Below are 144,179 nucleotides of genomic sequence, written 5' to 3'. Positions count from 1 at the left end.
TGACAAGGGCATGAGTCACTGTAGTTAGTCACATTGCTAGTTGTCAGTTTCAAACTTTTGCCCTGCCACTGTAGGAGAGCTGGCTGCCCAGCAGCCATCTATTTCCTTCCTCTTTCTGCCCTCCTGTATCCTTGTTTCAAATTATATTGGCAAATTAGAATCTGTTTGGAGTTGCTCAGTTCATCTGGGAGTCATTTTTCGATGTTTTCTTTATTTCACATTATTCTGAACTTGTGAGATATCCACATGGGGTATGGAAGGAAGGACAGACAAGCCTACAGAAGCCCAAGTGGAGTCTTGAGACTAATTTATTTGTTTATTTATTTATCATATTTTTATCACTGCCAATCTCCCTCACACGGGATATTATGCAGTAATGTCAACCCATTCTTTTCATGCTAAAGTGCCCTGACTTGTGGATGTTTTCCTGTGGACTGGTGACATGTGGAAGGTGGATGCAACAGTGCTAGAGGAAAAAAAAAGTCAGCTTGGCTAGAGCATCTAGCACATCCATAAACCAAGACAATACTATTTGACAGGGATTTAACAGAATTTAACAGGGATTAGCATTGTAGGTAACCAATTTTATTATACAACTAGCAATTTTATTATAGCATTTTTGTGCTGAGACAATGCGGGATTGATGGCACATTAACTCAACAGCAGAGAAATTACCAATATTTCCATCTTGTATGTAAAAGGTAAAACCTTCATGAACCTTGGTGATGTCATGGGCACATCCATGTAGTTTTCATGGCAAAAAGGCAGAAGTGGTTTGACTTCTTGCAGAATGTGTTTTCAGCTTCCCAATCTAGTGTGCAGCCCTAGTATTCTTTGGTGGCCTCCCATATATGAAGAGTCACTATGTGACGTAGGCAGCTATACAAATATGATAAATATAAATAAATAAATATACAGTAAGGACTAATGAGCTCTAACACCCTCTCTTCTTTGAGATCAATTAAAGAGGGCTAGCTGCTGTCAGCTAGCTAAGCATTTTGTGTATAGTTGATTCCATTTTGGTATTATAAAGATTGATATTTGGTGAATACAAATTATTATTAGTTTATAATAGTCTTTCCCTTATATGGCACATTCCAGATGAGTTAGGACTACAGCCTCAGAAATCCCAGTCAGCTTGAGAAAGTTCTGGTATATATGATTCTAAAATTAAGGATTCAGCAAAACACTAGCTACATTTAATTTTCTTTTTACAATCAATATTACCTAAATTACTATTTGGAGGCATAATACAATATTTAAAATAAATTTTGGCTTTGAAGCTCATTCTACAAGACTAGTCAACCCTACTATATATTGTCAGTATGCCACCAGCAGAAATTGTAAAGATCAGGCATACTGGAATATTGTCTCTAGGCGATGATTGATAACATTTTGCAACCATGTTCAATTCAAGACTTTACTCCTTTCTGGTTTCCTCTTTTTTTATTGTTGTTGCTTGTGAACTCATACCGTCCCTTTTATCAAGCATGGACATAACAGAGAATGGGGTTTTGCCTAATCTAAGATTCCAGTTTTATGTTTTGTTTGTTTTCCTGGAAAGATCTATGAAGTTGGTCCAGTCTATATCCTGCTCTGTAATTCAAGAATATTCAGAAATGACATCAAAGCCTCGTGTGATTATTTTTATTGCACCTCTAACTGAATGACGTTAGCAATATTTTTGAACAAAATTACAGCTAAGTAGGCCAGAAAGCAGGTGCAAATGGATTTCACTTAGCCTTTCAGTAATATTTTGTGCACTTAATATTTAATTTCATGTACAAGTTCTGATCAGAATATGACCCATTACCTCTATATTTTCATATTTTGTTAAAGAGAAATAGAGATGCAAGAATCACTAAACTGTTTAAAATCAAATGGCTGTTTTTCCAACATGGGTGTAAGATTCCTGCACTGAAAAAACATTATTCAAAAGGGTGAGAGGCTAATGAGCATTAAACAAATGTACAGAACTGCCTTATACTATAGATTAGGAGACAGCCTATGTGACCAAATTGCTGTATTAAAATCTCTATTGCTCAATTGCCAAACTTCACAAAGGAGAAGTCAAGATCATAATGCATGCAAATATGAAAACAGAACACAAACTAAAATCTAAGCCTTGGGAACAAAACTTTAGTGGCCAAAGGTCACCGGGATGCAGCAATCAGGCAAAATGGGCAGGGCCATGTCATACATTCAGCTAGCACTGTTTCTTGGAGCTGAAGTTAAACAAATAGAAGACTCAATTTTTCTAACACTGCACTTCAAAATGGCAAGGAATTGAGTACTAATTTTCAGCCACTGTAATCAGAATGATTCTGGAACACATGTGACTATGGAATTATGTTGCCTGCCCTAAGTAAAAACAAACCAGTGAAAAACCACAGAATAAAACCAAAACAGCAACAAAGGACAACAGCTGGCAATGAACTATCACCACACTGATGTGCTACAATACTAAGGACAACAAAAAGCCTTTACCAAACGCCCAAAGCATTTGTAGGCAGCAGTGAGCCTTTTAGGGCAGGTTATACTGGGAGGCTTCCAAGTCCCAAATATAAACAAGGAGCTGCAAGCAAGCCACAGGTGATCCACCCTGCTTTAAGTGGAATGTGGGAAATTAAACTTTGGACCTTTGACTCCTCAAAAAGCATTCACTCTATTATTGAACAACGACTCCTCCCCAAACTCCTCAGATGTGATCCTGGGATCTTGGGGAAATAAAAACAAAACAGAAAAATCTGTTGTGTTCCTGGGCTGAATACCAACAGCATCTAGCAATGTCATCTCTGCAAATTATGCAACTGGGCTGCTTTGCAATTAGTGGAAGGCCCAACTCAGCAGCAATTAAGTCTTCTTTGGATAAACATATGACATTCCCAGTAGCCATGAAGGAAGAGGATTAATGGGGAATGGCCCTAAAATGGATTGAACAACCAGTTTCATCCATCAGGCAACAATAACAAAACTGGGCCATGACTCTCTCTCCAGCTAGGTCTGTCAGTGGAGACTTAAACCAATCAGATGCCCACACAAAACTCCATTCTGAAGGAGGCGGCATAGACACTATCAGTGACAGCACAAGCTTCAGAGCTCAGTTATGGAACCTGCATTTTGTATCAGGAGCATAGAACTTTTCTCAGAGGGAAGAGCACATTCCAAAATGATCAGGGCAAGGATAATCAGGTGTGTGGAGCAAAGCAAAAAGTATATTTTATTATATATAACACTGTTAATGAGAATACTGTAAATGCCAGTATTTCTCAATCTTGGCAACTTCCAGATGTGTGGGCTTCAACTCCCAGAATTCCCCATTCAGCATGCTGGCTGGAGAATTCTGGGAGTTGAAGTCCACATATCTTGAAGTTGCCAAGGTTTAGAAACACTGGTCTGTCCATTTCTTAATGTACTTCTTCTGCCACATTAAAAGTTATACTTTAGTGACAAACCTTGGAGGGAATTGCATCCATGGTATTGGGAGCGCTCATGGCTGACCTGATCAGCTGCTACTGAGGAGGGAAATTCTCATCCTGGGCAGGAGCAACAAAAAACTATAGATCCCCCAGTCGTATGGAACGTGGTCTTTGTAATAACCTCCCAGATAACACTGACACTTCCTTTCTTTAAAAAAAACGACTTGTATGAAAAAATTAAGATCTTTGCCCCCCAGATCAGGATCAGCACTACTGCAGATGGAGTGATTTTGCTCTTTTTTTACCATTCCATGTGGCTTTAGAGGCAAAATGTAAAATTAACAGAGAAATGAAGATCCTACGATGAGCAATTTGTCTTGATGCCAGTGGGAGGTAGAGAGGATTAATCCTCTGTTAACCTCTTATGCCTGATTGGACGTCACAGCTAACTATAGGAAGTCAGTTTACTACCAAACAATCCCATGTGTAGGAAGTAGCAGGAACAGAACTGTAGTTTAAAATATTTAGAGGGCAACATGTTTCCTCCGAATTCTTACAACTTAATCCACAGAAGTGATAGACAAAGGTCAGCCAACACTAGTCTACCACATCAAATTTTGCTTAGCAAAATTTTTTAAAATGCTTAGGCAATTATTTTGTTTTAATGAAATAAATCCTTCAAGCTGAAGGACTTCCATACTATTTTCTTTGACAATAGTATGGAATTGGCTTGCTGCTGCCTTCTACAATGTTATTTTGACTTCACAGTCTAGCTTATAGCCCTGGTAATTTCTGTTGATTTCCCATCCATGAACAAACAAGGTCTGAGCCTGCTTAGCTTTTCAAAATCAGCCAAAGTGGGCTAGCTCCTGCCACCTACCTCGGCTTCATAACTTTATTTGGCCAACTTAAAAGTCCTAATAGTATGAAAACTATTCATTTGGCAAAATAATCAACAAAAATGGCTGATGCTAGAGCCTTTAGGAAATTTATTTAGCTATAGTTTTAAAATTAAATGGAGAAAGTTGAAGAGATTAAATTTAAGTTCTGCATGGTGTTCTTATGATTCCAAGATACAGTGAGGCTTCTCTAATACTGCTGGGATGAAGAAACTGATGGAGTTTTTAAAGGTTAATAAAATAACTCCAAGCAGCTAACAACAATCTTGCAAAGTAGAAGCATGAACCAAAAAGAAACTTGCACATTGAACTTAATTTCGTTCAGAAAAGAATTCAGTCTTCACACAGTTAGATGAAGAGGAAAAAAAAGGTAGCTTACATTTATTCAGTAGATCTGGATACAAGTCGCTTCATAGTAGAAAGCACTTATTCATCACTGGTTCTTTGTAGACATTTTCTATGGAAATAGAAATGTCTACGTGCAAGCAAGATGAAAGGATGAGAGCTGCATTCTGCAGCACCTCCTGCTTGCAGGTGTGCCAAAAGGTAATGGAGATCGTTAATCCCCAAACCTAGGAAGAAGAAGGATGTGGAAATCAGGTGACCCATGTGACATCCCACAAGCATGATAGAGATACGTTTACTAGAAAAAAAAAACCCTTTTATGCTTATGAGACAATGCTGAGTTGACCCCCTGATAATTCCAACAGAAACAAATAAGGATTGATATGATTTGTGCACATATAAAAATCTGAAAATTCATCCTAGTGTTGGAATAGCAGAAAAATGCAGGGATTTCTCAACAACTGTGGTATGATTATACAGGCAGAGAATCAGCATACTACCACTGGCAGTTCTAAAACCTGATAGGTTCAGATATTAGAACATATTTTATTTATTTTATTCAAATTTATTAGCCACCCAATTCCAGTGGACTCTGGACAGCATACAAAACCAAAAAATCCATAGAAACAATAAAACATCAAACCACACAGGCAGCCCAGACTAAAATGATCTTATAAACAACACAAATCGAACAAAACAGGGGCCCCAGAAATACAGTAATACATTAATATAATGGTCATAAAGATTTAATGACTTATATATTTACAACAGATGCTCAACAACAACAAACACAGAGGGATAGCTGTGTTGGTTCTTGAGGAAAAAGTAAATTTTTAAAAATGCGTGTTTGGGTTATTCTTTATTAGCATTGATCAGCAGAGCACAAAGTTAAACATTTTCCAGAATTGTTTCATGAGGCAACCCCTTTTTGTGCCAACTTGTTTGGCTTTTATGAAGGTTTGCTCAATTGAAAGATTATAACCCCATGAAATTTCATAGCGAGGGATTATACTTCATTTCTACTCTTTCTCATGGTTCTGCCTCTTATGCTGCCCCTCTCCAGATTTTAAAATCCCTGTCTCTTTGTCCTTCCAAAACATCTCAATCCTGGAAATAGCTAGGAAAATACCCTCAATCTCTTTCTTCAGCAAAACTAGGGCTTGAGAGGGTAAGGACCTAAGTTGCATCTCCAACAAAATTTCCATGTCCATCAGTCAAGCTCCTTATTTCTGATTTTCTGACCCATAATGTATGACAAAAGCTAGGACATTAGGAAATGTTTGTGCATTTTAAAATGCTCATTTTGCAGAAGATTATTTTGTATATGCATAAGTGTAGGCTGACCTTCGCTGACCCTGTGACCTCCCAATATGTTAGGACTGCAGCTCCCAGAATTCACAGGGCATGAGAATTCGCACGGCATGGCCGATGGTTGCACTGGCTAGGGTTGTTGGGAGTTGCAGTTCCAATGCCCAGAGGGTCCCAGATCAAGGGAAAAATTAAATGTGGTGAAGTTGCTAATGCTAACAAATGGAAGGCAATGATACCAAAGTCAAAAGAACATGCATCACTAGTTGTGGTGAGCAATAGGCTTTTAAAGGCTCCATTCAGTAGTTGCAATTTTGAAACATCAGAGAGCACTATGCCCCCATAGGAGAAAGATATACGATGTAAAAATAGCCACACAAGTTCTCAGTGTGATTGTCATGACAGAAATCTGCCTGATTAAGAAGGCTGTTTAATGCTGAAATATGCAGGAAACCCAGCGGAGGAAAGATATTCAGAATAAGACCGCCAAAAAGCATCAATATGCTGACAGCACGTGCAGTTTAAATGTCTTTCAGTGACAGCTTCTGAAAGGGTGGAGTAAAAAACCCTAATCAGCATTTAATCACTTTATGTGAGTTAATTTTTTAGCTTTTCACTGTCAAAAAGGTAAAATGATCCAAATCTAATATAAATCAATGTACAGCTAGTGCCAAATGGCATAAGCTGCCATTCGTTTACCATCATAAAACCCTTTTTGGAATAATATCATACTGTATTCAAAACCTGAAAGCACAACAATAAGCCCTTAATTAAGGACTTTTCTCCCCGAGAGGGTCATATTGGCCCGCTGAACTCTTAGGTGCTGCATACTTGAGTAGATTTAGTGTGTCAAGCACAGGGCCGCAACTAGGGGGGGCAACCAGGACATGTGCCCCGGGCGCCATGCTGGTGAGGTACCAAAATGAGTGCTAGGGGGGCGCCAAAATAGGCGTGGAATCCATGTTTGCCCCGGCTGACACAGACCCTAGTTGCAGCCCCGGTCAAGCACGATACACCCATCCATTCACACATTCCATTTCACATGCAGAGAGAACCATTTTCCAGGCAGAGATTGCTAGGAAAGAGGCTTGTGAGTGGAAAGAGGCTTTAAGTTCCCTTCTCCCAGGGATCAATAGTAGTGGGAAAATAGAAATCTTCAGGGTTGTTGAGGGAGGCAATTACTTCTGTGGGATTGCAAGGGAGATGGCAGTAGTGGTTAATCTTGTCCTATCCCTTGCAATGATCCTAACAACTCTGTACAGAGGAAGAGATTACATGGGATCGATTCTATTGACGTGCCCTCTTTCCAAGCACAGTGGTGGTCTCAGCAGTCCCTCCAAATGTTTTTTAAACTCAGTCAGCAGGAGGATTGTGCTGAGGAAGAAGGTGCTTTCTTCCCCAGCAAAACATCTGGCAAGGCAATATGGGGAGAATTCAGGAAACAGCAGCATTAGCATGGGCATCCACAGGCTACTGTCCTGATTACCAGGAAATACACTGAGACAATGACTTGGTCTCTAATATTTATTAGTAGTACTTAACAAGAATCCTAACAAACTGAGGAAGCGTGGGAAAAACCCGCCATATAAACCCCAAAGGTTAAGGCGGTCCCGATCTGTGTCTCTTTGAATGGCTGAACAGTTCCTCAGTGCTACGCATGCGCTTGACAGTCTGGGTGGGAGCCCCCTGCTCTCCATCCTTACTCATGACAGCTACTAAGGGCCTTATGCAGCCCAGGATAATGAATGTACATGTCTTAGTGGAAAGTTGGTATAACCTGGAAGCAAAGAATGAGTACTGATGAACTTTTACCTTGAACATGACTCTTATCAGGGAGTTACAGGTAGTCCTCGTTTAGCAACTGCCTTGTTTAGTGACTGTCCGCAGTTACAATGGCGATGAAAAAGTAACTTTACGACCAATCCTCACGTTTACAACTTTTGCAGGTTTGTAAACAAAGGAAAGCTGAAGTAAGATCATGGTTTTGTGGTTTCACTTAGTGACTGCTTTGCTTAATGACTGAGTTGCCAGTCCCAGTTGTGGTTGCTAAACAAGGACTACCTATAGTCCTACTGAACATCGTGGGGCTTCTTCTGAAAAATATAAACAAGATTGCAGGGCAAATGGTTTTGGGAAAGGCAACTTTCTCTCAATCTCAGTCTTAATCTCTAAAATGGAATAATGGCCACCCTAACCAAATTACAGTATATATTTGCAAGGTGCAAACACTGGTAATGTGTACATGCTAAGACTTATTGTCCTAATCCAGTTATGTTTAGTTGTGAGCTTTAATTCTGTGAGAGGTGGCAAACTGTTCAGACTATATCAATTCAGGAGGAGACTCATATGAAGAAGTGCTGTCCCCTTTTTAAAATATAAATACGAGCATTCTGGTCTTCTCCACGAATCACGTGATTTTGCTTCGGTTCTATAAAGAAAAATTTACTAACCCCCCCATCTGCAACTTGCTGATTTTTATCCCCATCTTTGGGTGTCACAGCAGGATCAGAGGTGCTGCTCAAAATGGACCAGTAGGAAGAGGTCCAGACCCCACAGCAGAGTGGGGTCTTTGCTCAATATTTAATAACAAAGGAGGTTGTTGCACTCCCCTTTCCTTCCTCTTGAGAAATGAAGATACTGGTGCAACCACAGGTTTATTCTGCAGTAGAGCTTAGATTTCCTTTTTAAAAAAAGCATGGTGATGGAAAAACTGGGAGAGAATAGTTTTATTAAGTCTCCCCCTCCCCACTTTTCTGATAGCATCACCGAACAGAATATGAAAGAATGGAGATTATTCCCAAGTCTTTTCTGAGACATACCCTCCTCTTTCTTGATTGATTCCCCTCCCCATGCCAGTTTATGAGCCATCCCTGTGTTTAGCATAATATGTAGTTTGGCTTTATACCATTTTTTTTGTATTGTAGGATAAAACAGAATACTGAGTAGTCTAGCCCAGGTGCCTAACCTTCCTGAAAAACATACTGCAAAATCATAACAGCTAATATAAGATTTTTAGTGGGAAAATCAACAAAACATATTAAGAGTTGAGTTTAAACTTTAATTGAAATAACTGAAACTGAGAAGAAAACTCTTCATGTACAGCAGGTTGGCAATTATTTTTTGGCCCATCCCTAATTTTTTAAATTAATTTATTTTAAGGCCTCCAAAAGTTGTAGGGGTGTGCCTAATGACACCATTATGTCATTATGATGGGGCTAAACTTTAGCACAACAATTTGTAAAAAACTGTGCCATTGAATTTCAGCAGTACAAACTGTCAGAGGATTCTCTGGAAATCACAACTCGTGCGCTGTGGGTTGCCCATTCTTGCTGTATTGCGCCTTAAAATATCTGGAATTTATTTTAAAATTAGACATATTTCTGCATTGTAAATGTTCATTGTAATATATATGTGTATGATTGAATAAAATTTTGGCACGTTTGGAAAAAGGATGATTGACCTGAAAATTTAGATACTGTTATCCTTTCAGGAACTCAGACCAATATCAGGTGGTCTGAAATGAAGTGACTTAATTAATTAATTAATTAATTAATTAGCTTCATTTAAGCAATGGTAGATTTTAAAATAGCAAATTATATACTTATAATTATGTATGCTGGTAACCTGGAAGAAAAATTTCCTAATATGAATGGCACTTTTTAAATCTTCAATCTTAAGAAGTTCCATGATCTTCTGCCAATTGTTAGCCATGTTGACAGGGGATGAAGGGAACTGTAGCCAAACATATCTGGAGGCACCAAACCCATGCAGCGAAGTGAGATCTTTGTCAGTAAATAGTATCCATATATGTTTGGTCAAATTCTTCTTGTTCTATTGATAGGCTTTTCTACCATGGCTACCAGACAATTATAGGTGTCCCAGCATGTATCACTAAGTGAATCAGTTGTACAATTAACTGCATGCTTGGAGATTCAGATGCTGCCAGGCAGTTGCAAATACCTATGGCTAAACCAGTTTCAGTCTACATTGTACAGAATAGCCATAGAGTACTTGCTTAGGTGAGAAGCTGCCATAATTAACAGGCTTATGGCTCTAGCACTGTATGACACAGCATCTCTCTTCTGCTGGAAGGCTAACATGACACCTGAAAATCACTGTCTAGCAGTACCACACAGAGACAAAGAAAAAGAAAAAAGTCATATGGAGAAAAAAAAAAGAGAAGCTTGTTTCCTGAGAAAATACTTTGTGGAAGTCTTTGGCTCATATGACTAAACTGATAAGGATTATTTCCATGAGCACTGACATCTATTTTATGCATTCCTTTCAGTCAAGAACTGTAGTGCTAAAGACCTGGCACCTGCCATTTATCACTATTAGCAGTAATATTTATATGGGCTCTTAAAGTATCATATTTTCCCCACAGCCTTGCAGACTGACTTAGTGTGGAACTGTCATTCCCTCCAGAGAAGCTGACTGCCTGCCTTTCAGCTAAACTAATTAATATATTATATTTACTATGTATGCACAGACCCCTAAACTATTTTCTGAGATGGAAGTACAAAATCATATAACTAATTTAAGCAACGGTTAAGTAGAAAAGAAAAAAAATATTCTAGCATTCTTTTTTCCATCCCAGGGACCAGTAATACACTAAAACACCCTCCCTCCTCAGAATAAAGCAATTTGGTTTCTAATCGTCCAATACATTATCTGGCTATGGCCCCCTAAATAAATCAGAAAGTTTCAGCAGAATGTACTTAATAAAGTTTGTGAAAAAACAATCAGTGTGACATGTTTGAGTGCTCAAATATCCTGCCTAGCTACCAAGGGTTATGTGGGGGAAATTAGGCTGAATTTGAACTAAAATATTAACCCAGGATTCATAGGCTTAGTTTCTACAAGCAACTGTTGCCATTTTCTCCTGCTGATATCTAACCGCGTGACCCTTCATCTCCATAGGACTTTTGCCACCAACTATCCTGTGGGAAGGATCCCTAAAGAGAGAGGAGGAAGGCAAGGAACACCCATTCAAGAAATCTGCTCTATATCCTATACCTTGCCCACACAGAACTATTACTACCAACAATTTGCATATTATATCTGGGCTGCAAAAATCAGGACAATCAGTAAATGGCAGCAAAGCCATTTAAAGCCATCCAAACTACAATCACAATTTTCCAATATATACCTATACCAAGTGCCTGGTGCAGGGATGGCTTTAGGCTAAGGCTGAGTAGGCACTGGCCTAGGATGCCAAAGCTTAGGGAGTACCAATGCTGCCCCTCCTTCCAAATCATTCTAAAAATGCAAATCTTCACATGGGCAAGGGGTGGCACCATCAATCAAAGTGTCCTAGGGGCACCATATACACTTGAGCTGGTCCTGGCCCTGGCCCTGGCGGAAGAATTTAAAAGATTCTTGTTGGGTTTATTTTTGAATTACATAAGTAATACATTATATTATTTAAATAAAGTGGTATTTATACAGTATTGACTAGAGATTATTAATACGCTAATGTTTAGATAACTTAAACCTTTAAAGATGTTGATGATGATGACGATGATGATGATGATAAATTGAACTTGTATGCTGCATGACTCTTAACTCTGGGTGACTAATATAAAGAAAAAGAAGTTTATGTCAACATTAACTATGATTTCTAAAATGTTAATGTTGATAACCATACAACTGTTTAATTTTTACATCAAAGCTAAATGTGGCATTAATAAACAACTACGTCAAACTATTTGTTATACAATAAAGGTTTCTGTCTTAATCTTAATACTTAATACTAAGGTCTCCATTGTATTGTTACTTATTGTTGTTTGTACAATATGTTACACAACATGGCAAATATAAACATTACAGTATGGCTTCTAAGAGGGCCTAAATGCTTATAAACACCGCAAATTGGTAGAGGCACAAAGAAGGAGTAGTTAGTACCCAAATGGCTCTTTTTCTTTTTTTCTTTTTGTTGTTGTTTATTTTGTTTTGCCTCTTTTTTCTTTTGTCTGGAATAATGTTTATTCTATTTTAGTTTACAATTGTTTATATGGATTGCAAGCCATTTTGGGAGGATTATTATCCTGAAAGATGAGATACTGTATAAATAATTACAAAATTATTAAATAACTAGGTATAAATAATAAATATAAATTATAATAAAATTATTCATTGGCTAGGTATGCATATTGACGTGATGCTGTTTCAGGAATAGCACATTATCAAGTATTTTATTAAGTACGTTGATAATCCAAAAATTCCTAAGGGAAAAAAGAACTATTTTTCATTCTTTGCTCTAAAGTAGTAAAGTAATAGCTGTTTTGCTCATTTAAAAAATGCAGGGGAGAAAAAAGCAAAAGTTTTGTACTACTGTAGAACAATAGAAGTCCAACATATTGGGGCTTCTTCAGGTTGGATAAGACTCACCTAGATTTACACCGGGATTTTTTTTTAAGTCTGTGCAAATCAAGACATTCATTTAAGCTGCTTCTTCTCACTACGTCCTATCCTGGTGTAATTTTTTTCCTCTGTCGTTTTTTATCATTAACATCAATAGCCCACTAAACTAGCAAGAGGATGTGGAAAAATCCAAAACTTTTGTATGGTTAATGAATCCTTTTAATAAAGTATTGGCCTCTCATGATTTCAAATAATGAATGATGCTTTGGATGAGCCCCTTCCCACTTACGTGACAATTGTCCTACTGTGTGCACCTAACAAAGACTCTGTCTTCGCTGGTACGAAAGGACATGAATTTATAGGAACAGGGTTTCCAATTAATTGGGACATGGAGCAATTGAATGTCTTGGTTCCTGGGTTATCTGACAGAGGTCTAAGGTGGGGCCGGATAGCCCGCCTGAAGTTGGGGTCAAGATCAGCGACGCATCCATGTTCCTCATCACTCAGGCAATGGCCATGAAAGAGGATGATAAAGCATGTGGAAATAAAATCCCCCTTCACTGTTTCCAAGTGCCAGTATTCCTGCAACAGATTCTCCTAGGGGGCTTGCTGAGTCTCAACCCCTCAGGAATAGTTTTGCCACAGAAGCATTTGTGGACAAAAGCATAATCTCATTAGGTATTCAACTGCAACTGGTTAGTCCTGTGTAGGCACAGGTTGATGAATACATTTAAGCCTTAGATATGTAAGAGAAAGGTAAGCAAAGATAGTGTGTCATCCCTGAATAACAACAACAACAAAACCTGAACTGTCAGAATTAATTATTGTCCTTGAGGCTTCTTGTGCCCCATTCTGTAACTAAGTAGTATACTATTAGGTTATGTATGAGCCTTGCCCCTTCAGGAAGTAGGAAAACACGAGCAGACTAATAAGGAGTAATAGATATTGCATAGTGGTTGTAAAAATCTAATACTATATGTTTAATATTTCACCATTATCAATATTTTGCTAATTCTTTAATATGCAAATATATTGTTTAGAGCCCTTATTTTATTAAGGGACATGCCAGGTGTTAAACAAATCTGAATCATCTTTAGAGTCCTGCAAGCTTGGTCCTCTTATCACAGATGTGTGAGGTTGCCGAAGATTAAAAGGTAGAAAAAAAACCATATATCATTCTAAAACATGATGTGGGGGTTGGGAGTTTGGCTTAGCACTCAGAAGCACTTTAGTAGAAAACCAGCACATGATTCAGTTTTAAGGAAACATTCCAACTAGTTCAGCTAATATTGATACTGGCCCTAGATTATACAAATTTAGTGTTACCCTGTGGTTTCTTGAATAATGATTTATTGAATAAATCATAGTTGCTTGGGTCTGCACAAAATGCTAAGCTACAGTATAAACCATGGCTTATAAACAATGGAGAGCACACTAAATCAAAATCGAATAAATGACATAATGATTTTGTGTGATGTGTGAATTCAGCCACAGCTTTAATTAATTAATTAGTTAATTAGTTAATTAATTAATTTTTAAAATTTATATCACCACCTATCTCCCCCCAGCGAGGGACTCTGGGCGGTTTACAATAAAAATAATAATAAAAACATATAAACCTAAATTACAATCTAAAAATATAAATAAGATAATAAATGTAAAATCCAAGAGGAGATGGAATCACAATCAATAGGGGTGCTATGGCACCAACCACCCCCAGGTGGAGCTGTTACCCTCCCCATCCCAAGCAAGGCAGCAGAACCAGGTCTTCAAATTCTTCTGGAAGGCCAGGAGCAAGGAAACCCGTCTCAACTCCGGGGGCAGGATATTCCAAAGGGCAGGCACCACTGCCGAGAAGGCCCGCCTCCTGGACCCCAATAGATGAAATTCCTTTGCTGATGGGGTCCGTAGCATGCCCTCTCTGCCTGACCAGGTGGGGCAGGTCGATGTTATGGGGATGAGATGGTCCCTCAGGTAACCTGGTCCCATGCCATGTAGGGCTTTAAAGGTAATAACCAACATTAATATGCATCCAGGCAAAACAACTGACATGGATTCTGCTCTTTATAAAAATTATTAGGATCATACTTCAGAACAGATGTGATAATAATCAAGTTTTGTAAATTATCCCAATCCATATTGTGCTATTGAACATCCGAAGTCAACTTAATTTTGCTTCCAGGAGAATCTCTGGAAGCAATTTTCAGAAGTGAATCCATTAGTGCTGTGTGTGCTTTGAAAATGATTTGGAAGAATACTTGGAAGTGTATGGGTGGGATTCCTTAAAGCAAATATATCTTTTGGGGGGCTTTCACTGTGCTTGAAAAAAGAGCTGGCCATTTTAACAAGTGACATTAAAGATGCAATTGTTTTAATGAGCTGGCCCGTTAAAAGCAGGTGAGTTTTTTTCAAGTTCCCAGGGAAGCCTAAAAATGACACAGCTGCTTCAAAAAGATACAGTATTACAACTTTTGAGTATTTCAGTATACTTTTTCTGAATAACTTTTGAAGCATGTGGAGCCCTAATATCAATTTTAATCTGTTGTTGTGCAACCAAACAAATGGATTATACCACAATAAACATATTAATTTTTAAGGTTATCCAAGACTCTGTTTTGGGAAATGGCATCTTCCTTAAAAAATTGACAATAAGCATTATTTCCACACATGTACATTTATTCACAAAAATGAATCATATAGAGAACTTGTTGATAATTGAAAAACTGATTAAAATGTGTTTCCTGGATTCAAGACTTAAAGCAGCCATTAGTTGAAAAGAGATTTTTGTTGTTTTGCTGAACCTTTACACATGTATTGTTGTGTCCTGTTGTGTTGGTAGGCAATAGTTTTGTGATTTAATGTGAATGAGGGGAAATGTTTAGATATTTCTTTTCTTAAATTTATGTTTTTGAGAATTTCTAATAAATGTAATCCATCCTAATTTTCTTTTCTTGTTAAATTTATATTCTTGAAATACACTATGGGCATGGAAAAACAACAGAATAAAGTTAGTAAGATTCATATGAACTATCCTCTCCAACATTAAAGTGGAAGCAAGATTTCAAAATGGTTCTGTGATTCTTTTCTCTCCAGTAAAATCAGTATCAAAGTACAGAGACATGAACGGCCAAAAGGGTCTATCATGACTATGATCTTCCCATTAACATGAAAGCTAATCTATCAGAAAAGAAAAAATTATGCTTTTGAATTGTGATCTTGAAGAAAATGGCTAAGAATATCTTGTACAAAATGAACAAATCATTTCTTGCTGGTTGAAAACACAAGTCACGGAGAGTCAGAAGTGACTGATAATGACAAACCAGTATTCACCATTTCAATTGATGTTTTTGATAGACATTAAGTCATTAAGTCATATTATTCACATCTTCCATCAAGTTTCTTTTACACCCTCAATCTAGTGCCTATTACGAGGGATAATACTACAGTAACATTCATGCCATTCCTCTAGCTGAGAATTCCGCTTCTCCATTCCATTATACTGTACACTCATCTAACACCTTGGGATAATTTGCATTCTCAAGTATTCTGGGAAGTGAGCAGAAGGTAACTATGAGCAATAGAGAAGCTGGACTTTGTCTCATCAACCACAGCCAGGAGCCTATGATCTGACTTATTGAGACGATTTGCATATTCCTGGAGTATTCTGGGAAGTAAGCAGAAAATCAGCTTGAAACAGCAAGAAGTTGGACTTTATCTCATCAGCTCAAGCTAGCAGCCCAAAACTTAACAAACCTATTAGTTTCCCTCCTCCTTCCTCTTTGTCTTTAGCATATAGGGCACTTTTGTTTGTTTGCTTCTGTTTTGTGTGTTTGTGTTTTTTGGTTTGGTTTGCCTTTCCAGGAGAAACCAAGGGAGTGTACAAAGGAAGGAACTGTTTGGAGCTGCACAATCTTCAGGAGACATATACATGGACAAAGAAGCAAGTACTGTGGTAACCTGCAAGTATGTGGCAAGTATTGTGTTGCTGCCTGATGAGGAATCCAATTATATCTGGACTGAATGCAAATTAATTGTGTTGTTGAAAAAAGTGGAGAGTCTGGAGGCACATCTGGCCACACTGAGACTTATCAGGAAAGATTAGGAGTATCTGGACAAAGTAGAAATATGGGCGACAGACCTTTAGTCAGAGGGTCACATGTTTTGCCATGGTTTATTTAATCCTGGCTTATTGCATAAATCATAGGTGGCTGTATTAATCTCATATGCTAAACCCCAAGCAAGCAAACCATATTTTTACACAACATGTTGTACAAACATAACTATGTTATCTGAAGAGTTTAATAGTTGTTCTATTCCATGTGAATTCACTGGAACATAGCAAGGAACTTCTTTCAGTTGTCCCCAGATTAAAAATGGGACAAACAAGTAGCAAACTAGTCTCCAGACTAGATTCCTATATTGCACTAAGCTATGTTCTGTTTGAATCATTTTTATTAAAAACAAATGTTGGGTTCACTCATAATGTTAGATCGTAAATCAACACATCATGCTAAGCTACAAGCAAACTGGCACAACATGAGAACCCAACCAGTATTTACACATTAAAAGCTGAATAGTTTTCTGAGAGAGACTCAGCAGCTTGGTTAGTTGTACCCAGCAGAACAAAGATCAGAAGTTTGTGGATGAGTCACACAAAGAATAATCATGGTCTTCTATCCAACCTGAGTTGTCTGATTAGACTTTTGGGTGTATCAAAGGTGAGTTCTTTGGAGAAAGAACTGATATAAAAATATAAAATATCACACAATGTCAAAATCAGATTTTCACCATAACACAGGATCCTCTCTTACACAGAAATATGGCCCTTACACAGGCTATAAATCCAGACATTTGCAGAGAGAGCTAGAAAAACTTGAGCCTGAGACCATGGAAGACTGCTACTTGTCCTTGGTGTGTGCAAAATACACTCAAGTTCTAGCACTACCCACAGGCAGATGACTTACCGGGTGATCTGGTGCCAGTCAATCAAGCAAATTGAAGACTACTCTGCTTATTTTTTAAATGGCCATTTTGACTGGTATTCTAGCCACCTTTTGTAGCTGTTACTACCTCTTGAAGTCATCACTACTGCAGGTGAGGTAGTACAATGCTTAGTTTTCCACAGTCCTTTTTGCTTGTGATCCATCCTCACTATATTCATATGAAGAAAGAAACGAAAATGGGGATGCTAAAACATACCCATTTTGTGGTCACTCTAGGTTCCAGTCTCTATGCTCCATGCTGGAAAAGAGGGCTAACCTGGGGTGAAGCAGGGTAGAGGTCCTTCCTCAACAATTAACCTAGTCTGCCAGGTTGATAAAAGTACCTATCTCCTAAGCAGGAAATTATTGTGTTTCCAGCTTTAGGGGTGGTGCTAGACTGGGTATGTCACATAAATGATATAGTGCAAATGCAGTCAATATAGAAAAGATTAAATCATCTAAGATGGAACTGCTGTTTATCAGTAAACAACTGGGCAGCCCAGTTACATTAAATACAGTGGTTATTATGGACAGGGTGATGCTTTCCCTAAAGGAGGCAGTCAGTGATTTGGGGGTCCTTCTGCTCAAACAGCAAGTGAAAGTGAGCTGGTACCCCATTTATGGCCCTACCTGGACTATAAGGATGTCCTGGTGGGATTAATTCATGCTTTGACACTGCAAGGTTAGACTACTTCACATGACGCTGGCTTTGGAGATGACCAGAAACTGTAGGTGATACAAAATGCACTGGTTAGACAACCTTGCCTGTATAAAATAATCATACTGTATATTAATACTGTTGCACTGGTTACCACTGGGCTTCTGGGGCCAATTCAAAGTGCTGTCCATTAACTTAATTAACCATTAAGTGCTACATAGTGCAGTGTAGGGATACGCTGGGGAACACCTTGCCAGAAATGGATCTGCCTATCTGGTTTGTTTGCTCCTTGCAGGGTACATAGGATATGGACAAGAAGATGGGCCTTCTCTGTAGTAACTCCCATTTTATAGCATTTTCTCCCTCCAGAGGAATGAGGGGGGAGAAAACACACATACCCTTACTTTTTGGAAACAAGTGGAGACAGTGCTATTCTGTCTACATTTGACACAAGCCGATTGTAGACCCCATCAGAGAATTTGATTGGAATATAATTGCATTAATTTTACTGTATTTTATGTTAACTCAGAGTCCATCAGGATTGCAGCAGGTTAGAAATGAATTTATTTATTAAGTGCAACATCATACTAATGTAATCATGGGTATATAGAGTTAATGAATAAAGCCATGCTTTGGTTTAGGTAGTTTGAAACTATGTATTAGCTTACTGATTGCCACTATGACTTAGCAAGGTGTGCAATTGGAATCAGTAAATTATTTGTGGCTTCTTGGCTTATTATTTTTTTTAAGCCCTGTCCCAACCTTCAGTTCACTAGCCACTTAACAATGGAAGGAAAATAAACCTTGATCAAACTAGTTATGGTTACTCTGCCTAAGAAAGTCTGACTTGTTTCTGGCTTGCCAGGCAATGGTTTAGCATCATCTGTGCATACAGCTACTGTAATGCAGAATTTTATGGAGTTGCAAAAATAAGGCCCAGTTTTTTGCAATCAGTGTTTACCTTGAATGAATCTACAAAATGCCTAGTGTGTGTGTCTGTGTGCTAGCAAAAAGCATGCAGGCCAGTTCATAAGCTTTAGTCACAACTGATTTTGTTTTTATTCTTGTTTATTCCACACATCCAGCAGCATGATAACACAGGTCCTGACCCAGTTGTTTTTATGGTCTAGTAGCTCCTTTAATCTTTTGTGTGAAAGATTAGAAGATGCTTCCAGCTGTTTCACCTAGAACCAACTTCAAAGCAACACTTTGTGAATTGTTGGTGCAATATAACAGTTCTGTTACTGTTTGTTGGGTAAACCTTTAGAGACATCTACAATGCATTTATTGACCACTACACATATTCTAGCAGTGAGGCTTTAGGAGACACTGAAAAGAAATGTGTCGAAGGACAGCAAGAATGGCAGGACAAAAGCCTGCTTTCCTTGCAAACCTGTATACTCACCAGCACTGTGTGATGTTCCCTGTTGGTCATTCACCCAGCTGAGATTTTAGTTGTGTTGATCTTTCCCCACAAGGAAACAGGGTCTATTTGTCAAAGACAGAAAAATGTTATAGTATGGGTAGGGATGAGTTTTTAAAGGGAAATGAGTTATTGTCTTTTTAACTGAATATCTTATTCTATATCCTCTGGTAAACTGCTTGAACACTTTGCGTTTACTAGGTCACTGAATAAATTCAGTCACAACTGAATATGTCTAACATTGCAATGGAGTTTATATGAATGAGCAGCAATGCAGTAAATCAGAAAAAGATGAGCCAAAACCTTTATAAAAGATAGGTGCTTCTGATTGTTTCCTGAAGTAAAGAAAATACTAAGTAAAAAAACAAAGAAAATAAAATCTAAAATAAAATGTCATTGTTCTTATAGTACAAGTATTACAAAAGCACATTCATAACACAGAAATGAAGAAGAAATAAATTTAATGGAGTGGGCTCTCAATCGTATTCCAGATTTTAATTTTAATTTTTTAATTGTTAATCTTTATTTCAGTTCTTAACAATATTTGTAAGTTGCCTAATAACAATTCAAAAACAACTCATAAGCAGCACTTGAGTTCTCAGAAATAAACAGCATTCACTAACCCCATCTATTAGAAGTACTGATTTGAGAGACTTGGAAGCTAGACCCACCCAAATCCAATCAAAAACATACCCTCATTGGAATGTCATTAAATAACACCAAATAATGCTTGATTTTAAAGTAACATTGAACAAACTGTACGCAGTTGTATTTTGAGAATCTAGATTTGCAAACTTCAAGATGAACAAACAGGGACATTGTGGGAGAAGAGTGGTACGAAAGGGAGGTAAACCTAAATTACATTTTAGGCCCAGAAAAACATGTTTGTAGGAACCCTGCTGTGAATTAAAATAGCTGCATTTTCGCCAGCTCTGTTTATAACCATGCAAGTGAAAATATTAAAGCCAAAAGTCCCCATTCCAATATCATCCTAAGTATAAAAGAATTGTTTTTCTTAATAATTGCTGAACTGTTTTTTTAAAAAAAGAAAAGCAAAAACAACAACAAAAGACTGTCAAATGGAGGCAGATTCTTTTGTTTTTTTGTTTTGCTTTGCTTTGCTTGTGAAGTTTCAGCGCCTGGTGGTATAAATTCCTGCAGCTCAACATGGCCCTTCCTATGTGTGCTGAGGGTCCCTCACAAACACGTAATGATTCAACCAGGGAGCAGGTTCTGGTGGTAGGGGGAATAATTAGGCTTTTTACTCTCCCTCTTGCTCTGCCTCCCACATCTCTCTTGGCTGTACCCTTAAGAGCAGCTGATCTTCAGCCAAGCTCTGCACACTCCCCACAGCCAGCAACTTCCTCTGAAGCTGCAGCCCATAATTATCACCAGCTGTTCAGAGTTGTCTGAGAGCTGTCCAAGCAGCATCGTCGTGCCCAGAGAGCAGTTCCATCTCCCCCCTTCTATTTTGAGCTTGGCTACAGTGGATAAGCTGCAGGAACCTCTCCAAATCTTTCAGGAAACAGAAGCCAGGAGTCCCTGTGTTTGCTGTACCAAGAGAGGTGTTAAGTGGACAAGGAAGCTTGGCTACCTAGCCAGGAGCTACCTTTGTTTAGGCCAATGCCATCTACATGACTGGCATGCACATGCACCCACACACAGACACCTTTTCTGTGGCACTTGCTGCCAAGTCAGATTGATACTCCTTTACCCCATAAGTCTGGCAGGCTGTTTTCATGGTATCTGCAAGCTTCCTTTGTAGAAGTGTTGTATTCCAGATGATCAGACACTAATGGTGGAGCCCAACATAACGTCCTTCCCACTTGTCAGTTTGCCTGTGAGATCTCTGCCCCATCATTTATCTGAAGAATGCTGAGCTAGATAGATGGTAGGCCTGAGTCAGCAGTTCAGATGTTCTTAAAAAAGCAGATGCATTCAGGGAGAAACTATATCGTGACACTACACTGCAAACTAGCCAACCACATTTTAGTCTAGTGTGTTGTGTGAACAGAGTCAGTGTGATTAGTTTATGGTTCATGATTTCATGTGAATTCTTAACATTGGGTTAACTAATAAATCATGATTAAATATGTCATGGAAACAAAGCAGCAGTGCTGATGAGGAATCTTCACTGCAAAGGACAGCACCTCCCTCTTCCAGCTTATAGCAATAGATCAGCATCACAATCTTAAAGACATTTTCTGTTGCAAAAAGGCAGTGTGGACAGAAATCTGATCCCATATTTATGAAACCCTAAATGCAACTGTTGAGAGGCTCAGTCTGGATCTGATAAAAGCTGTGGAGCTCTTTTTTGTTCTGGTGTTTTACCAAACCAATTTGGCCTTCTTCAACCAGTAGCATCTGCAAGGAGAAGAGGGGGCAGCAAAGGAGATCAAACGGACAAAAGCAGTATCACAGCATCAAGGCAAGTCCTGCTGTATTTGTACATGCATTGCATGCTAAAATGGACAAAAACAGCAAGTTCCTGTGGATACCACTTTGCTGGGCCATTCTGTGGTACATCAGACAAACTATTCTAGAAGGTAGTTAAGAGTGACGTTGCCTTCACCAAGTGGCAGCCACAGCTGATCCCGGCAATTCTTCAAAAACGAGGCAGGGTCTGACTTGTTTAGTACTTGAAGATGAGACCAGCAGAGTGCAGGGTTGTGGGCCAGACTGAGGTTAAAAAAAGATCCTTGATGGAAAGGACAAATCACTTCCATGTCACTACAAAAAAACCCAACATAGATGCACCAGTGTAGTTATAAGGAGTCCAGTTAAACTAGAGGGAGACTTTACTACTTGTGGCATTATATGGAAGCCAGGTAATGAATCCTGAATGTCCAATCTTATTAAAACTAGGAACTTTATATGGAGAAGCAATGGCGATTCCATATACTTCATTCCTTCTACCTTCCCACCAAATCGCTCTCCTCTTAGGTAAAAGGTTTCTAGCTGCTAACTGCGGCAGCTTGGATTCACATCCAGCAGGGACTATGTAAACATTCCCTGAGGCCAGGAAAGAGGAATTTGTAACCTTCCAAGTTTGCTGAGCTACAACTCCCAGCGCCACTCATCATTGGCCATACTGGTTCGGGGTTGCTGGTAGTTGTAGCTGAATAACACAGGGCAAGTTTAGTGTTCAGTTTTTAACTTCCCTCCCTCCTTCCTTTCTCAGGGAGGCCAGGGAAAGAGGGCAGGGGCTGCATGTGTGCAATCAGAGGGAGGCCAAAGAAAGAGGGTGTGGGGTACATGCATGTGTGTGTGCAGTTGCAGGGAGGCCATGGAAAAAGTGTGTGAGGTATATGTGTGTCTGTGTGTGATCGCAGAGAGGCCATGGAAAGAGGGCATAGGGTGTGTGCAAGTGAAAGGGGAAGGAGGGTGTGGTGTGTGCAAGCAAAGAAAGGCAGTGAAGGGGAACTTGCTCCAGGGACTTGTGACCTTCCTTGCTGGCTTCCCATTGAAGCTGGCAGGGAAGATCGCAAATGGCGATCACGTGACCGCGGGACACTGCAACTGGTTGTAAGTGCAAGCTGGTTGCCAGGCACCTGAATTTTGTTCATGTGACTGTGAGGGCACTGCAACGGCTGGAACGTTGAGTACCTGTCATAAGTCCCTTTGTTCAGCACCATCGTAACTTTGGTCGCTGAACGAACGGTCATAACAGGAGGACTATCTGTATGTATGTTAATATAGGCAACGTGAATCTCATAAAATTGGTGGTTCTCAAAGAAGTCATGAGAAAGTCCCACACAACTGTCTGTTATTCCAAGCATATGGAAGGAGAAAAATAGCTCTCATGTCAACACAGTAACCTCTGAAAGGCTCCTTGTGTTTGGGAGCAAAAGTGTTTCACAGAATTTTAGCTTCTCTCCCCTTTTGTCATTTTCATGTAACTTTTTGTGTCTGACTGTACCTTCTTAGGATCCAGTTACATGAATGCAGCACTGTTGGACCTTTTTTCCTTCAGCTCATGTATGTACCTACAGAAAAGGATTGTCTTGCTGGCAATCCTCAAATGAGAGGAGAGGAGAGGAGAGGAGAAGGCTTCTCTGTTGCTCATGGATTATAAATCAGCTTATAAAAAGAGTTTCTTCTCCTTAGGTAGCTGATTGTTATAGAAGTAACAAGTGTTTAAGCCATTCCTTCATATGCCAGAAATTACTAATCTGAGATTTGAATCTATTAACCTAGCCATGCATAGGTATTTTCCCTGCTATGATTTGGAGGGGGGAAAAATAATCCCACACATGTCAAATCAATAACAGCCATGTGAAGGAAGTTCCAGGACTACACAAAAAGGTTCAGTGGTTCATGAATCTTTGCAGTTATTGATTCTGTACTAAACTAGGCATTTGAAGGAGTCCTATCTTACTTTTTTCCCTGGATCACATGTAATACTAAGCCATAATTGAAAAATCAGTGTCTGGGTTTAGTTCATGTGACACCGAAACCAAACCAAATCAAACCAAACTTGTTATGGTTTGGCATGCTATGATGGGTGAACAAAACTGACTTAGTAGAAGAGAGAATCACTGGAATAAAGGAAGCATCTACTAAAGTTTTCCTGCTAAGAAATAATCTTACTCATTAGCTCTGTAAAACATGATGAATGATATTCATCCAAGGTGTTTACGAACATCTTATCTTAAATATAGATGGAATCAGGTGGTCTAAAATCCCACCTAAAATACGATCATATAGTAAGGAAGTGGCATTATAGAAATTAATTCAATAATTGTATTTTGACTGTTTAATGGCCAGAAGGGGAGCACAGATTGGAGGTCAGAGGGTGGAGACAAGGTGAGGCACCCCCAAGAAGGTAGGTGGGCAGCAGGAACTACCAAGCTGCCATCCCCAAACAGAAGAGGACTGCTGTACTGGCCCAGCCACCCACTACAGGAGCTTTCCCACACCCATCCTTGAGCCAGGAGAAAACAATGCCAGCATGAAACGTGATGTCCATGATGCCAATCCCTATTCTGCCTCTACTGCCCAATCACTTGATCTCCCTCCAAGGCAATGGGGGACAAAGCCTAACAAATTTTACATGTCTTGAGGCTGCCTTTGGAGTAAGACAGAAAAAACTATTTTAACACCAGAACAGCTAAATATGACTTAAGCAAGTCTCACTGATGGGTTGGAATGAGATTAAGGCAACATTATGGGGTCACAGCAGAAAAAAAAAAGATGTTGCTTAGACATATTTGTAGAGCTCCTAAGTGCATTTGAAAAAAGGCTCTATGATTATTAAATGGTGGTAAATAATGGCAATCTGCACATGCTTGAAAACGTTACCTTTAACTGCATTATTCTGTGAATTGTGGCATTAAAAACAAGCCCAAGTTTAGCTCTTCTCAAATTTCTGCCTTCCTTTGTTCTTGTAAGTAGAATGGCTTGTGACTGGTGTAGGTTTGCGGATTCTGAACCTATGTCTCCGCTTTCCTTTTTGGGCCAAAGCTGTCATCAGCAGGAAACACACTGTGCTGGAAAAGTCTCAACCTGCTGCTGGTTCTTTGTGTTCAACGCTGGCTCAGCACCATTCCCCTTCCTTCTTCCCAAGCTGCTCTTTTCCCTAGTCTCTGTCAGGCATCCAGCTGCTGACAAGCAAAGGGGGAGTCAAGGGAGTTGGACTGGTTGGTTGCTTTGAATACTTTAGCCTTGTCCCTACGGATTTGCTGCTACCTGCAGCAGCTACTCCATCTACTGGACAAATGCAATTCATACAAGCCCAGAAGAGCTAGTGAGGTTGGTACTAAGTGAATTTTAAGTGGATCATGGTCTCCAGAGGACAAAAGAATTACCTTCTCTTTCCCCCAGGCATCTTAATGGCTTACAAATGTCAGCCTTGAAATTCTGAGTAAAATGAAGAAAAAGGAGGATTAATTAATGTGCAAAGTATGTCCAAATACTTTCAATTTTCTGTCTTGCATATCTGCTTCTGTACTGGCATTTTTCCCTTAATGAATTGAAAACCATTTCTGTCCACGCAGTGTTCAAATCTGTTCATAACTATGACATTCGCTGTCAATATACAGAATGTGATTCTATTGTTTTCAGAATACATGCAACTCAGCAAAGATAAAAGTGAGCTAAGATAAGAGGACCGTTTTCCTCAATAAACTTAAAAATCTCCTTTGTGTATGTATACACACACACACACACAAAGGTAAATCCTGTTCCTTTCGTACTAGGTGGGGTTGTGGAGACAATTAGCTTATGCTAGCAGGAATGTGATTTAATCAGTATTGGCTCAATATCTCCCATACTGATTTTTAGGTTAATAACACATAAGTAGTATTTGCTGATGTTCAGTGGAGTGGGGACAAGACAGTGACAACATATAATGTGTTATGATGGGGAAAAAAACTAGGACGGATTATCAATCTCCCAGTATAATACTGAGAAATGTATATCAAAGTGAGGTAGGGACTGGGCACATCCCAACCATCTGCATTTTAAACATGAGACCTTTGATTTGTCAATAACCTCTCTAGCTTGGTTCTGTCAGATTTCCCAGCCTTTCTCCTGTAAAGACTTAGTAGTCATGGACTGAATATGGAAGTGCTTGAATACTGAATCTATACTGTTTCCACAGGAATCTTTTGATCAAGTGCAGTTCCTTTCTTTCTAGTTTATACTGAGCAGGTATGTTTCTTGTTCCATTATAATACTTTCAACTCTGATAGGAGGCAAGCTTCCAAATATTTTTTTATTATTAATTTTTCAGAATACAATTAAAACACAAAATGCAGAATATAGAACAGATAGAATACAAGTCTAAAAAAAAAAACAAGAAAAACTAAAACAGTGCAAGCATAGAAAACCTAAAAGTCAAGTGACTTCCGACCTTCTCCAACACAGATATAAATGCACATAAAAGTTAATAGCAAGAGATTAATTAATAGCAATTAAACATTTACAGTAGTAACATTATTTCTCTAAAATCAAACCATTTAATCATCAAAATCCAAAATCAGAACTTCATTTTTTTCCGTTACAAGCAAATAGTCCAAAAGCGGCTTCCAAATAGAAACAAATCCAGTTACAGTATTTTCTCTTATCGATGCTGTCAGTTTAGCCATTTGTGTGAGTTCCATTAACTTAATCATCCAATCCTCCATTGAGGGAATTTGTGCATCCTTCCATCTTTGAGCGTACAAGAGTCTTGCTGCTGTTATCATATATAAGAACAGAGTTTCATGTTGCTTCTCAAACTGTTGGTCCACCAAACCCAAGAGAAACAGCTCCAGTTTCAATTGTAAATCCACTCTGACAAACTTTTGAATAATAATACATATTTGATTCCAGAATTTCTTAGCTTTTCCCCAAGTCCACCATAAATGATAGAAAGTTCCTTCAACCTGTAAACATTTCCAACAAACATTTGATACCCCATTATACATTTTGGACAGCTTATCAGGAGTTTCACAGATATCTGACCCATCATTGACAGCTGTAATTTTTTCCACCTTAACAAGTCTCTCTTAACATCAGTCCACAATTTAACATAGTTATTCTGAAACAACATACAATTCATGTTTGATAATGTTACCCCCAAATATCTGACCTTTTCAATTTTAAAACCAGTCTTACCCATCAACATTTCTTGATTGTGTGTAGTCATATTCTTGAGCATCATCTTTGTTTTTTGTTTAAGTCCAGCTCATGACCAAATTCCTTTAATTTCTTCATCAAATGTTCAACAACATTCAAGGGTTCTTGTAATATTAAAACTAAATCATCAGCAAAGGCCCCCAGTTTGAAACTCCTTCTTTATCTTCAAACTGTTTATTTGATCATCTTGTTTAATGTCTCTATTCAGGACTTCCAAAACTAGAATAAAAAGTAAAGGTGACAAAGGACATCCTTGCCTTGTTCCTTTCTGTATATAACAAGGCTCATTAAATGACCATTTACAATAATACACGCTTTTTGAGGCACATAAATTGATTAATTCCTTGAATAAAATTATCTACAAAGTCCATATTTTCCAAAACTTTGAACATAAAAGTCCAAGTCAAATTGTCAAAAGCGTTCTCTGCATCTGAAAAGATGAGAGCTGCTTGCTGTTCATTGTGATGTTGTAAATAATTCTATAATGTCCAAAACTATTCTCACATTGTCTCTTAATTGCCTTTTGGGTAGAAACCCACACTGATCTTGGTGGAAAAGGTCCTGTAAAATTTTCTTCATTCTTTTAGCCAATATTGAAGCCAATATTTTATAATCATTGTTCAGCAATGAAATTGGTCTGTAATTCTTAGAGTAATATCTTGGCCTTCTTTTGGTAAAAATGCAATATTGGCTTCTTTCCAAGAGTCAGGCATTATAGAGCCCTGCAAAATAGAATTCATCAGTCTTTGAAAAGGTTGAAGAAGCTGATCCTCGAAGCACCTATAATACAACGTGGGCAAACCATCTGGACCTGGTGCTTTCCCCAGTTTAGTTCTTTTTATACCTTCCACTATTTCAAAAGTAATTATAGGATTGTTCATTAATAATTTTCTGTGATTGTGAGAGTTTTGGTAATTTTTGTTTCTCCAAATACTCATCTATCTTTTCCAGAGAAACTTCTTGCCTAGTATACAAATTGGAAAAAAAGTTGTGGAACAATTTCTTAATTCCTTCATTATCCAATAATTCAATATTTCCTTCCTGAATTTTTAATATCATTTTCTTTTCTCTTTCCTTCCTTAATTTATAGGCCAACCATCTTCCAGGTTTATTGGCAAACTCAAAATGTCTCTGTTTAACATAATTCAATTTTGTCTCAATCTCCCTCACAGTCAACATAGATAATTGTTGGTGTAACAATTTAAGTTGGTGTAAAATACCAGTATCCACTAGGTTTTTCTGTAACTCAATTTCTTTTACTTTAATTTGATCCAAGATAGCTTGCATTTTTGTTGCCACTTTTTTATATTACAATTATGGTGAATAAAGTGACCTCTCATAACTGCCTTGCTGGTGTCCCAAACAGTTTTTAGGTCAGTCCAAGTTGATGTCAATTTTTTTTTTTAAAATTCCTCTTACAATCAACCAAAATGTTTTCTCTTTGTAAAATAGCTTCATTCAATCTCCATCTAAAAGCCATAGATGATCTCTTTATTTTCAATGGAAGTCAATCTGAATCTTTGCTGTTGGAACATAAAACTTACACCCTCCAATCTTTCCCATCAAAAAAGAATTTTATTCTTTTTCAGAATCTCTGTTAAGAAAGCATAGTCTTTTCTCTTTATCTAATTCCTCTTCCATTCTATCTTCCTCCCAATCCAATAATTTTGCCAAAGTCTTTTTTTTTAATTTTTGATTTTTTCAACAATATTCTCTCCTTTCACCTCAGGAACTCCTCTCAGTCTCAGACAAAAATCCATGTTCCTGAGTTCTAACAGAGCCATTTTATCAAGCTCTTTTTCTCTCTCTTGCTCAGTATTATCCATCTTTGTTTCTAACACCTCCACTCAATCTGTTACTTGCTTCACCTCTCCAGCAGTTTTTTTCATTTGATGTTCAATCTTTTTCTCAAAGTCAGAATATTTACTGTTTTCTCAAAGTCTACGTATTTAATTTCCATCTTCTTCTCAAATTCAGAATATCTATTTTCCATTTTCTTCTCAAAGGCATCAAAAGTTTGTTTAAAGGTATTAGTAATTCCATCAATCATATTTCTCATCATCTCCACATCATCAGAACCATGACAAGGTGGTCTCTTAGAAGCCAGGATTAGTTCCTTCTAGTGGTTAAAATTAGCCAATACAGCCAAATCTTAAAGTCAGTGGAAAAATACTAGAGACTGCGATCATTCAAAAACGAAAGTCTTGCCACTAGAGGTGTTTACAGGAAGTATCCAATTAACTCATTAAGAAAAAAGCAACAACATTCACTTTTGCAGAATAGCCATGAAAGTTCCAATTCCAACAGGACAGATTCGTTAAATCCCATAAGGAAACAATAAAAATACTGCCAATCAAACCTAAAAAAATATAGTCCTTTGCTTCTATAAAATAAATCCACAGTTCAGCTTTCAGTTCTTTTTGTCCAAAACATAAAATACAAAATCAAGTTCAAACACTCAGCAGTTAAGTTTCAGAAATAACGTAGACATTACCAAGAGAAATCTCATCTCTGTGTTGGAAAAAGCCTCTTTTAAACAAAGAAAAGGCAAATTGGTGCTTTAAGAAATGGGGTGGTCAGTTTTAAAGTCCATTTAAATGGCTGCAGCGTGGCTTGGGAAAGGATGACAATCCTGCCTCTCAGCTGATCACTCACCACTCATTCTATAAACTTTGTTTACGATCTTCCGGCTATGACTAGCTGTCCGGAGGACACAGAGGGTAATTCCTAGGGTTCTCCTTTATCCAGGGAACACTTCTGGAATCCTGCCTGAGCCCTAAAAACGCCATGCTGCCAGGTCTACTTGCAAAGCTAAATTGCAAAGAGACACTGTTCAAGCCGCCATTCACACTGGAAGCCTGCAACCTTCAAAATATTCTGAATTTGAATTCCCATTCCCCCAAGCTTGTATGGCCAATTCTATGGGATTGTAAGAGTTCTTATTCAAAGTATCCACAGGGTGCCTGATTCCCTACCCCAGTTGTGAGGGCTAAAGCTGGCAAGGCTGAAAGCAAAAAGCCTGAGATGAGATATGGTAGTTATCAAAACACACAGTGCCCCCCATATCCAGGGCTGAGAAAGGAGTGGCAAGAAGTCCATGAACACCTAAGGATGGGAGAAAGATCCTGGGCTGTTCCAAACTGAGACCTGGTTGCTTGATTTTGCAGGAGCTGATCTTCCTTTTCAGGACTTCTTGTGTCTGCATTAAAAGCAGCGTATTTGTCCAAGCTGCATCCTTGATTCTTCTGCTGCTAGCTCTTGAGTTTGGGCTGAGCTTCTAGAGAAACCAGTATGCCCCGAGTGAAGTTTGATATGCTCAGGCATAGCAGCCATCAGCCTGGCTTTTGGCTAAGACTGAGTAGGCACTGGCCTAGGGCACCAAAGCTTAAGGGGCCCCAATGCCACCCCTCCTTGTGAATCATTCTAAAAATGCAAATCTCCACATCAGTGGGAGGTGAATGTGGTCTACTCTAGTGGTGCCATATAACCTTGAGCCAGCACTGGCAGCCAATAATATAGTGGGATAACAGATCTGCCCTTCCCAACTCATTGTGTTTCTTTTTAGTTCAAGAATCATGGATCATGGCATAGAGTCTTACCATAAAGATACTGCAATACTATCAGAAAAATAATTTATTTCAGGTTGTGCTTTGGGTTTCACATTCACAGGTCAGTTCCTGTACAGATTAATAGTTGTGTTCCTAGAAATCTTCATGCTATGCAAAATTGTGCAATAGGAAAAGCAGGGCTTATGAAAAAAAAATAGGGTTGGGGAAGATCATTCAAGAATGAAAACACATTCATAACCAAAGCATTATCAAACCCAAAAAATAATTCTAATAAAGTACTTACACAATTGAGAGATGTACTTCTTCAGAATTTTCACCTTTTTTCTGAGGTCTTCATATATTGCTAATGCTCTTTTATCGTAAGAAACTTGCCCCGATCTCTTCTTTGTCTGATCTTCAATCAAAATAGGCATTCCCTCTCTTCCAATTCTTTGCATCTTGTTCTAATAGACTTTGTAGCACTTTTAGTTCTTCCTTTGCTTTTATTTATATTTTAATAATTTGCTTTTTTTTCCTCAACATTTCTTCTGGTTGGCCATAATATCACCTTATTTAGACCAGTAGCATGCACATGTCACATGTTCTTTCATTTATTTTAAAAAGCTTTTATCTTGGGCATTCTTTTCAATTAATTTATTCAGTTTGTGGCAGGGGGAGTACAGTACACTTAAGCAGTAATAACACCCAAAACTCAAGATCAGAGGTGAAACAGACACTAACAAAGTAGGGCACGTGTAGTAACTGACGCCTGGGCAGTAAACGAAGTGGCAAGCCATTATGTTTAACTGGGTAGTGCTTGCCACGCTCACCTGCCATTCTTGTTAGTGCAAAATTGAACCTTGGAAAAATCCTGTGTAAGCGAACACACCAGAACTATTATGCAATTGTACAAGAAAATAGATGGTTGTTCCAATTCTTCTAAGAAATTAATTTTCCAGGGTGTTGTTATTCAAAGGCAGTATTTTCTTCACTACACACACACACACACACACCTGTCAATGTCTGTCAGTGTTTCTTTAGAAATATGCATGCTCTCCGTACTGTACTTAGATTTTAGGAGTCCAAGATGCTTGTGTTTCTTGTTTCTTATCTACTAAATGTGTTATTGCTTACAGCTAATTGTACTCAAACCTTTGCTATTTGCACTCAACCTCTGTGAATGATCTTTGCTTTTAAAAAATAAGACTCTCAAAAACTTACTAAAAAGTGTGTGGATAATTATTGGGCTTTTTCCAGAGAATCAAATCTTTGTTTTTTTGACCATGTACATTGGGATGTATGTGTGTAAGTCACGTTCCATTAAATCTATGTGGTTGTATAGGAAAATCAAGGCAAGACAAATGTTCCAGTTGGGCAGGAAGTGCAGATGCAAATTCATTATGTTCCATGTGAGAAATTACACTTAAAGATATGTATCATATAATCCTGATCCTATATACAAGGTGTACCAAAAGTCAGACCCCACAGGCCAATCACAATATATTTTATTAATTTTATTAATTATTATTATTATTTTTAGAGAAAATGGTATTTTACTTAGGAATGTTCAAAGGTCATACATCAAATGAGTAAAGAAGTGTTTAGAAGAAAATGGCAACCAATTCAAATACTTAACGTAATTTATATAAGAAATTGTCTATGGGCCTGACTTTTGATACATCCTGTTTGTTCATGCACATATCAAGGCATATTCTAGAAATTCACTCTGAGGGACTAGTACGAGGAGGGTCTGTGTGCTTTGCCTTTTATTGGTGATATTTCTGTAAGTCTTACATTACAGTCTGCATATGTTTCCCACTTCAAATTGGTAGGAAACTGTGCCATCTGTTTGCAACAGTCATGGTCAGAATAGACTCCAATGCCGCAAAAGGGAATTCATGGGCCATTCGTGGCCCTGGGCCTATAGTTTTCTCTACTCTGCTTTGAGAGAAAGAAGCTCTTACAGGAAAAAAAAGAAAGAAATCTGGATCAGAAAGGAATCATTGGTTGTAAGCTAGAATAGTTTTGTTCCATAAAATATTATTTAGCTAACTAAATATCTCAGACAGTTCCTGAGCAATTTTATTATGCATGGAGGAAGGAATGTGTAAAGATTAGTTAAATTAAGTGCTTAAGTGTTGGTTAGTGCAATGCGGGGAAAGGCAGGAGCTGTCTTCTTCATTGAGAGCAATTTCTTCATGCCTAGTACCATGACTCTTCTGGGTTACAACTCCTACTATCCCAACAGATGACAGGATTTCTACTCCAGCACATCTAGAAGACCCTACTCTGAGGCAGGCTGATGTAATGTCAGCAGACATTATGAGTTACTTCCTTTTGTTTTGCTTTCCAAGATTTCATTCTTTGAAAAGGATTACTAAGCAAATCCTTTCACAGGGACATTTATAACATTTCAGTAAAAGAACAAAATGGACAACTAAAAAGATTCAGCTAGTTGTTGACATATTTAGAGAATGAAATTCTGAAAGATCTTCTGTTTCAAAAAGCACTATATTTCCTTTGTTGTGCAAATTTAGAGGAAGTAGAAATAATAACAACTTTCAAATAAAAGTTTACGGTAGTTGACATTCTCAACTGCTACTCAATACTATCTTAAAAATTATTTCAATCAGTCTTGTCTCCAGAAAACATCAAAGTAGTTTTGCATATTGTTATGTTAGTCTTTCTCAAACTTTGGATTCTATATTATTTTGCACCATATATTTCTTCTTGTTGCTATCTAAGTCACAACAAAACTATAATTTTCTAAATGTTTAATATTTTAACTTCTTGTGTTGGTTTATTTACTTTCCAGGAGCTGCCAGGTGATGACTTATAGCACTATTCAGCTATTCTGTTTTTCCCTCTTGAATAGGGTGAAGTTTTGGGGGTGGGTTGGGGGCAAGAAAAAAGTCTGAAAAAGTGAGAAAATGGGACGTTTACAAGTGGAAGATGTCATCTTCTGAAACATCATGATATTCTATAACCCTTAGATAATAAACTTGATGTACAAAAGCATTGATTGTTCCTACATGAATTATAATTTTGTTGATGTTGCAGTTAATGAACCAATTAGAAGGTATGTTTAGCAAGTAAAATATGTATGTGTAAACAAATGTACAAGTGAATGCAGCCTAACTTATAAAGCCTAGACTGAACATGTTTCTTCATTGTCTAGTTAAGTCTTAGGGAATACCACTATATTTTTTTATTTCAAACAAGTAGGTAACTACCTATATTTAGACTGGGTTCACCCATTGCACTAAACCACAAGTGATCTGTTTGGTTTTGGTGAACTCAGCCCATATCCATGAAGAATATGAAGACCAGGGAAAGGAAAGACAGTAACCTTTTTCTCTCCACCTCCAAGCATAGTTTACATTTAAGGTGCAACAGAAAGTGGAATATAAATTGGATGGATGGGTGGGTAGGTGGATAGATAGAGAAGTTAGGATAAGAATTAACTCCCCAAAATTGAGTGAACAAAATATTTTGTTTCATAAGAAGTATATTAATAATACAGAGAATATCAAAAGGAGTCAAACATATAAAAATCTTTAAAAAGTGGATTTTTCTTAACAGTTTATGGCAGGACAGAGATGAGTGAATTTTCATTCCTTCTTCTAGTCTTGCCCCCCCCTTTTTTTTTTACTGGATAACCAAGAGAAAAGGGTTCAGATGGTTCCCAGGAAAAAAGTAACTCAGCAGCTGAAAACTGATTATGGAAAGCAACTAAAATCATTATAGCCTGGGAGGTATTATTTTGATCAGTCCTTGGCACCAGAAAAGGAATAATGTGATTCTTCTTCATCTTCCACATTATTAACCTTCTGGAAAAGAGCAGCTGATAGTCTTGGTTCCATTGCAGTGACCTCAAGAACATTTAGATCAGGGTTTCTCAACTAGGGTTCCACAAGAGGTCGCTAGGGGTTCCCTGGGAGATCACGATTTATTTAAAAAATTATTTCAAATTCAGGCAACTTCACATTAAAGAGGTAATTTTCATTCTTTATTTTTAGCTTAAGAACACTGTTAATACACACCATATATACAGGCCTACACATGAAATGAATTATCAGAAATTTGTAACTTGTGGCCTATATTTGAGCATGAATGTGCAGGGGTTTCCCAAGGCCTGAAAAATATTTCAAGGGTTTCTTCAGGGTCAAAAAGTTGAGAAAGTCTGATTTAGATTGTTTGATATTGTCTATGCATTATCTGAAAAAAAGATTATTCATCTTAGACCAAAGGCCTGGTTGTGAGCTAATTGTCAATCCTGGGGTTTATTTTTCAAAAGTGTGAGATAGATCCAGTAAAAAGAAGAGAAAAAACATAGCTTTCCGCAGGTGACCCTATGAACTAAGATGCCTCTAACATTTTCCTAGAAATCTCCAATGGAGATAGGATGTTGGGACTGAGCCAAGAAATGATGCTGAGTCAGTGTATTCCAACTCTAGTTCTTTATTGTTCTCACTGAATAGACAGAATTTTGCCAGACTAAAGCTATCCTAACTAGCCTACGGGGAAAAAGCCCAGGAGAGTCTAGGGCAGGGCTACCCTGACTCTCTCTGACCCCCTGCCAAGGCTTTCCAAACTGCAAGTCCTCTTATCAGCTTGGGATGCATTCACTTCTTCCTGGGAATCAGTGACAGCGCCAAATTCCACCACATCACCCCCTCCTTCAGGAACACATTCCATCACACAGGAATCGGCTATGATGCCTATGCACCATATATTATATATTATTATATAGAGTTATCCTGTATATAACTATAAATAAATTTTATAGCACAGATTCCATTGATTTCTTTCTAGGAAAACTAAACTATGAATAATTGCTGGAATCCCCCAAAACTCTCACTATTCAACAACGGGTCCTATGCCTCATACAATTTAGGCCATAGAAGTCAAAATTCATTTGGATGAAAAATTTGAAAATGTAAGCTAACCTAAAGAACGATCCTAAAGAACAACTGTAATGGCAAGACAAACCTACAGGGTGAAAGGCTGAGGATCTTAAACTTCTTCTCCCAGAAACCCCCTGGGTCTACACATCCTGGTCCTGTCTCCTACCTCTTGGATAGTAGCTTGGTAGTTCCCATGGCCATCATCTTTTTTACAGGGAGTGCCCTAAACCCAGCATGTGAGAAGGTAAGGACTCCCACACCTTATGTTACTTTCTGATAACTAAAACAAAAACAAAAAAACTGAAGTGAAATAAATTCAATAGTGCCACCTCCTGGCCTGAAGCACTGAAGAGTGTGACTAGGAATTAGCGCCTCTTGCTCTTTCTCCTTTGGTGGTTTGGGGTGGGGTGGGGTAAAGCAATCTTACAAGGGATAATCATTTTTTAAAAAAATTAAAAGAAGACAGGAATGTAAAAAGTAGCAACATGCAAAGCATTCAGTGGCAAAGATAACAATGTATAGAGGTGTTTAAAACACAGGCAGCATCCCAGAAGAATGTGCAGGACAATATAAGGCTTTGAACAGATTAAATATGATATTGATTTGCTACTAATGTAAAAGCAACTCTGCAGCCAAATGCTCTGCATTATTTTCCCTGTAACAGAAGGGACTGGATGGAGTGATCTGACTTTGGACATGACCCTTATTCCTAGTGCAGATGCAGATTCCCTGTCTGAATGTGGACTGAAACTCAGATGTGTTTGAAGGGGTTTGCCTGCCCATTCATTACAATTCCATTGCAAACAAAAAACCATCCAAATGCTCTTTGGAGAGGGTTTGAACATGCAAACAATGAAGCTCAAAACTGCAAAAAACATTAATAACCAAGCCATGAGCCAAAAAACTTTTCAGCTATATTGAATTCAGGGAAAACCATTTAAGAACAGATTCCCCAGAAGAGAGCTATGTCAAACCTCTTCTGTATACTGCTGCCAAAAAAGCATACTACATGTGTCCACCAGTAGTCAAGCTTAACTGAAGGAGTCTTTACCTTAACTCCACTGAAACCAGTGAGACAAAGTAATTAATTTTCATTTGGTTGTATTGCATTCCAAGTTAAAAAGCCTGTAGAACATAATGAGAGAGAACTGGCTGTATACAAGTATATACCTGATATATAAATACATATTAATATCCAGAATGAGATTCCAGAAACATATTAAAGTGAAGTGGGATTGGAGAAATAATTAAAAGGCTCCTACTAAAGAGACACTTGAGGATAATAATATGCTTAGTTTACTAAATACTTACTTTCCTAAATACTTCTAAGTGGTATAATGAACTGGAGAAAGTCTCCATGTGTCAGTGTTTTCAGTGAGACAATTTTGATATAAGAACTTAACAGAATAGGCTAATTCTTCAAGGATCATCTTTTTATTCATGGAGACTAATGAAATAGTATTCCTGTTTATCAAAAACTTTCCTATATTGCTGCTTCTGTTTTCCCTGAAAAATTTGAATAAAAGATTTTGTAATAACCTTTGTTTCCAGAGACCTTCTTCACTCATTTTGAGGCTTGTCTGATTTTTCCCTCATTGCTTTAATTAAGACAATGTTCTATGGCTTTAGAGATATCATTGAGTGCTTTGTTCCTAGTTAAAGGATTACATTATTAAGTCATTTTGCTCTCTACCCTTCAAAATTACAAAAACAAATGAAGTTATATTATTTGAATTATAAAATGATAATTTTTTCAGTTCAATCCCAATCAGAAGTACAACAGTTTAGGCTTATAATAATGATGTTCAAACATATTCAGATTATAATTACTTTTCTTCTAGTAATGATAGCTCATATGATTGGATGATTGCCTATTTGACTTTGATAGTCTCAGAGGTCAAAGAAGAGATAATTGCAGACATCTGTTTTTCTGGAAAATAAAACCCTGAAAAATAATATTTAAAGTGACATCTGCAGATAGGTTAGAGGAAAGAAAATATTTTGCACATTTTAAAAGAAAGCATAAAAATGTAGCAAAGAACTGTATTGACCATTATGTCAAAATGGAAGTTGGAGAACTACTTTACTATAATGGCTTGAATGCTAGATGTGAACTGAAAATCATCTTGCTTCAAATCCCAAATCACTCATGAAACAGGGTAGTTAATCACACCTTTTCAGTCATCCTAACTTATTTTATAGAACTATTACTAGTAGATATTGGGAAAAACATGTAACCTCCTATAAAGCATACTGTATTAGAGGAAGTACAGGATACAGATGTGGTTGGCAGTGTTGGAGGTCTCAGCAAATCAGCATGCCTCATTAGCATGCGGATGAGTTTGCTCTAGGATGCAAATCCTCTATGTGCTTCTGGAGGAAGCTGTTTGTTGCCCCTCACACATTCCTCACTTCCTCCTCCTTCACCCTTCTGGGAAGAAGCATGTGGCTGCAGCTCTTCCATCTTGGGTCATGTGGTGGGCCTAGAATTCAGGAGGTTCCCCCTTTCTCCATGCAGCCTTCAGCAGCAATGAGGGCTGAGGGTCAATTCAGTTTAGGGACAAGAAAGAAGAACAAAGGATCATTTTTCTAAATGGATGTAACTGGACCAAATAAATCAGTAGGACTCTTTTTACTTACTTTTGAACCTACTTTGTCTAAGTGTGTAAGTCTTTATGCTTGGGTGGGCTAAGTGTGTAAGATCAATAACCTATATTTCTCTAACATGCTCATTAATGTTATTTTAAATAATATTCTTTTTCTGTGTACATCTTTCACTGTTAAGCTCTGCTCCATTCAGTGGTCTTAGCTGTCCACTAATGGCTGTCCAATGGAGTACTCAGAAGTAAGTTTCATTAAATCAAATAGGGCTTATTCTAAGGTAAGTAGATATAAGAATGTGGCCTAAAACCTTCTAAAAGAAAAACTGTATACTTCAAATATAATGTTATAGATGTGAACCTTCTTGAAAGGAGCTAGCATATACCAAGGTTTAGTTTCTTTGGCCATGGGTCATCGGAGACTAGTAGAGTTTTGGACACACAAGATTGGTTTAAATAGTTGGATAAATATACAGACATCACCACTCCTCTTGGTCAGATATTAAGAGGCATTGCTTTAGGTCCCTTACTCTGACAGCTTATTGTACCAAAATGTTGGATCAGAATTTATAGAAAGAAAATTTTCTGACACTGCAGTTTGTAACTTCAAGCTTCCTTTGCACTGCTGTTAGTAAATAAAACAATAAAGCCTATAAAAGTTTTTTAAATTATTTTATACACTGAATTATTACAAATGTATTTTTGCATGTTACATATATGTAACATACAAAAAATATGTTCAGCCTTAGACTTTATTTGTTCCTTTCAACCCTCCAGCTGTATTCTACTGTGAACTTCGATGCTTTTTGTTTTCCATAGTAAAAATGTTTTGACTTCCACCTTCCTCATTACATGGAATCCTGGAATTAGTTTTCTGACTTTCACTGTCATAGGCCTACAGTCATTAAAATGCCCTGACTTGGCCCTATCTTCTACAGAACCAAATTAAAGAAGGAAAATAGTACTGCTGTTTGAAGTAATGTGACAGCTGCCTTTGCAAGAGTAGATTCAGGTACATGTAAGATGTTTGATTATTGATTTGATTTGGCACTGCCTGACTCCAGAATGACTTTGGGTGCCTCACAATATAGCAAACAGAATTAAAAAATAGATAGAAAGAAGAAGGAACAAAAACAAAGGAAAGAACAAGATAGCAAATCTGGCCCAACAACACAAAAACATATATAACCAACATCCAGCAAAGCATTCCAGCCACTTAACCAAGGCCCCTGGGAGAAGAGGCAGGTCTTCAAGGTCCTCCGGTATGATTTCCCACCCAGATTTCAGCAGGAACTTCATTCCAGAAGGCAGGCACTGCAACAGAGAAGGCGCACTTCCTGGTTCCTGATAGATGGCATTGTTTAATTGAAGAACTTGCCATGTGTTCATTCTGTCAGGTCATATCAGCCAGGAAGACACCACAGGAGATAGGTGGTCTCTCAAATAACCGGGCCTTATTAAGTGTTGTTAACAGAACATGTAGGAGATACTTTGGCCTCTTCTTTTTCTTTCCAACTTCTTCATAATAATGTACAGCAAGAAAGTTAAGCCCTGTCTCCCATGACTGACTTTCTCCTTCATGGAAAGGATAATTTGTGAATTGCAAAGTAAAGGTTGTTTTTACGTGACAGAGAACAATGAATTTTCAGAATTTCAACAAAGTTCTAATATTTTTATTGGAAATAGAATTAGAATTGAATAAATTGTGTGGGTGGGTGTGTTGAGCCAGTGTTAATATTGACAGATGGAACAACATGATGTCATAGCCAAACTACTTATGCTCTTTCCTACCTTCAAAAAGGTTAATCCACTTACTAGGCCATTTACTGCCATTTATTTCATCCCATGTCCCATTAAACACCACACATGATGTTGTACGCATAGTAGATAATCCATACAGAGACTGGTGTATGCAACAGTCTCATCTGTGCACCAGTTCCTCCTCAAAAAAGGCAAGGCAACACTTCACAAACTTGTCTGTTGCAGCTAGGAGAGCCATTCCACATTAGCTGTCTCACATATGAAATCTCATATTGGAAGAAGGACACCTCTTCCATTAAAAAAATAAGAACATCAGTTCAGGAGCTGAATCAACCAAACTGTAGTCTGGTCTTTTATGTTTTCTCATCCTTTGAAGACTTCTTGCATTTCCTTTATAGCGGCACGTAAAAAAGAAAACTTTTCCTAATCATAACACACACTCTCCCCGAGTTTCAATGCATACAGTAGTTCTGAAGTCTATAGACCCTAATCTGCTTTGACTCTCTACGGTTCTCTCTGACCACATTACTGTACTTTAATTTGGCAGCACAGTTGCCAAAAAAGCTGTAGTTTAGTCCTAAAATAGGCTTAAAACAATTAAAAGGAAAAAACCCAATGCCTCATAAAAGATGGAAAATGCTGGGAATTCCCAGGCATGCCAGTGTGTGGAATATAGCTCTGCCCACTGGTATCTTTGCATTACTCAGCACTGTGAGCTGTCCAACAAATACTTAGCACGCCGCACACCCAAATATGGAATTCTTCAAAGTAGTTGCTGCTGCAATCTGTAGCCAAAGACAGTGGCATTGAAAAAAAAAAAAGACTTTCAAATTTTTTGCCAGTAGGAGTGAATGTGGCTTGGGACAGCCTAGGCCAGGCGTTGCCAGGGCTACTATGTAGCAGCAGCAGCAGCAGCAGCAGCAGCTACAATTCTATTTGTTGCCATTGCTTACGGTGACAGAGTCAGTAATTACGTCATCGTCCTACTTTTCATTCATCATCAGTCTTCTCTGGAAAAGGCAATGGTTTTCTTGTGAAGCTTTTGGGGAAAAGGACAATCAAAAAAACCTTTAGGGATCAGCTTAAAGCTGTCACTATGAAAAGTCTTTATGCCGCTGTCACCCAAATCACTGCTGCCTTTATAATATGCAATTTGGTAATTGCGAGCAGAAAACTAAACACCTGGATGAAGAGGCAAGAGAAATTTAAATGAAGGTACTGATGTTTGTTGCTTGTGCTGGTGCCATAAATATAATCCTGGTTGTTGTATTTTATGTTCCTTTTGTTTTGTTATATTGTCCCTGATACTAATTTTTAAAACCAAAATTAAAAACTCTTGCTCAGTCATGATTTGTCCTCTGCTCTGTATTATAAGCAATCACATTTGTTAAAATTACCAGTCATTTTGAAAAATGCACCTTTTAAAGCATAAACCAGCTATACACATGGATGTCAGCATCAACTTTTTTTTTTCCCCAAACACTTAATGCATGGGGAAAAAACATCTAGCTTTGCTGCTGGAACAACTTAAATATACAAGACAGAAGAACAAGGCAAGAGAAAAAGTGGCCAAGCAAGTACTGTGCATTCCACATTGTACAGCAGACCAATTAATGTCATCGCTGTTCCCTTACGCTAACTGTAGACATACATACACTGACTACAGCACCAAGGTCACTGTAGTGGTGGTCTAGTGGTTAAGGTGCTGGGCTAGAAACCAGGAGTCTGTGAGTTGTAGTCCTGCCTTAGGCATGAAAGCCAGCTGGGTGACCTCGGGCCAGTCACTTTCTCTCAGCCCAACTGGGTGCAATGTAGACTAGCCTCCTCGTGGTGCACCCCGGGCAACCTGACTTGTCACGGCTAAATAGTCTACACATCTGGCTGCCGGACCTCACAAGGATTTCCCAGCAAGAAAAAGCAGCATGAACACCGAACTGCTATGCCATACGATTAAAACAAAACAAAACATAGTCAATGGGCAGGCAAACTCTCCTCACCCACCATATTCATTGACAGGCAGACATATCTGAGCTTCAGTCAGCATTCATTCACTCATCTCAGCATTTTTCTGCACTGTAGCCTTCAGCTGCTTGTCTCCCATGTATAAACCAGCTGGAAATGAGAGAGGCTTAAGAAATCCCTTTTTGGATTTAAACTCCTTCATCCACTTTGGCTCTAGTAATGGCTGGTATTCTGTCCTGACCTCAGTGACCTCAGCCCCTAATGGGTGGATTCCCCTCCTGCTCTTCTGCTCCCAGCCTTGTCAGAAAAGCGAGTGCCAATTACTTTCCTTCTGTGGGCATGTTTTACCTCCAGCACTGCATGTTTTCTCTGTGACTACTTAAAGAGACAGGAGGAAGAGCCACAGACTAGATAACGGTCAGGTAAGAGGCAGCTGAGTCCACAGAAGGATGGGGGCATAGCAAATGTCTCAGAAGGGACCCTCCCTAGTTTCTTGGACTGGCAAGAGAAGGCAAGGGAGATGTACTTTCAGACTGGCAAGATTTTGTTAATGTAACCTTACAATAAAGTTAGAACTAGTACTTCTGGTGTGCTTCTTCTCTGGACTACCTCGCTCGGCTGACAATGTAGTAGGTAGCAGAAAAAAGGAATGGAGAACTAAGAGAAATATATGCCATATTTATTGTTTGAACTAGTGGTACAACATGCAATGTTTACATTATATCAGTTACACGACTGCCAGGGGATCGCCCAATAGAAATGTAAGTACAGTACTTCTTGGTACTAATTTCCACCACCCTGAACAGTTTGAGACTTTGAAGTATAGTCCTTAGGCAAGCTAGTCTACCTGCATACTGAGATCCACTTCTAATCCTTGGCTGTAGCTGTAAGCACAAAAGATAGGTTTTCTTCTCCAGTGGTCCACACTGGTAGAATTCTTTTTCAAGTGGGATTCTACAGGCTCCATTAGTTCAAGCCTGTTAGCAAGCATTAGGAACTCATTTGTTTGCTGCTCTCTTTAAATATAATTTTATAATGCACTTGAGCTGTGATCTCTGTCTATAGAGCTAAGTGCCATTTTATTGTTACCACCATCTGTTGCTGTTCAATTTTACTGTGATAGGGTATTTAGCTTTAATTATGTTTTTATATTGCTATAAATGTTTTAATTTAAATATATTTTGGAGCTGTTTTATAAGGATACTCTCTCAAAGGCAAGATAAAGATCTATTAAATAGTACTAATATTATTAGTACAAATAATGACAAAACTGATGCACTGTCAGCATTTGTAAAAATGCCTTTTGCACCCCTATCCATAGGAGTCATTCAGATTAGCTCCACATTTAACTAAAATATTACTGCCCAATTACCATGCACTGAATAATTTTTCAGACTTCATTATGAGAAAAAATGCCTGCCAGGTTTAATTATTTTTAAATATGTATTTTTCTAGTTTTTTTAATCACACATTACGTATGCTTTGAGAACTGTAGAAATTTTAGCCAATTACTTCAAAGTAAAGTAAACAGGATTGTTTGAATTAATTAAAAACTGAATAACATAAATATATATTTTAGGTATATCTCTATGCATCTCATGGGCAAGATTCTGCAGGGATTAATAGGACATTATTTTTTGCTCAGTATGGAAGGAACTTCACCTACAGCATAGCAAAATATTCTAACATTGGACAAATTGAAGGATATATTTGAACAATGGACTCAAAAGTTAATTTTAATAGTTTCAACAGAGACATCTGCCTCTATGGAGACATTGTGTCTAAAAGATGTTATGAAAGTGGAACAAGTTCTACCTGACAAGATCGATACTGAGTTGAAAGTGGATTTACAAAGGACAGGTTACGATATGGAAAAAGATGTTACATTGGACATACAAAAGAAACTGGCTGATATCTTAATAATTAAAAGGGATATACAAACAATAAAGCAAGAGAGTGACCTGGAAAATTTTCCTATATTGGATTTTAAAAAGAGGCTTGTTAAAGTTTTGAAGAATCTCATGAGAACGGACAAAGAAAAAATAAAAAGAAATCAAGTTCTACAACATTATTTGAATGGACGAAAGATTAAGATTGTTAGAAGTAAAAGGAAGGAATATAAAGTTGGTTTATTTGATCAAGGTTAAAATAGATACGTTATTATTTCTGATAAACCTTAATGGACTTTTGCTGACACCAAGACTGAAATGACAAGCTTTAGGGATTTGTTTATAGATAAGAGATTGTAAGAGTTGAGTCTGACTCTGAGGCTGAGGAAGGGGATGAAACCTATGCTAGGCAAAACGGGGAAACCGAAAATCTAAATGACTCAGCAGAGTGGGAAAGTCTTGAGCAGCCGATTGACCAAAGTCAGGAGTCAAATTCAAAGCTGCCAATAAGCGCAAGAGAAAGGCAAGCTGAAAAGCATGCCAAGCAAAAGGAAGCCCGATTGGTTCCGCAGGAGAAACGAGTCTTGCCTTGCCACATTGCCACGAAGCCCAGTCGAGTCTTGCTTTGCCATGTCACCCCAAAGCCCAGTCAAGTCTTGCCTTGCCGTCTTGCCACAAGTTCCGGACGAACCTAATCTTGTCACCTTGCCACAGAATCCAGTCAAGCCTAGCCTTGTTACCTCGTTGCTATCCATAGCCGTGTTTTGCCTTGCAGTCTTGCCATGTCCTCCAGCCCAAGTTGGTTCAGTTGCCTCCAGTTCCCACCGGATACTGTCCTGTTTCTCTGCCATGGTCTTCAGTCAAGTCCTGACTAGCCGTCTTGCCATGAATTCCAGTTGAGTCCAGTCTAGCCGCATCTTCGTGCTCTCTAGCTAAACCTGGTTTTGCCATCTTGCCAAGCACTCTGCCATTGCCCAGTTGGGCTTGAATTGAACTGAACTATTATTTAAAGGACAATTGCTAAGTAGCTGGCTCAGATTCATAACTTCATTTTTACAAAGCTATAATCTTCTAAGTCACAGCAAGCAATTGCCCTATATTCAAAACCCCCTTCTGTGTCTCTATTTAGTTAAGCTATTAACTTACAAAGATGCTTAAAAGTTTATGAACCCTTTTGAATTTTCAATATTTCTGCATAAATATGACCTAAAATGTGATGTGTTCTCCACACAAGTCCTAAAACTAGAAAAAGAAAACCCAATTAAACAAATCAGTCAAAAACATTGTAGTTGTTCAGTCATTTATTGAGGAAAATGATCCAAAGCTACACATATCTCATATTTTACTAGACATATCTCTTAAGAATCCCATTCCAAAAGCATTCAACTTACTCTTACGTTTCTCTTGGCATATCAGCTCTCATTTCTATGTAAAAAAGTGAACAGAAGCATACTTTTGTACACAGCCATTTTTGCTTTTTTCAACGTTGATTATTCACAACATACGACATATTAACCACTACCTTTCTATCAGCATTTCCGTGTCTTAAAATTTCTAAATTTTCTCACCATTCGTAAATATTCCATCAGGTACAGAAATCATCTACTTACTCTAATTTCACCACGTATGCATAATTTGCAATGATTTATTCTGCTTTTCTATTCAAATGCAATAGGTACTGGCAAGGCTCAGGGAAGATGCGCACAAGGTTTGGGAAGGGTGCATGGGTTTGCACGAGGGTATGATTCCTTGCCATGATATGTATGAATAGGTTCATGCATAATGTATGTATTCAAAATATTCAAAAAATATCTGATTTTTTAAAAATCAGATATTAATCTGTCACAGGCCTCTGAATGGTGCAGTTACTTACTGTGTTCTCTCTTGTCTCATTCACACCCACCCATCCATTCATGCTATTTAGTAGAATAACACTTTCTCCTAGATCACATTCATTCAAATTCCCCCAAGACTCTTACCTCATTCTTTCATTATCACAAGTCACTGGAACATGCTATGCAAGTATCACCAACCTATGGATTCCTGTTTTCAAATGCACCCATAAAACCTAGATGATACCAATTTATACTTTCTGACATACATTTTGTTCATAATTAAACCTGTATCTTTGTATTCTTGCCATTTCAGATATCCACCCAGTTATGGAACGCTACTGTGCCCCCTGCCATGGGATGCCATTTTGTCATGGTGGTAGGGATTAAGGTACTCAGTGAAACTAAGACCTATGCTGTCTGTGTCATACATGCTGGCAGGGTAACCTTAACCAAGAGAACTGAACCAAGAATATCCCATCTACCCATTCCAAATGGTGAAAACTAGAAAACAAATTTCCAAACTGGATTGGCTGTTGCCAGGGGCAACAAGGGTCATAACTGATGCTATGGCTCCTGGGCATCAGGTGACAAGTGGGCTACAAGCTTTGGTTCCCTCTGCTAGGAAAGAAGACACCCACAAATGCAGCAACACACAATACTGAAGGCATACTTTAATAACAAGGCAAGCTCAATTATAAAAAGTGTGCCAAATTCCCTCCCTCCCTTCTTAGCAAACTTTAAACAGATTTGCATTCATTCATTTGTTTACGCAGAGGATTAAAGAGCTCTTGTAGACAAGGGCCCAGGTTTGACTTCTCTAAGTATCTGTTGCTTGAGATCTTCATTTATAAAAATAGGTGAAGAAACTGTAAGTATGTATGGCTGAATACAGTTCAGTTAACAACTTTAACTGAAAGCAAAAACCCTTTTATATAATTTAAACAAAATTATTTTTCTTTAGCACTATCGAAGATAATGAACATTAAACGTAAGTGTGATCAATGTTATGATAATTTATTCAACAATATCTCTATATTCCTTCAATAAATTAGATTTTTAAAAAGGAAATAAGAATTAAAAGGAAAGGAAAAGAAATAGAAACCTAAAGTTATACAAAACACTTACTATGGCTGTGCATGTATTTTTTTGTGTTATGCAGAAATGCCTATGGAACAAAATGCTGTGGAAGAGAGAGGTTATGAAAAGCAATCAATTCTATCTGTGGATGCATCTGATTTCACATTTCTTTACTTGTGAATTTAAAACAGCAGTATTCCATTTGGTTCTGTTTGCTAATTCTCTAGAGTGTAAAGTTATTACATCTTGTTCTGTCAAATTAAACCTGATTATTAAGGTATGCCACTTAGGAACTTCACAGAAATTTAAGTATTCTTTTTGCAAGCAATGGATATTACATAGTATGGAAAGTGCAGGGTTCATATGAATCCATTTCAGTGGGGGAAAAAAAGGAAAACTGACATTTTCCTCATATTTTGTAGGACTGCAAGCAGTAATATATGTATAATTGTTGTGGTTTACTTGCACATTGAAGTAAATCAACCAGAAGTAATGGAACTGGTATGTCCAAACAATATCTACCTTGGTTGCTAGGCTGGCTTTCAGAACACAAAGCTCATACTGGCAATCTACTTTTGTTCATTCCAGCAACATTTTATTAGCTGATGAAAAAAAATCATTTGCAATTCCAAAGGCAAAGCTGCTGTTCTAAATACACACTTCCAGGGATTTAAATGTATGTATGTATGTATGTATGTATGTATGTATGTATGTAATTAAAATGGCTTTTTCTAAAAATAAACTGCTTGCAACAGTTTTTCCTATATCACTTATATGAAAGAAAGAGTGAGGCTCTCTATAAAGACCTTTGTATGCTTAGGTCATTTTGACTAAGGCTGATGGTGTGTGAGCATTTGCAGGCAGAGCTACTGACAGTAATATAATACTGCTTGCATAGTATAGTGAGCAATAATGGACTCATCAATGGAGTAAGATGGTCTAGTTGTGAAGGCACCAGGCTAGAAACCAGGAAACAGAGTTCTAGTCCCGCCTTAGGCATAAAAGCCGGCTGGGTGACCTTGGGCCAGTCCCTCCTCTCAGCCCAACCCACCTCACAGGGTTGATGTTGTGGGGAAAATAGGAGGAGGAAGGAGTATTAGGTATGTTCACCGCCTTAAGGTATTTATAAAAATAATAAAGGCAGGATAAAACAAAACCTAAAAACAAAAAAGATGACCTGCCCCACACAATCCCATCTTATTCATGTTTCTGATAGTTTTTAAATGGTTTTTAAGGCTTTGTTTTTAATTGCATTGTTTAAACTGCATACACTGCCCAGAGTCACATACATGAGATGGGTGGCTATATAAATTTGATAAATATTTATTTATTTATCAAATTTTGCCACCGCCCATCTCCCCCAAAAGAGGGACTCTGGGCAGTTTACAATAAAGCTAAAAAGGTTAAAATACAATAAAAAACAAGATGTTACATAAATATGAATATGAAATATAAAATAGTGTCCAAGATGGCAGATTCAAATTCATAAATATATGAGGACCACTTTAAGGTACTAGCCACCCCCAGGATTTAAAATATTTTAAAAAATCACTGGATACATATAATCACAGTGCGATGTTGCACTTCCCACCTTCCTTGTGTACTAGGAAAACTCATTTTGCAGCAGTAGATGTTGTTGTGGAGGCAAAAGCATTTCACTGTCTTGGAAATGCTGCACAAGGAAGTACTAGAGAAGATGTCTGGCTCAGCCCACCTCCCAACTTGTATTCCACTGTACTGATACACCGGCTCAGAAAAGAGCCCAAATGCAGGATGCAAGGCATGAAGATCATGGTCTACAACCATGCTGCCATGGCTAGGCCTAAATGATAGAAATGTACTACCCACATTTTTGTACAAGTGAGGATGTAGTAGTATTATGGCATGAAGCTGAGGGGGAAGAACTAGACAGTATGTTTCTGCCTCGCAACCAAGCACTAATTGGCTAGCTGTTCCCTGTACTTTTTAATTGGCCAAAATGCAAATTTTGATTGGCTAGTGGCTCCCTGTATGTAAAACATGTCCTGTCCTCATAAAGTCCCAAGTTCCAAAATTATCTCAAAAAGTCAGAACAGCCTGAACAGTATCAAATATGTTTTCAGTTGAAATCAGGAGTTGTGGGTGGGAAGGCTGGTCATCTGGAAGTGTCCACAGTTTATACTGGCTAATAAAAATGTAGCATTTAGCTTAGCTAGTTCATTCTCCAGGTTGACCCATTCAAGTCACAAGCCTCCTAAGGCTTTAATTGCTTCAAACATAAGAGCAGATATTTCAAGAAAGTTCACTGACCTAGAAATAATCAGCTTCCAAATACTACTTGCTATTGTTGTTGTTAGTTGCCATTGAGTTCGTTTACGACTCACGGTGACCCTATGTACAACAGAACGAAATGCTGTTCGGTCTTGCGCCATATGCCTGACTGTTCCCATGTTTGCATCCATTGTTGCGGTAATTGTATTAATCCATCTCATTGAAGGTCTTCCTTTTTTCCGCTGGCCCTCGACTTTACCAAACATGATGTCCTTTTCAAGCAATCAGTCTTTCCCGAGGATATGCCCGAAGTATGAGAGTCTAAGCCTAGTTATCTTCACCTCTAGGGAACATTTTGGTTGTATTTCTTCTAAAACTGATTTGTTTGTTCTTCTGGCAGTCCATGGTATTTTCAATAATCTTCACCAACACCACAATTCGAATGCATCAATTCTTCTATCTTCCTTTTTTAATGTCCAACTTTCACAGGCATATGTGGCAATTGAGAAGACCATGGCATGAGTCAGACGCACCTTTGTTTTTAAACTGACATCTTCACTTTTGAAAACTTTAGATAGGTCTTTGATGGCAGATTTTCCCAGCACAATGCATTGTTTGATTTCTTGGTTACTACTTCTCTTGGCATTGATCGTTGATCCGAGTAGAATGAAATCGTTGATGACTTCAATTTCTTCTCCATTTCTTGTGACATTGTTTATTGGTCCATTTGTGAGAATCTTCATCTTCTTCACATTCAGGTGTAGTCTGTATTGCTGACTGCTGACTACAATCCTTGATCTTCACCAGCAAGTACTTCAAGTCTTCTTCACTTCCAGCAAGCAAAGTTGTATCATCTGCATATCACAGTTTGTTAATGAGTCTTCCACCAATTCTGATACCCCGTTCTTCTTCATACTTTCCTGCTTCTGGAATTGTTTGTTCAGCATACACATTGAATAAGTAGGGTGAAAGTATACAACCTTGCTGCATACCTTTTCCAATTTTGAACCACTCGGTATCACCGTTTTCTGTTCAAACGACTGCCTCTTGATCCGTGTACAGGTTCCACATGAGTACAGTTAAGTGCTCTGGAATTCCCATTCTTCGTAATATTAACCATAACTTGTAATGGTCCACACAGTCAAACGCTATAGTGAAGTATTAAGTAAGGGCTAGATACGACTCTTCTGAGGTGGAAGGGACAATTTTCATTTGTTCCTTGTTTTGGGGATGTTGAAATCTGGAACTAGGCCTTTTGCTTTTGACTGTGTGAGAACTAGTTACCATGCTGGATATGCTTAGGCTTGGAAGAAGTAATAGAAGGGATATATGGTTTATTTAAAGGGTTATCACAAAAAAAGACCATGATTGGGTTTTTTTCTTCCCATAATACAGGACACTTAAATCAAGTTACAGAAAACCAGATTCTAGCTGAATGCTAAAGAAACATTATTAACCAAGACACTTGGCCCAAAGTGCAATCACTGATCTAAGGGTTTTTGTTCAGTGGATATCTTCAAGCAGGGGCTGGGCAACCATCTATCTATGATCATTAGGGTTACCTGACCTCTGGCAAAAGGAGGACGTGTCCTTCTTTTGGTCCTCATGTCACTCATCTGGCAGGCATAGCCTTAAAATCAAATATTGTCCAGCTTTTTGAGTATCTCTTCCTGAGCAGCTTTTCTCTGCTACCCAGAGCTTCCCTAATAAATGCTAAAGGAAAGTTAACAAACTCTGCTCTGTGACCTTAATTAGTTGTTTAGTATCCTCTGGCCAACTGGTGCTGCAGCCTGAAACTGACAAGACCATAATCAGTTACACACTGAAGGCTTCTGCCTCCTAAGGGCTATAGCACTTGAAAAACCAGTCTTTCTGATGCTGGAGAAAGTAATCTCATATACATGTAGGTTTAAGTACTTTTTTTTTTTGCAGTTTTTTTCATTGTACTTTTTGTCATGGATACCAAGAAAGTTAAACAGTTAGTGTATTTTCCATTCCCCCATTTGTCCTCCTTTCCAAGTATCTGTGTCCTCCTTTGCCTGTTCAGGTATCTGGTAGCCCAAAATCACTAAGATCTCTGATGGATAAATGTGATGTAGTGGATTGGTTTGCATAACATGCTTTACCCTTCTGCCTCTACTCTCACATAAGTAGCTTACTAGTGAAACAACAGCTGATGACGTCAACAGTTTTTTTTATAGCAGGAATAGCTATCTTCTCTTGTATCTAAGCTATTCTAGAGACTAACAGCTGTCTTTTCTGTTCTGGAAAAATGACAAAAGCCAAGGAACACTTCCAATAAGGCTGGAGAACTGATATTCCTCATGTTTTGCGGGAGGCATTAAGGCCAAAAGGCAGCTGGATGTGGGATCCAGACTGCCGATAACTCTCTCCGGATAAAAGAGAGATGTTGAGTTTACCGGCATGCATTCCTGACGGCTGTTTTTTTTTTTTTTGTGAGTCTGCAGCAGAAACTGATGTTTTTGCAGCTGCTCGTGATCAGTTGGGAGTTGTGGGTTTCATCAATTTCTGAGCCGTTAATGTAGCTTTGTTAAGGACTCAAAGTTTGTCCAAACCTCACCTTTTTAATCATCTTGGAGTTTAATTTTTTTCTTACAGTTTTATTTTTAAGATTGAAAAACCTTCAGAACCTCAAGTTGGGCATTCGCCAAGTGAGTTTCTCTTCACTCTGTTTAGAAAGAAAGAAAATTACGTGTTTCCAGCTTTATAAGATCTTTATTTTTTTGTATTATATAATGAAATGGGGACAACAGTGGGTTTTTTTAAAAAGTTTTTAAACACTAAGGATTTGGATGTAGTTGATTTAAAGAAAGAGGCTGAAGTTAATTAAGATCCTCTTGTGTGCGAAAGAACTTAATGTTTATACTCCAACTTGATAACAAAGCTTTGAAGGTCAATTGCTAGAGAGCACCGGATGGCTACTTTAAGGAAACATTTTACAAACTTGCTCAAGAAATGCTGGATTTAACCCTATACTGGAACCAAAAGTTGTTATGGAAGAGACCCAAGTTCCTTCGACGATAAACAAAATGGATTTTAAGGTAGACTTAAAAATTATAACTTGTAAGAAAGAGATGGAAATATTGGATTTACAAAAGGCATTTGATGGATATTTAAAATTTTTAAAAGATATACAAATAATGTTCCAAAAGAGAGATGTGGATTATTTCTTTAAAAAGGAATATAAGGAACTTACAGGAGTGGATACACAAAAATTACATACGGACTTTGACAAAGATGACAAGGATTTTGAGAGAAGAGACAAAGAGAATAGAAGAAAGATGATGTTAGAACTTTATTTGTGGGATTCAAGGATGGGAACAAGAAGGAAAAATACAAAACTGGTTTATTTGATTATGCTTAAGTAATGGATTGTTATTTCTGGTATTGTTTAATGATTATTTTGACTGGATAGTTTTTTGGGGGGGAATGTACAATTGGGTATAATTGATTAGTTTGTAATATCTATGTTATTATATTTGATATATAAATAAGGGATTATTATGGATTAGGGGGATTATTTTTAAATGGAAAAGGGGATTAAATGTTTATGTTGTTAGTCATGTTGATTAATAAGGAGAGCTGAGGATTTAGAGATGGGTTTATACAATATGGGGTGAAATATGAAATGAAGTTGTATTTGGTAGTATTTTAAGAGATACGTTGTTAAGTGATAAATTGTTAAGGTTGTATATACTTGCTGGGAATGAAGGGGGAAGTTTCTTTTTTTTTTCTTTTTTGGGGTGGATTTTTTTTCTTCTTTCCTTGTTTTCGCACTCTTAAAACATATTTTTAATGTATTTTTGTATTAGGATGTTTTTGTATTACTTTTATCTGTTTTATATAATCTTTAATAAGAATTATAGGAAAAGAAAAAGAAAAATGACAAAAATGACAATGGCAGAGTTCAAGTCACAATGGATAAGTTAGGGGACATTTCTCTCACCTTGCTTCTGTCCTATCTCAACTCTTGCAAGGGGTTAAGCAAAAAACAGAAATGGAATAGCTTGAGAACATCTATTTTGCATGACTGCTTTAAGATCTCTATGGCTGCAGAAAAAAAGAAAGTGAGCTCTGTGTTAATCTTCTCTGCTATCAACATGGCTATGTGAGAACAGTAGTTTAATCAAAAGTAATCACTGACTATTTGGGATTAAATTAACCCACTGTAACTTCATGGCTTCACACAACATGCAAACCCTTAACCTAGTTAAGTGGCTTGTGTGTGATGGAATGTGTTCCTGAAGGAGGGTGATATGGTGGATTTCGGCGCTACCACTGATGCCCAGGAAGAAGGGAGCACATTCCAGGAGGATAAGAGGATTCACAGTCCAAAGACTGTTGCTGGGAAAGTTAAAGAGGTTCATGGTAGCTCTGCCCTAGAGTCTCCCAGATTATTTACCCTTAGGTCAGTTAGAGTAGCTTTAGTCTGGCAAGATTCTGTCTGTATAGTGAAAGCAATAAAGAACTGGAGTTTGGAATACACTGACTCGACATTACATAAGTAGTAATGCCCACTGCAACTGTCATTAGCATAGTAAATGTACATAGGATCATAACATATCAAACTGGAACTGCAATTATACATCATGAACTATGGCTTACTTAACTAGAGTTTACCCTACGAACTACAACGATGCTCACATAAAATACCATTAGGGTTTACTAGATCCCCGAATTACCTGAATTCAAGCTAGACCCAAAGGTGACTCTAATATCCTTAAGTTGGACAAAGCTGCTCTGAGCAGGTAAGTGAACTGAATGACCCGTACTTAAGTTCTCTCCCTGCATATTTAGAGCCAAGAAGCAATGTTGTTTACTGAAAAATAGAGCTGCCCCAATGATAGTGGCTGTCACGAGTACTGATGGTGAGCAGGAGGGGGCCTCTATCCAGGGGGGAAAACGCATGCGTAGTACTGAGGAGTTAAGCAGCCATTCAAAGAAACACAGATCAGACCTGCCTTAAACTTTGGGGTTTATCTGTTTGGGTTTTTCCCACCCTTCTTCAGTTTGTTAGGATTTTCTGTCTAATGTAGCAGTAATAAAGCACTAGAGACCAATTCCTTGTCTCAGTGTGGTTCCTGACTGTTAGGACATCAACCCTAACAAACTCCTACTCCCATTGAAAGAGGAAGGAACAAAAAAAAAAGGAAGAGACATTTGGGAAAATGTCTTCAGAAAACCAGGAAATTCGGCAGGCCATCCAACAACTGGCAGCAGCATTGCAACAACATCAACAAGTAGATCTCCAGATCAACACATTACAAGCAGCCATGCTACAGCACTTACAACAACCAGCTCGGATTAACCCACAACCGGTGCCAGCAGCAGCAGCAGCAGCTCCGCCAGTAGTCTTGAGATCCCAGGGCAGTCTACCAGAGAAGTTTGGAGAAGCAGGACAGTTGAGAACCTTTCTCAAACAGTGCACAATGTTTTTCGACAGCAGACCGGCAGAGTTTCCCACAGACAGAACCAGAGTCACCTTCATTTTAAGTCTGTTAAAGGGCCCAGCAGCCAAATGGGCTATTCCCATGGTGGAGAACAACAATCCAATTCTCAACGACTACCAGAATATTCTGGCAGGGTTCCGAGCACACTTTGATGACCCGATCAGAGAGGTCACTGCCAGCCGGGAAATTCGGAAGCTCAAGCAAGGCAACAAGAGGGTGGGAATCTACATTGCTGATTTCAAGCTGTTAGCAGGAGATCTGGACTGGAATGAGAGTGCCTTGAAAGACCAATTCAAACAGGGGCTGGATGAAGAAATTAAAAATGAATTAGTGCGCCAAGGAACACCAGCTACCCTAGAAGGTTTCTATCAGCTATCTGTGGTCATAGACGCCAGACTAGAAGAGCTCAGACAGATACAGCCAGGGAGAAACAGGGGCCTCAGAGCGCTTCCAGGAATTCCAGCTCTCTCCACAGCATCTCTCTACTCAGGAGCAGAGGAGCCGATGCAGATCGGGGCGAGCAGGAGGCTTATTTCCGAGGCTGAGAGACAGAGAAGGAGAGACAGAGCCCTCTGTTTCTACTGCGGAGTCCAGGGGCACATGGTGAGAGCTTGCCCAGCAAGAAGCCAAGCAAATTCCATAAGAGCCCTAGGGCAAGCAGCAGAACCAAGAGCCACCTCCACCTCAACTTCCAAACAGGGAAAATCCGTTAGTCTCCCTCCACAGAGCCCAGCAGGGAGACCATCAATCAATTAAGAAGGGCTCATTCCGAGGATTCCAGGCAAAGAAGCCTGACCCGTTGGCACTGGCAAACCAGGAGGCACCCATGAGAGTGGTACACGATTTCAGTTCCCTCAATAAACTCATGGTCAGAGAAAATTACCCACTCCCCCTAATATCTGATCTGCTGGATCGCTTACAGAAAGCACGCATTTTTACTAGGTTGGACCTCAGGAATGCATACAATCTGATCCGGATGAAAGAGGGGCATGAATATCTGACTGCCTTCGATACCAGGTTTGGTAAATTTGAGTACCTTGTTTTGCCCTTTGGCTTGTCTAATGCAGGAGCCATATTTTCCCGATTTATGAATTAAATTTTCTCGGATTTACTAGATAAGTACCTGGTCATTTATCTAGATGACATATTAATATTCTCTGAGGATGCTACAACTCATGTAACCCATGTACGTAATGTCTTACAAAGAGTGAGAGAGAACAAGCTGTTCACCAAGCTAGAGAAGTGTACTTTCGATTTAACTGAATTACATTTCCTGGGCTATAAAATATCAACAGAAGGCATATCCATGGATCCTTCTAAGGTCCAGGCAATTCTCTCTTGGCAACCCCCCCGAAATGTGAAAGAGGTACAAAGATTTCTAGGGTTTTGCAATTTTTACAGGAGATTCATCAATAAATTTAGTGACAGGGCTAAACCCCTTGCACAGCTTTTGAAGAAAGGATCAAAATTCATTTGGGGGGAGAGAGAGCAAGCAGCCTTCCAAGAATTTAAGCAACTCTTTCCATCCCAGCCGCTTTTAAAGCACCCTGATCCCACGAAGCAATTCATAATGCATTCAGATGCTTCAGATTTTGCTATCACGGCTGTTTTCTTGCAATATAATGACAAAGAAGGAAAGACACTGCTCCATTGTGCATTTTCTCCCGCACGCTCTCACCAGCAGAGAGAAACTATGATGTTTTTAACAAGGAGTTGCTAGCAATTAAAGCAGCATTTCAAGAGTGGAGGCACTGGCTAGAAGGTGCAACCTTTCCTGTGAAAGTTTGCACCGATCACAAGAATTTACAGCTTCTACAAAACACCAGATCCCTCACCCCACGCCAAATCAGATGGAGCCAGTTTTAATCCCATTTCAATTTTGTTATTTCTTATGTTCCCAGGGCGCAGAACCGTTTGGCAGATGCCCTGTCTCGATCCATTCAGGCAACCCCCACCTACTCACCAGGAGGTACAGGCTACTATATTACAACCTCACGACTTTGATCAGTCTATGAGGGGGAACCAGACAGAGATTTTAGCAGCAGGCAGACAAGCAGAGGACCTGTTTACAAGAGTCAGAGCTCAGCAGCAATAGGACCTGTATGCCAGGGCTAGGATGGATGACCTCCAGAGGGACCCGCAAGACACTGCCTCCCCCTTTAATGTGGAGGCAGGAATCCTCTGGCATAGTGGGCGATTATACATTCGCCCCTCATCGAGGGAAGAAGTACTGAGACTTTGCCATGACCATCAAACGGCAGGCCACGGAGGTGTTTTCAAAACTCTCCATAGAGCTCTGAGAGACTACTGGTGGCCTAAGATGACTGCAGACATAAAGGGTTACGTTGCTTCTTGTCATACCTGTAGACGAACCAAGCCTCTCCCAGGGAAGCCCACAGGAGTCTTGCAACCCCTACCCACCCCCAGTAGGCCTTAGGATACAATTTCCATGGATTTCATCACTGATTTACCCCCGGTCCAGGGGCTGACTTCCCTACTAGTGGTGGTGGACCTTTTCACTAAAATGGCGCATTTTATTCCTTGCAAGGGCCTTCCATCTGCGCAAGCCACAGAGCAGTTGTTCATGGACCATGTTTTTCGGTATAGAGGCATGATAAATCACTTGGTGAGTGACAGAGGCCCTCAGTTCACTTCCAGGTTCTGGGGGCCCTTTTCCAGTCATTAGGGGTCCAGATCCACCTATCATCATTGCATCATCTGGCTAGTAACAGGCAAGCTGAGAAAATTAACCAATGGTTACAGCAGTATCTCAGCTGTTACACCACTTATCAGCAAGACCAGCCCTGCTCCCCATGGCAGAATTTACTTATAACAACTCTGTGCAATCCTCTACCAAGATGTCTCCTTTCCAAGCACTCTACGGGGTTAACCCTTGGGTGTTGCCCACCTCCTCCCAGCAGGGAACTGTTCCAGCTGCGGCTGGTTTTCTTAAAGAGCAACAAGCCACACAGGAGTTGTTAAAGGAGCAGCTGAACAGGGAAAAGAGTGCTTACAAGAGAGCTGCAGATGCTCACAGACAAGAGGGGCCAGCGATTGCGGTAGGAGACAAAGTGTGGCTCTCTACCAAGTTTTTGACCTCTACCAGGCCCTCCAAGAAGTTGGACTCTAAGTTTGTGGCCCCTTTCACTGTGGTACAGCAGTTAAATCCAGTGGCTTATCGCTTAAAGCTGCCAGCATCCATGAAAGTCCATCCAGTGTTTCACAGAGCATTGCTAGCCAAAGACCCTCCCCCAAGTACCTTACGATCGCAACTGCCCCCCCCACCTCCAGTAATTGTGGAGTGGGAGGAGGAATACGAAGTTGAGGAAATTCTGGTCTCTGGGAGGAGGGGAAGGGGCATCCAATATTTAATACACTGGAAAGGGTACCCTGAGGAAGAGCGCACGTGGGAAAATGCCAGAGATGTGCATGCACCAACGCTAGTTCATCGATTCCATCAGCTTTTCCCTCAGAAACCCAAGCCTTGCACTCCACCAGAGATTCCTCACTTGACTGAGCAAGCAGAGGAATCCCAAGCAGAGGGGTTCGTAAGTTGGCAACCTCCACCCCCGCCTGAGGCTCTGAGGCCAGAGACAGAGGAGGAGGGAGAGCCACAGCCCTCCACCTCAGCCTTTCATTTCCCAAGGGGGAGGGGGGAAGAATCTTCTAATTATCTAGCTATTTTCCAGCAGCAGCCACCTCGGCCAGAAGCGTTATCAGACCTGGAGAGCAGCACTGATTCGTCCTTGGAGGAGTTTTCCTTTGAAGAATTTCCATCGTTGCCCAGTTCCCATGGGAGCTTAGAGGGGGAGATGGACTCTTATGAGACCTCTGGAAGGGAGGGGTCTGAAATTGAATGTGAATCTGGAGGGGAGGGTGATGTCATGAGTACTGATGGTGAGCAGGAGGGGGCCTCTATCCAGGGGGGGAAATGCACGTGTAGTACTGAGGAGTTAAGCAGCCATTCAAAGAGACACAGATCAGATCCGCCTTAACCTTTGGGGTTTATCTGTCTGGGTTTTTCCCACGCTTCTTCAGTTTGTTAGGATTTTCTGTCTAATGTAGCAGTAATAAAGCACTAGAGACCTATTCCTTGTCTCAGCGTGGTTCCTGACTGTTAGGACAGTGGCTGTGCTCTTAAATATAATTCTAGGCAACAGGTATAGCACCACTTTATAGTGTCTGCACATTAATTTTACCTAGAATTACAGATTCACTATATTTTTATTATTTCTGTACAACCTCTCTTAAATGGCTCCAACAGTTTACATTAAAACACATTCATTTTAATCTGTTTTGTTCTAATGTAAGACTCATAGTAAGAATTTAAAATTTAAATATTATTAAAAGTCACGCTTAAGAGGTAGCTCTTTATGGCTCTCTCAAGAGTTGTTAAATGTGTCAGATATCTGATATTTACCTGGAATAAGTTTCAAACTTAGGACCAGCAACTGAGAAAGCCAGTCTCATATAATCACCACCTAAACTGACAGGACCCAAAGATGGACCTCACTGGACAATCATAATTGTCCAATAGTAAATAATAATAAAAAAGGAGTATTAGGTATGTTTGCCGCCTTGAGTTATTTATAAAAATAATAAAGGTGGGATAGAAAATAAACAAATAAATAATAAGCAGCACGGATCATGCAGAAAAAGGTATTGCAGGTAACCATAGCTATTTGTTAACTCCAAACAGCTACTATTTCAATCCATTAATCCAACCACTGTAACCAACTACTTGGGATGCAGCACTGAAGTTAAAGGGATTCTCATTTTAGGTTCTCACAACTTAAGTCTGAAAACATGGGTTGACAGAGAGCATGCAGAGTAAAACATAACACCTCGAGAGCTCTTGCTACAGGTGTGCGGCGCAATAAAAAGCACGTAGGAAGAATAATTAAAATAAAAGTAAACTATTGGAGGTTTGCCTTTTTTCACCTATAAATCTTTCTGCTGCAAAAACACGATCCTGCACGCTGTAAGTCCGTGATTTTGACCTCCCTGCCCCCCAAAAACGTGGGACAACCAAAACGTATTGGCGCGGAAAACGTACCAACATCACCAACTCGCGGGCTTCTTAAGAGAAATAATTAGGACCACATCCCCCGAAAAACCGGGGGCCGGATTTGAACAAGCGCCTGCGCTTCCCTTTCAATTTCGTTCGCGGAGCTACCTTCACTCGCAGCAATAAGCCGACAAGTGGAATCACTAGGAAGTGTCTGATGATGTCTCCCGCCGCTTATTGGTTGTATGGAGAAAAGCCGTTGCCCTTTGTTGTCGTGATTGGTGACTGCGAAAATCTCCTCTCCCTAAGCCCTCCTTTTTCCCGACTTCTCCCCACCCCGTTGTTTTCATGGGGCAAGGCGCGTGCGCTACTGGTTGGCCGCGGAAAAGATCGCGCAGGCGTAGTGGCTGCTTTTGAACTCGGCTGGGGTCGGGGCGCTAGGGTAATCTGTGCAGGTGGTAAGTAGGAGAGCGCCTCTTTGGCAGGTGACGAAATCGGAAGAAAGAAGGGTTGAGCGCGCGCTTCTTCCTTGGGGAGCCTTTCGGGAGCTGGGACGCGGCGTGGTGACGGGGGGGGGGGCGGAATTTACCGGAATGTGTGGATGGGTTGATGGGAAGTAGGCGAAGGTTTCTTCCTGCCGGGATGCAAAACCGTATTTGCTTTCGAAGGAGAGGGCGTATTTTCCGCCGAATAGAGCTTTGCGGTAGAAACGCGAAGAATCGCGCTTAAGCTGGTACGATCTGTCTTTAGAGCCCTTTTCGTGTTGAAGAAAGCATCCCTCTCACGCTCCCTCCCTCTCTCACTCCCTCTCTGGTAATAGGGAATCCAGTCTTTAGAACACAACTGCATTCAGCCCATGACAAATTTTAAGGATACAAATGTATCATTACACTGACATTTATAATCCGTCTGCGTATAATATTAAGTGTGCAATGTGAATTCTGGTTTACAGAGCATTAATTGAAATTACCCTGAAACACGCTTAAAATGAGTTGAAAACCCCAGCTAACTACTCTTGTTTTAATTTTGGAATGTGCTCCTTTTGGCTGCAGTAATATTTGTTTAAAGAATGCTAAATTACGGAAAGTTTAAGAATATATGTATATTCCAAAAATGTTGAAGAAAGTTGGGAACTGGATAGGTTCCACACATGTGCAAAATGTAGCTAGATTTTGGTGTGGTAGAAAAGTGAGCAGTGATTTTAAACTGATTAATTTGTCCCTTAAGTCAGCATTTATATCTACAGAATCATTTATCCATTTTCATATTCTTAATGGCTGCTGAATCTTGCATGTTGAATTTTTGGTAACAAGTGTTGTCTGCCTAAAATATTAAGCTAGAAAACAGTGATTCTGTGTATGTGCGTACTGTTGATATTGTTTTCTGTCCTTCAAACAGAACGGATCTCCAGAGGATTCGAGCACAGAAAGGATCTGTTTAGCAATGATGAATGCAGATATGGATGGTAGAATGCATTTTTTACTACTATTTTTGCTTTTATGTGTGTTGTAATATTTAGTTGTTCTAAAGATTATGTGTTTCTTAACAGCTGTTGAGACTGAAAATCAAGTAGAACTAGAAGAAAAAACACGACTTATTAATCAGGTTTTGGAACTGCAGCATACACTTGAAGGTTAGTTTCTTAATTTAGATGTGTAACTTCATTCCAAATTATTTTAAAGATAGAATGTTATTAATAGAGAAAGTAAACTGACTATGTACATACATTTGCATATTCTCTTTAATTTGATAGAATATGCTAATAGGGTAATAATAAGACTAATAATAGCCTTATGCCCAGGAGTACAATCTAACAACAGTGCTTTTTAAGGAAACTAGAGCAATGTGGTATATTTAAATATGTCTGTCACTTCCTTTTGACTATGGGTAAGTAACTTAGATTGCTACAAAAGCAGCCAGATTCAGGACTGGACTATAGAACTCCCATTGTTGTCCTGGACGGTTTGAGGATTCCTGCATTGGGCAGGGAGGCTGGATTAGAAGACCTCCAAGGTTTCTTCTAACCCTGTGATTCTGTGAAATAATTACAGTAGCTTCTGATCCTTATATGGGTTCAATTCAAGATCCGTGTCCAACATTTACACACCTAATTAGTTGTGAATAGAAAATTGTAAATATCACCTTTTTCTAGACAGACCTGCCCTGGTGAGAAATCCTTTAATGATGACAGAGGTCACAGGACATTTTTGGTTTTGTCATCCTGACTTTGGAGTGCCCTACCTGATACCAGACTTGGGTTTTGGCACGAGGTTTGTGCTGTTTTTAAGTACATATATACATGTGTTGGAGCCATTGGATGAATTTCATTATACAATTGCCTTTATATTTTTTAGTGACTTTCAAGAACTTCAGCAAAATAAATATTTTAAAAAAATGTTTTTGTCTAAAAGTTGGCTGCTAAAGATCTCTACATGTCTTTACAGATCTGTCTGCAAGAGTAGATGCTGTTAAAGAAGAAAATTTGAAACTGAAATCAGAAAATCAAGTTCTTGGACAATATATAGAAAATCTCATGTCTGCCTCTAGTGTTTTTCAGACTACTGACACAAAAAGCAAACGAAAATAAGGCGCTGGTAACCAAACTATACTATTGTATTGCTGCTGCTTTTGTTTAATTTTAAATTGCCTAAGTCTACATAATACTCTAGTTTGTATCATCATTGAAGATCTGAAGATTTAATGGTAGTTCTAGACATTTTAATTTTTTTAATGAACTGGACAGTGCAAATCTGTAATGTCAGCTTTCAGCAAGATAGCATAGAGATATTTATTACTAGCACAGTCTGAATACAAGTGCTTTTGAAAATCAATTCTGCTTTTATGGTTAATGTCATACATGGTCAAGTACTTTAACTATCATAGTTTTTATAGTAATATTATTTGCTATATATAGCAAAATAATGCAGTGTTGTGCAGAGTGGTATGAAAATACATATTTGGAATAAGTTATTTGCATGATTTCTCTTTGTCCCCAAAAAAGTTGAACATTCTCCATCTCGTTTGCATCTTTCTTCATGAAAATCTGTGCCAATTCTTCTAGAAAAGACAAATGGAGTCTTTTGGAGACGGAGGGTAATTCTTTAACACGGGGATATAGTAATATAATGTATTGCTTGCAAAATTGTAAAGAGGAAAAAGAACACTCCAAAACTTGGCATACCACTCTCCAAAATAAATAAATTATAATTTTTAAAATGTCTTAAACTTCCTTTCACTTATTGGGCCATTATAGTGCTGCAATTGATTTAAGTAGGTCCACGTTACAGAACACTTACTTGCATGGTAATATTTATCAGTTGTGATAATACAAGCTTAGGAGAAATAATCTTGTAAGCAGTTAATAGATATATTGAAGAATTTTCACTAGTAATAGGTATACCTTTTCTGCGTAATTCCTATTAACTTACAACCACATTTTAGCCCCCACAGATGTTTTGCTTTTCAGTATCCAAATGAAGTTAGGGTTTTTCAAGCACGCAGATCTCTACAAAAATATTAGCTGTTACAGAGAGGTACCAAATTCTCTGATACAATTCAATCAGTTAATTGTAGTAAGGCTTATATATACTAGTTTTCCAGGATAAGCAAGCAACTTAATTAGATGCAGGTATATGCACAATGAATACCTGTGAATATACACAGTAATGCTGTTAAGAAATTATGTAATGTTCATTAAAGGTGAGCTGTAGGGAGTCATTTTACTTTTGCAGATTGAACATGCTTTCCTTGGTCTGATGTCACGTAACTGTGTTGATATTGCAAAGAATGAGAGTTGCAGTCCCAATGGACTTGGAAGAAGCAATAATTAGGTTTTTAGGAGGGTATGTGGAATGGAATGGCTTCTAATTTGATCTGGTTCTAATGTTGTTTGGGATTTTCTTGCCAGTTTCCTTAATAGAAGCATAAGGATGATTCAGTTTCTATCCTAAGCAATAGTCTGTTTTGTAGGCAGAATAGTATTTCTGTTTTGGGGGGGACATAAGTGGTAGTAGCCAAGGGTTCAACAGCAGTATTATCATAATTGATACTTGTGTAATAGGCCTGAAAGAGATAGGAAGTCTCTTTTAGTGAACTATGTCCACCTTTAATGCTTTTTTTCCTCCCTGAGGAATCCCAGTAGGAAAGATTCTAGAATATTTGTTTGCACTATTCTATAAGGAATGTGTGTTTAAAACTAGTTTCACTTGCCCCATTTCCATTGATCTTGTAGTAAGTCAAACAACTTGCTGAACTAGCAGTTTTCCTATTCCCTTTCCCTCTATAGGTGCAATGCACGTGCAACGTTTCAGGTTCAAAATCAAACATTTGGACTGTGCAGGGACACAGCTGATGGGTGATTAACTGCCATCTTACCACTTGGTGAAATGCATGGGGATTCCTCAGTCTCTTCTCTTTCTACACCACTTCAGACATTTGAGAAAAATGGGAATGAGAAAGGAAACAGCTTGTGAATGGCTGTGAGTTAATGCAGAACAAGCCAGGAATCATCTAGTCCTAGGACCACATGATCAAGAGACCTGAATTAACAGACTTTCAGTAATTTAGCAGAGACAGGAGATTATTTAGAACTGACCATGAGATGCCTGCAATCTGCAAGTCACTGGTATTTGCAGCTCCAATGGCAAAGATTAGTGAGCATTAGTGACAGAACAAAAGCAAAGAACTATTTGACAAGCACCCATTTGTTCACAGGAATTGTTTCTACCCAGTTTCAGACCAACTCAAACAGCTAGCAGTGTGAGAAGGTGCCATCTAAATATGACTGTTAATGTGATACTGAGTTTTAATGTCCTAGATGTGATTGTTACTGTGAACAAACCCACTACTGGGGCTTATGTTCAAAAATGTGCTGTTATCTCAGAATTTACACTAAATAAAAACTTTTAAAGTTTATTTTGGTCTGTTTTGCATCTTTTAAAATGTTACTTGTAAAAAAACCCTAATTATTAATATTACAGCCAATTACTATGAAAGAAGGTAGAGCTAAGCTCTTCTGTAGAGCTAAGCTTAGCTCTACAGAAGCTAAGGAAGCCTGTTGTCAAAAATACTATACAGCAGTTATGAAAAACCTTTCTTATATATGCAAGTTTACACAGATTTCAGTTGCAACGTTTTCATTACAAACAAAATAAACATTTAAAGAATAAACTAAATGTGTCTCGCCCAGTTACAAGCTAATGTTTCTTGTTGACTGAGATGCCCATAGAATAGCCCTTACTCAGATAATGGCCATAAACTGATATACAAGCATTCAGTTAGTGATGGATAACAAGGCTTCCATTACTCTACATATATCCATATCCATAGTGCTGATTCCTTTTCATGTAAGCAGTGTTACACAGAGTGCAGACATGGATTGAGAACGTAAGCCAAAAAAAATGGGAGACATGAGATATGAAAGGAAAAGGAGATATAACTAAATCTAGTTTATATCAACATTATTCACTAAACCTCTCTGTACGTATCAGTGCTTCTACCACTTCCATGCATCACTTCATACACTGTCTTTTGTTCTTTAAACTTCTCATTTCTCTCTCTTTTGGAATCTAACTCCAACCACAACTTTCTCAGCCGCCCATTTTCTCTCAACCACATACTTGTATTCAACCCACATTCATTCACCCATTCACTTTTAATCCCCTCTTGTTTTACCCCACACGCATTTCTAAAGGGCCCCATCCCCACTGCATTCAATTTACTTTTGATTCTCCTCACATATACAGCTCTTGCTTCCCTGTAACAAAGTTTGTCAGAAGCACAGAACTCAAGCTATTTTCACTTTTCAACATTTACTTCTTGCAACAGGCCACATACTACCAACTATCTTTCTTCCAGCATTTGCATATATTAAAATTTTCCAAACATTTTTCTCTTTTCTTTAATAAATATTTTATCTAGGAATATACCTTCATCTACTTGCTCAAGCTTTTTATCATTTATGTTGCAATAATTAACTCCATTTTCCCCATCAAACACAACCACCTTAGATCTTCAATATATTATTTTTCAAATCCATACACCTCATCAGGCTAATATTCACTTAAAATATTTGAACTTTCAAGCAAGAGCACAGCATACAAAAGTACTTAGGTATTCACGTCTAAAACCAATACACCTCAACTCAAGGCATTTACTAGACTCTATATATAGACTGCTGGTAAACTTCAGAATCCAAACAGTTCAAAGACAGTATGATTAAATAGATGCAGAATTTGAATGCAGTAATAGAGATGGAACAATGGGAGTTTCAGTGGAAGAACGTTAAATTTACTACAAACATTATACTCAGAGAAAAATGTTAAGTTTAATCGTTGGTATTCTACTCCCATTTTGATTTCTAAAATGGACAATTTATTTTTAAAATCATTTTTTTTTTCATATTTGGTGGCAATGCCACAAAATTCAGTAATTTTGGAAAATGGTTCATGCTACTATAAAACATTTTGAAAGCTGAATTCCCATTTCAACTACAATATTCTTACAGGTAGTCCTCAGGTTATGATGGCAATTGGGACTGGAATTTCTGTTGCTAAGTGATGTGGTTGTAAAGCACAATATCACGTGACTATGTCGCTTAGCAATCCTGGTTGCTGGGGATCACATGGGCTGTTATGCGAGGACCTCACATGATCATGACTTCCAACTTCCAGATGGCTTCCCCATTGACTTTGCTTGTGGGAAGCAAAGCAGGGAACGTTGAAAATTGTGATCACATGACCATGGCTCGCTCCTTCAGTTGATTTAAGTCTCCAGATACAAAATAATCCTACTCCACAATAAAGAACCCTGAAACAAGTTTTTTAATAAAAATGTTCTAGTGGGCCCCCAAAGATAAGAGATCCTTGTTCTATTCATTTGCTGAAGATAACCCAGAAGTGAAACTTCTGCAGAAAAAGTGCAATCAATAATTTCTGGAAGCTCTAATGCTATTCTAGCAATTTTTCATTTTGCAGTACAGTACACACTAAATCTTGAGAATTCTACTGAATATATAGCAGAAAATTAAATGTTAATATTATTACAAGTAGTTTATTTTTAAAAATGTGATTCAATAATATACACATTAATAAGTTTCAATTTAAACATAAAGGTTATATTAAAGATTTTTATTTAGGAGTCAATATACACTTAGGAAGTAAATTGTACATGGATTATGCCAATCTGGCTTGAAACAAAAAACTATAAAAGCATGAAAAATCTCCTGTACACCATTTACGTAAATACAGTTAATGTTTTTCCATTTAAATGTAAAGCATGCTGTTTTATTGTTTAAAATTAATGTCAATGCAGTGCTCTGTAAAACAAAAACAGCAGCAACTATAACAAACATCAAACATACACATGACAAACAAAACATAAGTAAATATTACAATTTTAAAAAATATAATAGCCAAACACATTTATTGTATTCAGCTGAAATTGTTAAAGGGATTCTATCAAAGCATCTTTGAGTTTAACTGTTTTATATATTTTAATCTAAAATTTAAAAACAACATCTTTCTGTTAGAGCTAGGGAAAAAAAACCATTAATGTAAGCTTTAAAAAGGATATTTTGAAGCTAAAGTTATTTCCAAACAAAATTTATTACCTAAATAACTTCAAAGAATATTTATCATAAATCAGGCATATCACCATTTTTCTTATATTCTATGAGGTAAAGAACCAGGTAACTTTATAAGTAGGAATGTTTCTTCAAAAATAAAATGAAAAACCTGACAAGATTAAGAGGGTCTGGAAAATAGGACTTAAAATCTAAACCGAGTACAGTGTTTAAGACTCAATCGGCATGCCTGTGCCAGTGTCAAAATAGTATAACTGGATTCTGTAACTAGAAACAAGTAATACTAGCTGGAAGTGTGTTAGTCTTTTCGTACTCTTCGTTTACGTACTGATTTTGCAGGTCCATCAATAGACCCAGTGCTTTCATCTGCTTCTCTCATCTGGGGGATAGAAATGCATGAGAGTTTTAAAAATAAGTTACAGTTCATCATTATCCATCTAGATTGCAACTAAATATTAAGTTTACTCTTGAAAATATTTCTTTTTAATATTAATGTTTTTATTTCTTAGAACATTAAGAAAATCAAGAATTTCTTTGCATTTACAAATATGGCTTGCTTATAATTCTTTTAAGCATTATAACTTGTACCTCTAAACTTACAGAAAGAAGGGAAGAAACTGAAGTATAGGATACTTACAAAACCCAACATATTCTACCTGGACAGAATGTGACTCTTTCCATATTGACTTAAAGTATCTGCTTTCTTGTGTGTCTGCCACACACAGGATTCTTTGAAAGCAGAAATCACATCGATCCAAACCATCACCCTAATCCAATTGCTAATTTAAATGGTGATTGTAAAATTACTAGAACATGGTAGTTATACAGATTCTGAGACAAACAATTTAGGATGGTTAAATATAAATGGCCTATCTGTCATGTTCACTGTTTCAATGTACAGTATACATCGTAACGTTTCACATGACACGGCGCTGACGCGCGTTTCTGTTCGGGAGGGAGCTGCTGTGAAACCTTGTAACCAAGCTCTGTATCTGTGTTCATTACAATGGAATGTGTTTGGGTTATGTTCTCTGTTCAAGGACTTTTCCCACAGACCATCAGAAACTGTTAGGAGCACCTGGGATTGTGAGCTTGAGAAGATTCTATGGGGGGAGGGATCTCATTTGCACTGAGGGTTTTTAGTTTGCATTTGGCGCGCTTTTATCATTCTCAGCTTTCTCTGTGATCCTGCATACTATTCTTTAATAAATCAGATAACTTTGAATTCCTGCTCATGAGTCTGATAGTGTTTTAGAATAGGCAACCATCACAATATCCCAATTTCAGCATGGAAGTAGCAGGGATGCTTCTCAAGATTTAGCACATTTCCACTTTCCACTATATTTATTGGTGTCTTAGAGAAAATTGGCAGGACTAAAACATTTTACATTTCTGTAATTCTAGAAAGCCTCACCTCATCCTCTTCTGAGTGAGATTTATTACCTTCCTCTTCTGGACTTCTTTCAGCAATGTCATTTTCTTCTTCATAATCGTCATCTTCACCACCTTCATAATCTAAGAGACAGTAATTATTAACTTTAGCAGGCTAAAGGTAAAAAATATAGCAAAGACACATAGATTGGCTGATAAATAAATAACTCTATGATGAATCCTCAGAGCCAGTTTGATGTAGTGGTCAAGGCACCAGGCTAGAAATCAGGAGACCGTGAGTTCTAGTTCCACCTTAGGTACAAAGCCAGCTGGGTGACCTTGGGCCAGTCACTCTCTCAGCCTAGGAAGGAAGCAATGACAAACCACTTCCAAAATCTTGCCAAGAAAATTGCAAGGACGTGTCCAGGCATTTGCCAGGAGACAACACTGACTTGAAGGCACATGCACTAAAAAGATGAGTCCTCAATGTAAATAGTAATAAAGTCTGTCAACTAACAAATCACAGTTATTCAATCACAGATCCATATTAGCCAAATTAATTTTATAACTAGTTTTCTCTCAATCACTGTAATCCAAATAAAATACTTACAATAATAAATATATTTGCAGATTAACCCTAACCCTACCCCTAACTGGGCAATATTTTGAATGAACAAATAACAGAAATTAAAGTTTAAAGATTTCTCTCTCTCTCTCTCTCTCTCTTTTGGCTAACTTGCAGTTGTGGCTGTAATTCAAGGGAAAAAAATATATGTTCATGAATGTTGTGGACTGAAGTTATTTTAATTAATTTTAATTGTTCCTCATACTAGAATTTATTACTACTTTTACTAATCAACTATTCTCTTTATGGTAAATAACAAAAGTTTCTAACCAATATGATGCAGTAAAAGGAAGCAGTCTTAACTGATATATATATAGCCTACTATTTTCTATAGCAAGCATACAGTAATGCATGAAGTCAGAATGAACAAATTAAAAATTTGGAATCTTTCAAGAAGTGGCCAACTGATTACCATTTCCTGGTTACTATTATGACCAATGCAGCCACTATGCTATGTGTAGCACTGCAAAGAGTTTGTAAGAAGACAAAATTGTGTTTAGTATTAAATTTAGATCCTCTTTCACAGCATTATTTCTTTGATATGTGGTCATAGTAATCTATGAAAGTATAAAGGTACCTCCAAAAGATGGGCCTTGCCACCAATGTTCAGCAACTGCCCTTTCTGGAGGGACCTCCCCCTTCTCATAATTGATATTGTGAGAAGATCTCCCAATCCTCGGATATTATGAGAGAGGGGGCTGCAGCAAGAAGGGAATTAGAAAAATAAATCACGGATTTTGATCATTATTTGGACCCAAGTCCTTTCTTTAGTTAGTTTTAGTAAAAGTATGCATATTATCTTACAGGAAATGCAGAAAAAACTAGCAAGTATAAAACATAGTAGCCCATTCATATTTGAGCAATATTTGGTACCCTTTCTAAATCTGATCTAGTTTATCTAGAGTTTTTTTTCCTTTGGTAAGTAGAAATGAGGTGCGGAAGATAAGAGGCATACCATACTGTGTATGTCAAACTCACGTCTTAGTTTACCTAGAAAGGCATTTCTGTGTCTTCTTTTGGAGCATCTTAATGTCATTCTGGTACTTCAAGCATTAGTTTCAGAAAGCAGTGTTATGGGATTCATGTCTAATATGAAATATAGAAGCTACTGGAAATATAGTGTTCTTCAAGCTTGATTAATAGTAAGACCTTCCTCTTTCTGCCAGCTAAACAGAAGGCCCAAATATTAGGAATAAGAAAAAGAGCTACCCCTAAGTTACAGAAATCTCTGCTCTAAGTTGTTTGGATAGCATATGGTAAAACTTTATTTGGGAAGGTATTAGCTTCCTCTAATACAATGTTTTTAGCTGTTGCCATTTTTATTATTGTTTAGAATGTATTCTATTTATATGAATTATTGTTAGCCATCTTAAATTGGGCACACATTTCAAAAGAATAGGTTATGAAATTTCCAATCCAAACAGAAATTTCTGTTCTGATCCCAGTTCTTTTCTTTCTATTGCCAGCTGAATAATCCTTCTGTTCTCTTTTGATTTATCTCTATGGATAGATGAAAAAAGATAAACAGTAAATAAAAATAAGAGAAATTAAGCAAAATAGCTCTTTTAATGCAACAAGAACCAGTATTTCTGCTTCTTTACATTTATGGAATTACAAATAGAGATAATAGGCTTCCATCTTTTTTGTTTAAATGTAAGAATCACCTTGATGTTTTTGTAACTTAAAGTATTATATTTTAAGCTATGTTTCACTATAACATTTGTGATGGATATAGATTCCCCTCTCCACTGATGCCTGGCATGCCCAGACTAAAATCAACATGAATGAGTACTGTAGGAATTACCTCAGCAATTCCTAATAAGGTCATACAAGGCACTAACTGGATAGCTGGAATTTTACTCCTTGGACCTATTCTCAGCCTTGTAGAAAACTCTGTTGAGTAAATCTGCTTTGCCTTCCAGGGGCTAGCTGAATAAAGGCAAGACCTGACTTTGGAGTCTCAAGGAATTGCCCTGTAAATATAAACAAAACTTAAGCTAAGTGTATGTAGCTAAGTTTTAGTTAGCAAAGTCTAGAGTTTGTTTTAAACTGTAGCTAGCCATATCTAATACTTTTCTAGAGCATATTCTAGCACTAAGTCTTTCTAACAATAAAAAGTGAAAATACTATTTATACTCAAATCTTAATATTTTTTCATCATATTGAATAGAAAGAGTAGCTTATTATTGAAGAAAAAAGAGATAAAAGTTGACTGCTAGGAAGAAATTTTGGCAAAAAAACCAAAGTAGTTTTGTATTAAATCAACATTCAAAAAGGTAAAGATTTCTCCTTTTACTTCAATGTAAAAAGAGTTAATTATACTCAAGCCCAACTACATTCAAGCCCAACCACTAAATTCAGACTGCACATCTGAAATCCTTATCATCTTTAGAAGCCGTTTGCTTTGTTATGCTCTTTACATCTATGAATCATTTTTTAGGTACAACATTCTAGTGTAATATATTGATAAGCATTTCTCTCACTGTCCTGGGTCAGGTATTCACTGTTCCAAAAAAATAAGTGCTGGAAGTTTCCTCATTATAACTTGTTTTGCAAAACCACTGCCTGTTCTCCAATTATTCACTGCTAAAGTTGGAATGCCGCAGCAGGTAGCAGCACCTACATAATCTTTATTGGTCCCGAAAAAAGAAAAGCAAGATCAGATCTGGTTAACTTTTAGATGGGAGCCAGTCAATAAATCCCAGGTCTGTAAGTTGACTGGGAAGTTGAAACAGTGTCCTGGAAGAATAAAATGCCAAACTACTTTCATATTGTTGCTGAGAAAAGTAAATGGATGTGTCCGTGCAGTTGTCAGCAGCTGAGCATAAGGGAGTCTTTTATTTTTAGAGAAGCACTCCCAAGAATCTATAAAGAAATAGAGAGGCAAGTGCAAAGCAAATTAACAGAACACAAGGTTGCAGTAGAAGCTTCAAAGAAATTCCAGTTTATGTGCATGGCTGACCTTTATGCATTCCTAGCTTCACAGATCACACTTGCATAGGAAAAAATGCAGCAGCTGAACTTAAAAACACAATACCTTTTCCCAATTAGGTGCTTTTTAGCAATGTACATGAGAAAGAAATTGGATGTGTTTTGAATATGACATAAACTTGTGTGTTGTAGAAGACTGGATTATCATAGCTTCAAAAAAAAATTATCAAAATCTCTTACCTCCTTCACCAATATTTTCATGTAGCTTTTTAAATTCATCATTTTCTGGCATCTCTTGTTCTAGTTCTCCTTTTGTAATTGGCTTAGCTAAATCAGTTTTTTTGTAGTCTACATCGTCATCCATTTTCTAAAATAGAAGGATTAATTATGCCTGATATGCGGACTTAATTTTTTCAAAGCATTACAAAACAAAGTTGAATGTGCCATGCTTGCCAATTTCCTTCTTCCTCCCACTACAATACATTTCTAAACATAAGACATTTGAACAAAGAACAGATCAAGTAAATTATCGATTTTTTATAATACAAAATAAGGATAGCATACCTTGGATGGCCAGCAGAACAATACGCCCAATCCTATAGGTAGCGCTAAAGTCAAGATATAAATAATCCAAAGCCATGGGCGTTCTTCTGCAGCAGTCACCAACTGACTAAACATACCAGGCTAAAAGAGCAAAGGAGTGCAGATATTTACAGAGCTTATGCTTCATGGAAAGTATTTTTCTTCAATACATTATGATTTTTCTCAAAAATGTTGATCAATCCACGCACTATATTCTATACCTGTCCTAACAGTCAGAAATCACGCTGAGACGAGGGGTAGGTCTCTAGTGTTTATTGCTGCTACATAAGACAGAAAATCCTAACAAACTGAAGAAGCGTGGGAAAAACCCAGACAGATAAACCCCAAAAGTTAAGGCGGGTCTGATCTGTGTCTCTTTGAATGGCTGCTTAATTCCTCAGTACTACGCATGCGTTTTCCCCCCTGGATAGAGGCCCCTTCCAGCTCACCATCAGTACTCATGACAATACCAATTACAAGCAAGAGTTTTAATATGAAAGAAACCTCTGAACATAAAGAAGCCACTATCTTAATCATGTTATATCTCAAATCAATAAGAAAAATTGGTGGATCACATATCTGGGGAAAGGATATAGTGATTTCCTTCATGAAGTGAGAGCGTTAGTGGCTGAGGTAACTAGTATTTAAAAATGAAATTTTATTCTCAAACAGATTTTATCATCATGACAATTGATAATACAATAAGTTGTGTTTTCTATACTAAGAATACCTCTCTACTACATTTTTTTCTACATTCTTTGACCAAATTTTATCATTCTTCTCAGAAGTATGCTAAAAACGAAGCTACAAAAAATAGCACTGAAAGGAAGGGCCTGCCTATTGTTAACATCTCTTCTGAAATTTCTGGAAGAAGTCATCCACTTAGCATGGAGTCAGTTCTATATGTACAACTGATACCCAGTTATATATGTATCAGCCCCACACCAAACAAGTGATGTAGTAGAAGTGCTGACCCAGTGGTTGGAGGCTGTCAAAGTCGATGCAGAGGAACACACTCAAACCAAAACAGAGTGACATTGGATCTGTGGCCAAATGATTCCAGACAGAATAGTACCATCTTTGGCTCTGAACAGAGTTGGATTCCCCTGCTCACAACCATAACCTGGGTCCTTGTGGACTCAGGAGTGGCAGCTGTATCTAAAGGGCTTTTGCATAGTTATACCTTGTACACCAATTGTAGCTATTCCTTGACTGGGAAGCCATGCTCACAATCACTCATGTCCTAGTTACTTCCCATTCAGATTATAGTAACACATTCTACATTGGGGCTGCCCTTGGAAAGCATTTGTAAGCTATAGTTGATACAAAATACAACAGCTGAGGCAGTGATGGATGTTTCCCATTATGTTTGGGTGACTCCACAACTTTGGGACTGCACTAGTTGCGAGTGACTTCTGGGTGCAATCCAAAATGCTGGTTGTCACCTCCAAGACCTTATATGGTTCTGGACTGGTTATCTGAGTGACCACCTTCTCCTATATTCATTTGCCCATCCAATCAGATTGAACAGGCTCAGCTCCCTCCAGGTCCTATCTATCTGTGAATGCCATCTGATGGGACTTAGGAAATGGGCATTTTCAATCACTGCCCAAATGCTTTGGAGCTCTCTCCCTACAAAGATCTACTTCTTCACTCATGGGTTTCAGGAAATGAAAACCCGGTTTTTCCATCTAGCCGAGGAAGAAGGCATGCTTTGAACGTTATGATGCATTGACAGACATTAACTTTGTATTCTGTTTTAACCCTCATGAGGAAATTGAGTTTTTTATTTTTTATCCAGTGGTTTTCTTAGTTTAGTTTTTTTTTTTTAAAGTTTCTGATTGTTAACTGTTCAGAGACTTCAGGAATGAGCAGCAAAGAAACAGAGTATAGAAATAAATAAGAGACTGAAGGACAAGGGAAACAAAAGCCATTCACCACATTGAAATCTAAGTTTTTAGCATTAGAAACTTATTCAAGAAATGTTCATTATTAACTCCTGAAATGATTTAACTAGCCCATCAACTTTTTTTCTTCAAAAGTATATAACACTCTAAATCTCCAACGTTAGTTGTTCCACTAGGTTTGTACTGCTGAATAAAGACAGCAGGAATAAGAAACATAAATAGCATGGTGCAACTGGACTTCTCAAATGGGTCTTACCTTCAAGTGATAATTATTGATATTGTGGCATATGTATAAATCAAAGCTAGACAAAAGACATGACTGTGAAGAAAGGAAGTTGCCCAAATCTCAGTAAATTTGTTTACTATGTTGCAGAAATCAAATGGCATTTTAAGTGTCTTAACTGTGTAAAAGTAAACAAAACATATAGGCAGGGTTCTAAGGCTGGTATAATCAAACTCAGTGTGTTTCTAAATATTTCTCATGTAGGGACAATCAGTATAATATAATTTAATTAGGAAATCATTATCAGCAAATGTATACAAAACATTGAGGACAATTACCATAATAAATAACATAATGAACATCATATTAAATGTCATTGGAGTTTTGAAATGTCATGCATTTGAAAACAGATTTTTTTGCAACAACTGTATGTATTTGAGGCAAAAATATAATAAATGCTTACTTCATTGGCACTTGCGATCAATTTTTTAAAGCCCCAGCCATCTGCTGCCCATCGATCAGCAACTTCCTTGTCTGAACATATTATGAAGTTATCAAAATAAATATCAGATGTCATAGACCAAAGTTCTAAACCAATAGCATCAACAGTAGTCATCTGAAAAGGATGAGCATCTTCAAAATAATCAGGATTAGGAATTTTCTGAGGGCTCCATATACCCTGCAAGAGAAAATAATAGAATCCACATGAAAGATGATAAATATTTAATACGCTAATATGGCAGACAGAAGGTTGGCAACTGTTCAAAATACGAAGCTTCACATTATTTTAGCTAGCTTTTCTCTATAGATATAGGTAAAACAAAGCATTTTTACATCCTCCAGCCTCTAGTTCCCATTGATGGATTCAGTCTCTAGTATTTTATGGATTGGAAAGGAGTGGCTTAGCCCATCAACCTAATTGAAATATTAACTTGTCACAAAATTGTATTTGTGGCACAATATGAACAAGCTTTTTGCCTATGTATTCAGTCCTTTGATTCCTTTTTTTATGGCATGAGTAAACCAGGCAGTATTATTAAACACAGCACAAGTTTCTAAACTGGATGAAATGGAAAACAGTGACTTATTAGAATTTTTCTCTTTTGATTTCTTGCACAGCAAAAGAAAGAATAAAGGAATTAAGATAGAATCAAAAAATAAGTTGAGGTTTGATCATCCAAACAAGGCCACTGTCAATTAGTTTAATGGCAAGAAGAAATACCCTACTAACATAGATATCTGCTTGTGTTAAAGATTTCTAATTTTTAGATTTCATCTGGATTAATAGTGTAATTGATACATCATGGTTCAGGATCCTTTAAAGTAGTGGATGCCATTTCCCATTATGTTGCAAATGCCAAAAATAAAATCAAATAAACCAGATTTTATAATAATTGGGTATTCGTAGATTTTGATTTTTGACCCAATGGTATCAGATACAGGTGCTACAGATGCTACTGTGCCAATTCTCTAGAATAGTAAGACCTGTTGTGCTCTATTAGACTTTCTTTCAAATAACTCTGTGTAGATATCTACACAGATTCCATTAAACAACAGGCCTGACTCTGCTTGCCTTTAGAAAAGCCATTAAGACCTGGCTTTTTTCCCAGACATTTGGGTCTAATTGAGTGAAGTCTCCATTTGGTTGTTTAATTATCACATTTGATTACCATGTTGTTTTTTAACACTGTATGTTTTCTTCTATTTATTGTTTGTTTTTGTTGTACACCGTCCTCAGTTACATGGTTTGTATTGGGAGACCATACAAATCCATTAAATAAATAAATACATAACAAAATGTATACAAAAAATTTATTAGTAAATACAAAACTTTACTGTGGATCCAACCAGAGTAATGATCTAAAATCACTAACCTTCAGATATTTTCCTGTGTTTTGAAAGAGATAACAAAGTGTACCTTTTATCTTCCATTTATATTTTTGATTACATATACCAACATTTAATTCAATTTTCCAACTGCTATTCCTTATATTTTTTATATAGTTGATATGGAGCATATACACACAAAAGGAAGATATCAACAGGTTTGGGGAAAATTTCATAAGAATAAAAATTCTTGGAATAACTGCATGAGTGGCAATGAGAGATCTGAAGCAATCCAAATAAGATAAACTATGTTTAGTGAGATAAGAATGATGATTATTGAATTGGCAGGGACTTATGGTGGTTGTGAAAGCATGGAATAAAGTACCTTAAAAGAGGGCATGGCTAATTAGAAGTTGGTACAGGAATACAATTTGTTGCAAGTTTCATTTGTATCAAGCTGACGTCAATTCACAAACAGAATCTAATCTAAGCAGCATACCTATAATTGAACTCAGCCATTCTAACTTCTGGTTTTCCCACCATGCAATGAAGAATATGAAGTGAGATACAGCATGATAGTAACAAATCAGCTAAAGCAGTCCACTATAATTCCCAACAAAGTATATGATAATCAACACAATATATAACAATTGTTGCTATTACCTGATAGTTAGGATTCTCTATCATTGGTGACTTCCATTTTCCTTTATAGTTTGGATTGTTCATCATGGGGCGTACCCATACTCCACAACCAGGTGCAGTTTCACATTTTGGATTAGGAATCTGTGGAGCTTCCCACTCCCCATCCATTTCTTCATCCCTGTAAAAAAGATAAACATGTCCATTGAAGAAACACTTTTTAAAAGAAAATATGAAGCTATAAAGCAGAAAATATGCCCTCTTCCTATCTGTTTTGATAGCTGAAAACGTAACTCAAAATGCAATGACGACACATAAAACATGTCATTTTCCTCTGGGCTGACATCTTGCAATCAGACTCGTGCATCCTGCTAGCAAGTTTCAGTGCTTTCACTCAGTGGGACATAATTTATTACTGCTACATACTGAAAGAGAGAATGGAGATATTTTTGTCCTATCAAGGATTTTTACTTCAATGAAACCCACACTGCATTTATTAAACTTTGCAATTACATATGACCTTTGAATCATCAGATCAAATGCTACAGATATATGTTTAAGGTCCAATCTTTGATAGACCAATTAAAATAATTCCTAATTAGCATACAGTCATATTATCAGTTTTAAGAAAGTTTTAAATCCCCATTTATTTATCCAAACTTTCCTGAGTTGGTTTTAGAATCCTGCTTGAGCTTCCAAGTGAAATTATGGTTTTGGAGGAATATTCTAGCTTTTCTAGAGTACTGTTTCTGCCCATAAAGATAGCTCAAGAACATTTCAAATAAATAAACTCTTAAACTCTTAAAGTTCTCTAACACACAATTCTGAAGACTATTGTTTGATATATTTTCACACCTTAAGAGATTAAGTTTTCAGTTCCTGTCCAACCTTCCCACTTAGTAATCAGACAGCTTTCACATATTTAAATATAAAGCAACTGAAGTCACTCAATAAAGCAAAAGATAACCATAATGAAACAGCTTACAGAGTCATAAATAAAAGAATATCTTCAATCCAATCTGTTACAGAAGTCAGAGCCTGGTAATAATTTCCAGAATGACAGACATACTCACCAATCTTCTGGTTTTTCTGCATTGGGATCCGGAATGTATTCAGGTTCATCATCAAGCCAACCTTCAGGTTTAACAGCATCAGGATCTTCTATTTTTGGAGGCTCGTCTTCATTCCTTAAAATTACAAACCAATTTTATCACAAGATACATATAACAGCAAGTTATATTACTATAATGAGTATATTTGTTCCCCCAAGAAAAAGGTATGGTTTTAAAAGTCTCTGTAATAATGACATTTATAATTTTCTACATTTGCATGACAGTATCTTAAATATTTTAAGTCCTTTTATTACATGCGTAACTCTGAATCAGAAGAACGCTGTTACAACAATATTATAACTACAAATCTTTGCATCTGGAAGAACACTTTAAAGATTAACCCCATTCAGTAAAAAATGCAGATACTAGTTTGCATAGAATAGTGCACACGTTTGGAATAAAAATGGCCTTTGGTTGTGCTTGTGGCATTATGACCCCAAATGTGACATGAGTACATCTAAGACTGGTCACCTGTGCTAAAAAAACCTATGCTTTTTTATTTTGCTAAAAAGCATTAAGTGAAAGCCTTGGCTGACTAGCAATGATGATCACTAGAGAACACTATGTGTGGGCACATCTGCTCATGACCATGATATATAGAAAATTGCAATAGGCAGGCAGGCAGGCAGGTTAAAAATCCACTTATGTGTAAATGAGACACAGAGGAAAGGCCTAAAAAAAAGGGGGCGGCATATATTCTCTTTACCAGTCATCTGGCTTAACAGCATCAGGATCAGGTATTTTAGGTCTCTCATCCCAGTCTTCAGGCTTCTTATCATTAGGATCTTCTATTTCTTTTGGTGGATTTACAGGTGGAACCATGTCTTCGAGGAGACTTCCCTTGCTTACAACTGCTTGGTCAATTAATACTTCAAAAGTATTATCAGGTTTCAGCACTAAAATATAGTAAGTTAATATATTAAATGAAGGAGAGATTATAAAAATAATTTTTCATAATTATTTTCCTAAATATTTATTCACTAGAAATTGTTTCAGTTTATACTGTAGTTTTCAATTTGTTTGTACCATACAGCCAGCCTGAAAATTATACTAGTTCCAAACAGTGAAATTTTTTTATTGAGCATGTAGCCTGACTATTTTATTTGGAAAGATTCATTATAATAGGAATGTATTTCCAAAAGAATTTGCTTAAAACAAATTTAATCTGAATTGCAAGTTTAAGCCATATGTGATTATGAAAAACTGTATTCTTAAAATATCTGGTAATTTTTCAAATCAAGACTATCATCTTTGTTCTTTTAAAAGAAATTGCCTCCAATTTTATTATACTTCAAAAGCACAACACGGAACCCCATGCAGTGCATTTTTATCCCTATTATAACATGTTATGTTCAGTGCACCTTATTCTGTATGAAGAATTCTTAGGATTCCACTTTATTTAAAAATGCAAACAAGGAATTCATATATTTATTCTCAAAAGTTTTTCAGTTTCTATTGAACTGTCATTTTGCAGATGGTAAGTATAATAAAATGCAAAGATGATCAATTACCTCAAAATAAAATGATTTATAGTTAATATTAGAATGCACGTAAGCTTCAATTCACTTTAAAATACATCTTAATTATTCTGTACAGAATGACTTCATTTAACTTGAGGGGAACAAAAAATAGTATTAATACTGGCAACTGAACAACCAATATTTTCCTGAAGATCTTTATCCTCTTGAAGCCCAACATAGTTGAGAATTATGAGAATTATAATCCAACAAATCTGTAGGACATCAGGTTGGATAAGGGTGATGCTTTAGATTTTAACCCATATAAAAGCCTATTCTACAAAGCAAATTTAAGCAAAATTGTAGACTTCTTGGTACTTTGAACTGTAACATCCTTTCATTTGCAAAATTCCAATACCTATGACTTCTGCTATGAGAATGTGAGCCCTACTGCTTTCATCAGTAAGTGTAAGAAAAGCTATCTTCAAGTTTTAAGAATTCCTCTAATTTTCATTACAGAACTGATGCAAGGAAGTCATCTAACGTTCCCTTTCTAGAGTTATCAGTGCTTTTCTTTATACATACCTGCTACTATGGTTATAGTGAGATTTTTCCTACAGCATGAAGTATAAAAAGGCAAATCATATTGTTAAAACAAAACAGTTCTACTTCTTTTATGGTTTCTCTGAAGTCTTTGTCTATTCTTCAAAAGTTTACATGACAGCAATATTAAATTGTTACTACCACAGAAACTGAGTATTAAATATTCCCAGAATGACCAAAAGAAAATTCATATTCCTCTAAAATGCAGAACATATGCTTGTGTTTTTAAATATATGCTTCTGCTTTTAAAAAGCATTTCCATTCTATCTTGTTTTTCTAAACTTAAAAATGTAAAAAGTACCAAGAGTATATAGATGGGTCTTCCTGTCAGTGTAAATTTTTTTCAGATCTACATCAGGGCGCTTGGCGTGTTTTTCCTCATAATCTCCAGTTTTAGGATGTTTATGTCTGAAGATAAAGTGTAGTTTATAGTCTTCTCCACATTTATCTGGCCCAAACATAATTGTGTATGATGTTTTATCATAGAAGTATTCCTGTAGGATAAAAATGAACGTAATATTTTGTTTGTAACAAAAAAACATTTTGAAACAAAAAAGTTGGTACTAGTTAGAGCCTGATATCTCCCTATTTTAAATGACATTTAAAATAATGTTTTCAGAAATTAGTAGTATTTGTTTAGTTGTGGTTCAGAATTACAAAATGGAGAAAACAATATATAATTGATGAATTAGCAATTTTCAGATGAGAACTAAAAAGATAATTGTTTGACCTTCCATGTTTGCACTTGCATAGGAATTTCCTGCTGCTAATCTTCTCTTTCCAACAATGGGTCTCTTGCAAGAAAAAAACGTGGTTGAAGGACAGCTGAATGTACCTGGCAGCAACTAGAATATTATGATTGGATCTGGTTCTAAAGATTTAAAACTAACTTTCCAATGAATCAGATTAATAAAGTTTGACACTAACAATTGCTGATATCCCAGACCTATTTTTACTCTTTTGACCTATTTTTACTCTTTTCAACCCAGAAAATAGTTGGAAAGAAACTATGTAAGAGGGGCCAAGGCTCATTGTGTCAGCACAATAACTCACTCAAAAGTGAATAAAACAAGACCAAGTTTCTAGTGGGGGAAGAAACTGGCAAAACTAAGATTGAGTCTGAAAATGGGCTAGGTCAGAGAAAATGGGCTACAGAAAACAAAATTCCCCCACTGCCTCCCTACAAGAGGGGCAGTTGACCAACTGATAGAAGTATGGAATGAGGGTAACCGGAACCTGCTACGGGGCATCCCAAGGGAACAATTAAGGCGCAGGGTTTTGTTTTATTGTTTTATTATTGTTTTATAGTTAATTGGTTTTATTGTTGTTGTGAGCTGCCCAGAGTTGCTTAAGATGGGCAGCTATATAAACCTTTTCAATAAATAAAAATAAACAACTTGGAATGTTGGTGAATGCTTCATTCCACACCCCGTTCTTCTCAGTTCCGTGACCCAGAGCAGAACAAATGCAACTCACTTCATGCTTCCTAATGCACACATACATACAGAGATGCAACACAAGTACAGTACATAAACATAGAGAAGCAACAGGTTACATTATTACCCAGAAAAAAATACATTTCTCTCTTATGGCCACTGCTGGTAAAGGACTGGAAAGAATTTCAGAAGCCATGCTCTGCATTCTTTCCTTATCTTGTCTGCATAATTATATAAAATATCAACAACATAAGTTGTAATTAATTTAAATATTAGTATAGTAGTGGATTTAAACTAACGTTCCAGTATTTTCAAATCCTAACTCAAATTCAGAAATAAATTAACACAAAGAGAAGAAATTTTGGTTAGCATCAGATTATTAGAACTCATCTTTGAAACTCACTGGCTGATCTTGAGCCAGCGACAATATTTCAGCTTAACTATCCATACAGAACTGTTACAATAATGAAATTGAGGGTGGGCAAGAACAATTATGTACACTGAACTTCTTGGGAGACAGGTGGGATATAATATGTCAGATTACAATTTTTCATTTTACTGTCATTTTTTAAAATGCCAGGTAAAGAGACTTTTTATATTCTGGATCTTTTTACATACAGTTTCAAACCTGATTTATATCTTTTTATATCTTTTCAGATTGAGATTTAGTTTTGTTTTCTATATTTGTATTAGTTTTTTCCTTACAAACTACTACGAACATGACTGAAGAATGAAGGAAAAAAATCCACAAGCAGCAAACATTCTAATTAATGAAACATATACCGTATATCAGGCTAACATATGTGGATTTACTAAATAAAGATTGAAGTATGTCTAATATTGGTAAGTTAAGTATCATAGGAAGTAGTACCTGTTTCTTTATGAACTTCAGTAATAAAAACTGATATAAATACTGAAAAATTTGGAAGTTCTCCTTCCAAAGATTACAACATGACTAATCAAATCCTCTCTTACAGTTATTACGTACCAGATTCAAGTCATCACCTTTGGATAGAAGTTTAACATATGCACCACCACAATCAATGCCATCCTGAAAGTTCACTTCATATCTGCATAATAGAAACACATGAATACTCTTTTGGAGACAAATGTTAATTAGAAGTTTGTTTAGTTACTAGTTCCCAGTTACTTCAGGTACTGTGTCATGCAGTTTTTAAATGTCAGATGGTGCCTCTCCTTCTCTCTGTGATTGAACTAAAAACATTTTTAATTTGTTTTGAACATTTAAAGTTATAAATTCTGTACTCTTTTTACAGTATACCAAAAATAAATCCAGTACATTTTGAAAAACAATCACTAGGAGTGGAGTGGCATATAAATTATTAATTATTATTATTTCACATGTAAAGATATACTTACTGAACAATCAGTGGCTTACTATCAAAAATAAATGGCTTTGTTAACATAGCTGATATTGCATGATGTTTTGCTACTGATTTCAGTACCAATCCTCTGTCACCAGGTACCATGTTTTCTTTTAATGGTTCTATTTCCCATCTTCCTGAGATAATACAGCAAGAGAAAAGCAAAAAGAAAGTGAAGTTTTACAAGCACAACTATGACAGAAAAATTCTATCTATCTATCTATCTATCTATCTATCTATCTATCTATCTATCAATCAATCAATCAATCATAAAAATTAAAAAAAGCTCCAACAAATACAAATACCATGTGCTGGCAACCCAACAACCAGACAAAGAGCACCTTCCTCCTCTGTAAGATGGAACAAGTAACTCTTCAAAGCTTTCCTGAATCCACAGAGGAGTAAGGCTGATCAGAGATCTGTCCATGACAAGGGCTAAAGCTCAATGTCTCTTATGTTCAAATTATGTCGCATTTGCCCCAAGACAAAAGGCAGATCTTGTGTGTGATCTCCCACATGTCTTGGGCCCTAAGTAAATTGGGTCAAGTCCATGGTTGTCATGGCAGCCATGAACTCCAGGGCTGCTCCAGACCCCCCACCAAGAGAATGAAAGTTCCAGTCTCCCAGCACTACAGTCAGGAAAAATTCACTGCCACCTTAGCAATCAGGTCAAGCAGTCCTGGCAGGAATGCCACTGTGCAGCAGGGGGAGCAGTACACAAGCAGTACGCCTAACTACTCCTTCTGGCCCTGATGTACAAATAAGGAATTACATCCAGTAACGCCTCTTGATGCTAACAGTCTCACAGATGACAAAAGGAACCCCTCACCCTCTCAGACTGTGCCTGATGTCAAGCCTGAAATCTGGATGGGTAGGTTTCTGACAGAGGACTTTTGCCCTCCTCCCCCACCCAGGTTTTGATAATAGAGGCCAGATCTGCCCTCTCATCCATAATCAAATCATGGATGAGTGTGGTGTTACTACAGACAGACCGGGCATTAAATAGCAGCAATTGGAGCTCTTGGATTCTAAATGATCTGGAACCCTGGCTCCTGGTATCAGGGGAGAGAGCTGGAAGGGGGGAAATCATACAAAGATATCAAATCTGTTTTCCCTAAGTACAGCCCACTCACTCTCTTCTGCCATACTTACCTTTGCCCATCACAACCAAGTACCATTTTCCCATGATGATCTCTCACCCTAGCAGCTGGCACCTTCCCCCCTCTCAGGAAGAACTTATCTAACGTAGGACTTTCAACAAAGGCTTATGGGCTTAAACAGCTCTTTATGATGTACCACCCACACAGCATGTATGACCCTGCCTTGCTGTCACAATGGACAGGGAGGCCCTGACAATAGTAGGAGATCTGAAACCCAGCCCTGGTTTTCAGCCAGGTAATAGCTCAGATTCCCCACAAAGTCCAAAACCAGCAATATCTTAGAGTTCCCTGGCAGAAAGCAGCTCCTAGGGGGTCAATGCTGATAGTCTAGCAACCACATTGCCCAAGCTGTATTATCAGTCCAGATGACGGTAAAGAGACTAAGCTACTGGAGAACATGGTCCTCCAAACCAACCTCCAGAACAGTCCAGATGACATAGAAAGTCTGGCCAAGAAAGCCTAGCTGGAGAGCCCCAAATCTGGAGCCATTTCTATATTTTCAGCTGCAGACCCCACCTCCAAACATGCACAGTATCTTCCTCAGAGGTCCTATTCATTTCCACTGCTGGCGAGCTCAGGCTTCTGCAACATAAGCTCCCAAAACAGCTGAGACCTACCCAAAATTCTGGTATCTGGGATCAACTGGTAGTTCAATGCCCAAGAAGATCCCTAGATACTAGCAGGATATCAGGCCTTCCACAACAAGCAGGCATCTGATAGGGGCCTCTGCAGATTACTCCAGTGCTCCATATCTTGCACTCACCTCTCAATGTTGCAATCATACAAACTCTGTTTAAGCCATTCTATTCCTGCCTCAGACTGTTTAACTGCCATTCTCGTCCTCAAAAGACTGCTTGCCTTTTTTTTCTTCTCCTTACTTTTAAAATTATTTTTATTTTTCCTTTCAGTCAACATTTCTTTTGTTATTTACTTTTGTTGTTGTGTACTTGGTCACTTTTCTTTCTCTCTATACAGGCAGTCTTCGAGTTACGACCATTCGTCCAGCAACCATTCAAAGTTATGACGGTGCTAAACGAAGGGACTTATGATTGGTACTTGAAGTTCTGGCTGTTGCAGTGCCCCTGCAGTTACATGAACAAAATTTGGGTGCCTAGCTACCAGCTCACACATACAACCAGTTGCAGCATCCTGCAGTCACATGATCAGCGTTTGCAACCTTCCCTGCCAGCTTCCCACAAGCAAAGTCAACGGGGAAGCCCGCAAGGAAGGTAGCAAGTTGCTCAGATAAGTCTCCCCACTACCCACCTTACTTTGCTCGCATGCACCATTCCCTCTTTCCCTGGTTTCTCTGTGATCACATCTTCCCACCTTCTTTCCTTGGCCTCACTGCACTTGCACATATGCATGCACCCCATGGTCTCCCTGAGATCACACACACGCACCCCACCCTCATTCCACAGCCTCCCTGCGATCGCACACGTGTGCACGCCACACCCTCTTTCCTTGGCCTTCCCGCGTTCACGCACAAACATGCACACACCCTGCACCTTCTTTCCATGGCTTCCCTGTGATCACATGCACCTCACACCCTCATTTCCTGGCCTTTCTTAGCTTGCATCAAGCACCCGCTCCCCCAACTCATGCACAGGCTGCACTAGGCCTCCCAGGGTCTCCACCATTCCCTGCAGCACCACTATGCTCTTTACCTGGGACTCCCTCTGCTTCCCACTTAATGACCCATGTGTCTTGGGGTATGCTGACAACCAGGACTGCCTAGATTGCCATCACTAAGCGATGCAGTCATGTGACATTGCACTTTACAACCACATCACTTAGAGATGGCAATCCCAGTCCCAATTACATTTGTAACTCAAGGACTACCTTATATCTCTTTTTGATTCTAATAACACTTAAGAACTGAGTGTTCTGCCACCAGTTCTAACTCTTCCAAGTCTTCTTTTAAGCAGTTTCTCAGGGCACTGCCATAAGGAACTGCTTTTGCTTTTAATCTTAAGTTTTCCTCTTATGTGCCCAAAAGCGTACTAGTATGATAAAATGACTGAGAAAAACTAGGAGAAGTTTTATAAGTACAACCTGCCATGGTCCCATTTGGATGGAATTTTTATTAACAATATAAAAAAGAATATATAAGAGAATAATAGAAGTTGAAACAAAATATCCAAATAAATTTACACAAAGCAGTAATTTATTAATAACACCAAGTTTATGTCTTACCATCATACTTAGCAATATTTTCATCTGTATCCTCCTTTTTGGTTTGAGATAAAATCCACCTGTTTAAAAAAACAGCACAACCAGATCATACAAATTCCTGTGAAGTAGAATAATGGTTAATTATTTTAATGTTTCAGGCAGTTAAGACTTTCACTTGTCACTCATTTAAGATAAAAGTTTGATTTGACCTATATTTGGGAAATTTGAGATGACCCAGTTCTGAGGTGCTAGAATAGTTTATATCAATTCAGATTACAACATGGGTGAGGGGTGCAAGAGTAAAAATTATTTTTGCTTCTTAATACAAAAGATGGGCTTTAACAAGTTATTAAAGGGAACTAAGCTAAAATCGTACCTCTGATCCATGCAATAACTGGTGTTTTCAGAGACTATTAAAAATTATTTTATTTCAAAGTATAAAATAATAAAAACAGCAATACACATTAACGATAAAATACAGACAGTCCTCTGCTTACTATCAAGTTACGAACTTTTGCTGATACAAACAAACCTGTCTGCAACTCCAACTTAGAAGGTCCCGGAAGGTGGGAGAAGGAGGGAAAGGGTTAGTTTATGGCGCACCGCATATGTACGCTTGGCAGCACCATCACATGTTGTTTTTATACTTGGCTGGATTTATGAGCAAAATGGACTTAGGAGCAGCCTCTTGAAATATAATCTGTTCTTAAGTAGAGGACTGTCTGTCATAAAAACTAGAATTTATCTACCAGCAGCCATTCCAACTAGCTGCAGCAGAGGGAGATATAGGTCACAAGTTTCACTTTCCAAGCTTCGCAAAAGACCAGAGACTTTTTAATTCCTTCCATTCCTGAGCTGCTTCTATTTAAACTGTCAATTATAAAAAAGTAGAAGTCTTAAGAACTAATCAATGACTTATTTCTTTACCCTTTTCCCAACTGCAATTTGGGTATTTGCATTGGGTAATGCTCAAGATCCTGCAAGGTAGACTTCAGCAATTCATGGAGCAAGAATTGCCAGATGTACAAGCTGGGTTTAGAAAAGGCAGAGGAACTAGAGACCAAATTGCCAATATCCGCTGGATAATGGAAAAAGCCAGGGAGTTTCAGAAAAACATCTATTTCTGTTTTATTGACTATTCTAAAGCCTTTGACTGTGTGGACCATAACAAATTGTGGCAAGTTCTTAGCAGTATGGGGATACCAAGTCATCTTGTATGCCTCCTGAAGAATCTGTATAACGACCAAGTAGCAAGAGTAAGAACAGACCATGGAACAACAGACTGGTTTAAGACTGGGAAAGGAGTACGGCAGGGCTGTATCCTCTCACCCTACCTATTCAACTTGTACGCAGAACACATCATGCGACATGCTGGGCTTGAGGAATCCAAGGCTGGAGTTAAAATCGCTGGAAGAAACATTAACACTCTCAGATATGCAGATGATACCACTTTGATGGCTGAAAGGAAAGAGGAACCGAAGAGCCTTATGATGAAGGTGAAAGAAGAAAGTGCAAAAGCTGGCCTGCAGCTAAACCTCAAAAAAACCAAGATTATGGCAACCAGCTTGATTGATAACTGGCAAATAGAGGGAGAAAATGTAGAAGTAGTGAAAGACTTGGTATTTCTAGGTGGGAAGATTACTGCAGATGCTGACTGCAGTCAGGAAATCAGAAGACGCTTAATCCTTTGGAGAAGAGCAATGACAAATCTCAATAAAACAGTTAAGAGCAGAGACATCACACAGACAACAAAGGTCCACATAGTTAAAGCAATGGTGTTTCCCGTAGTAACATATGGCTGCGAGAGCTGGACCATAAGGAAGGCTGAGAGAAGGAAGATCGATGCTTTGGAACTGTGGTGTTGGAGGAAAATTCTGAGAGTGCCTTGGACTGCAAGAAGATCAAACCAGTCCATACTCCAGGAAATTAAGCCAGACTGCTCACTTGAGGGAATGATATTAAAGGCCAAACTGAAATACTTTGGCCACATAATGAGAAGACAGGACACCCTGGAGAAGATGCTGATGCTAGGGAGAGTGGAGGGCAAAAGGAAGAGGGGCCGACCAAGGGCAAGGTGGATGGATGGTATTCTAGAGGTGACGGACTCGTCCCTGGGGGAGCTGGGGGTGTTGATGACTGACAGGAAGCTCTGGCGTGGGCTGGTCCATGAAGTCACAAAGAGTCGGAAGCGACTAAACGAATAAACAACAACAAATTGGGTATTTTATACTGTAAAAAAAGAAGGACACAGCTGATTTTTAAACTTCCCCAAGTAATTACTAATTTTCAGATATAATTATAAATAATCAACATAAAATACCTCTAGGATCATTCACAGGTGATGCAGGTCCTAGCATAGACTAAAATTATAATTCTAGATTTTCAGCTGATTTTTTACACTGATATGTCACTTCTAGGCCCTCTTAAAACCCTCTATTTTACATTTCTTTGCCTGTTTTTCCTTAAATTAATATTATATATTTATCAATGTCTTATGGATTCTGAGACTAGAAGAGTATAGCTCCTATAAATAGTACCTTTCCTCTAAATGACAGGTTTTTGGATTCAAATGTTTCTTCCTTGAGGAAAGAAATATAAAAATGTTTCTAAACTTACTGTCCTTTTTAGAACACCAGGACTTTCCTACTTCATTCTGCTGAATGTGCAGTTTTGCATGACTGTTAATACTAAATGTTAAAACTACATGTTTAAATTTGAGTAAGAATAAAATTGAAGAAAGTTATATTTAGATAACTCCCAAGTGTTATGTCACTACTATATAAAAAGGCATACATTTAGAGAATGATTAGTGTTATTATTATTATTCAGTGATTATTATTATTGAATTATTACTATTATTCAACTACCAGTTGAAGAAAACATGTTTATTACAATGGAAAGTAAGTAGTTTATAAACAATCCATTTTAAAATAGGTTTTAAATATTAGCTATCTGCAAAGTGAAAAAATAAACCTAATACAGTTATTGCAGTATATGTTACTACTCGGTATAGTTTTGTCATACTTGGTAAATTGTATAAATAAAAACAAATAAAACGTTAAAAATAAACAAAAACCGTTTAAATCAAATGGGATACAACAGTGCTTAGGAGCTTATGCTTCTTCTGTTAATTGGTGTTTTATTATTGAATTGCTTCCAATTCTTCATAACTCAACTGTTGTAATTTTGCCAGGATTGTCTGCCAATAACTGCTTTAATTTCTTGTAAGCTCATGCTTGCGTCACTAGTATCTAGCTGCATTGTCTTCCGTCAGCCTCCTTTCTGAACGCCTGTGATTTTCACTAGAAATAGGATCTTCTCCAATGAGATTACTTCACTTCAGATCACTTGGCATTATGTGCCCCAATAGTTAAGCCTCAGCTTCAGCTTCATTATTATTGCTTACACTAAGCAGTGAACTAGCATTGGACAATTTGCTCTTGTCTGGGTCCTGTGTATTGCTAACCATTTTCTCCAGCATCACAGTTCAAAGGTATGGAGTTTTCTTTGTTCGGTCTTTCTGATGGCCCAGCTTTTCCAGCCCTATGTTCAGCTGGAAAAACCAGGGTCCTGATGGTACATACCTTTGTCAGTGTACTTTAAATATTTTATCTCTTTCTGCCCTAGTCTCTTTTTTTTCATGGCCGCAATCACTATTACTAGAAAGACAAAATCTGGCACTACTTCAGCTTTTCAACCTATTTGTGTTGGGCCGACATTGTCTGTTCACATAATCTTTTTTTAATATTAAGCAGCAGACTGGCTTTTTCACTCTCTTTCTTCCACCTTCAACAAAATATTCCTTAAGTCTTCGTCACTTCCAGTTATCAAAAAGGTAACAAGCTTATGTGGAGGTTGTTATTTCTCCTAGCAATTTTAATTCCAATTTTTTCTAATCCAGCATTAAATAGCATACAAAGTTGGTGCCATGGCATCTGCAGGAGCTCGTTACCTTTATCATTCTGCCCACCCTTGCAGACACTGGTGTTTGATGCACTATTTTTCCAGTTCTGAATCTTGCTCTGTATTGTTTTAACTACTACTTCCTGGTCACTTTACAAATTCTTCAATGGGCAGATGAGTCTATCCAGTACAAAATACTGCAATCTGAAGCCAAAACCTTTGTAAAACCAATAATTTTTTTTTAAAAAATGTACTTATAATTGTTGGAGGTCCCAGCAAATCAGCATGCCTCATTAGCATGTGGATGAGTTCATTTTAGGATGCAAATTCTCCATGTGCTTCTGGAGGAAGCTGTTTGTTGCCCTTCCCACATTCCTCACTTCTTCTTCCTCCTTCTTCACCATCTGGGAAGAAGCATGCTTTGCTGCTTCTTCCATCTTGGGCCATGCAATGGGCCTTGATTCAGGAGGTTCCCCCTTTTCCTCATGCAGCCTTCAGCAGCAATGAGGGCTGAGGGTCAATTCAGTTTAGGGAAGAAAGAAGAACAAAGAATAATCTTTTCTGAATGGATGTAACTGGACCAAATAAATCAGTAAGACTCTTTTTTACTTACTTTTGAACCTACTTTGTCTAAGTGTGTAATTCTTTATGCTTGGGTGGGCTAAGTGTGTAAGATCAATAACCTATATTTCTGTAACGTGCTCATTAATTCTATTTTAGATAATACTTTTTCTGTGCACATCTTTTGCTGTGTTAAGCTCTGCTCCATTCAGTGGTCCTAGCTGTCCACTAATGGCTTCAATAATTTCCATTATCCATCAGATATTAGCAATGTGATTTTAGGTGCTCCTGCCTCTTCTGATTCCAGCTAGTAAATCTGGCAATTTTCATTCCATATATTACTGCAAAATATTGACCTTTTGTAGCATGTGAGATAGTACAACCATTTGGTAGTTTGAATATTTTTAGTACTGCCCTTTTTTTAGTATTTGATAAATTGACCTTTTTCCAAACTCTTGCCCATTTCTGTGTTTGCCATACATGCTTATGAACCACACGTAGTACTTTAACTGTATCATCTTGTAAGTTTCTAAACAGTTCTGTGGTACTTTGCTGACTCCTGAAGCTTTGTTGTTAGCAATATTTTCTAAGGTCTATTTAACTTTACTTTCCAGAATGTCTGCCACTAATTCAGTGATCAAGCCTTCATATGTATTATTAATTTGGGCATTTTGAGTATGTATATAGTTCTTCCGTATATTCTCGCCATCTCTTCTCTACATACTGTTTCTCCAGTAGATTTTTGCCTTCCTTGTGTCTATCTTTGCATGAAAGGTTTTCTTAATTGCTGAATTTTTATAAAATAAACCTCTTGTTCTTCCCATTTTATTGTTATCCTCAATTTCTTTGCAATGCTTATTTAGATTTATCTCCTTGTCTCTTCTTTGGGCAACTTTCCTTTCTCTTTTGCTTTTCACCCTTCTGTTTGCAATATGCTAGAAGACAGACATTTTGCCCTCTTTTGCTTTCTGCATTTTGGGATATTTTGTTTGTTTTACTTCTAATGATGTCTTGAATTTCAGCTCAGAGTTTGTCACACATTCTATTTATCAAATCTAATACATTCTCTGCCTGTGTTGCATAATTAATTATAGGGAATATTGCTAAAATCACATTTGATTACAATTTTGTTTCCTTTAGTTTAACTTGTAATTTTGTAATTTGGGCATATTCCAAGTTGAAATAATATAAAATAAAGAAACACATAGGAAACACATAGACAGAAATAGCTCCAGAGGGGAGGGAAGGAGCTCCTGCCCTGACTGTTAGTTGGTTCTTTAGAGCAGGAGAATTGAAACTGACTAATTGGAAGGGGGGGTACTAACTAACTAATACAAGGAAAACACTAACAAAAGTATCATTCATTATTATTTTCTGGATAATGCAATGATGAAAAGTGGAGCTGTTGAATCTTAAGGTACAGATGCATTTCAGAATTAGTGACTACCACTCCCCCCTCTCTTCTTTTTCCACAAATGAAGTAACAGAGCTCTCCTTCCTCTCTGCCTCAGAAGCTGGCATTAAAAATGGAGGAGGTGATGGATATGAAAGAAACTCATAGATCTAAGTATTAATGGAGAAGACAAATACTGGAAGGGAAATGGCTGCAGTGGAGACTTAATCAGTAATCAGAAAGTAATCAGAAAGGGAATGCGCCTGTGCGTCTCAATACAACCCAAACATATCTCTGATAACACTCATATACCATGGTCAGTTGACTTCGCTTCCAAGGTAATGGATGACACAGCATACCAGATTTTACACATCTAGAGGCTGTCCTTGGACAATGTCCAAAAAATGGAGAAAATGTTATTTTTATATTAACACACAGCTAATGACAACTTAACAACTGACTTACTCATGTGCTGGAGATAAGATAAGGACAATGTAAGGATGCCAAGAGGAAAAGCTGGTGCCAAGACATAATTGTGCTCTGGTTAAGTAGACTGGGGAGTAGGCTTAAGAAGCCCCCTAATTCCATTGTATCTTCATAGTATTTTTATTTACTAAAAAAAACCCTCCAAACATATGAGCAAGATATAACTAATTATAAGCAGCAAGCTATAAACTATTCACCTAGACTGCAAATATTCATGACTTTATGACTCTGTTTGAGAAGCACTTACCCAGCCAATATTGCATCATCAAAGGTTTCAGTAAAATACACTTCTCCTGTAGCCTTTGGTGTTTTGTATACAACCTACCAAATATTTACAAAAATTATATTAAGAATCAGAAGCCGCACCTACAAGTGAATACATTAGAAGTGCTAAAGGGAAATTAAATCTTTGTGCGCTTCAACTAAGAAATTCATTCCATGAGAAGAGAGTCCACCCTATCAGCAAAATACCAACAAAACAATATACAGTATGGTTTTTCTTCCATCAGAGAGAAAATTCATGTTTTCAGCAGTAATAGTATTGTTTTTAGAGCACTGTTCGGTTTTTCAGATATGCTAGTGTTGCTTCTAATAGCACAGATGGTACCATTTATAACTATAGACTCAAACTATTACAATATAAGTTTTACATTTCTAATTTATTTCTAATTGACCTTTATATTCCAGAGCAAATCAATGGTTTAATTACTAAAGTATCCTAAATTTATGAAGCAAAATTGATGTTTCAGGAGCTAACTCATTTATTATGTATGAGCTGTCACAGCAGCCTTCTTCATAAACCGTACAAGGCAAATTAAGAAGATCCCTTTTGTGACATTGTTCTCTGGATCTGGAAGCAACACATATGATATATTTGCTTTTGGAATTAGTGGCTTAAAAGCAGCAGATGTAGAGTAACTATATATCAAGTTTGAATTATTTTGAAAAGAATTAATCAATACGTAGCAAATATTATACTGTACATTCTTCTTACCAGTTCAGTGAGATTTTAGATTCTTAATCTAATTTCTGAAAAGTACAATTACCAATTAATACTGCTTCTGGTTTTGTAATAGATATTTTAAGTCTAAGTGAAATTTGCAAAAACCTAGGAATATTTTTGTTTCTTTGACAGCGTATATAGTGTATATACAGTATATACTGATGGATGCTTTCTCAGTGAGGACTGAGCTGTGCAAACATAAGCAGCCATGCTATGTTTTGCTAGCTAATCATGCTAAACTTAAAAAAAGACCACAAGATGGATATGGCTTCTCTACATAAGACAGTAAGACATATATCTAATTTAGATTCATTATATTTATCAACAAGCCCAGCCGGCACAGCATGAATTTTGCATCTCAAGATTGGGTGAGGGTAAAAGCATGATAGATCCACCAAGCTAAAAAGAGGACATTACAGGCCTGTCACAAGAGAATGCATATAAAAACAAAAGGATCAAATACAAAACAAAATCCACTACAATATTACATCGTTTATGACATTCTATAGCACCAAAATGTATTTAAAAAGTAGTAATGTGATATGTCTGAATAAACTTCCAGGAATTTAAAAAATTCTTGGTGTTTTATTATTTCTAAAAGTCATAATAAACTGAATACTGGAGTTTACAGTCAAGTATCCTTAAGTTTAAACTTTAATTTATATGCAAAAATTTTACCTCCATGGAGAATCTGTCTGTCTCAATGTTAGTGTCTTCTGAATTCTGGCCAAAATTTTCCACTTCAACTTCTGGATCTTCAGATTCTGCACTTACTGAACTTAATAGCAAGAGACTCAGACATAGCCAATCCCACTGAAATTGCATTCTGGCCACCTGTAAAAGGGAATTATAACAAATGCATTATTGTTAACAAACCAGGTTTTTAATGATTAAGATAAACCAAACAAAGCAAATTAAGTTAACAGTTGCCAAGAGTTCTGCTTTTAACTTTCTAGACAGCTAAATTTACTGGATTAATCTAGATGCTGAGGCTGCACTGTGAATGCAGGCATAAGGGAAGAGGTGTTTCATATCCCAAACTTCAATTTCTTTCCGCTCCAGTTAGAAAAATTATAAAGTTTCTACAATGGAGGAATGGTTGGTGAAGATGATGGAACTTGCAGAGATGCCAAAATTAACTTCTTTGATTAGAGAAAAGACAATATCTATATTTATGGCTGACTGGAAACCCCTTATAGACTTTTTGTATGAAACACAAAAAAAATGCACTTATGACATGGTTTTGATGCTTAGAAAAAAAATTGGATAACAGAAAAAAGTGAGCTTTTTTTGTAATCACAGAGTAAGAGATAACTTTGTAATCACACTTGTATTTGCTGAAAAGGAAAGTGGAAGCTTCTTCTATTTCTTTTCATCCTTTTCTTCTACACTTTTGTTTTTCTTTGTTTTTTCTCTCTTTGTTCTTTTTATTCTGTATTAGTTTGTGTTAGTTTTTATGTTCTCTTTAAAACTTTTAGACAGACAGACAATAAATTTCTTATACACTGGTATAGTCATTCTTATTGTAAAAAGACAAAAAAAAACCCATTCTGATTCTCAGAGTAATTTTAATTGTATCCAAGTAACTCTCATAAACAAACCTAACTATTTAACTCAGTGTTTACTGTATCTCACTGCCAGGGCAGCAGTGTAGATTCTCATACAGCATTTTGTGTTCAACTGCAGGCACTCTAGCATGTCATCCATATATACACACACACATACAGTAATGAGTATATGTATTTTATTAGATACTTATAGAAGATGAAAACAGATATGGAAAAATAAGGAAAGTCTTCAAAAAGATCTCGGAACTGAGATGAGTTCAGAACTGGTGTAATAACGACACCAATGGATAGTTAACTTTTCTACAAAGATAAACAAAATGGAAGGAGTATATTGAAATTCTGTACAGTAAAGATGCCAACATCCAATATACCTTAGAAGATACTTGCGACTTATAAGAATCTCCAGTACTAGAAAATGAAGCTAGATCAACAATCCGGTCATTATGAAGTTGAAAGGCTACAAGAATTGATGTAATATGGCAAACAACAGAAGAAAAATCTGTCAAGTTTCTAACCAAACTATACCAGCAAATCTCAACAATGGCCAACAAACTGGAAGAAGTCAAAGAAATACCAAAAAAGGAGACTTTACAGAGTGTTTAAACTATTGTACAATATCCTTAATTTCACATGCTAGAAAATAATGTTTAGGATCATCCAGTGCAGATTAGAGTCCTACATAGGAGATGCCAGATGTTCAAGAAGACTTAGAAAAGGCCAAGACACATGATACGTTATTGCTGATGCATGCTGGATAATTGAGAAAGCCAAAAAGAAGTCAGTATGTGCTTCCTTGATTATAGAAAGGCCTTCCATTGTGTCAATCACATAAAGCTGCGGAATAAACTTAGAAAAATGGGAATCCCAGAAGATCTCATTATCCTTGTGTAAAACCCATACGCGTATTGGCACTTTTGAACTTTGGGAGAAGATTCCTGAGACTACCACAGATAGCCAAGAAGACAAACAAATGGATCAACAAACAAATTAACCCAGGGTTCCTACCTGAGGCTCAAATGACCATGTTCAAATTATCTTACTTTGGATACATTATCCAAAGATTCAGCTTTATGGAAAAGTTTGTAATGTTGGGAAAGGTGGAAGAAAAGAGAAGAAGATGACTAGTAACAAGGTGGATGGATTCCATTACAGCAGTGATGGGTGAACCATCAGAAGATCTGAAGGACAAGGTTGGGAAAAGATCGTCTTGGAGAAAAATCTATCTATGTTGTTACTGAGAGTTGACACCAAGCTGATAGCACATAATCAATCAAATTAGATGTCACAGCAACAGTAATTTGGAAAAAGAGTAATATTCTTTTTATCTGAGAGTGAAACAAGAAGTAAAATATACAACTTGTATTTTCTGTACATCACTATAAAAATAGTGTATAATATTGCTTACAGGTAAACGAAGTTATGGTAATAGCTGTTTAAGAAACTAAGATCATAAGGCTTTATGGATTTTTTACCTAGAGATTTTGTTACTAACCTGAATTTTTTCTCAAATTCATCTTGATGAAATGGACATAAAGACTTCAGAAGGTCTGAGAAAGAAGAAAACACCTTTTCCATGATAGAATTGCTAAATATTCTGTTAGCAAGCAAAATTTGTTCATGTCTAATCTTTTTACACAAGATAAAAATATTTAAACTATAATTTTGTTTTTCCTCCAATAAACTCGTTCCTCTACCTCACATTGTCCACTTCCTCACTGCAAGACAGGTTATGCCAAGAGTGGTGAGTGGCTTCACATCACCTAGTTAAGATACACTGTTGATTAAGAACTTGATCCTATATGTTTGCACTTGCAGTTTAGTATGTCAATCACTATAACATACTCATACATACAGGCAGAAAAGGCATCACTGAGATTTTTCAAAAAGGCCCAAATTGCATACCACCTAGCTCTGCAAAACTAAAAAAGGAATGAAAATGTCAATATATATATAAAAAATAGGATTAGAACTAAATTTACAGTTCAATATATCAGAAATAAATCTTACTGATTACTTCCAGGTAAATGAGATACAAGACTGGAAGCTATATTAATATGGGGGGGGGGAATAACATATCATTTATGTAAAAATAAACAGACCTAGCTAGATGCAAAAAAGTAAAGTCCTTTTTTTTGGGTAACATTTACCAAGTTAAACCAAGTGTAATGCAATTTCCAGATGGTTAGCCTTCCACTGCCCATGACTTCTAATTCCACAATTAGAGGAATGAGGATGGATTGACCAGGCTGCTCTGACTATTTCTAAATATGTAAATATACCAGTAATCAATAGGAGGGAACATGTTTGTGAATCTACATTTGTAGAGGCCAAACAATAGATGAGCACTTGCCTTTCCTTGCCAATAACTGTGCATTGGGAGCTAACAGCATAATAGTGGTTGTTTGCTGGCCAGCAACAGGTAGATATCTCAGTGACTGCAGAAATACTATATAATGGAAGAAAAAATTGTTCTTTGACAACAATACTCAGTATTTGAAAATGAGATTTTTTTTGTAGAGCAAAACTTGCTACTGGGATAATTTGAGATTTCTCATAACAGTAAAACACCAAGTCACAGCCCTGTACAATGGGTAGAGGGCTTGAATCAATCTGTGATAGGATCTGAATGCTCATCTGAAAACAGCCTTGGGAAGCAAATATATTTCTGCCAATATATAGATGTTAGTTATTTTTTTTCACCAAATTTTAAAATGATCAAAAGTGCACTCTAGCAAAGACGAATGGGAAAACAAGTCAGCATGAAGAAGCAAGACTTATAGTACCTTAAAGAATAGCCATGCAGAATAAATGTACTGATTAGGCAAATTCAAGCAAAAGTACAGGAAACCAGCAAAAACTAACTCACTAGAAAAACACAATCTGTATTCTGTCCTTCAGCATTACTATTTCTGTAGTGGATGAACAATTAATTAATTACTTAATTTCTATAGCTGCCCATCTCAACAAGTGACTCAATTAACTAGAACAAATAATTTTCTTAACAAAACTCAAAGAGCAGATTTACATCTAAAAACAAATATTTTAACACCTATAGAGAAATAAGCAGAATATATATTAGATGAATATTTTAGGAGATAAAGCTTCTTTACTTATTACTAGTTACTCTTCTGAGAATCAAGGCAATCCAAGAAGGGCAAAATATTATTTTATAATCCATTGTAAAAATAGTCCAAGACCAGATCATTATTGTAGTACAAATTTTTAGAGTATCCTGATGGTTCTAATACCATCTAGTTTTCATGGAGCCAAATCAAGTTAAGATCACTATAATCACAACTAGTCATCTAACCAATATACTAGAAACCAAACACATGCTTTCATTAGATTATCAGCTCCATTCTTTTACTGATGGTTTCTAGCCCTTGCTCCAGAGCAACAATAAGCCAGCCTTTTTTGGCCACTGATCATCCTTAGCCCTCCTTGGCCAATGGAGTTTGAGGACAAGGATTCCGGTTTGATAAAGCATTTAAAATAGCTTTAGTGCCTCCAGAACTGTTGCTAAGTCCTTCTTGTACATTCTGAGAAATTAATATTATATATGAATTGTTTTGGTATTTGTTTTTATTCTACTCTTAAAGCATAATCTATTACTGAATGTAACTTTTCAAAAATCCTTTAGTTACTTAGACAAAGGGAGAGACTTGTACTAATGTTATCATCAGGCTTCATGGAGCTAATCATCTGAATTCTGATCTGCTACCTGCATATTTCTAAACCAACATTGGCCCAAAGAGGTATAAGATGTTTCCAGATGTTCTACATCCCTTTCATGTTTTTTTTTCTTAGCAGGAACGATTAATTTAAACAAAAATACTTGAATTAGAAGATCACACATCTCCAAAGTTCTGTATGTTTTATAGTTCAGTTGCAGGATTTGGATGAATAGACCTGATTCTCCTTTTATTGCAAACATATGCACCCCTCTGTCATATAACTGCATGTGCGTTTTAAAAACATCTATTCAAAATCCATACTACTTTGCAATTCTGAAAATAGCACTACACCTTCTTTTTTCTTTTTGTTCAAGTCAAAAAGAACATTAATTTGCAAATATGCATTCTTTTTTCCTATATGTTTGTCTAAAAACTTATTTGAAGAGCTGAGTGTAATAAAGCAACTGTTAACCTTCTAGCACATGATGCTTATCTTTTAGGGATACTTCTTCTGTATACTAACCTGCCTTAGTTCCATTATTGGGGATTTAATTAAAAATAGCCACTTCTTTGTGAAGAAACACAGAAATACCACTGCAATATTTTGAATTCCTGTATTAAACCAAATTGTTTAAAATAATGTGCGCACAGGGCAACAAACGCCCAACTATGTGCATACTACTCTGTGCTCAGGGATATGAACAATGAAGACAAAGAGACACTGGATAGAAGTTATGTAGAAATACCAGTAATCATGATCCCACTGATGTGGATGGTATACAACTTACGTTTAATTTTTGGTAGTTTGGTAATATATACTCCTGCATGCATCAAAAGAATTACAAGATACTAATTTCTATGGCGAGAGAAACTGAAAGCAGTGGAAAAAATACAGAATGGTTATCAATGGATATTAGATTTTTCTAGATCCTCTGCGCTGAACTTCCAAAACTTAAGCAGAGTGACTGCACAATTAAAGAGCAATAGATCCTTCTTAGCATGTTTCGGAAGTGTTTATTTTGGTACGTTCCTATCCGGGAGCTTGCCTCCCTCCTTTGTTTCTAATCAAAGCAATTGCACGTTTGTTTGATGATGCTAAACAAACAAGCAGAAATGAGCCGATTAGGTACAATTAGCCACAACTTCTCCCGGTTAAGGTAGGTAATTATGGAGACCTCTGGTCGTCGTGGCTCCGAAGCCGTTGCCGTCGCAGCAACAAGCCGCCGCCCCCCGGGCTCCTTCTCCTCGGATACGAAAGCTAATTGGTGTTGATCTCTGCATCTCCCCCCAGGAGGAACGGCTCTCCACGGAGGCAGCCCGGTCTCTGGGAAAAAGCGATTGACGCTGCATCCCTTTGGAGCCCCGGGGCAGACTAGGAGACTGGCTAAGGCTAACTCTCACTGTGTTTCACCTCCCTCCTCGCGCCGGGGAAAAGGGGACCAAGCAGAACAGGTCCAGCTCGCGCCAAGGCTGAGAGCCTTAGGGCGCCAACGGCAGAGTAACGGCTGCGCCCAAACGCGGAAAGAGTAGGAGCAAAGGCGGGGGGAACCCCTTCCGCGCGCAGAGAAGCGCTTAGGGGAGGGAAGTGCTCGCTCGCCCTCCACCTCGCAGTTGCCCGCTCAGTCAACCTCATCCGCCGCCAAAGCCCAGAACCGTTCGCAGGACGCCCTTCCCAGAGTTCCTGAGAGGCTACAGCCGTTACCTCCCGCGAGTCCAGTCAGTGTTTCCCCTGCTGGAATACGGCCGCTTGCCACAGAGCATCACCTTAGCTTCTCAATGCGCATGCGCCACGCGCCCGAACCGGCAGGCGTCAAGGAGCAGGTGCTTCGCCTCGCAGTCTCGGCCAATCACAACAGGACGCTTCGAGATTTTAAAGCCAATCACGGTGAACGGATTCATTCCCATCAGCAAACTAACCCAACCCCGAATCGGTCCGCCGCTCTTTGAGAACTTAACACGGGCAGTCCGTCCAATCAGATTGCAACTTTTATTGCTACAGATGAAAGATCCTAACCTTCTTTTCCACGGCCGATTGCACCACGGCTTCCAGTTTCGGACCAGTATGGAAAGACCGTTGCTAACTCAATTGTCAGATTTCGGTTTGGAATTTTTAAAATTCGTTTTATAATTTCTCTTATCAAAGGCATACATATTCCTGCAAAAGTGAATGTTATGCAGATTAATAGGTTAGACTGAGATCTGGAGATCCAGTTTCAAAACCGCACTTTATCATGGAGTCTGTTAGATGACTTTGGCTCACGGATCTCGTCCGTGAGATGTTTGTTATGAAGATATACGAATGCAGTTCCAGAGGATAGGTGGATTATAAATGTAATTTAATAATGGTAATGAAGATGATGATGCACCATTTCTTCTCGCGAAAAGCACCACTGCAATCAAGCTGAAATAAAATATCTGATCTTGCTTTAAAAATGCATCTAGTTCTGATTATATTGTGTGTTTTTAATTACCTATTCAAAAATTATCTATTATAAGAAAATGACTTGGGGCAATCAACTGCTGGTTAGGTATTTATTTTTCCACCTTTCTTTTCAAAACAAAATATTTCTTTTACACAGTTACTCCCCCTGTCAGTCTTTAAAACTGACTATTTCCCCCTTCTCAGATTTTAAAATATTTTCAAATAACCCAGTATTTGTTATATTTCTTCCTATCACAGTATCATCCTACAGAAACTGGATGAGTGCTCTTCCCCAATCTGGTGGTCCCCAGATCTATTAGGACTAAAACTCACAATTCCGAGCTGCTATAGTCATCTGGAAGACACCCGGCTGGGAAAAATTAAGCCTGACAGCAAAAGCATCAATAAAGCAGGCTCTAGACTTCTTTTAAAACTACTGCTGAAGCTCTTGGGTCAATATGGTTATACATTGCTTTAAACTATAATGTGGTTTGTTTTAGTTTAGAATACTGTGTAAATCTAGTTACTGTGGTTTGTAACCAGGGTTTATGGTTTAGCATATTGAGCAAACCCAATTATTCAATAACCATGGTAACCAATAAAAACATTTTTAAAACTGTTTTTGAGGAGTCCAATAAACATGGAATATAATTTTCTGATAATTAACTTCAGCCCTAGGGTCATAAAAAGTATATTTTATGTTTCTTAAAACTTGGTGCGATTGGTTTTTTGCATCCAAGACTCCTTTGGATGCAGAAGCATGCCACTTGCAGAATGCTCTGCTTGGCTGTTATCTTTCACCTTTCTAGAACCTCATGAAAACAACATCCTTGTCCTTTTTTTTAATTGAATGTCACTTTTATGTAACCATTTTATTGTCATTTCTATTGTGACAATATCGTTTTTGTTACACATATTATGTTGATATTTTAGCGTTGATACTAAATGGTTGTCTTTTAAACATAGTTAGCTGCCGTGAAAATCTTGACGAAAGAATCCACAGATTTTAAAGTAAGACACAAATAGGGTGCTGTTCCGTGAGAACTACAGTGCATTAATTTTTGCATATATATTACATAAAAAGTATAATCTAGAAAGATTTCCATGATTTAAAAATGTCCAACTCCAGATGACTCTGAAGCTTTCTGAATACTGTATATTCAGAATTAAATTATTTTGAGTTTTCCTGTCTGGTTACAGGGACCCTTTTGTAAGTTATTGGATTTATAACTCAGCACAGATACAGAAACCTCTCAAGAATGTATGACTGCATCATTGCTCCAGTGCATCCAATTACATAGTGGAAACACCCTAAACTAATAGTGAACCTTAACTTGAAAAATAAAATTTAAATATTTTTTCTAGTACTTTAATCCTATGCATAACTTCCAAGGAGCAAGCCTACAAGCCTACACTTCCAAGGAGCAAGTGAGTGTGTCTAAACAAACAGATGCCATGACTTATGCTTGCTCAGTTTTTCTTTGATACAATAATCTTTGTTGCTCATTCCAACAGATTTCCAGAGAGGAGTGATGTATAAAAGGCTCAAAAGACAGCGAGGTCTTAAGAGCCAGAATAAAAAGGAACGGAGGATTTCCTTTTTTCCCTCAAGACTTTAAGTGGCTCTGTATAAGGATAATGTGGAGACAGTGGAAGGAATGGTGGGATGGAAAGATGTCTCCCCTTGCATGAGGAATATGTATGCATCTGGGAGAGAACATGTGGAAGAAAACTCTTTTCCCCCATTTAAAACCTGTAATATTTTTATAAAACCCTCTTTCTCCATATGTCAATGAATTCTCAGTCATCCAGGTGGAATTGTCTGTAGGTTGAGTCATGGCAACTGGATTTTTTTGGTTGAAACGTTTCGCTGCTTGTCCAAGCAGCTTCTTTAGTCCTCTTTCTCCGTAACAGCCCTTTAGTAAGCTCCCTTTGCTACTCCAAAGTTTCTGTGCCCATTTCAGCCACCCTTCCCCTTGTCTGTAGAAAACAAGGTCTGTACAAATAAGCAAATAGCTACCTTCATTGTCTATTCTCAGACAGGAAAGAGGTCAGTAACAGAGGCCTTGCCAAGATCACAAACAATACACAAAGGACATCTGTTAGACAAGACCTTGAGTGTATGTGTAAGAAAGATAAATTTTGCTACACCCAAAATATGTAATTTCCCAATTTCCCCTTAAATGCCTTATACTAGATTTCTGTATATATTCCATAGCTTATAAACAGAGAAGCCATTAACATTTAATGTTTATTTAACACATTAAGTAAAATATTTTGATGTAGCTGCAATTCTCTCTCATTGTCTTTATTGGATTTTGGATTACATTCCTCAATCTGTACTGTTTTTTTCTCCATCATATTGACTGTATCATCATTAGTTATTTAAATATTATTTATTAGTATTTACATTCTTTCTATTATTGTTATATTCTAACATGCAATGATGAAAATACACAATTCTGCTCCCTTGTAAACACTGTTGCCAATCCCAGATGGTCCATTTCTGCTTTGGCATTGTTCTAATATTAGCATCCTTGATAGACAACCAAGCTTATTTCTTCCAACTCTGCTGCCCCTCACTGAAAACTTTCCATTTCGTCATTTGAACTACTTGAGATCCACAGTCCTGGGTGGATCGCAGTCCTGGCCTTGCTCATTTCTGGAGAGCAGATTCTGTAAGTGCATTTCTTGCACAGTTATAGGAAGGAAAAAATCTACAGGACTGTTTTCAGCTGGAGTTGGTAAACCTAGGTTAACAAGATATGGAAGATGGAAAGCACACAGCTTTTCTGTGTTTTTTCTCCCATCAACTTTTACTTCTTGAGAGGGATCATCTTAAATTGAATAGAGCTATGCCAGCTGGTGATGACTGATGCGGTATCTAGTATATCAGTAAGTTTTATTAATGGAAGCATGGGGTAGGACAAATTCAGTTATTTTAGGGGGCCACGAACTTCCAGTGGGGGACTGATGACTTGAGACACGTCTCCGCGATCTCAGTGGTAGACCGAGCAGTGCGGACCTTTTTCTGGGCTCAGGCAGGTCTCCTTAGAGCCCAGAAGTGTTCTCCAAATTGAGAACCCCAGGAATTGCTCCATCTATTCTCTGGACAGCTGTACACAGCTAGCGGCTGGGAGGCAGGGTTGCCATCTTTTCCTAAGCAGTGCTGAAGCCTCAAACGGCTCAAAAGCTGCCCACCTCATTTCTAAAACACCATTTTTTTTCTTTCTATTTGTTATCAAGGAGAGGCTTTTTGCAACAAAGAAATGTGGAACCTCTTTGTGATTTCATTACTTTTGGAAGCTGTTAATTTGACATATATCTATATCTATATATCTTTTGTTTTTAAATATTGTTGGATTTAAACACTTTCGCCTGTTTACTGTTATTTTTTCAAATTTTGAAAGATTACAAAAGAATTACGCACTACGTTGAATCTTCGGAACTGAGCTTTGATCTATCTCCTTTCATTCCCATGAGAACAGCTTTGTTTATTCTCGCTCTCCCACTTTTGCACTCATGTCTAATCATCGTTTTTTGTTTAAAGGACTTCCTCAGCCTTTTGCCTAAAATCCTGAGGCGCTACAGGGCACCATAATGTTCTGTGGAGGGACATGGAAGATATTAAAGAAATTTTTAAGGAGTTTTATTTTAAGGTTACTCATACTCTGGAGCACCTTTTAGATCTTGTGGAAACTAAAGGCTACCAACAAACTGAAAAGGAGGAAAATGACAAGGGTGAAAGTTATTTCAAGAATAATGTTCCTGTTTCAAAGAAGAAAATGAGGAGTAATGTCCTAAAGCCAAAAGTGAAGGGAAGAAGGTTCGCCTCTGGAATGTCAATTTTGAAGAAGGAAAAGCTTTGGGCATAAAGGGAAAAGATATGGCTGCACTATTGGAATATTGAGACTGAAGACAAGATTTAAGCCTCAAGGGATGGAAGGTCTTTGAAGATGAGTTGGACTTTACAAGGCAGGTCAAGGTTTGCAAGAGAAAGCCGTGTGTAACATTGAGATATGTAAATTCCTTAGTTTATTTTGAAGTGGCTTAACTGTTTTATTGTGTTTATTAGGACAATCTTTTAAAGGTTTAGACAGATGTTTTTGTTTTGGGGACAATGAATTTATTTTGGGTAAAAGGATAATAATGTTATTCTTTAAATATGTAATGGTAGGGATATAATGTTCTACTATATTAATACTTTGGTTAGGAGTGAAATTGTAATGAATAAGGATATTTGACTATCTGCCCATTGGGGGAGGAAATTATGTTATAAAAATGTTTTTATATATATTCATCTTGAGGGAAAAATACTTTGTTTTAGAGGAAATATTATATTGGGAATGGAAGTGCTTTATAGAAGTAATGTTTATTCCAGTTTAAATTAGAGTAAGACTGATATTGAGTTATCTACAGTATATCTTTGTTGTAGAAAGTTGGAAGTCAGTATGTATGTAGTATGTTGTATGTAGTATTTTTTTTGTATTTTTACACTTTTTAGTTTTTTTCTTGTAGTATACTTTATTTCATTTCTTGTAGTTTTTAAGTATTTGTTGAAAAAAATTAATAAAGCTTTAATAAGAAAATTTATTTTACAGGGTCACAGCACAATATTAATGTCAGAATAAAATAAAATAATTCAAGGAAAATTAAAATCTTGATCAAATATGTAATACAATTTGCTATCTGAAAGAAGATTTAAAAGGAAGTCATTTTGGCAAGATGATGTTTTATTATTTTTATTAGTTATGCTGTATCGCTAATCTACTATGCATTGGTTCTCCTGTAATTTTTATAGCTGCTGTATAAATGTGTACTTATTCATAAATTCCATTGTCTACAATTACATTTTCTTCCTAATACGTTTGTACAGAAGTATAGCCTTCTTCCTTCAGCAAAGGATCGTTACCTTGTCGTGGTGCTGGAGCTTGAGCACCTCAATGATGCCATGAGCTAAACCGTGAAGGGCCACCCAAGACGGGAAGGTCATGACAGAGAGGTCAGACTAAGTGTGATCCCTGGGGAAGGTAATGGCAACCCACCCCAGTATTCTTGCCGTGAAAACTAAATGGATCAGTACAACCAGAGATATGTTGGTATACCATCGGAAGATGAGACCCCCGGGTCGGAAGATGGTCAAAATGCTACTGGGGAGGAACAGAGGATGAGTTCAACTAGCCCCAGACATGATGACACAGCTAGCTCAAAGCCAAAAGGCTCAACACACCATTGGAACCTGGAATGTAAGATCTATGAGCCAGGGCAAATTGGATGTGGTTATTGGTGAGATGTCAAGATTAAAGATAGACATTTTGGGTGTCAGTGAACTGAAATGGACTGGAATGGGCCACTTCACATCAAACGACAACCAGATCTACTACTGTGGACAAGAGGACCACAGAAGAAATGGAGTAGCCTTCATAATTAATAGTAAAGTGGCTAAAGCAGTGCTTGGATACAATCCAAAAAACGATAGAATGATCTCAGTTCGAATTCAGGGCAAGCCATCTAACATCACAGTGATCCAAATATACGCCCCAACCACAGATGCTGAGGAAGCTGAAGTAGAGCAGTTCTATGAGGATCTGCAGCACCTACTGGACAACACGCCTAAAAGAGATGTTATTTTCATCACAGGAGACTGGAATGCTAAGGTGGGCAGTCAAATGACACCTGGAATTACAGGTAAACATGGCCTGGGAGAACAAAACGAAGCAGGACATAGGCTGATAGAATTTTGCCAAGACAACTCACTCTGCATAACAAACACTCTCTTCCAACAACCTAAGAGACAGCTTTATACATGGACTTCACCAGATGGACAACACCAAAATCAGATTGACTACGTTCATTGCAGCCAAAGGTGGTGGACATCTATACAGTTGGTAAAAACAAGACCTGGAGCTGACTGTAGTTCAGATCACGAACTTCTTCTTGCACAATTTAGGATCAGACTAAAGAGATTAGGGAAGACCCACAGATCAGCTAGATATGAGCTCACTAATATTCCTAAGGAATATGTAGTGGAGGTGAAGAATAGATTTAAGGGACTGGACTTAGTAGATAGGGTCCTGGAAGAACTATGGACAGAAGTTCGCAACATTGTTCAGGAGGCGGCAACAAAATACATCCCAAAGAAAGAGAAAACCAAGAAGGCAAAATGGCTGTCTGCTGAGACACTAGAAGTAGCCCAAGAAAGAAGGAAAGCAAAAGGCAACAGTGATAGGGGGAGATATGCCCAATTAAATGCAAAATTCCAGAGGTTAGCCAGAAGAGATAAGGAATTATTTTTAAACAAGCAATGCACGGAAGTGGAAGAAGACAATAGAATAGGAAGGACAAGAGACCTCTTCCAGAAAATTAGAAACATCGGAGGTAAATTTCAGGCAAAAATGGGTATGATCAAAAACAAAGATGGCAAGGACCTAACAGAAGAAGAAAGAGATCAAGAAAAGGTGGCAAGAATATACGGAAGACCTGTATAGGAAGGATAACAATATCGGGGATAGCTTTGATGGTGTGGTCAGTGAGCTAGAGCCAGACATCCTGAAGAGTGAGGTTGAATGGGCCTTAAGAAGCATTGCTAATAACAAGGCAGCAGGAGACGTCGGCATCCCAGCTGAACTGTTCAAAATCTTGCAAGATGACGCTGTCAAGGTAATGCATGCTATATGCCAGCAAATTTGGAAAACACAAGAATGGCTGTCAGACTGGAAAAAATCAACTTATATCCCCATACCAAAAAAGGGAAACACTAAAGAATGTTCAAACTATCGAACAGTGGCACTCATTTCACATGCCAGTAAGGTAATGCTCAAGATCCTGCAAGGTAGACTTCAGCAATTCATGGAGTGAGAATTGCCAGATGAACAAGCTGGGTTTAGAAAAGGCAGAGGAACTAGGGACCAAATTGCCAATATCCGCTGGATAATGGAAAAAGCCAGGGAGTTTCAGAAAAACATCTATTTCTGTTTTATTGACTATTCTAAAGCCTTTGACTGTGTGGACCATAACAAATTGTGGCAAGTTCTTAGCGGTATGGGGATACCAAGTCATCTTGTCTGCCTCCTGAAGAATCTGTATAACAACCAAGAAGCAACAGTAAGAACAGACCACGGAACAACGGACTGGTTTAAGACTGGGAAAGGAGTACGGCAGGGCTGTATACTCTCACCCTACCTATTCAACTTGTACGCAGAACACATCATGCGACATGCTGGGCTTGAGGAATCCAAGGCTGGAGTTAAAATTGCTGGAAGAAACATTAACACTCTCAGATATGGAGATGATACCACTTTGATGGCTGAAAGCGAAGAGGAACTGAGGAGCCTTATGATGGTGAAAGAAGGAAGTGCAAAAGCTGGCCTGCAGCTAAACCTCAAAAAAACCAAGATTATGGCAACCAGCTTGATTGATAACTGGCAAATAGAGGGAGAAAATGTAGAAGCAGTGAAAGACTTGGTATTTCTAGGTGGGAAGATTACTGCAGATGCTGACTGCAGTCAGGAAATCAGAAGACACTTAATCCTTGGGAGAAGAGCAATGACAAATCTCGATAAAATAGTTAAGAGCAGAGACAACACACTGACAGCAAAGGTCCGCATAGTTAAAGCAATGGTATTCCCAGTAGTAACGTATGGCTGCGAGAGGTGGACCTTAAGGCAGGCTGAGAGAAGGAAGATAGATGCTTTGGAACTGTGGTGTTGGAGGAAAATTCTGAGAGTGCCTTGGACTGCAAGAAGATCAAACCAGTCCATACTCCAGGAAATTAAGCCAGACTGCTCACTTGAGGGAATGATCTTAAAGGCAAAACTGAAATACTTTGGCCACATAATGAGAACACAGGACACTCTGGAGAAGATGCTGATGCTAGAGAGAGTGGAAGGCAAAAGGAAGAGGGGCCGACCAAGGGCAAGATGGTCAGATGATATTCTAGAGGTGACGGACTCGTCCCTGGGGGAGTTGGGGGTGTTGATGACTGACAGGAAGCTCTGGCGTGGGCTGGTCCATGAAGTCACGAAGAGTTGGAAGCAACTGAACGAATAAACAACAAACATAGCCATCTTCATTCACACTATTAAAACATTTTAATAAAAAACATTGACAATAAATTTCAATTATTGAAAATTTAATAGGAGTCAATATGTTCTATGCATAATGTATAATTAACCTCTCTCCTATTCGACCACACAGTGCAGTATTAAGAAGAAAACACCATTCTATTGTTGATAATTTTCTTGCTACCACCAGATGGCCTTGTTTCCATACTGCTTTTAGGAGTTTCAAATTCTCAGAGAAATTTCTGTAATTCTTTTATTTCATGTCTGTATAAATATCTGTATTAAAAAAAGACAGGCTATTTTTCAACATTGCAAGTACCAAGTACACTTACACTTCACACACTCTCAAAATCTTTACACCTTTTCCTCCAAATATTACAGCAAGGTATTTTGGTGATATTTTAAATAATACCCATTTAAAAATGTAAAATTCCATGCAATAATTGTATGAAAAATTCTGACTGAGGATACATCTACAGAATACAGATACAGAAAAAAACATTTAAAAATGATTAATTGCTAGAGTTTTGAAAGTCCTAATTTATTGTCAGAATTAAATAAATGGAGAACAGTTTACAACCTCTCTCCAAGTAGAAGTTCAAAAGAACTTTGAATGGGAGGAACAGGAAAAGTCTGAAAAGGATCCAATTCCCCAAAATTAATTAAAAAAACATATTCCTAAATGTATGAAAACAAAAAAATCTTTAAAATCATTGCAACTATACTGAAGGTGATGGCAGGTTAATTATCTTGATGATCTCATGACGATCTATACCTACCTCACTCAGTAGTATCCAATTGGGAGAGCTAGAATGGATAGACAAACGAAAAGCTCGTATGTTTCCTAAAAATGGGCCAATGGCACCCTCTGCTACTCCATCTTTAAAGTTATCTATAAATAAGTGAAAACATTATTTCTGGTGTATGCTGAAATTAATTTTTTAGCTTAATCATTAAGTATCTTGCCATAAAGAACCAAATATTGTGTACTTTAAATCAGAATAGCAATATTTGTGGAGATAACTGACGTTCATTTTCAGCAAAAAGAATTGCAAACCGAGATTAAAAAGGAAATAACAAGGAATTATGTCACAGAAATTGAAACTCCAGAAATTTATATGCCTTGGAAAATATGTAAAAAATGTGGATACAATTAAAATGACACATTAATACCAAATGGAAGTTTGGTGCACGTCTCTAGCAATGCAGTAGTGAATGTGTGTAATAGACACTAATATAAAATGCTGTATTTTCTTTCTCTACCCATGGAAGACATCTTTACTACAGAAACTGAGCAGCTTGCAATAAGGCCACACACTTCTGCAATGCTGCCTATCACCTAGGAGAACACCCAATAGATAATAGTCACTTCTGAAGATATAAGCATACTCTAGAACCAACTAAGCTAAGAAGGGGAAATGCTGTTAATTAACATCAAATCTCTGATTCAGATGAAATATGTGCTAGCATTATTGAATCAAAGAAATCAGAAATAACTACTGAATATTACCATCTAATATGCAAAATGGAAGGTTTTTTATCCAAAATGGCTATTGCTAAAAGTCAACTGTTATCTGCTCATGTTTTATTCTTATACCACCTCACTATCTAAAACATAGCTTTGGGACCCACCTGTAAACTTATTTAACCTTTCTTAAACAGGTAATATAATTCTGGGCAGGTCTAGTCCAAAGTAAGTCCAACTGAATTCAATGATAAGTAAATATAAAATGCAACTTTACTTTCTGAGTACTTATCTCCTCCAATAAAACTGAAAACGTAAACATACCACATCTGGAGTTAATTCTAATTTGTATTTTATGTTTCATTTATAATGTTAATTTATAACACTACACAGGCAATATATATTTGAATGTAAGTTAAACTTGAAATATACGCTCTACATGGGGCTGCCCTTGAAGAGCATCCAGAAGGTTCAACTGGTGCAGAGCGTGGCTGCATGCAGTTATGTGTGCCCCTAGGATGGCGCATGTTCCACCTTTGTTCTGTGAGCTGCACTGGCTGCTGGTCTGTTTCCAGGTACAAGTCAAAGTGCTGGTTTTTACCTTTAAATCCCTACATGGCATGGGACCAGGTTATCTGAGGATCCAGCTCTTTCCAATTACATCTACCTGGTCCCATCAGGTCCAGCAGGAGAGATATGTTGTGGATTCCATCTGCTAAAGAGTTCCACGATGGGACCCAGAAGATGTGCCTTTTTGGTTGTGGCTCCTGCTCTCCAGAACATCATTCCCCTTGAGGTGAGATTAGTTTCATCCCTGTTAGCCTTCCGGAAAGCCCTTAAAATGTGTTTTTTCCAATACCTTGGGGATCCCATTGGGAGCCTGTGAGGTGGCTGTATTGTGTTTAGATTATTGTTATCCTCCTGCAATCTTGGTTTTTTATTTTTTTATTTATGTTTAATTGTTTTAATGGTTGTTATATTGTTTTAATTGTTGTTGGTTGTATGCTGCCCAGAGTCACATTCTGTGAGATGGGCAGCTATATATATTTGCTAAACAAACAAACAATGAATAATACAGGGAAGCTGGTAGCAGATCAGTTTATATTGCATAAATAATACATACAGCAATCAGAACTTCCTGTTAGCCAAATAAAATAAAATAAACAGAAAATAAAGAGAGACCATATAGTATCATTCCCCAAAGCATATTAGAAACCACAAAACAGTACCAAACTTGGATGAAGAAAAACAATCAACAGAAAGACTTAAAATCGTCTTCAAAATATAGCTATTTATGGCACTTTTTGTTCAAAAATGACAGCTGAAGCTAGATAGCTTAAAAAGATACCATTTTAAACAGATGAGGCAACAAAGCAACATCCAAATGAGTTGATATGCATCAGCAGGAAAGGCTATTATCATGAAAACTGCCAACAAAAATATTTAGGCTAAGCATTAGCATTGCCAAAAAAAAAGGTGAGAATTAGGGGAAATGACAAACGATATAGCCCTTTATTTACAAAGATGAAATGCTAACAATGGAGAGGAACACATAAAGATGCCTCCTACTAAGTCAGACTAGTCTATCATGCCTATGATCATCTATTCTGACTGGCAACAGCTTTCCAGTACTTCATTTTCTTTTTGTTTTTCTCCCCAGATGACCTATTTTATTGCCAGGGACAGAACCTGGGATCGTCTGCATGTAAGGCAGTTGTTTTATTATGATCCCTCCACTGATGGATACAGAAACCCAAACTGGAAGGAAGAAATGTTAACACTGTTCTAGAAATCCTTTCGTAAGAATTCACACAATATTTTAATAGGTAAATTCTATGGCAACTATCTTGTTTTTATTTGCACATGTTTCAGATTACCTTTCGTTTTCATTTCATTTTTTTCAAATTCTACGAGGAATAAAATGATAACTTATTCAGTGGAAAATAACTTTTGGATGCAACCTGCCTCCTGCCCCCTCCCTTGTTCACTACATCAACATTTAGAAAAATAACAATCAAACTAGATTCATTTTAGATATATTGTTTACCTATCTGAAAATATCCATCCCAAGTTTTTATGATATTCATGTTGTTTGAATTGTTTCTTACAGACTGTAAGTCAATATCCTGGAACAAACAAAAAGAATAAAATTCCAACCAGTCTTTGGAAAGGAAAACAAAGTCTTTTGGATTACATTTCTGTTATGCAAAACAGCTAGAGCTCAGTGAAAATTCCCTTGACTGGTCAGTGAGGGTGGATGCTTATTGGTGCTTTTTTTTAAAAACCCAAATCCCTCCAGGAACAAATTTTTGCTATGACTGGGCATTATTTCCAACAGGCTATTCTAAACGAGGAATGCTGCCAGGCTACTGTTTAAGTATAAGCAAAGTAGGGGGCAGGGAGTAGTAATGAAAGGAACACCATAATTATTTGGATCATGTCTCTAATGATATACGACTGCTACAATGAACTGAAGAAAATAGAAAAGGCGAATAGTTACCTTTTATCAGAACTCTGAAGAAGCTATATCCTATTTGGAGGATAACAACCTAATAGGTTAGGGATACTGGCTAGAAATATTAATCAGAGATAAAGTTCTCTCCCTACTGTTATAGAAAAGCTTCATATTCATGTGGGCACAGATACTTACACTATTGGGTAAAACCTCTACAGTAGCATTAAACAGTATGTCTCCAAGATGCTCAGAATTTCCACTTCTAAACAAGTAGCTGCAGAACAAATTGCATATATACATGAGGAAATATATCATTAATATTAAATTGCAGGCTTTTATTGTGAGACATTTTCATCTTAGCAGTTAGCAAACAAACAAAAAATAAGTGAATTATAGACAGTTACAGGAAGTCTTGGTGTATTGTTCCATAGGCATATTTAGGGATAAAGCATTAACGAAGATTGGGACTACAATTAGGCATTACCCAGCAAAGGCACATAACATTCCCTACATATGTGGTTCTAATTAAAAATAGTTTCAGATCAGAAGGGTTAGGATAACAAGATTGGGCTGCTTGTTATCTCACTGGCCATTTTCCCCATTCAAATGACTTATTGGACCGCTTTTTTCATTTTGAGAAAAATTAAAGTAAGTTAGTTGACCAATTTTGATCAGGAAAAGTCATTACATTATAGACAATTTTGCATCATGTGATAATTACCTTACAATTTTCAATGGCTCCTCAAAACTGAATGAGATATAATCTCCAGCTTTAGGAGCAAAAGCCCAAAATATTTCTGTTCCACTGTAAGCCTTTTCTAGAGTAAATTTCTGGAATACTTTTAGGCTTGTTTTCATTTTTGCAGGAGGGTTAACATGTTGTTTAAATAATGATGGTTTGACAAAATCTTTATCCTGTAAAATAAAGATGTATATTCACATGTAAAAATGCTATTTTACAAAGTTTTTGCCAAAATGATGTACCAACTATAATCTTGGAATATATAGAGAATTGGGAATCACCTGCTGAAGCTAATGTGGGGAAGATTCAAAACTGATACAAAAATACCAATAGGTATCCATTATTAAGCAGGATAATGGAAAGAATTATCAAACATGTGTTGTGATGTCACAACCCGAACCACAACCTTTAAACTCATGTCCTGACATCAGACTAAGTAAATAATGGGATTTGTGTTGCAACGTCACAATCCACGTGTTACCATTCCACCCTCACCTTACAGATGCCTGTAACAGGACCATATTTACTGGGTAGTTATAGTCTCCCAAATAATTATCAATTTATCAAATCACAGGTTGCCCTACTGAGGAGGACAGAAGAAGCTGCTGGAAACAAAGAAATGTGCAGGAGGCACAAATGACTGCAAACACTTCTGCTGAAAAATGTAGATGCCCCATTTGTTCCTGGTCTTTTTCTTTCCAGGGGCTACTTCTTACCTCATCTCCAACTTTCTCTTTCTTTTTGTGTATATGACTCTGCATGTCAGAGGAAAAATGGTTCGTTTATGTAGTTAAAACCAGTTCAAACAAATAAGCAATACAAACAACAAACTATAACTGTATTCAGCGTATTGTGAATTCACACTGAAGGGAATGCAAATGGAAGAGTGTTATTGCATTTGTATCATGCTTCTGGGTTCACCAAAGATATCTAGTTGACACTGTGAGAACAAAATGCTGGAGTCACTAGGCCTTTGGTCTGATCCAGTATAACTTTTCTACAGTATGTAGATTAGTAAAGAGAAAGGAATCATGAGAAATAAAAGCAAGCTAGATAGAAATGGATCTAGTGTCGTCTAGTGGTGTTTATGGCCATTTGTTTGGTAGGCCCCAAATTAATCAGACTGCTTAATTTGAAAAGACAAAATCCTAATTCTTGAACAGTTCAAGTCCTTCCTACCAACCATTACAATTTTAAAAGGCCAACTTAAAAGCATGTTGACTGGAGCCATGCTTAATTTTATTTTTCTGTGAAAGCTTAACTAAAAGAAATATTTCCATTATTTTCATGAAGAACACAGATATAAAGATAGAAGCAAACAGACAAAAAAGACATCTTACTATCAAGTTCTGTGTTTTTCCAGGTAAAGAAGAATGAAATCCCACATGTTGAAAGAGTGATGGTTTATAACGGATGCGTAAATAAGACTTCTGGCTTTCACAGTGTTTCTGGAAAGGAGAGCGTTTTGTGCCATAAATACCAAACAGTCTTAACTGAATTTCAGTTTGAACATTTATTACTCTTTTTTCAGTTTCGGATGAACAAACCAGCAAACTTATTAGTGGTGACACTAATAAGCAGAGTCTGTTGGTGTAATACCAGAGAATAATCACAAGTATTCCTAATGCTAAAGTGGGCTTGAAGATTTTCAGCCTCTGTGAGAGAAAATAAAAATATCTGGCAGGGATTAAAACCTTGGTGAGGCCAGAGTGGCAAATCTGCAGCTTAATTTTAAAACAAGCTGACAGTGATTTTCAGAAGGACTGTTTGCTAGTGGAGCAGTATTCAAATTCTGGCTTAAAAAGGATGGCAAGGACCCACAGATGACAGAAGTTTGCATCAGATCAGCAGTGATTTGCCATCTGCATCATGCAATTGTGGTGTTTAAGATGGAGGGGCACAGTAAAACCATGTCATGGCATTCAAAGTGAGTAATGGATGGATAAACAAAAAAAAGAAGAATGAAAAATTGAGAAGAGATGAGGAACTGAGGGAAGGAGAGGCTAATGAAGCAAGTGCTGAAAAAACGTCACAATGCTTAAACTTTGGATGAAGTGCATAACAAGTCTACTGTACTAGCAATACAAACATGCAATAGTTGCAAAGAAGCATTAGCCAAGGAGAGGTGGGATAAAGGTGTGAGAAATATATTGAAGGTTTATGCTTGACTTTAAATAATTTTGCTGGAAAACCAAAACACATTTTTCCTGGTTAATGCTGCTCAATTAAGTGAAAATGAAATTCCATCAGAGATTAGAACTGTCCTATGTTTTATACATATAAACTGTATCCCAACTTTTAGTACACAATATGTTTATCAATCCCAATTTTGAAAAGCAACAGGAAAGTATTTGAATCTAAATGGAGTATTGAATGCAAATATTTGGGTAAAAATTCAGATTATACCAATTTTTAAATTAAAATATTTATATCCATTCTTTTTCTAAAGAATCCAAGCTAACAATAATCAAAAGCAATACAAATTAATCAATAGTAACATGAAGGTACAGAATTGCAAATACCCAATAGATTAAATGGAATTTATTAAATAGCTTGGAATGCAGCCTACTTTTGATCATAGCACAGGATACGTTTATATTTCCGGTAGATTGAAGCATGCATTTTTAATTATATGATGACCTAATTGCTGACACTAACATTTTAGGAAACTGGTTTACTTACAAATCAGTTTTGATGCAAAATGGTATAATCAACACTTTTCCTTAAAATCTCTCTTTTGTTGTTTTTTGTATGTGTGTCTGTGTATGCATGCATGCACCTATGGTTAGTAAGTACAGTACTTACTTTATTTTTCTCTGGATTACAAACTTTAACCCAAATTAAGTGGTCTAGTAGCCAGTCAATGGGTTTATCTTTGTAGAACATTAAAAAAAATTCTACTATCAGTGTTAAGTCTTTGCATCGGAATAATTTTCCTGAAAATGCAATTTTTGAAAAAAGGGAGACAAGAATCATAATTTTATTTATAACACAGCAAGTTATTAACTTTATTTTCTGGGTCCATCTACTGCTAATAAATTGGATCAAGTTTTAGTTACACTTAGACCCATTAATTACACTTACATCAGTCATACATAATCCACATTCTATTGATTTCAGTAGCTTACTAATTGGAGTATGGCTAAATCTGTTCTCAATCTATTGTCTATAGAAAATACATTTTATCTAAAGTAAGGAAAATAGTACTGACTCTAGTGACTTGGGTAAGCATTGAAATATTAATGCAATGAACTATTTCATGTACTTAAGGCCTCTCCTTTGTACTGATTCTGACCTCATTTCCTTGTGTTTGAAAGGATTTTTCACCTATTTTTTATCTGCTAGAATACTGAAATAGGAACAGCAGCTGCTCTTGGTTTCTGTCTCCCAGTTCCCAGCAAAGAGGCTTTGATTTTTTTTACCTCATTTTCAAGATGCTTTTAGATTGTTTAGATTATTTTATTATTGTGAGATGGCATATTATGATGATGTTATTTTTAATTACATCTTTCTCCATTGTTCTGTAGCCTTTCTGGCTATCTTTGCTTCCTAAACTGGGGAAAAAAAAGTGAAAGCAGTAACCTAATGTCCTCGCTTAGGATTTAGTTGAAATATGAGAGGCTATAGAAGGCTGGAGAGATTATTCACCAGGGAAAGACAAGATACTCACGCCTGAGCTGCTGGGCACTTAGGTAAATGCATGAATGTCATAACCAGCCCATGAAGTTTTAAATGAACTTTAAATCTTCTCCTAACTTATAAAATTCAAAAGCACTTTTTTTAACAAGAATGGTTAAAAAAAAGGCAGATAAAACATTCAGCCTACCTTATATTTATTTTATCAACTATAACTAGTAAATATCACCTATTGCCAATAAGGATAAATCCTAAATTATTTTTTTTATAATGCTTACAGTGCTTGGATGAGATCTAGGAAATTCCTTATATAACTCCACCAATTATTTTCTTTCATGATCTTCTGGAAATTTCATAATCCGTGTAAAAAGTTTTTTTTTGAAGCACATGGAATTTTAGATGAAAGTCGTATACCTTTTTGATTATGAATAAGCCTTACTGAATTCTATGAGACTTACTTCTGAATACATACATAATATATACTGCAAGAGCAATTCAAGTACAGAAACTCCAAAGTTGGAACAATATTGTGGAAAATGGCCACAATAAAATATTTAATAATATAATTTTGCTGCTGAAATGTAGAAAATGTATCATCATCCACTTGTATTCTTACTTAGACTGATCTTTGCAGACTCTTGACAGTGTTGCTGTACTTACCAATAAACCCAAGCTGAGAAAACTCAAGAACAATCCATTCCTGTGATATCTTTTGTTCAATAAAGTCATTTATTATATCTAAATAGTGAGGGTTGGCCACAATATCATCTTCTAGCTGAAAAAGAGATTATTTTTACTAGCAAAAACATAGATCCTGAGACTCTTTATGGATTTTTTCCTTCCAGAAAAAATTAAACCTCCAGCAAGAAAAGGATTAGACTAAGACACTAATATAAAAATCAACCAGTCCCATGTGTCATCAACGTATCACTAGAAATCTATAGATAGAAGGGACATTACTGTATATTGGGAGATAGATTCCAAATGTACATCATCAATAAAGCTGATTTCTGGGGAACCACTATAATCATAATTACGTCTAGATTCAACCAATACCCTGATAAAATACTAGGAATAATGATAAAACACTGGTGTGTGTATGAACATAGCATTTAAATAAATTCCAGTAAATGAAATTAATTGCCCATGACAAGATAGAAATATGGACATGACCTGGTTAGGACCAAACATAACTAGGAGTGCAATCATAATCCTCTGGAATGATTGCCTGGCAAACAGCGTAAGTGGAAACATTATCAACAGAGAGGATCCACCACAGATTGGCAGAGCCTCAGGCATGTATATTAAAACTTGCACAAATGTTATTTTTATTGGCAATATAGCATTTCCATTAACAAGAAAACAGGATATTCTTACACTGAGACCATATCAGCACTTGCCATTTAAGCTATTCCTGCTTGGTGATCACACTGGCTTGACAGGGCTTTTAAGAAAACCCTCTCCCGACTGAGATGCTTTTGGCATCAGTTTGCAAGTTATTCAGTCCAGACTACAGGCTGCCATATACTCCCACTGGAAAATTCCCCAACTGCTGTGCCTTCCCACCTTTCTGCTCCAGGAAAACAACTGCCAGTCACCTGCCTTGTTGGCAGATCTTTCTGGACATGTATACTTTTATGAGTTTAAGAGCATACATACTGCATGTGTGTATAAAAACAATATATAAAACTGACTTTACATATATACAAAATCAGAACGTCCAAGTGTACATATATGCAAGAAAAGCTTTGAAAACTTCCCTTACCATGCTGTTGCTGTCTTTTAAAATTTCCTTTATCATGAATACTGTAATAGCACAGTAGTTAAAGTGTTTGTTGTTGTTGTTGTTCAGTCATTAAGTGGTGTCCAACTCTTCGTGACCCCATGGACCATAGCATGCCAGGCCTTCCTGTCCTCCACTGTCTCCCAGAGTTTACTCAAATTTATGTTCCTTGCATCAGTGATGCTATCTAACCATCTCATCCTCTGCCGTCCCCTTCTCCTTCTGCCTTCAGGCTTTCCCAACATCAGGGTCTTTAAATTAAAGTGTTTTAGTTGAAGTGTTTACCCTCTAAATATAAGGTTACTGGTTCAAAACGCAGCAGAAACTTTTTCTTTTTAATTATTTTTCTGCCCCTGACTTTATTATTTCTCCTTGTGCTTTTTTAAAAAAGTAAATTCAGCAGTGCATTTTAATTTTTTTTTAGTCACTGTAGGTAAAGTTTAACCTTTAGCTCCCAGGACTATTTGGGAGCTAGGAGTGAAATCCTTCTATCTCAGCTGTACTTCAGAAGTGGAGCAGAAAATTGTGCCCAGAGGCACTTTGGGGGATTAACAGAGGGTGAGTCATCCATTTCTGCTTTCCAGAAACAACTGGTTGCCTGTTCTGGCAAGGAGGCAACTGGGCACTGCAGATAAGCTCTGAGTCAGTGATGAGGAAAGGCAAAGCATATTTTTGTAAAAGCACAGTAGAACTTGTGAAATTATATAGAATTAGACAGTTCATTCCCTTATTAAACTGTACTGTACTGATTAAAAAGTAAGCACGTTAAACTGCTTTACATCCATCCATCCATCCATCCATCCAAATACAGGGCTACCAGTGCTTTCATTTTGTTCTGAATAGCAGCAGCAAGCATGGGGCAAAGGCAGCAGCAGAAATGTGATGTGTGAGGGAGAATGGAGGAAAAAATGAATCTAAGGTAACTACCCCCTGGCAGTGATGAATGGTGAAGGGATGCCTGGAGCTGGCAGACAGACCATTTAATAGACTATGCCCATCCGAGGCTACTTCTATGTGTTTGGTGCTCAGCTCCAGAGCCAAAAAGCTGCTGTCCCCTGCCTTGGCATAGCAGATAGGTTCATGACCAGAACTTGACCATCTGGCTTAGAAAAGGTTATGCAACCATTAGGAAGGCTGGTACCGTATGCTCGATATTTGGATCTAGGCCTTATGCTGCAGCCAAATCTCACATTAGGTGTAACACAAGCTTGTTGCCAATATTATTCTACTTTGCAAAAATAAAAAGTGTCCTGTTTATTTAACAAATCTCCCCCCTTTCACTCTTTTCTATTACAAGTTGCATTGAATGCTGGCAGGCCAATGCTTTTGTTGCTTTTAACAACCTGATCAGCGCAACTACATTTGAATTGCCGTAGAATTAAAAACAAAGAGTTCTGCTGCATATTAAAACCTAAACAAATTATTTTTATCACTTAAGCTTTTGTGAATCACAGTCCAATGAATTGGTTAGTCTTTAAGGTGGGTGCCATAATATCCTTTGTTGTTTTTGCTGCAAATAATAACATGGCTACTCCTTGGAAGACAAAATAGTATTTGTTCCTTTGTAATACTTGAACATTTCTTTTAATTGAGTGTTAACTGCACAAATATAAACCTATCTTGTGAAACAGTGTCAAGTCAGCTCCTGAAATGGAATACGACTCCCAGTAAATGTTCCTGACTTTTGGCTCAGGCTCTGAATCAAGATACTAAAAGCTGATAAAGTTTTTAATGTTTTCATTTCATCTCCCCTGAGTGTCAATAAGAAGCACTTTCTAGGAACTACTAGATCAGAGCTCCTCAAAAATGCTTTCAGCTTTGAAAATGCATAATTATCTCAGATGAGGGAGGCCTAAATGGAGACAGAGAATAATTACATTCCACCCTGGGTGGTGAGGGATTTGACTGCTTGCACTTATGGCTCCCATACCTTCATTATCTATTCCTTGGCAGAGTTAAAAGTCTCTCAAAGGCCCCTATGGACTCAAGAAAACATGAATGACTGCATGAATTGAAAATATTGACACAATTTTCTCTAAACCTCCCTCAATCTTTTATTGATTAATAATGCTATTACTAGATTGCCAAAAAAGAAAAAGAACAAATTATAGTTTCCATGGGGAAAAAGGGAAGAAGCAGATAAGAGGGTTAATTTTCTTAAATTACCTCCTAGCACAACTAGAAGGAAAGGAAGAAGCAACCGTTTCCATCCCCCCTTCTTGCCTGCTATCCATAAGAAGAGGATTCTCACCAACACACATATCCCAGATTTAAAGAATATATAGCATGAGAACTAAGTGCCCTTTAATCTCTCTTCCCATGTAAAGGAAAAACAGTGATCAAACCATATACATGAATATTTCTTCTTACAGAACCCACCTCTCTTTTTCCCAGTCCAGTCTGGTCATGTTTGCCTGACTTCTACTGTATTTTTGAATAAAAGTGAATTTACTGTTTTTTCAGAACTTAATATATTTTGTCTAGATGGTAGCCCATTCCCTTTTTTTCCTAACTGTTTTCACTTACTAGCTTTATTTAATGTGATTTATACCTTCCTTATCTTTGTTTTATAGAGCACAGCATTCTTTATTACTAAAATGTTTTGATTTTTGGATCACTTTTTTTGCTTTTCTTGGGGCCTATTTTCAAGGACCTCTGAAGTGGCAGTTACCATGGTTAGGGGGCCACTGCTAACTATTAAGGCCCACATGAAAGCAAGTACCACAAGTTTTAAGAAGCAGCAAGGAATGGTTCTTGCCCTCGATGATAACTGCAGCTTTGGGGATTTGCATGAATATGGAAATCAAACAAAGCATTTAATGGAAACTTATTTCTCATACTTTTTAATACAGGTGGTCCTTGCTTAATGACCACTTGTTCAGCAACTGTTTGAACTTACAATGGTGCTGAACGAGTGGTATTTATGACTGGTCCTTCTACTTATAGCAGTCACAGCATCCCTGAGGTCACATGATCATGATCTGGGCATTTGTTGACCGACTTGCAATTATGATATTGCAGCATCCTGCAGTCACCTGATCGCCATTTGCGACCTGCACTGCCAGTTTCCAACAAGCAAAGTCAATGGGAAAGCCAGCAGGAGGTTGCAAATGACAACATATGACATTGCATTTAAAAACATCATGGGATTTGCTTAACAACTGCAACCAGAAGTGCTGGAACTGCCATCACTGAGCAGAGCAGTCACATGTTGTGCTTTACGGCCACATCACTTAGTGACAGAAATTCTGGTCCTAATTACTGTTGTTAAATGAGGACTACATGTAATGCATTCAAATATGTCCACAGCAAACCATAGTGAAACCAAAACAATGTGGTGTGACAGAATGACAAGAATGCAGTGTAGATTGTGCCATTTGTGTGATTTTATTATACAAATGTCATTATTTTTTGTGTTAGATTTATATCCCACTTTTCTTCCAAGAACTCATGGTGATTACATGAGGTTGCCCTTCATTTTATCCTGACAACAGCAGCTCAATGAGGTAGACTGGGCTGACAGAAACTGACTACACCAAAGCCACTCAGTGAGTTTCTGTGGCTCATGATAGATTTGCATCTGGGTTTTCCTTGATCACAGTCCAGTGCCCTAATCACTACCCTAGAAAAACTGTGTAGATGAACCTGTATTTGAAAAAGATTGTATATAACAGAAAAAGTAATAGAATAACATCATGTACCCTACCATTTGTTTTCTAAATTTTACAAGTTATTAGAACAGTGTGTGTGACATGATCACATAGGCTGGATTTATAGGTAGTTCTCATTTAATGACCACAATTGGGACCAGAATGTAGGTCACTAAGCAATGCAGTCATTAAGCAAATCAGGACCTGATTTTATGACCACTTTTGTGGTGGTATTTAAGTGAATCACTGTGGTAATTAAGTGAACCACATGGTCATTAAGCAAATCACATGGTTCCTGATTGATTTTGCTTATTGGAAGCCAGCTGGGAAGGTCGAAAATGGCGATCACATGACTATGGGACACTGCAACCATCCTAAATGTGCAACGATTGCCAAGCGCCTGAATTCCGATCACACGATCACAGGGACACTATGACAGTCATGTGAGGAATGGGCGTAAGTCACTTTTTTCAGTGCTATTGTAACTCCAGATGGTCGCTAAATGAACGGTCATTAATGAGGACTACCTGTATACACTGTGTGATTTGGTCAACTAAAATTATTGTGTAATCCACAATTAGCTGAGTTTATACAAAATGCTAACCTGAAAGCAAATGAACCACATTATAATTTAGGACAATATATGAACCTTGAGTAGAAGTAGCTAGACCCCCCTCAAAGGAACAAAAACTACATAATAAATGACAGTGGTTTTTTCATGTAGGGCATATGTATAATGTTGGCTTGACTCTAAACTAGCTTTAAGAAATGTTTGGACTTGAGATGGTTTGACAGTAAATTGAAAGGTATTCAATCCAGGCTACCCTGTCCTCCTACTGGACAATTCCCCTGCTGTGGCCCCTCCCAACTAAGAAATTGCCAATTGTTTTCCTTCCTGTGGGCGGGTTCATACATCCATGCAAATCCATACACATTCATATCCATTTATATAAATATATATGCACAAAGATAAATGAAAGTTATATATTTAAAATATCAAAATACACATATGCAGGCACAACAACCAGCTTTAAAATAATTGTTTTCTTACATTCTCCCCTCTTCTCCTGAATAACATCTGCTGAAGATTATGTTATAGCTGATCTTGCTTACTAGCATAATGGTTATATACTTGCCTTCCATGCAGAAATCTCTTGTTTGAAACTTGGCAGAAATGTTATTCAAATTATTGTTTTTTTCCCCCTGAGCTACCTATTTTTCTGCTTTTTTAAAATGTAAAATGATGAAATTAAAAATGATGAAATAGTGCCCTGGGATTTCTTTTTAAAAATGCAGAAAAGTAGGTAGCTCAAGGAAACAAAAACAGTAATTAAAAAAATCCTGCCACGTTTCAAATTGGGGTTTTTCTGCATGGAAGGCAAGGATTCTAACCATTGTGCTAGTAAGGAAGATCTGCTGTAACAGAGTCTGCAATAGGTATTATTCAGGAAAAGCAGAGAAAATGTGGTGAGGGGGCAGTCCTACCTCTGTGAAATAGCCAATCAAAGTGCAGGTGTTAGCCTAAAAGAAAAGAAAATGCAGCAAACCAGATAACAGCTCTAAAGCTGAAAAAAGCAAATCACTACTTTAAAAATGGAGCAGTAAAAAAGTCCCGCAGGTTGCATCTGCGGAGGACAAATACCGTATTGGGTAATATCATCTGTCCCTGCCCTCCAAAAATGATTGCTGGCCCATATTGGCAATGGAGCAATGGGGTAGGGCAGATAATCCCATAGTAAATAATTCCCATTACAAATACTGATAGACTTGTAAACGAAAACCCAAGTCCAGATAGGCCAAGCTCCAGATCAGAGGTAAGTCCTACTACTACTCAACAGCAGCAGTGTTCAGTGGAACCCTGGGTGGCTGGATCTAGCTCCAAATAATATTTCTCATAAATACTCAAATTGATGATCCATTGTAGAAATTTTAAATGATGGCTAGACCAAGCTACCCAGTGGCCAAGGATTGTCACGAGCAGTAGATCTTCACTGTTGCCCAAGAATACCTGAGAAGGCTAGATCCTGATGCCTAAAACAACTTTTCCCAATTTGGGGCCCTCCAAATGCTTTAGACTCCTAAAACAATGAGACCACATGACCAAAGGCTAAATTAGGCTGATCTAAGCTATGTAGTTTATCAAATAGCTACACCACCAAGAACATATTCCACTGAGTAGGCAGTGACGAATCTAATCAAGCCAAGCGGCCAACTATCTACATCTCTGTCCAGCATACTCAGTAAAATGAGACTCCTATACATACAATTCCTTTACTAAACACTCATGTGAATGATGAATTTTGCAAATTTAATAACAGTACTTCCAAGTTGTTTAATAATAAAGCTAGCACTAACTGAGACCTAAAGGGTATAGAATCCAGGCACGTAATCCTGCACAATTTAACCAGAGTAGCTATATATGCAGCCATATAAACATACCTGTAAATAAAATGTTCCTTTTTGTTGGGCATACATCATTAAGAAACTATAATCCAAATTCTGTTTTGTTCTCCACCTAAACAAAAGGTTCATGAAATGTTTAAACACAAATTTACTCTTACATTTTATTTTCTTTAATGTACAGTATAGGTAAAGTCAAATAAATTTTTGTAGAAACCCATTCAATTTGTTTTTCTAGCTAGAGTTCATAATGGAAATTGCCTTGATGATTTCTGATTAGAAGAGGGCTAATGTAGAAAATAACCCTATTGATTCTTCTGGACTTCAGCAGCTTTTAGTACTATCATGAATAGTATTTTCTCCATTGGAAATTATAGGCACTATGGTACATTGGTTCTGTTCCTGCCTGGCTTGGACATTTCAGAAGATGGCTCCATTCTGTTATTATTGATCCTCATATTATCCTATGGGATTCTTCTATCATATTTCCTACACTTTAATTTCTCCATTAAACTTCTGTGATACATGGTTTATACATATGGAGTGAGATCTCTACATAAAAATTATTGGGGGGCCCTCATTCTATGATAACAAATAAACCAACATTCTGTATTGTCTGTGGTCTAGAAAATAGATGGAAGAAGTGAAGAGGTGAAGTGGGAATCTCTGATTCTCATGCCAGAGAAATATCTGTACTGTAAACAAGAACATATAGCAGAAACCTTCAAACCTGGAAATGATCAGCTATATAGGTCCTGACTTAAAAACACAAGAGGAACATGCCCAAGATTTGAATCTGGGCACTAACATATATAGTGGGTAGGATTTCATAGGATATGAGTTGCCTATCCAGAGCATCCTGCTGCAAAAAGGTCATATGTGGTCCACCAGCTGAAGCAGGGCAAGAACCAGGATTAATTTTTTAAATTATACATATATGAATTTTCAAAATTGATGTTAATTCTAAAACTGCTTGTAATAGGTTTCTTTTCATTAATGTCCTTCTGTTTTGCGAGCCCTTCTTATTTAGGTAGACTCTAAGTTCTATAGCCTGTTAGAAGTTGCTATGAAATATTTGCCTTCTCTTGGTGGCTGTTGCATTTGTTAATCAGGGATAATAAACTCATGTTTCACTATTACGTTGCATTAAAATGTTGCTATATTATGAGCATATTCAAAAGTGGACATGACATTTTAAGAAATAAAATAACCCTAACTTAAAAATACGTAGGAAAATGCAATCCAAGGGTCATATCACACCCTCTTTCATACCTCACTCTATCCTTTGAATCCTCAAATGTTTCCTTAAGATTGGAGAAGTCAGGGTAAAAGGATTCATGGGGAGAAATAACTTCCAGAGCTCCAGAAAGAACTTCATTTGGAAATCTGAAGAAAGAAGAACAGTGTTTTCTTCCAGTGAATCTCTATAACAAACTATTGATTTCCCATAGGATTGAAGAGTTAGTCATATGTGTTTATGATCAGTACATATATATATATTTCAATCCTTTTATTTTTCCCACAGTTGTACATTGTGAACATAGATAGAAAACCATATCATGCACCATATACTAGGCTAGAAATAAGCTGCTTTTCCCACACTTACAAAATCACAATATATCCAAAATATGCTCAATCAGGATAATTAGAAGTACCTCAATTGGTGGTCTTCAACAGAGCATGGTGCCCATATTACACTACAATATCTATGTCTAATGAATGTCAAATCTACATAACTGGATGGACATTCAGATATATGAACTTCTCAGTTTTCGCAATGGATGCTGTTGAGCACATGCACAAGTAAATGAAAGGAGTGTGCACTGATAAATAATGTGTGGGGAAGAAAATGAATTAAAGCTACATGTCTACAATGGTTGCCTTAACTCACTTTGTTTTTTTCTTTTTATATATAATTTTGATTATAATAGTAAAATCTAATACAAATTAAACTTAAAGAAAAAAGAATAGAGAAAAGGAGTAAAAAGTGCAAGAAAAATAAAGAGAGAAGAAAGAGAAAGTAAGAATATAATAAAGAGAAAATAAATATATTAAAAAGTGACTTCCAATCTTCATCACAAGTATAAACAAATTTAGTAACTCTTCACCCTCTCTAAAATTACAAACATTTATCTCCTCATCCCATATCCCATCTCTTATCTATAAACAAATCCATAAAACATCATCTTTTCAGTCCTGGTGTCAGCAGAAAGTCCATAAAGAGTAGCCAGAATTAACAACGTATCTTGTTTTAACCTTGATCAAATAAACCAATGTTATATTCCTTCCTTTTACTTCTAACAGTCTTAATCTTTAGTTCATTTAAATATCATTGTAGGACTTGATTTCTCTTGTTTTCTTCTTTGTTTCATCGCACAGAGTACTTCAAGGCTTTAACAAGCCTTTTTTGTAAATCCAATGGGAAAAAAGTATCCAGGTCAGGTTCTTGGTTTGTATTTTGTATTTCCCTTTTAAATTTTAAAACCTCAGCCAGTTTCTTTTATAGATCCAGTGAAACATCCTTTTTTAAGTCATTCTCTGGGCCTGTCAGTTGTATATCCACTGACAGTAAGAGCTGTCAATAAGTGGAACAGGTTACCTCAAGGAGTGGTTTCTTCCCCTTCACTGGAGGTTTTCAAACAGCGGCTGGATAGTCATCTGTCAGGGATGGCGTAATTAATCCTGCAGTGTGCAGGGGACTGGACTTGATGACCTCTTGGGTCCCTACATTTCTATGATTCTATGAATGAATTAGGTCTCTCCTCCTGCCTTAAAATAATTGAATTATTTATAATATGTACATATACACTATATGTATGGATGCTTGGTCTAGCATCTGTAATTATTTTAGTGGAAGTAGCAGTTAGACCTAAAATTTCAGAAATTTTAGATGTTAATATCTGATTAATTAGTTAATATCTAATTGCACAATATTTACTGTTAGTGGATTTTTAAAATACACTAATAACATGATTTCAAACTTACTGCATATTACAGATTTTTAAAGACTTACCTTCTTTTAATGCTTTCTGAAATGTCATTAACATATGTTGAGTTCACCTAGAAAAATTAAAGAAAATTTCAAATGTGTTTTTATTTTCTGAAACAAGATTTATTTTTCACAGTCCTCTTTTTTCACCAAGAACATATGTAATAGAATTAATCTGCAGCTGCTTCACTTTCATTTGCATTATAAATTTGGGTTCAATCCTATGGATTTCTCTCATACACAAATATTTTTATATAAAAGTTCTGCTCTGTGGTACTTAACAAATAGTGAGCCATGTTATTCTAATTTGTTCTTTGTAAAGAAATAAGGTTAGAAAACATGAGTTAATCACAACTGTTTTACCTTATTTAGGTGAGAAAATTCAACCAAGTAGTAAAGAGCACTGGAATGGAAAACAGGAGAGACTAAGTGTTCTTGAAGGATATAAATGTGGGCTAAGGTATGTCCCACTTGCAACAATAAATAGCAAATGGAGGAGGAGAATCCTTTCTTCACCATTCCAAGAAAAAGCCCCCTGAATCACCTAGTTTCAGGAGCAGATGAAAAAAGGTATGATGATAAGATTTTGTGATCACTTAAGGTCCCAGTTAAAGACACATCTACCCTTTTATTCCATGCACTTCCAACCATGAAATTTAGCACAAAAGGTGCTTCACATAGCACTATAGTTCCAGGCTCAGCAGACTGGAAATTTAGGCTCCATCTTCAATCTGGGAATGGTAAAATTACTGTTAAATATATAAGGATGGAATTGCACCCTGATATAGGTAAAGTGATGAAGATAAAAAATGTTAAGCTACTTTAGATTAGCTCATATCATCAGAGCCAATTTAATTACTCTTCTCTAATGCTATTGAAACTTGTGGATGTTATTTCAGAGGTGCTGACTGTTTCAAAGTCTCTTCTAATAATAATGAGTCAGAGGTTCATTTATCCTAAATGTCATTATTAGCTAACTACTCCTACATACAGCCTCCTGTTCTAACTAACTTGTTGGATAAAAATGAACTACTTCCAGGGCCCAAGGTGTGCTTCCTCAATCTGAGTCCTTCCTCTGTGTTACCAACTCTGTCCTCCTTATTCTACCACTTAGTTCCACCTATTGATACACTGACTATAAATCTTTAAGAATCCTTGGAAAATAAGTGAGGCATATTTGGATGACCCAAATGTTGTCTTCACTTCAAAATGGGGAGAAATTTGGATCAAAAAAAGTACAGACCGATCAGACTGATACTGATGCAAAGAAAATTCTGAAAGAGATTGTTAAGTATGAGAGGCACTGATTAACAGGGATCAGCAAAGATATATCAGGAATAAATTATGTCAGACCAACCTTATTTTCTGAGAAATACTAGTCTGGTAAATCATAGAAATACTAATTATACTTGGGTAAGATTTGATTAATTTTCCATTATATTCTAGCTCAGATGATTGTAAAATGTAGAGTGGATAATATTATAGCTTTAAATTATCTTGTTAGACTGGAATATTTGACCAAAATGACACAATAATATTGAACACAGACAATGCATTTAGTTCCAGAACAAAGTAAAATAATAAGTAGACGTATGGGATAGTGAAAGGTTGGTGCGGCAAGATATGCAAAAAGCATCTTGGTAAACTTGCTAAAACCACGCTAAAAAACCAAAGGCAATGGTAAGCTGCATTTTAATAAGCTTAATGCCTAAATCAAGGCATAGTAGGAAGGATACATGTAATCCTTGCTTAATGACCATTTGTTCAGTGACTGTTCAAACAATGGCGCTAAACAAATGGTAGTCATGACCGGTCCTCGAGGTTATGGCCATTGCAGTGCTCCTGTGGTTACGTGATCAAAATTTGGGTGCTTCGCAGCCTGCCTGCATTTACAACCACAGTGTGTGTTTCAACTCACCTGCCTATGTCCCCATCTCTGTCATTTTGGCCACCCTGCACTCTACCACCACCACTTACCCCTGCTGCTGTGAAGGCTTTGTGAAGGGCCAGCAGCTGCCTCAGCCAAGCGCACCTTGTCAGCAGCGGAAGGAAGAAGATGGCAAAAGTCAGCTGGGGGTGGCGGGGGAGGTGAAAGAGTGCAGGGTGGCCAAAACAGCAGAGATGGGTGGGAGATAGGCAGGAGAGGAGTGGAAGCAGAGGTGAGCACAGCAGGGCAGGAGAAGCATGAGGTCCTCACCTAATGACTGCAACTGGGACTACTGGAACTGCTGTCGCTAAGCGGTGTGGTAACGTGATGTTTCGCCTAACGACCACTTTGCTTAGCAACAGAAATCCCGGTCCCAGTTAGGATTGTTAAGTGAGGACTACCTGTATTGGCAAACTCAAAGTATATACAATTCCTTCAGTAGAACACAACTTAAGTTTGGGCGTATGGTTCTATGTCTAAAATAACTTTATATTTGAAAATGAATCTGATACAGAATTTAACATAAAACCCTTTTTTGAACTATAATTCTACCCATGGAAATTAGGGTTTCTCTTAAGATAAAGTCTTAACATTTAAGTCAGGGATGAGTTATTAAATAAGGTTAGATTTCTTACTGAGTAGATTGTAATTTTTCAGTGAATATTACTGTTGATACTCCTACAATAACTTGATTTTAATAATGAACTGATGTAAATTTAAAATGACTTAATGTCTGCTTTCATATAGTTACTAAAGGTAGATCACTGACATTTTATTATGTAATTTTATTAGTTTCATTATATTGCATTTTGTTATGTTATTCTAACCATTAAGAGATATACATAAAATGAAAACTTTGCCCCTTGTATGGATAGTGTCTTGTTGATATAGCAGCTACACTGGCATATGATGTTCAGTTTCTGAAATGCTCATTCTCTGCTATCATGAATTCGGTATATACTGACATATTATAATCTATCCATTCAACATTAGTAAAGATCCTCCCTCTACAGAACAGGAATAACTCAAAAATAATACATTACCTATACATTTCTCAATTTCAAGAATTATTTGTAATGAATTTGAATTTCATGAATTTCATGAATCCAGGGTTTCTCAGCCAGTGTTCCGTGGAACCCTAGGGTTCCGTGAGAGGTCACTAGGAATTCCCTGGGAGATCACGAATTATTTAAAAAATTATTTCAAATTTGGGCAACTTCTCTTTAAGAGGTAAGTTTCATTATTTTTAGTTTAATAATAATGTTAATACATATATACAGGCCTGCCCATGAAACAAATATAATAAATTTGTAATTTCTGGTCTGTCTTTGAGCCTGAATGTGCAAGGGTTCCCCAAGGCCTGAAAAATATTTCAAGGGTCAAAAGGTTGAGAAAGGCTGATAAAATCTATAGTAAAACATAAAGGGAGAGCCAGTTGATGTATCTGTTAAGGCACCAGACTAGAAACCAGGAGATGATGAGTTCTAATCCCACCATAGGCACAAAGCCAGCTGAGTGACTTTGGGCCAGTCACTCTCTCTCAGGCCTAGGAAGGAGGCAATGGCCAACCACTTCTGAAACACCTTGCCAAGAAAACTGCAGGGACTTGTCCGGGCAATCGTCAGGAGTCAACACTGGCACGCACACATGCAAATACTGTACACACACAGGCACAACATAAAGGGAGAGAACACAGCATTTACAAAAGGACCATGAACATACTGATGGAGAAAATGAATTTTAAAAATCCTTCCATAAGCTCTGATGAATATCCAGTTGCAGAGTACTATTATTATTATAAATATAAATTCCTGTATTTCCTTTTCTGTTAGCTTAAATGAATCATCTCACATTATCTTACCTCTGCTATCAGGACAACTATCACACAATATTTCTTCTGATATTCAGACATTCCACTGAAAAGGGAATTCAATGTATTCATCAAATAATTTTCCATTTTTCTTCGCACTGTTGGTACACCAATCACCAGGGATACTAACATACAAAAATATTTTATTTTATATAATAACGGTATCTCAATAAAAAGCAACTGACAATAACAAAAATTAACTTATTAATTTGAAACTTGTATAGAAGTCTGTACAAGAATTTTTGAAAAACACATATAAAGAAATGAATACAGAATGTAAGTATAGTATCTTACTATTTCAATAATTTACAAATAATATCAAACTTCATTGTTCATAGATCCTTTATTCCTTGATTTTTCCATTTAGAAGCTACATATACCCAAGAAAACTATCTTGTATTATTTGGGTGCTTTCTTTTGAACTACCTTTTGCTGGTCCTGGAAAGTTTGTCATTTCTTATAGATGTCAGCAGGAAATACTGTGTGTGTCCTGGGAGTACCATATTTTCCACCCATCCTAACAGAATTTTACAGCAATTTTGTGTTAAGGTGTTGGGCATATAAACTTTTATGAAGATTAGTTTACTAGTAACTAATAATGTGATATAATGTGGTGATTTGATCTGGAAGAGGTAGGATTAATATGCTACTGAGCCACATAGGTTACGAAGCAATTTAGGCAAGTTGTCACCTTTCAGCCTAAACTTTCTCTTGGAGTTGCTGGAAGGATAATGGGATAATAGTGTAATCCACTAATGTATCTGAGTGAAAGCCATGAAGAGAAATGGAAAAACAACAACCACAACAGAAGGTTGCTATTCTCTAGCAGTGCACTAAGCAAATGGAAAAATGTAACAATTCAAGCATACTATTTTGTTTTGATCTTTAACTCAGGATTTTAAGCAATTCTCTAACAGGGATTCTTCAGTATAAGCAACTAAGTGCAACATACTTTCAGTGTGGACATAACATCTCTTATGCTCACAGGATGCATCACACAGTTTAGTGAAAAGATCTGATATACACACTCAAGTGAATAAACTCAAAGTAAGTCCTTCTCTTAAACAAAACTGTCCAGAAACTTTGATGTTTGCATGATTGCACAATTAACACACACGCTCTCTCTCTCTCATCCCCTCTACATTACATTTTATTCTCACCCCCAGTCCTTTTTTGTCCCGTTATGACATTTGGGTAAATAGCATTTTCATGTTTCTGGAGATGAGGCAGATAGTAGAGGATAATTGCAGGATGTACTGAGAGTTTGTTGGTAAGGCTCAAGACTTTCCACTTCATATAATCTTTAAAAAAAGAAAGAGGAGAGATTGATAGTCCAAACATAAACATTTAACTGTCCACAATATCAAGCTGCCATTTTCAAAGTGCTGACATAACACTGTAGTATGATAATGTGATAGCGTATCAAGGGTGCATTCGATAAACAGTAAAGTATATTTATGATAATTTAGCAGAGTTATCTCCAAATTACTGTCTTCCAGAAATTTAGAGACTATAATTCCCAGAATTCATACACAGCAGGGCTAAAAGCTAGGAATTCTGCAAATTTAGTTCCAGCATAAGCAGAGGATATCAGATTGGGATAGTACTATGTTATAAGGCCACTATTTTTATGCAGGCTTTTCTCTGTACATTGTTAAGTTTAAAAGCCATCTATTCTCTGGTCCTGTTTCACACATTGTGCATCATTAAGATTGACCTTACGATGTACTCTTTAATCCTTTGTCTTGATGGAACTGACCCTTAGCAGTAATACATGTAAAACTGAAGATGTGCTACTTATGTTTCCCATACTACCACTGAGTATCCATTTGAAGCCAATAATGCTAGTTGATTGAGGATCTATACAGTACAAGAAAGAAAGAAAACAAGACAGTCAGGCCCAGCAAATTGTCATCTCAGACTTTAGCAGGTTTTGTATTTTTTAAAAAAATGCAGTATTTAAATTAGCAATAATGCCAACATCAGTATTTATAACAGGCTAGATAGAGATTTTAACCCCACTATGCTATTTCAGTAATGATGGTGAAGAGAGATATAGAACTTCTAGGAGTTCATCATAAGGATTAGCTCAGTTGAATGGTAGTCCTTCCTCTATGACATAACCAGTGAACTGCCGAGATTAGTTTACAACAGACTGAAGCACTCTAGCCCAAACAAACAGGAACCTTCAAGGCAATGTAATACAGTAGGGAGTAGAGCAGAGAAACACACCCTTGAAGGTATGTGGGCAATGTCATCTGTTTCTGCTCTCCAGAAACAATTGCTTGCCCATTCTGGCAAGGGGGCAATGAGGCAGTACAGATCAGTCCTGAGTCTCCAGCTCCAGGACAACCAAGAAGTACTTCCTGAAGCCAAGAAGCATACTTAATAGACCCAGTCAAAGACTGCTGGCAATCAGCTGGTAAGCAGCTACTGACAGGCACCCCATCTTTCTCTCCAACAGATGGAAGATCCATCTAACACTGAGCCTCAAGAACTAGAACTACATGCACAAGTAGCTCAATATTGCAAAGAAAAGGTGATTCTTTTCCCCTCTTTCTTTCAGCTGAGAAGCATTATATTTTATCCAACAGTCCAAGCAAAGTGGTACCTTTGCAAAAGGTGCTCCCCCTTACCACTTTTGTGTGTATGTGTGTGAATGATAAGCACTTGTAAATTTCTGTCTCTCTCTGCTGTGGCAAGAAGTTTAAAAAATTCTGGCTTCATTTGTTGCATGAAAAGTAGAGAGCCAGTTTGGTCTAGTGGCTAAGGTGCTGGGCTAGAAACCAGGAGACAGAGTTCTAGTCCTGCCTTATGCATGAAAGCCGGCTGGGTGACCTTCGGCCGGCCAGTCTCTTCTCAGCCCAACTCACCTCACAGGGTTGTTGTTGTGGGGAAAATAGGAGGAGGAAGGAGTATTAGCTATGTTCACTGCCTTGAGTTATTTATAAAAATAATAAAGGCAGGATAGGAAATAAATAATAAAATATGAAAAAGTTCCGAAATGTATTTACGCAAACGAAAGTGAGATAAGCACAGTTCCCAAGGGAAAGTGAAAACAGAAAGCTGAAGGTTCAGAGCAGCTGATTCAACATGTAGGAAAATGTTAATATCTTCAAATTTAATACAAAAATAATAACAGGACGACAATTGTTTACTCTCAATTCTCCTTTATATTTGGAAGGAGAATGAAATACAAAACTTTAAAAAAAAATTTAAGAAGCAATCCCAAAAATGATAAGCACCAAGACAGCCCGCTTCTCCTCGCTGTAGAAAGCCTCTCTTGGGGAACATATACTTTAAAAAATACAAATTTGGTGATCTAGAAATGGGGTGGCTGGTCTTAGTGTCCCTTTAAGGCTACAGCGTGGCTTGGAAAGTGATGACATCCCCGCCTCCCAGCTGGCTCTCACCAGTTGAATGTGACACACTGTTTAAGATCTTCTGGCTGCAAGCAGCCATCTGGAGGACAGATGGTGTGATTCCAGGTGTTTTATTTTATCTGGAAAACACTTCTGGGCTTCAGGAGACCTGCCTGAGCCCAAGAAAAGTTACCACGTTTTCAGCTCCGCCACTAAGCCCACGGGCACAGCCACTCAAGTCTGCCATTCCCCACTGGAAGCCAAAAATCGTGGCTGTCAGTATTTCTTATTCACCAGAATACAAGTATTTAGATTGGTGATATGTACTGGCCTGATACACACCACTTTTTTTTTCAAGATCATAGCTAGAATGATATAATTTAGAGAAGGCTCTATCTTTTTCTTTTTCTTCTCTTTCCCTGCTAAGCAGAAAGATTTTTACTTTGGTGTTCTTCTTTCTCTCTTCTGGCTCCTTGTCTGGCAGACCCTGCCTGCCTGCCTGCCGCAGAGAGAACTTGCTTGCTTGTTCACTGTCTTTCTTACTCCTTGTGCAGCAGAGATCCTCATGCAGGGCAACTGGACCCAGCTCTATTCTTCAGTCACCTTCTCTTGGCCAACATTATCCTCTTGGCATGTCTTCCCTGATTGTCTCACCTTTCTGTTGCCCCTGCTTTGAGAACCCAGCACTTCCAGAGAAGCAGATCCCCTGAGTGCAACAGTGGGTAGGGTTTCCTTATGCCTTGTATAAGAACTGCATAGTTGACTAGACCACAAATTTGAAACTCTTTTTCTAAAAGGACAAGACAGGCTAAGGGATTTCTGAAGAATTCAGGGCAGAATTATCCTGGACATCATATCCTGAACATCATTAGGAACAGAGCTCAGAAATTGTGAAGTTTCTAGTTTCAACCGCTGTGACTCCATACTAGGGTAAGTAGGGACTTTTGCAGTAGCAGACATAACTGTATCTCTGTGTGTGTCAATGTTGCATGCATATACAAAGAGGCAAGGCTTCAGTTGCACAGGCTTGTTTACCACCTTGGCCCCCCGACTCCAGACAGACCCCTACTGCAGGAATCTGTGGAAATAAGGCAAGCAGAGATACAACGCCATAAAGTGAGCAGTGCTTGTAGAATGTAAGACAGGCCAAGCAAGAAAGGTAGAGATTTCTGTTGCTAGCAAAATCAATCCGTATTTTTAAACTTGCTCATAGACATTCTTCAGAAGGCACTACCTCCCTCCATTTCTTCTTGACTAAAGAAGATACTCCACAACACATGGTAATATCTATCACAGCTACAGAGAGAACTCCAGCCCTGACACAGTCAAGATCTAAACTCCTCATCCATCATACTGCATGCATTAGGATACAGTTAGGAAAACTTCTTGAGAAGCAGAAATGCCATTTGATGCTAGTATGCAGCTAATGCTTTCTTAGGGAAAGAAAAGTAGAGCAGAATAAAAATATTTTTCCTGAAATTGTAAGAGCAAGCCAGATCTTCAGAAAGCAATAAAGCAAAATGGAATCACATATGGATACCAATCTTCAAAAAGTAGATTAAATTTTACTTTATATGGGTATGACAGAGATGTGTGTTGCCACTGCAAAATTTATACAAAGGAAAAGGGGTGTGCCTCTCTGTGTGTACTGTAATGATGCCTTTACTTAAGCTTGGTTTCCTTTGAGAGGACGACTTTTGGGACCTAAAATGCTTATATACACACACACACACACATGCACACACACAGTATATACACACATACATACACATGCGTGCACACACACACACACACAGGTGGAAGTACAATTTAACATCTCCCCCCCCCCAAATCCAGCCAATTGACTTAGACACCATCAGTTTTGCAAAGTGAGGCAACCAGCCCCTCATCATTTAAGTTGGTTCTCTTATATCTCTGTAGACAGTAACAAGTAAAGAGGATGCCCCTGACACAAAGAGAGTTCCTGTAACGTAAATCTATTGTTCTGTGCCCTGCACTTCAGGACAAGAGAGAAGGGATCTTGACCTATGTGACATCCTTTCTGACTTTCTGTACTATCTTTTCCTGTCTTTTTTCAAGGCTAAATTATACCCAATTCCTTCAATATCTCCTCATAGAATTTAATTTCTAGTTCCCTGATCTTTGTTGTCATTCTGTGTTCCAATTTATTTGAATACAATTTATTCTGTTCCAATTTGAATCCTTGTTGAATTATGGTGCCATGAACTGGACACAACTTTTGCTAATTAAGCTCCCAGGGAGCGCCATAATCTACTGCGTGAGACCTGGAGGGTTTTAAACAGACCTTTTCTGACTTCCACCAATATTTTAAATAGATTTCTTCTGATTTTTACCAAGCTTTTATGCAAGATATTCAGAATATCGTGGAAAATATGAGATTCAAAATGTGCCATCAGGTTGGGGATGTGGTGGATGAAACTGAGGAATTTAACAGCGACAGAAATGTATCTTCTAAGAGTGGGATTTTTATTGAGATGCTGGATGAAGATCGGGTAGTGGACTTGGAGAAATTTAAGGGAGAGAGAGATCTGCAAGCTACAAGTGAAATTGACTTTTTGGTGGAATGCCATGAAAAGAAGTTGGAAGTTTTGAGGGGGGCAGTTGGGCTGTTTGATTCTTTTAAGAGAAAAGCTCTGTGCACATTGTGGTGATATGTAAATACTCTGGTTCATTTTGAAGTGGATAAGGGTTAAAGAATGTCTGTCTGGTTTGCTTTAAGGGTTTGATTGATGTAATTTGCTTTTAAAGATTTGGATTAAGATTATTAAGGTTAAAAATATGTTTATTTGGATGGTTTTAAGGATTTGATTTTAAGGTTACTTTTTTAATTGTTTTTGTTTTTTGGGTTTATTAAGATTATTAAAACTGTTGTATTATCAAGTATAATAGCAGATAATCTATGTGCTTTTTAATTTGATTATTTTAGTAGACAGAAATGTCTAGAATAGTGGTAGGAAGGGAATAATTAAATTTGTGTTATCTTTTGGAGGAGGGAAAGATGTTTAGGAGGTTTATATGAATTTTTAAAAAAAAAATTAATATAAGGGGGAGGAGTAACTGTACTTAGTGATTTTTATTGTGTGCCAAAGTAGAATGATTTGTAGAAATAATGTGGTTTTGGTTTAATATAGAGAAGAGATTGATTATGGAAATTTTTGTATACCCTTGCTGTTTAAAGTCGGAAGCCACATCGTTTTGTAAATTTGAAAATTCCTCTTGTGTTTTTTCACCTTTTTAGTTCTTTTTTCCTTCTTCGTAGTTTTTTTGTAGTTTTTACTCTTCTCTTGAAACTTAATAAAATTTATTTTTTAAAAAAGAAATACTGACAGCTAAATGGCCAAAGTGAAGTGTCTCTGCTTCTCAGTTGTTTCAGAAGTAGCTCTATTTTGCAAAAAAATATTTTAATTTTATACATGCATATTTAATGGCATACTATGATACTCTTCATTTTTTGTTCACTAGAAACATTTTTATCAATGTTGCAATTCTTGCACTGATGAAACAGATGCCATGCAGCACTTGGCAAAAGTTGGACACCCCTATTTTAGAGAGTAGTTTGCTTTTAAGTGGCCAGCTACATGGCAGCGTCTGTCCAGCTTTGGCTGATCTCAGTAAATTAAACAGTAAGACTTAGTATTTGCAATGGAACGTGACCACAAAATCCCAGGGCTAAAGAATAAGCTCGAAAGTTTGGGGATGGAACATTCCAGAAGACAGCAAATCATTTCCACATTGCTGCCAAAGAATTATAGAAAGCTGAGCTTGTCTTGAGAGAGGCTTTACTTTTCGTTTTTATGAGCATTATTTATTTCAATCAGCCAATACAAAACAGCCAATCCAGTTCTGGGGCCATGGATTTTTTTTTGAAAAAAAGGCCACTCAATGGCAAATTACACAATTTGTTGACAGACATAATCACATAATAAATTAGTGATATAATGACAAAATAATTTTGATCACAAAGACTCATACCTCTTTCTCCAGCTTGTCTAGTAGTTTCTAGTTTCCCTGCTTCCCAGCACTACAGGCCTTTCCCCACAGCTAAAGTGAAGTGCTCTCCACCCATTCTTGAGTCTGCAGAAAAATACAATGGCGTCCCAATTGCCAATCACCAGTCTGCCGCTATTGCCTCTTCCCAGTCCTTGCTAGTCACAAGACTTTCCTCCAAGGTAATAAGTGACAAGCCTAACAGATTTTAAATACCTTCAGGCTGCATTTGATTGGTGTTAGAGTAAGAGGGAGAACACCATTTTAACCATTTTAATACTGGAACAAACTAAGGATAAATTAAGCCTGCCTCACTCATAGGCTGGATCTGAGATGAAGGCAACATTATAAAGACACAACAGAAAAAAGGTGTTGCCCAGCATGTTTGTCCAGTGCTTAGGTGCATCGGACATCTTAGGGTGGGTATGTGCCTAATCTATGGAGAACAGCCTTACAGTTGAAGGACAGTCAGAAGATAATAGTGTGCTGAAAGCATCCTCTGTTTAAAAAACTGAATAGTCCAAGTCCTTTTTACAGATCCCTGACAAGGGAAAGGAGATACTTTGAAGATGTCCATCAACAGTTAACACCAGAACAATAAATAGAGCAGGCACACAGCTCACAAACTTCCCCACAACGGCTAAGTGAAGTACATTAATAGTCTAAATGTACATCTGTGCATAAAATTAGCAAATACAAATTTATTTACTTATTTGTATTTCAAATTTTGTCACTGCCCATCTCACTCAAAGAGCGACTCTGGGTGGCTTACAATAAAACTAAAATAAATAAAGGTTAAAATACAATAAAAACAGTATTCTTAAATAATATAAATATAAAATATAAAATGGGGATGTTAAAAAGTTCTTAATTTAAATTCATGTAATTCACTGGGGCCTCTTCAAGGCACTAACCACCCCGAGGATTACCCCTTTCCAAAAGTCTGGGGGAGTGGGGGCCCAACTCACCTCTAGGGACCACAGCAGAGAAGGCTCTCTTCCTAGGCCCCACCAATCGACAGACTCCAATGCCCTCTCTGCCTGACCGGGTGGGATGGGTCGATGTAATGGGGTGAGATGGTCCCTCAGATAACGTGGACCCATGCCATGTAGGGCTTTAAAGGCGATGACCAACACCTTGAATTGGACCTGGAAGCAAACTGGCACCCAATGCAGCTCCCACAGCAAAGGTATTACATATGCCGTCCTTGAGGCACCCAAGACTGTTTGCGTGACTGCATTCTGAATCAGCTGTAGCTTACAGATACTCTTCAAAGGTAGCCCCATGTAGAGAGCATTGCAATAGTCTAAATGGGAGACGACTAGGGCATGAGTGACTGACCAGAGGGCTTCCCGATCCAGGAAAGAGCGTAACTGGTGCACAACACGAGGTTAAGCAAAGGCCCTCCTGACCACAACTGTCACCTGCTGTCACTTTAAGCAGGAGCCATGAGTCCAGGAGGACCCCCAGATTCTGCACTGGGTCTGTCTGGGGTAGTGCTACCCCATCCAGAACTAAGGATGATAAATTCCTGGATACAGAGGAGCCCCCAACCCACAGCCACTCTGTCTTACCAGATTGCAGCTGAAGCCTGTTGTTCTCCATCCAGACCCCTACAGCCTCCAGGCAAGGAGAGAGGGTAGTCACAGCATCGCTTAAATCACCCGGGATAGAGATGTATAATTGGGTTTGACCTGCATATTGATGATACCTTATCCCATGGTGACAGATGGTCTCACCCAGTGGTTTCATGTAGATGTTAAAAAGAAATGGGGAGAGTACCGAACCCTGCAGCATCCCACAAAGGAGGGGCTGTGGCCAGATTCTCTCACTCCCTATCAACACCGATTGGGACTGGCCCTGGAGGAAGGAGGTGAACCAGCACAAAACTGTGCCACCCACCCCCAACTGCCTGACACAAAAGGATACCATGGTCAATGGTATTGAAAGCCACTGAGAGGTCAAGAAGAGCAAAGATGGATGCACTAACCACATCCCACTCCCACCAGAGATCACTGCTGTTTCCATCCCATATCCGGGTCTGAAACCCAATTGAAAAGGGTCCAGATAATCTGTTTCATCCAGGATCCTTTGGAGCTACAATGCCACCACTTTCTCAACCACCTTCCCTAAAAAGGGAAGGTGGGAGACTGGACAAAAATTGTCCAGTACAGTGGGATCCAGCAATAGTGTCTTGAGGGGGGTGCACTAGCACCACTTCAAAGGTTGTTGGAAACACTCCCTCCCTCAAGGATGAGTTCACCATTGCCTGGACCTACCCATACATCACCTCCCAAGCTGCCTTCACCAGCCAGGAGGGGCATGGATCTAGTTGACAAATGGTGGCATCTACAGTCCAGAGGACCCTGTCCACTTCCTTGGGCCCAACAGGATCAAACTGTTCCCAGATACCCAGGTAAATACACTCCCCAGGCATCTCCACAAGCCATACCACATGCTTGGAATCCAATTTGGAATGGATCAAAGTGATTTTATACTCCAGATGCCCAGAAAACTCCTCTGTGTGGCCCTGCAGGTGGGTCACTGAGCTCACCTTTCCCAAAAGGGATTGCGGGATCTTGAACAGGGCTGTTGGGTGGCATTCTGTGGATGCAGTAAGAGTGATGAAATATTGAGTTTCGCCGCTCTTACCACTACAAGGTAGGCCTTAATAGCAGTGCTAGCTTGTGTTCAGTCGGGTTCGGTCCTTGTTTTCCTCCAGCGGCACTCTAGATGTCTATTAATCCTCTTCGGAACTCTTAACTCCTCCGTGAACCATGGTGAGTGTCAGGTTTCATGGGACAAGAGAGGTCGCATGGGCGTGATCTTGTCCAAAGCCCCAGCCACCTCCCTATTCCAGGTGGCAGCCAGGGCCTCCACTAGACCATGCAGATCCTTGGGTATAGCCCCCAGCTCCCTTTGGAACCCCATCGGGTCCATCAGTCACCAGAAGTGGACCAATCAAATGGGTCCTGCCTCCCTGCGGAGGGGGGCAGCATAGGAGAATCTCAAGGCCACCAGGGCATGATCTGGCTATGACAGAGAGGACAGATTTAACTCTCCCTTCAGTTCACATTGCCACTGCTCTGACAAGAAAACCAACTTCAGTGTAAGGTCACTGTCCCAAGTCAGGTTCTGAATAATCTGGGACAGGCCCATGGCTGCCAAAGGTGGCCATGAACTCCTGAGCCGCCTCTGAGGGAGGGAGAGCCGATTGAAGTCCCACAGAACCATATGTCTGGGGAACTCCACCACCCCCAAGGTGGCCTCCAGTAGCTCAAGCTGGGAGGTTGCCCCACGGCAGGGAGGCTGGTACAGTAGCAACAATTCCAACTGTTCTCGGCAGCCCAACTTCAGGAACAGGGTCCCACAACTGGCCACTTGTGAAGCAGCAACCATGAAGGCCAGCAGAGATTCTCAGATGACAACAGCCACCCCTCCTCCCCTGCCCTGGGGACTCAGCTGGTGCCATACCATTAACCTAGCTGAGCACATTTCCAAAAGGGCACCCCACTTTCAGGGCCCAGCCAGGGCTCAGTGATACATGCCAGGTCTGTCCCCTTCTCAGTGATAAAATCACATATAAGGGGGGCCTTGTTAACTGACCTAAATTGTTCTCCTTTCTGGACCTTTTTTTATATTATTAATTTCTGGGGGGGAGCATATGTTAATGGCCATCTTACTTACTTCAATAAAATTGAAAGACCTTATATTTCTGAAGGATTAGATTTTTTTTTAATAGTAACATTTGCAGTCAGAAAGTTTAAAAATAAGTCCAACACAAACCTGCAATATTTACTGGTGTGTTGGTTAGCTCACCAATGACTTGTCTGATTATATTCAGTTTATCAGAGAGCTCATAGGATATGTTTTTGTTTTCTGCTTCAACATATAAGAGTCTTTGATGAAGTTCCTCATACTGTCTTTGGTACACATTTAAACTGTTTCCTGAAATTGTAAAGTACATTATTTTCTTCAGACAAGGAAATAATTGTGGGACAAAATTCAAAATGACATGACAGAAAAAAAATGCTCTCAAAGCATCCAAGAAGATAAAGCAAAAGAAATAATTTCTTCAAACTAATAATTCAGCTGCAAAAATCATTGTAGGGCATGCATATCCATTTTATAATCCTATTGAATAATTTACAGTTATTTATTTAGAAAATTTATATAGCTGCCCATATCACAAAAATGTGACTTGGGTGGCATAAAACATAACAATTAAAACTCCATAAAAAGCTAAAAACAGTCAAACATAAATAAAATAAACATATAAAATTATATGTTTAAAAAATAAATTACGTATCTTAAAATGTAAAGTACACATGCAAGCTAACTATTTTTCCTGTAACACTTGACTCCATAGTTCTCAAAAGCATGTTGATGAACAATACATTTTCTTATTAATATACAGTAAGTTATACATGACTGTTGGGCCTATTTCTTTTTTTTAATGTCTCCCTAAGGTGCCTTACA

The 144,179-nt window shown here is 37.7% G+C and overlaps 3 protein-coding genes and 1 long non-coding RNA gene across 6 annotated transcripts; 1 reads left to right on the top strand and 3 right to left on the bottom strand.

The window, feature by feature from the left end:
• Positions 1-580: 580 nt before the first annotated feature.
• On the bottom strand, positions 581-21,311 carry LOC134502327 (uncharacterized). Its single transcript, XR_010068436.1, has 3 exons — positions 21,112-21,311; positions 19,380-19,462; positions 581-879 (listed from the first exon to the last, which is right to left on the bottom strand). It is a non-coding gene; the product is annotated as an uncharacterized LOC134502327 (long non-coding RNA).
• Positions 21,312-59,649: 38,338 nt separating this feature from the next.
• Positions 59,650-64,239, top strand: SCOC (short coiled-coil protein). Of its 3 annotated transcripts, none has more exons than XM_063309974.1 (4): positions 59,650-59,783; positions 60,724-60,790; positions 60,875-60,958; positions 61,770-64,239. In XM_063309974.1, exons 2-4 carry the CDS (start codon positions 60,769-60,771, stop codon positions 61,910-61,912), a joined length of 249 nt encoding a protein of 82 aa, XP_063166044.1. In that variant the 5' UTR covers positions 59,650-59,783; positions 60,724-60,768; the 3' UTR covers positions 61,913-64,239. The 3 variants fall into 3 exon arrangements, with proteins under 3 accessions (XP_063166044.1, XP_063166045.1, XP_063166043.1); XM_063309975.1 differs by lacking the exon at positions 59,650-59,783 and adding an exon at positions 59,788-59,810; XM_063309973.1 differs by lacking the exon at positions 59,650-59,783 and adding an exon at positions 59,821-60,058.
• A 2,184-nt stretch (positions 64,240-66,423) lies between these two features.
• CLGN (calmegin) lies at positions 66,424-100,719 on the bottom strand. The gene is made up of 15 exons (XM_063310355.1): positions 100,631-100,719; positions 94,365-94,520; positions 92,931-93,004; positions 86,362-86,420; positions 83,001-83,142; positions 82,609-82,690; positions 80,486-80,678; positions 78,831-79,020; positions 78,086-78,199; positions 77,037-77,193; positions 75,010-75,225; positions 72,399-72,518; positions 72,075-72,201; positions 68,322-68,422; positions 66,424-67,286 (listed from the first exon to the last, which is right to left on the bottom strand). Exons 2-15 carry the CDS (start codon positions 94,509-94,511, stop codon positions 67,206-67,208), a joined length of 1,803 nt encoding a protein of 600 aa, XP_063166425.1. The 5' UTR covers positions 94,512-94,520; positions 100,631-100,719; the 3' UTR covers positions 66,424-67,205.
• An 8,729-nt stretch (positions 100,720-109,448) lies between these two features.
• On the bottom strand, positions 109,449-143,667 carry MGAT4D (MGAT4 family member D). The gene is made up of 14 exons (XM_063310725.1): positions 143,487-143,667; positions 133,491-133,631; positions 132,322-132,455; positions 128,558-128,604; positions 126,817-126,930; positions 125,584-125,659; positions 118,372-118,486; positions 116,881-117,011; positions 115,416-115,523; positions 114,055-114,248; positions 113,529-113,607; positions 112,926-113,004; positions 110,193-110,305; positions 109,449-109,689 (listed from the first exon to the last, which is right to left on the bottom strand). The coding sequence occupies exons 1-14, from the start codon at positions 143,665-143,667 to the stop codon at positions 109,672-109,674; spliced, it is 1,530 nt and encodes a 509-aa protein (XP_063166795.1). The 3' UTR covers positions 109,449-109,671.
• Positions 143,668-144,179: the final 512 nt, after the last annotated feature.

The sequence above is a fragment of the Candoia aspera genome, chromosome 8 (genome assembly GCF_035149785.1).
Source record: "Candoia aspera isolate rCanAsp1 chromosome 8, rCanAsp1.hap2, whole genome shotgun sequence".
NCBI classification, from domain to species: Eukaryota; Metazoa; Chordata; class Lepidosauria; order Squamata; family Boidae; genus Candoia; species Candoia aspera.
This window is presented reverse-complemented; position numbering and strand designations above follow the sequence as displayed.

Bases quoted from the DNA above. Each gene is read 5' to 3' on its own strand.
- SCOC (XM_063309974.1), top strand. From the start codon at position 60,769: ATGATGAATGCAGATATGGATG. The intron at 60,791-60,874 runs GTAGAATGCATT...GTTTCTTAACAG, and splicing joins GATGAATGCAGATATGGATG to CTGTTGAGACTGAAAATCAA. The intron at 60,959-61,769 runs GTTAGTTTCTTA...ATGTCTTTACAG, and splicing joins ACTGCAGCATACACTTGAAG to ATCTGTCTGCAAGAGTAGAT.
- CLGN (XM_063310355.1), bottom strand. From the start codon at position 94,511: ATGCAATTTCAGTGGGATTGGCTATGTCTGAGTCTCTTGCTATTAAGT. The intron at 77,194-78,085 runs GTGAGTATGTCT...TCTTTTTTACAG, and splicing joins GCAGAAAAACCAGAAGATTG to GGATGAAGAAATGGATGGGG. The intron at 68,423-72,074 runs GTAAGAGATTTT...ACTGTCTCTTAG, and splicing joins TGAAAATATTGGTGAAGGAG to ATTATGAAGGTGGTGAAGAT.
- MGAT4D (XM_063310725.1), bottom strand. From the start codon at position 143,667: ATGTACTTTACAATTTCAGGAAACAGTTTAAATGTGTACCAAAGACAG. The intron at 132,456-133,490 runs GTGAGAATAAAA...TTTGTATGTTAG, and splicing joins GGGACAAAAAAGGACTGGGG to TATCCCTGGTGATTGGTGTA. The intron at 117,012-118,371 runs GTAAGTACAGCA...TTGCATTTTCAG, and splicing joins TTCTCAGCTTGGGTTTATTG to GAAAATTATTCCGATGCAAA.